This window comes from Vigna unguiculata, chromosome 3 (assembly GCF_037176805.1).
Source record: "Vigna unguiculata cultivar grain cowpea cultivar isolate G323 ecotype 2 chromosome 3, ASM3717680v1, whole genome shotgun sequence".
In the NCBI taxonomy this organism is placed as follows: Eukaryota; Viridiplantae; Streptophyta; class Magnoliopsida; order Fabales; family Fabaceae; genus Vigna; species Vigna unguiculata.
The window spans coordinates 57,494,461-57,637,263 of NC_140794.1; the positions used below are offsets into that span (position 1 = coordinate 57,494,461).

At 30.3% G+C, this 142,803-nt stretch overlaps 13 protein-coding genes, 1 non-coding gene and 2 pseudogenes across 17 annotated transcripts; 5 read left to right on the forward strand and 11 right to left on the reverse strand.

The window, feature by feature from the left end:
- The first annotated feature begins 12,193 nt into the window (after positions 1–12,193).
- Positions 12,194–16,584, forward strand: LOC114178203 (serine/threonine-protein kinase 52-like). The gene is made up of 6 exons (XM_028063969.2): positions 12,194–12,703; positions 13,234–13,355; positions 14,943–15,139; positions 15,240–15,414; positions 15,771–15,905; positions 16,019–16,584. The coding sequence occupies exons 1-6, from the start codon at positions 12,379–12,381 to the stop codon at positions 16,223–16,225; spliced, it is 1,161 nt and encodes a 386-aa protein (XP_027919770.1). The 5' UTR covers positions 12,194–12,378; the 3' UTR covers positions 16,226–16,584.
- A 6,138-nt stretch (positions 16,585–22,722) lies between these two features.
- Positions 22,723–24,417, reverse strand: ATVEX1 (Nodulin MtN3 family protein). Its single transcript, XM_028059680.2, has 6 exons — positions 24,284–24,417; positions 24,024–24,060; positions 23,710–23,926; positions 23,464–23,625; positions 23,258–23,377; positions 22,723–23,175 (listed from the first exon to the last, which is right to left on the reverse strand). Exons 1-6 carry the CDS (start codon positions 24,324–24,326, stop codon positions 23,065–23,067), a joined length of 690 nt encoding a protein of 229 aa, XP_027915481.1. The 5' UTR covers positions 24,327–24,417; the 3' UTR covers positions 22,723–23,064.
- Positions 24,418–30,645: 6,228 nt separating this feature from the next.
- On the reverse strand, positions 30,646–33,054 carry LOC114178701 (U-box domain-containing protein 19 pseudogene; annotated as a pseudogene).
- A 3,933-nt stretch (positions 33,055–36,987) lies between these two features.
- On the reverse strand, positions 36,988–41,141 carry LOC114179110 (aldehyde dehydrogenase family 2 member B4, mitochondrial-like). The gene is made up of 11 exons (XM_028065328.2): positions 40,841–41,141; positions 40,443–40,577; positions 40,039–40,181; positions 39,808–39,958; positions 39,509–39,738; positions 38,760–38,849; positions 38,311–38,484; positions 38,085–38,222; positions 37,759–37,896; positions 37,608–37,669; positions 36,988–37,374 (listed from the first exon to the last, which is right to left on the reverse strand). Exons 1-11 carry the CDS (start codon positions 40,992–40,994, stop codon positions 37,101–37,103), a joined length of 1,689 nt encoding a protein of 562 aa, XP_027921129.1. The 5' UTR covers positions 40,995–41,141; the 3' UTR covers positions 36,988–37,100.
- Positions 41,142–47,888: 6,747 nt separating this feature from the next.
- Positions 47,889–47,961, reverse strand: TRNAF-GAA (transfer RNA phenylalanine (anticodon GAA)). The gene has a single exon. It is a non-coding gene; the product is annotated as a tRNA-Phe (tRNA).
- A 4,850-nt stretch (positions 47,962–52,811) lies between these two features.
- On the reverse strand, positions 52,812–54,962 carry LOC114179506 (spermidine synthase 1-like). Its single transcript, XM_028065864.2, has 9 exons — positions 54,684–54,962; positions 54,297–54,373; positions 54,073–54,195; positions 53,850–53,954; positions 53,692–53,764; positions 53,553–53,624; positions 53,273–53,471; positions 53,049–53,175; positions 52,812–52,953 (listed from the first exon to the last, which is right to left on the reverse strand). The coding sequence occupies exons 1-9, from the start codon at positions 54,853–54,855 to the stop codon at positions 52,894–52,896; spliced, it is 1,008 nt and encodes a 335-aa protein (XP_027921665.2). The 5' UTR covers positions 54,856–54,962; the 3' UTR covers positions 52,812–52,893.
- A 5,725-nt stretch (positions 54,963–60,687) lies between these two features.
- LOC114176315 (uncharacterized) lies at positions 60,688–62,862 on the reverse strand. The gene is made up of 4 exons (XM_028061315.2): positions 62,457–62,862; positions 62,303–62,383; positions 61,269–61,408; positions 60,688–61,168 (listed from the first exon to the last, which is right to left on the reverse strand). Exons 1-4 carry the CDS (start codon positions 62,775–62,777, stop codon positions 60,919–60,921), a joined length of 792 nt encoding a protein of 263 aa, XP_027917116.2. The 5' UTR covers positions 62,778–62,862; the 3' UTR covers positions 60,688–60,918.
- Positions 62,863–65,772: 2,910 nt separating this feature from the next.
- Positions 65,773–66,720, forward strand: NFD2 (Ribonuclease III family protein). The gene is made up of 2 exons (XM_028061517.1): positions 65,773–66,003; positions 66,073–66,720. Exons 1-2 carry the CDS (start codon positions 65,870–65,872, stop codon positions 66,476–66,478), a joined length of 540 nt encoding a protein of 179 aa, XP_027917318.1. The 5' UTR covers positions 65,773–65,869; the 3' UTR covers positions 66,479–66,720.
- A 5,123-nt stretch (positions 66,721–71,843) lies between these two features.
- Positions 71,844–72,666, forward strand: LOC114176589 (uncharacterized). Its single transcript, XM_028061672.2, has one exon. The coding sequence runs from the start codon at positions 71,971–71,973 to the stop codon at positions 72,448–72,450; it is 480 nt and encodes a 159-aa protein (XP_027917473.1). The 5' UTR covers positions 71,844–71,970; the 3' UTR covers positions 72,451–72,666.
- A 2,817-nt stretch (positions 72,667–75,483) lies between these two features.
- On the reverse strand, positions 75,484–80,163 carry RDR2 (RNA-dependent RNA polymerase 2). Its single transcript, XM_028064436.2, has 4 exons — positions 79,437–80,163; positions 77,345–79,248; positions 76,683–76,833; positions 75,484–76,589 (listed from the first exon to the last, which is right to left on the reverse strand). The coding sequence occupies exons 1-4, from the start codon at positions 79,971–79,973 to the stop codon at positions 75,822–75,824; spliced, it is 3,360 nt and encodes a 1,119-aa protein (XP_027920237.1). The 5' UTR covers positions 79,974–80,163; the 3' UTR covers positions 75,484–75,821.
- A 5,039-nt stretch (positions 80,164–85,202) lies between these two features.
- LOC114178122 (RING-H2 finger protein ATL47 pseudogene) lies at positions 85,203–86,573 on the reverse strand (annotated as a pseudogene).
- Positions 86,574–90,703: 4,130 nt separating this feature from the next.
- LOC114178123 (ubiquitin-conjugating enzyme E2-23 kDa-like) lies at positions 90,704–97,093 on the reverse strand. 3 transcript variants are annotated; one of them, XM_028063848.2, is made up of 7 exons: positions 96,983–97,093; positions 95,055–95,126; positions 92,904–92,983; positions 92,455–92,569; positions 92,123–92,175; positions 91,809–91,937; positions 90,704–91,034 (listed from the first exon to the last, which is right to left on the reverse strand). In XM_028063848.2, exons 2-7 carry the CDS (start codon positions 95,096–95,098, stop codon positions 90,898–90,900), a joined length of 558 nt encoding a protein of 185 aa, XP_027919649.1. In that variant the 5' UTR covers positions 95,099–95,126; positions 96,983–97,093; the 3' UTR covers positions 90,704–90,897. The 3 variants fall into 3 exon arrangements, with proteins under 3 accessions (XP_027919649.1, XP_027919650.1, XP_027919651.1); XM_028063849.2 differs by having other exon boundaries at positions 95,055–95,129; positions 96,983–97,032; XM_028063850.2 differs by lacking the exon at positions 96,983–97,093 and adding an exon at positions 93,350–93,422.
- Positions 97,094–100,165: 3,072 nt separating this feature from the next.
- LOC114178124 (RING-H2 finger protein ATL48-like) lies at positions 100,166–101,723 on the reverse strand. Its single transcript, XM_028063851.2, has 2 exons — positions 101,533–101,723; positions 100,166–100,551 (listed from the first exon to the last, which is right to left on the reverse strand). Exons 1-2 carry the CDS (start codon positions 101,591–101,593, stop codon positions 100,379–100,381), a joined length of 234 nt encoding a protein of 77 aa, XP_027919652.1. The 5' UTR covers positions 101,594–101,723; the 3' UTR covers positions 100,166–100,378.
- Positions 101,724–108,844: 7,121 nt separating this feature from the next.
- Positions 108,845–111,402, forward strand: LOC114176688 (WAT1-related protein At5g40230-like). The gene is made up of 7 exons (XM_028061800.2): positions 108,845–109,168; positions 109,271–109,333; positions 109,438–109,554; positions 109,925–110,165; positions 110,273–110,431; positions 110,555–110,706; positions 111,065–111,402. The coding sequence occupies exons 1-7, from the start codon at positions 108,978–108,980 to the stop codon at positions 111,207–111,209; spliced, it is 1,068 nt and encodes a 355-aa protein (XP_027917601.1). The 5' UTR covers positions 108,845–108,977; the 3' UTR covers positions 111,210–111,402.
- A 3,668-nt stretch (positions 111,403–115,070) lies between these two features.
- On the reverse strand, positions 115,071–120,638 carry LOC114179420 (protease Do-like 9). Its single transcript, XM_028065761.2, has 9 exons — positions 119,851–120,638; positions 118,442–118,641; positions 117,916–118,096; positions 117,601–117,792; positions 116,690–116,922; positions 115,935–116,036; positions 115,801–115,851; positions 115,600–115,704; positions 115,071–115,511 (listed from the first exon to the last, which is right to left on the reverse strand). Exons 1-9 carry the CDS (start codon positions 120,473–120,475, stop codon positions 115,413–115,415), a joined length of 1,788 nt encoding a protein of 595 aa, XP_027921562.1. The 5' UTR covers positions 120,476–120,638; the 3' UTR covers positions 115,071–115,412.
- Positions 120,639–126,277: 5,639 nt separating this feature from the next.
- LOC114176870 (rac-like GTP-binding protein ARAC8) lies at positions 126,278–130,001 on the forward strand. Of its 2 annotated transcripts, none has more exons than XM_028062052.2 (8): positions 126,278–126,617; positions 126,880–126,967; positions 127,251–127,360; positions 127,599–127,662; positions 127,901–127,965; positions 128,034–128,099; positions 129,338–129,565; positions 129,741–130,001. In XM_028062052.2, exons 1-8 carry the CDS (start codon positions 126,513–126,515, stop codon positions 129,774–129,776), a joined length of 762 nt encoding a protein of 253 aa, XP_027917853.1. In that variant the 5' UTR covers positions 126,278–126,512; the 3' UTR covers positions 129,777–130,001. The 2 variants fall into 2 exon arrangements, with proteins under 2 accessions (XP_027917853.1, XP_027917854.1); XM_028062053.2 differs by having other exon boundaries at positions 126,295–126,617; positions 129,338–129,432.
- Positions 130,002–142,803: the final 12,802 nt, after the last annotated feature.

Sequence of the window (142,803 nt, forward strand, 5' to 3'; positions counted from 1 at the left end):
GAGATTGAAAAATATTATTGTACATAATAATAGACTTGGAGTTGGATAGTGTCTATCAATGAAAAAAAAAGGTTAAATATGTTTTTGGTCCCTCAAGTTTAAGTGAATTTTGGAATTAGTCCTTCATCAAAACTTTATACCAATTTAGTCCTTCATCTTTCAAAATGCGTGAATTTAGTCCTTTTAACCAAATTTTGTTAATTTTATCTGACGTTTCAAGCACATTTCATGATAGTATTTAAGTTAACATTGAAGTAAAAATGTGTCAAACAGTGTAAATAATTTAAATACTATCATGAAATGCGCTTGAAACGTCAGATAAACTTAACAAAATTTGGTTAAAAGGACTAAATTCATGCATTTTGAAAGATGAAGGACTCAATTGGTCAAAAGTTTTGATGATGGACTAATTCCAAATTTCGCTAAAACTTGAGGGACCAAAAACATATTTAACCCAAAAAATATATATATGTTACTTGTCCCTTATTGTAGGTACTCGTTTAAAAAATATACATAAATATTTTAAAATTCGTAGATATATATGGATATTCGCAAATATTAAAAAAGAGATATTTTATAATTTTTTAAACTAAAATTATAAAAAGAAAATATAAATTAAATTTTAATTTTAATTAAATTAAATTTAATAAAATATAAATTAAAATAATTTTAATTAGTTCAATTTAATAAAATATAAATGAAATTTTAATTTTATATTTTTGCGAGTAATGAGTATCTATGGATATCGATAATATGATAGTTACATCTTATTCGATTATAATCTGGTACTAAAACTTCACTATCAACGAATAAGAAATACTCATAAATATCAATTATCTATCAAAAATTTTATCTCTTTGAGCATGATTATTTTTATCATTCCTAACTGTACATCTTAGTTCTCTGCTACTATGATGCTTTCCTAATAGACTAAGACAAAAGTTAACCTTGAAAACAATTGGATTTCTTACTTTTTTTTTCATTATTAAGAAAAATAGATTTTGATAAAGTACTTTCCACATCCGTTAAACTTTTAACACTTGTAAAAGATATTTTAAACCTTAAACACTTTTGAAAAGTATTTTAAATAATATATAAAAGAGATATGTTAGTTTTGTAATTATTACGTTAGATTTTTTTTCTATTTTTACAAATTACATGTATTTGGTAGAAGAAAATCTTATTTAAGTTGAATGAAATTACATGAAGTCATGAAACTCTTTTTCCACATTGGTAAAGGAACTCAACTTTTAGAGTAATATTGTCCAAATATGCATGTGTATAAAAATGTGAGTAATACTTATGACATTGCTCCCATCCCATTATCACTTTCATTTTCTTTTCTCCCTCTCTCACTCTTTCACGAAATATTTTCTATTCTCTACTTACTCTCACTTTTTCTTCCGATCTTCATATTTTAGAATCTGATCACACTCGTAATAGTTAAGGAACTAGAAAATAATTCTATCCGATCAAATTTTCAAACAAATTAAATTTTTATTTACTCCATAGATTATTTATTCTCTTATTTTCTTTATTACTTTATCATCAATATTGATGAGAATCAATTGATAAAAATATAAACTTGTTTTGTTCTCTTGGCATACGTTGTTCTCGATCTCTAAGTTTTGAGTAGTCTTAGTGGTTGAAGTTTGAAAATTTTCCTTTTAAGATGACATTTCGGTAAGAGAAGCTAGATTAATTTTGATAGAACTCCAAGATAAATTACATGGTCGTAGAAGTGATATGGCCAATAAGTGTTGATTTTATAAAAGTTGTATGGGTTAACGAAATTGATATGTTTGACTTGTTTGTGTGATGTTCCGTATTTTAAATAGTTTACATTTTGGTATTTGAGTCAAATTAGTTCAGTATGATGTTGTTTTGAATTATATGTATCAATTTTGGCATAATAGATGAAAAGAAATCTCATTCAAAGCTAATTTGATTATCGAATTTGTCCTTTCGGGTTTCTAAATTATGTAGATTCGTTAGTCAAACAATATTTTCTCTGGACGAGACAAAATTCACTTATTGTGCTGATGCCTTTGGTTGAGTGAGCAAAATTCTGGTTGAGCGAATTTCACAATGTAGTTGGTTTGTTGTGTGAGCCAAATCCTGACTCAATAAGAGAGTATTTTATGTGTCAGGTGGGTTACCAATTTATTGGATCCACACTGATTTAATTAAGAAAAATAAAAAGAGGTATTTTTATGGGCTCCCGGACCATTATGCAATTTAAATATACAACTCTTGCATCAGGTTTGAGATGAGAAAAAAAAAAATAGAGTGAGAAACAGAGAAAAAGAAGTAGTGAGTGCCTCTGGTGAAAAGCCATCAGAGAGAGAGTGAAGAAGAAAAGAGTAACCAATATATCCTGCGCAAGTTTGTGGAGAAGCTACCTTGGAGAAAATGTTTTATTCATCTTCTCATATATTGGAGTTCACTCTATTGTTGATTTAAGGTACTCATTGGGATTTGTTATTCACTTTGTTGGTGAAAAGAATAGTGCTCTGTTGATCATTGGAATCTCCAAGAGAACTTGTGGTGCGCCCATTAATTTATATTAGTGGAAGCTTTTACTGGGACAAGGTCTCGTGAGTTTTTCCTCCATATTGAGGTTTTTCCATGTTAAAAGTTTTGGTGTTTGGTGGTTCCTCCCTTCTCTATTTTATGCATTTTATTATTTTGCATATTATCATATTATTTATTTAGGGAAGATTTGATCTCGGTTTTGTTTCCGTGCTTGGTTATCTGTTATTTTTTTGAGATCTTCACAACATTATGAACTCTTAAAAAAACAAGTTTTCAAATGTTTTTAAATGCTAAAATTGATTGATCATTGTTTTGTTATATTGGATTAATATATTATATTTTGTTGGTTCTCTAGTGGGTGTTCACCAAAGTCTCACATCAAGTAATATGAAAAAATGGAACAGAAGAAAATTATTATAAAAGTGAATTGTTGATTTGAGAGTGGTTAGCACAATTCAATTAATCTATTGTGTGTATAAGGAACTTTGATAGTTGTGTGTCATTGAACAGTAGACCTTGAGATGTCAAACCATGTTAACTTTTTTGTGTGCTTTTATTTATATTTCTACTCTTATTTGTGGGTACACTTTTACTTCAACGAATTATTTTCCTATTGCATGGTTCCCAACATATTTGGTCATTATATTAATATAATATTACCATTTAAATTGAGATGAAGTATAAATTATCGATGATATGTGAGGAGTTCTAATTGTGACATAATATATGTGTGTAATTGTGAAGAGATTTAAAATTTATATGAGAATGATGAAATTTTTGTGAATTTTTGATCACATATTTGGGATGACATGATAATTATTGTTTGGTTTGAGTATAAAATATTAACACCTATATTATAACAAATACCTCATTGCTTCATTAATGATTTGATTTAAGTCATATAGACTAAGATATTAGTGGTGAGAAGTTGAGAGGAAAAGTTTTTATACATCGTGACATGTATAGTTGTGTGACTTGGAACCTGCCTTAATCCTTTTTCTTAAATTTACTTGGAAATCTAAATTTTGGATATTGGATTAGATGTTAGTCTCTAGTAAAACATAATACAAATCTTTCAAAAACTGTCAATTGACATTTCACTTATTGAATATCCTTTATGTATGAGTCCATGTGTGGTTGTTGTAGGTTGGATTTTGCATGAAAATAAATTAGTGTGACTTGTTAATTAAAATGTATATATATATATATATATATATATATATATAAGTTAAAAATTTGTTTCAAAAATTTACTCTTACATTTGTTATTTGTGCTGTAAATTCTGATGATTGTACTATTTACACAAGCAAATACAAGTACAATTGTAAGGAAAACATTTGAAAGATAATATAGATATATAATTTTGTTTTTACTTTTACTATCCTTATATAAATAATTGTGTGTATATATCTTTTGTATTTTGTAAGGACCTAGAAAATAGTCAAGAGTAGAACGGACCTTAAAACATTGGATTATAAATAAAGATTTTATTTTATTAATGAAAGTTATATTAATTTGATGAATTAGATGAATTTGACTGGTTGGGTAAAAACACATCACCAATTTACGGAGAAAAAACACAACCATAAAGAATAATCATAATGTACAAATTTGTATAGCGTACAAAAAACATTCTCAACCCTTTGATCCCAATTATACCCATACTCTCCATAGCAAGAATCTAGCTACACCTCACAAATACTCTACTATAAGAAAATCAAACACTAGCCGAAATTGTCTTTGACTTTGAACAAAAAACATCATTCACTTAAAGTTCATTATATCATTATATAGTCATTAACACCTACTCTCTAACTTATCTTAGATGATGTGAGACTTCTCAAAATATATTATCTTCGTCGACCTAACACCAATTGATGATAAAAATAAATTTTTACGTGAACAATCTACTCTTATCTTCTCTAATTCACCGTATTAATATTACTATCACGTAAGAATCAACTATTATTATTTAGTTAATATTAAATATAAGATAAAATAATACAATAATATTATTTGCTATTCACCAATATTAAATAAAACTAAAATTGGTCTCCATCATGAATGTTCTTTTTCTTTTTCATATCTTATCATATTCTCAGTCTCAATTCTTCTACTCAAAATATACCAGACAATAATTTATGATATAAAACCCTTTACATTTATTTTGATAATTTATTATTTTGGACAACCGTTTAACAATAAAATAAATACTTACGTGTAGTTTGCTTAAATTCAGAAGAGATAAACTTTATAATAAACAATGTATTTCATTATGTATATAAAATATTAAGTAGCCCAGTCACTTCTTCATTAGGCTGTTTGTCAACTTCGAAATTATGGCCAATGAAGAAAACAAGAGAGAAGAACGTTAGGTGTTGAATCACTACACTTGAAAAATCGAATATGAGAATATATATTTATTTGAATATGAAAACTTTAATTATACATTGGTTTGACTTATAATTTTTTTTTTATTTGGTAGTACATTGTAAATTCAAATAAATATAGGTTGATGTAAACTAGTTTCGAAGGTATAGATATATATAAACTTAGTTATAATCAAACAACAAGAAAATATAGAATAGAAGATATATATGTAAGATAAGATGTATGGATAGCAACATTGATTGTTGTATGAATATTGTATAACATAGGAACAATAAAATCATTTACGGGGACGCCTAAGGCATTGACCCTAACGTATTGTATTATTTAAACTTGAAGGTATATAAGAATGAACTAACCTCATACCTATAATTGGGGGTAGGTAGTAAAAGATAATTATATAAGCTTAGAGATAATCGGATAATAAAAAATATATAAACTTAGTTATAATCGGATAATAAAAAATATATAAACATAAGATAACGTGTGTAGGGATATTAACATGAATATTGTGTTAAATATGGGAACACTAAACAAATTTTTACGGGGATAGACCTTCTCATAAAAATTAATTTCCACATCATTCAAGTAGTTGAAAGATGGTATAAATTGAATAAGAGATTAAATTAGGAGGTTTGTGTTGTCTGACTATTAAAATGCAAATATTCTTCATTGTATGCCATGGAAATTGTTTATAATTTAATATATATATATATATATATATATATATATATATATATATTGAATTTCAATTATTTTTTGATATATATTATCTGACAATCACACAATTCATCACCATTTTGTTGTAAAATTATAAAGTTAGACAAAAAATTGTTATGTAGTGTAGGGGGTGTGGTGAAAACAGAGTAAAAATACAAAAAATCATTCATATCTATTCTATCATATAAAGAATATTTCTTTTTTGATGTACATATTTAGTTTTTAGTTTTATCCTTAAATATTTTTTTAAATCAAAATAACTATTTTGTTAATTTTATCTTTTAAGTGACATTTTTTTAAATTTAACCACATTTTCAATTTGATCGTTTTTTTCAAAAGCTGAACTATGTTTTAGAATAAAATAACTATTGTAATAAAAAAATCTAAAAAAATAAACATTACTTATAATAAAATTTATTTAAATTTATTTTTGTAATTATAATAATAATAATAATTTTATCTTTTATCATAAAAAAATTGAGCACACTTTAGATAAAAATAAGTAAACTCGTGTCACGTTAAAATCAAGAATAAAAAAGTGCTTAAGTTGCACATTTAATTGTGTAATCTCATATTTAATACTTTTAAATTTATTTTTCGTAAAATGTTTTAAAAAATTTGTTGCCAATTGAAAATTGTCCTAATTTCTAATTAATATGTGTTCATCTCTTGCATCTAAAGTTAAACAAACAATTAATACTTTTTATCAGGTCATCTTTTATTTTTTTTAGTAAAGAAATATTTTAATATAATTAAATTACTTAAATGTAAAAATAAAATTAAATAAATCCAATATTTTAAAGAGAACAACTTTTTTATAAAACATAATAACTTGTAGAACACGTGTACCCATAAGTGAATGAGTATATTACAATTATTAATGCACATTTTGACTATAATCTATTTAGGAGAATATGAAAGCAAAAGTAAACATGTTTAATAAATTAAATTAAGTTAAAAATATGTACCGAGTTAATTATTTTAAAAATTTATTACGATATATAAGTGAAAACAAATATGTTATGTGTATTAATTTGTTTGGTAATATCCCATTTTAATAATATAATATTATTAAAATAAAACATTTTATTCGAATATTTATAAAATAAATAATTCAATGTATATCGTATATTAGTATAGTCATACCATATATGACTATAATAATATCAAATATATACATTCACAAAACTATTATATTATGATTCTATTGCAAAACTATGTATAACAAAATGTATTTTCTCTCAAGTGTCCATACTATTGGCGACTCAACCACAAGAGATACCTTTACACATATATCTTCGTATATTCACATCAATAAGGTGATTATTGTCGAAGAAGACAAATAATACAAATGTGCAAAAGAGTTCTTCTTATAATATCATATACTTATTGAATCATACAAATCATTGGTAAAGACAGTCATATCACATACAATGACTCAAACAAGATTCAATCATTCAGATACAAGCATTGATGTGAAATCTCGGGAGATCTTGCACTTGTGATGATTTCTACTGCTCTCTAGAGTAATTACCAATGAGTTTCACCCACGTACAAAGAAATTAGTCCATTAACATTTTTAAACAAAATAAAACTTTTAGACTAAGATCTCCTGCATCTCTCATCACGTACCTCATTCTACTCCACCTCGATACCCATACCAAAATATTTCTCTGGAGATTTTCAATGTTTCATTTCTATTTTTGTTTTCTTTTTGTATTATTTTAACTTTTTTATTTCACTTTTAACACGAAAGAAACATCAATGAAACTGTTATAAGAAATGTAAATATGAATAAAATGGTTTTGCTTTCACAATTGGCAACTTTGCATTTAATTGGTATCTAAGATTAAGTCAACTGATTTGGTGCATAAAAAGTCTATTGTATCATGTTTTTCAATCGATGATGAAGCAAATCAGAGTTTTTCCTTCTGATTTTTTAATGAAATTCATTGGTAAAAGACAACTTTGAATACCAAGTGAATGATTTCAGCACTCAAATTTCCAAAAAGCATGGGAAGAATCATTTCACATTTTTCCAAAAGCAACATCTAAGTATGTATGTAATTACTTTTAATTTTATTTTAAATGGATAACCTTCGAGTAAAACTATGGTTAAATATATTCATACCTTAGCAACAATTACAAATAGCAAAATTTCTTAAGTTTAGAAAGTATTCTTTACTTGTTTTAAAAAATAGACCAATCTTCAGTTTTTTTTTTTTAGCAAACCAGAAAAAACAAACTTTGTTAAATTCAATAAATTAAGGTGACATAATTTATTGTCTCAATATATTTTGGTCAGTTAATTGTCACCTGATACCATTAAATGGAATAGTAATAGTTAGGCAGGCGTGTTTATATTATCAGTTTCGATTAGATACATAAAAATAAAATTTATGCTAATTAATTTTTATTGAATTAAAATTTCTAAAAATCATCAATGTACTACGATTCAGTCCACTTCCGTTGATAATAATTGAGTTACACAAATTTTAATTTTAAATATAGTTTTTTTAATAAAAAATATGTTGATAATTTTAATAAAAAAGTTTAATAACATTTTGTTGTAGTTAAATCACTTGAACTAAATAATAAAAAATCTAAAAGAAAAACAATTACTTATATATATATATATATATATATATATATATATATATATATATATATATATATATATATATATATATATATGTATGGATACCTTTTTTTTCCACAATAATTTTCCAATTTTATCCTTTAAATAATTTTTTTTAAAATTAAGACTATTATTTTATCAATTTTATCTTTCAAATAACTGTTTTTCTTTTCAAATTTAATAGTCTTCTTTTAATTTGATCATTTCTTTTAAATTTAATATATTTTTTAATTAAAAAATTATCTACAAAATAAATAAAAAATTTCTATAATTAAATTATAAAAATTATTTATATTTAATTTTATAATTATAATAATAAAAAAGTGAATATATAGTGCATGTATTTTCATTAGTTTTAAGAAACTTGTTGTATAATGATGAAGGAAAAATATTATTTTATTATTTTGGTTTAAATGGTTTAAATTTTCAGATTATACATTTAATAAGATTGATTCAAACAAATATATTTCTTAGTGCTAATTGAGATTAACAATAACAAACCTTATAATTACTGTTTAAGGGCAGAAAATCTATACATGATTTAATCATTCCTTATGTGATTTAATAGTTTTACTTTGTGTTTTAAAGAAATAAAATCAAACTTTAATATTTAAAAATACTTTTTACTACATTAATTTGTGAATGATACTTCATAACTTATTACTTTCTTTTTATTTAATTTTATTAACCAAATAGAATACCATATTTAGAAAAGATTGGTTCATAAACTCGGTTAAACGACGTATTATTTTCAATCAATAAAATAAAATAAGATAAATCAGTTTCAATTATTTTATAATGACAAAAGATAATATAAAATATATTATCAATTTTTAGATGGGAAATTAGAAAATAGTAGTCTAAAATTAAAGAATTAATAAAGTGTTTAAAATAATGAATATTTGATTATTTTAATATTAAACTATTAAAGTATAAATGAAATTTTATAAACTAGTTTCATTAGTTATAAACACCTCATTTCTCTAATAATCTTTTCTCCATAGCTCTCTCCATTCTTTCTAGATTTTTTACTTTTGTTATAAACTTTTTGTGTTAATTTGTTTGAAGATCAAAGACCATTAGGGTGACTCCTGAAATGATTTCTCTAATCGTGTTCAATCAATTTCTCAAACTGAGCAATATGATTTTTTTACCTTGTTTTTCTTGTCTGGTGTTAATTCCTATGCATGTAGGGTATTTTGATCTACATGTGACTTATGAGTTTTCTTTGTGATTTTTTCATTGATCATGTTATTGCGGTTTCCTAGGATAAGTTGTGAGCTCTCTTAGATTTGAATGGGATTTGATACTTTTTTTGGTTGTTTGCATTGTCTCACAGGTAATGGAAGATAATTGCATTATTTTAAGTTACAAACATGTTGAAATTGTAAGTGTATATTTATATTGTGACTTGTTATTGTATCTGGATTGTGGAATGATCGATGATATGTGATATGTGAAAGCTATGGAATTGAAAGTTTTAATCCGATTTTTTTAGAATGCTTGATTTTTTATTGTTGAATTTGAGGTCAATTGATATTGATAATTGTGATAAATTTGAGTTTGGTATGTGATTAACATCTGTGAAGGTTCATGGAAATGTTTAGAAATGATTTGGGAATGCAGAATTATGTAGAAATCATGTTTTGCATAATTATGCAGACACACCGGGTGAGTTTCAAGTCAAGGGCTCACTGACTATAAAGTTGTTGGGCAAATTTAAAGTCAAGGACACACTAACTTTGAGGTCGCTGGGCGAGCAATTACTCGTCGGGCGACTTAATTGAAATATTTTTCCTAGAGTCCCAGTGATAAACTTGTTGGGCAAGCCATCTAGTTGGTAGTCAAAAAAGGCATTTTTGCACTTCTCGCCTAACGAGAGGACGTGCTCGTTGAGCGAGTGGATCAGAAATTGATAAGTTGTTTACTGAGTTATTTTAGAAGCTTTTAATTTCTATGCATGATTGATTGAGAGATGATTGGTGAATTATAATTTGTTGATACTAATTCAAAGAGAATTAGTGGATTGCTTAATGTAAGCATTGATGTAGGGACCAAGTTGGAAGTTATCTTGATGCTCTAATAACCATTTAAATTCTCTAGTAGAGAAAAATGAGGTATGTGGTGAGAGGAGCATGAGGTTCTAGCCTAGGGGTTTACCTTGACCAAAGGTGTTAACAAACTAACCTTTTGTGTTGTAATGTCGACCATTTTGCAGAGCATCAGATAACTTAACATGGTCCGACATCAATGCTTGTATCCAGATAATTGAGTCGTAACTTTAGATATCTATATGAAATAAATTGTTTGATTGTGTATGACTTAAGTAATTGCATTGTGAATTGAATTAAATCTTTTATTACATTAGCTTACCCTTTCTTCTGTATTTTGCATATCTTATCTTACTGAGCAATAATCACTTGATGGATATAAGCAGATATGGAAGTTGTAGCTGATCAGAGATGCAGCTGTTTAGTTGTATTTATAATTTTTGGTGTATACTTCTTTTTTTAGACTATTATGTATAATAATTATATTTCAGAATATCTTATAAATGACTGTGATATATAATATATACATCTTAATATTTTATGCTTTGATCTCTATCATTTATGAAATGTTTGGTTTAATAGTTTAGACTATTAAATTGAATGTTATTTTTTTTAAATAATTTTCAAGACAACCTGTAGAAAAAACAAAAAACATTTAATTATGTAATTATTAAATTAATTTACATAGAAGAATTAATACATAACATTAAAGTGGTCAGTATAACTAATTAATGAAACATGTTATAAATAATTTAATTAAATATGTAATGATGTAAAATGATTTATATTTATATTTTGTATATATGTTAGTGAATTAGATTGAATTTTTATTTTAAATTATTTGAATAAAATTTAATAGTTATCTATTTTAAAAAAATGTATTCTGCATTATTTGAATGTTTTTGTAACAATTTCTTTTTTGAAAAAGTGGACCGACCTCGCAATCAGATAAAAAAAAAAACTCTGAAATTTATATGATCCATTTGTCTGCATCATTTTTTGACTGTCATAAATAAGCGGACCAAAACCACATTACCATTAAATTCATGTTTTCTAATTCTTTTACTTGAAGAAGATGTTGGGTTCCTAAAGTATAATGTAAAACTTACTTACCCATAAAAGGACAAAAGAGAGGATAATAAGTAAAATTTGTGAACAATACTGTAAAAAAGAAGAAGAAATGATTGTTTAGAGATGTGAAGAGGGAAAACGTACGCAATTCACTTTTTTAAGATAATAAAGTAAACAATTTATTATGATAGTAATTATTAAAATAAAAATATTATTAAATTATAAAAATTTAAAACAATAATTAATATGCACATAGTTGTTGACACAATATATTTCCACTTATTTTCTATTTTTTATTTATTTTTGGTTTATCTCCTTACTAGATACTACTACAAGTATATGTTTCTATGTGTATTTTTTTTCTTATAATAATAAATATTATTATAATAATTATTAAAATAAAAATATTATTAAAAATTATAAAAATCAATATTTTTTTAATTTATTACATATATTTTTTATTATATAGGTGACTTTTTTTGCAGGCAATTATTTGAATGAATGATTATCTAAAAAATAAAATGATGGAAATTTGTATATATGAAAAAATAGTTAAAATATTTTAGATAGATAATACCAACTAAAAATCAACAAATATATAATAACTATTTACACTCTCCTATTATTTTTCGTATAAAGGAAGGCCGACTGTGATGAAGTAATACAGAAGAAAAAAATATATATAATAGTTATTGCTTTTATTATAAAAAAACTAAGGAAAATGAATGAATTATTATTATTATTGTTATTATTATTATTATTGAAAGTGGGTCAGAGAGACACGTTATGAGCAGACACTTCCATGTGGCCACATGGATGAGAGAAAGAGAAAGAGCAAGAAGAAGAAGAACAAGATCATCAACACCACCACCATCAGGCAACAGAGGAAGAACAACTGAAACATCTTAGACCCATAATTCTCTCCCTCTTTTCTTCTTTTTGTTAATTGTGTGGGAGGCACAGAAAAAGAAGAAGATGAAGGAAAGCAGTGATGGGTTTGTGAGGGCGGATCAGATTGATCTGAAGAGCATAGATGAACAGTTGGAGAGGCACCTCAACAAGGTGCTCACCATAGACAAGAAAAAACGCTCTGATGAAGAGGAAGATGCTGATCAGGTTCATGTTCACACCAGTGCCACTGCCTCTCCCAAATTCAGACCCGCCTCTGCTCGGCTAAACCTCAAGAAGCAGAAGCAGGAGTGGGAGATTGATCCTTCTAAACTCATCATCAAAAGTGTCATAGCTCGTGGCACTTTTGGCACTGTTCATCGTGGTATCTATGATACTCAAGATGTTGCTGGTTAGTTCTTTCTTTCAACTGATCCATTTTTACTTGATTCAGATGCCTAATTCCCCTCTCACCAAACTTCAACTGGGAGGAGTTTGTTTCCGCATGTCTTTTGTAGCGATCTTCAAGTTATTATTATTTTTATTTTCAACAAGTGGGCTAACTGTTTAATTTGTATGAATAAGCCTCCCATGAATGAAATTGTAAAAGCTCTTAGTTCATCTGCAAAATTATTACTTTAGCAAATTACTCCAATCAGTGAATTAATTCCTTTGCTCCGCAGGATTTTCTTGAAAAGAGTTGACTTTTAGAATCGTTCGGTGTGGAGTTGAATTTATGGGAATAATAGTAAAATTTGGGATTAGACCTTTAGTGATGTAGAATTCTAAGTGACCCCATTGTGGATTTGGTCTTGTGGTGTGGAGAATGTAATAATTGTGGTGTTTTTTTGTTTCAGTTGTTATTTCTTCTTTGAGTAGAATTTGTGGTTTCCTTTATCTGAATTTACCTGATCCCAGTTATTGTGGTTACTTAATGTTCAGTGAAATTGTTGGACTGGGGTGAGGAAGGACAGAGGACAGAAGCAGAAATTGCCTCCCTGAGGGCAGCCTTCACACAGGAAGTTGTTGTTTGGCATAAACTTGATCATCCCAATGTCACAAAGGTTGATTTTAATTTCTTTGACGTCAGTTTATTCTTGTCTGTGCAATTGTCATTATAAATGTTGAACTTTTTATTTCATAGTTGTGTATGTTAATATTATTTGATTTTATTTGGGTGGAGGGATCCATCTAAACATAAAATTTTCTGCCATCTTAGGTCCTATGAATTTGTTATCAGCTGAGGGTTCATTTTCAATAGAATGCAAATCAATCCTCCTTTTTAAATATGTCTTTGCATGCTTGAATGTAATGAATTAATAATGTCATACAAGGTGTTCAAGTGGTTATGTATTCTGATAAAAGATCTTTTAATTCTCAAGGATATCAAGATTTTAGTTGGTTTCATGTTTCAGGGATTTCCCTTCTTAATTATATCTTCCCACTTTTCCACCTTCCTTCTATATTCTCCTTTCCCTTACATTCAACTAGAATTTGCTTGAAATTGTACAAGGACTTTCTTTTGTGTGGATGAGGGCCACTATTGTCCTCCTTGTTGTTTGAAATTTCCATGCACTGTGTTTTAAGAACATTCTGTATGCATTCAGCCTACTGTATCTTTATTGGAAAAATACTGAAATATGAGAAATACAAGTATAATATGGAGCTGAAAATATACTATTAGTATAAAATCAAAGTTTCTTCACAACATATGAGCTTAACTGTTCTAGATATGTTTTTCTTTCATATTGTTTCTCTGTCTATAATCTGATATTGGTGGTAGAGAATGTTCAGAGGTACACTGCATTAACTTGTGGCATTATTCTCATATACTAACCTTATTAACGAGATACAGTGCTTGAATTCCAGAAGTTTTATATAATTTCTAGTTTGCACTTTAACATATTTGGAGTTTATTATTTTTCATATTTTAAAAAGCAGTTTTGAGGAGATCTCTGTTAACAGTAACATTGTTGAAGTATGCGGCTCTTAATTTATAGCATGTTAATCTGTTTTATACTCTGTTGATCTAAAATTGAATACTAATATCTTCACATAGAATGGAGTCAGTTTTGACATATGCTTATTCTATGCATTCATTATAGAAAATTTAGTGTGTTCTGAACTCGAGGGTGAAAACAAATGTGAATAGACTTTTTCCTTTTGGTTCAGCATCCATGGTTCTGTTGAACAAAGATTTTAAATAAATAAATTAGCCTGCCAGCATTTTTTGAAATTTACTTTCAGTGAAACTTCTAGTCTTCCGGCTTCTATTCTTTATGAGCAACCTTTTCTTCGGAAAAGTTTATCTGTCTATTATCACATTCTCCTCAAAATGAACATCAACGTTTTCTAACTAAAGAAAAGATACTCTGTTTCTTCATTAGATTCAATTCCATTCATTCAGTATGTTGGGGCACCCAAGTCTGGACTTTGTCCATTTATCCTAGCATCTGGTACAAAAGATGCATGTAGGTGTCGAGCACGAGCTTCTTCCCCCCACCCCCCCATCATGACATTTTCTCTTTCTTGTTCAATCTTTTGATATTTGCAGATGATTTGTTTTTCTCTTTTTCCAAAGGGTATTGTATATGTTTCTGCAAACATTTTTCTACCCAATATTTTTTAACCATTTATGTCTCCATGTTCAGTTTATAGGGGCAACAATGGGGTCTTCAGAATTGCAGATACAAACTGATAATGGTCTAATTGGCATGCCAAGCAATTTCTGTTGTGTTGTTGTGGAGTATCTTGCTGGAGGAAATCTGAAATCATACCTAATAAAGAACAGGAGGAGGAAGCTAGCTTTTAAGATTGTAATTCAGCTGGCACTTGATCTTGCAAGAGGGTATCTATCTATTTTTTTTTCCCCTAGTTTAGCGTTTGGGCCAATAAGTCTCGTAATTTTTGTGTGCAACTACTCAATCTTAATTCACTTGGTATTACAGGCTGAGTTATCTTCACTCTCAGAAGATTGTCCATAGAGATGTGAAGACAGAGAACATGCTGTTGGACAAGACACGCACAGTTAAAATTGCTGATTTTGGGGTTGCACGTGTTGAGGCATCAAATCCTAACGATATGACTGGGGAGACTGGTACTCTTGGTTATATGGCTCCAGAGGTGAGTAGTCAATACCTGAACAATCCTTTACAAATTAGATATTATTGTACTAGTATGTGTGACACTTTGGAAGCCTTAGCGCAAAGGCAAGCTGTGTACCAATAGATTTCATGTGATGGGGAATTAGCATATCATGTCCCAATATTTCATTCAAGTGAGGATAGGTGTTTCCAGTTTTCATGTCAATATTAGAGCTATTCAATGAGGGTAAATTACGACTTTCATGTGGCATCATATACTGTGAAACTGTGAATAAGAGAAGGAAAAGATGAGATAAAAATATTTAACTGATCAAAAGAGAAAAACCCTTGTAATTAAATATTTATTTTTGTTTTCCCATCGGGGATGGTGTACAGGTTCTAAATGGCAACCCCTATAACAGGAAATGTGATGTGTACAGTTTTGGCATCTGTTTATGGGAAATATATTGTTGTGACATGCCATATCCTGACCTAAGTTTCTCAGAGATTACATCAGCTGTTGTTCGACAGGTATATTTTCTTCTCTGTTTTGATTGATTTCCTCAGTTGAGCAGTGTTTATCACTGTGTTCTGTGTCTGTGGATCCATTATGATTATGTTACTATGTTGTGTTTGAATTTTAGAATTTAAGACCAGAAATACCAAGATGTTGCCCAAGTTCTCTGGCAAATGTCATGAAGAAATGCTGGGATGCCACTCCAGATAAGCGGCCAGAGATGGATGAGGTAGTTTCCATGCTGGAGGCCATTGACACAACCAAAGGTGGAGGTATGATCCCTCATGATCAGCAGCAGGGTTGTTTTTGCTTCCGCAAGCATAGAGGGCCTTGAAGGTTTATTCGTTAGTCTTGCAAACAATTTGGTTATAGTGATTTTTCACTATTTGAAGAATCAATTTGTATCTATAGTGAGAAAGCAGTATTTGGATACTAGATGAGACAAATACACAGTAAAAGGGGTACAGGTAGGAGGAGCTGGTGACATGTCAATATGTTGGGTGTGTAAAACTGTACCTCTGATTTTCTTTTACCTTTTTTTCCCCACATTGGTTTGGGTTCTGTGGGTATGAGTATTACTTTCTGCTTGGCAATGTTGCCGGATTTGACTTGTAACTTGCAGGATCTTCATTATACTATTACATACTCGCAATCATAATTGATGATATTAAGTTGGATCCATTTGCTTTGAAACCAATACTTGTTTTTGTTAAACCAGAAGTAAAACCTTTTTTATCACTTGATACAAGTTCTTCTGAAAGAAAAAACTCTTGATAGCATAAAGAACCATTGCATCCTTCCCTTTTCTTATAATTATCAGAGAAAAGTATGCCAAAAACTTTAATTTTCCCACAAGAAAAAATGAGTTTCTACGTAGGCAAGATGAGTTTTTGCATGAATAAAAAGAACTTTTAAATACAATTTCGAAACTTTTCACCTTGATGTACCACCTCAAAGTTTTCCAATCCTCGCCAACTTCTTCTGTTCCTATCAGCACATCATAATTACATTATGATTCTGATGACACTAGCATATGGTATCTTTGACAGTTTTTTCCTTATCATCACCAGTTTGTGAAAATTGGGTTGATGATAACTTGAAAATGAGTTGCAATGTGTATTGTAATAGGTTTTACCTCTTCCATGTTAAATTTAGAAAGAATTTTGTCCAAGTAATCGCCTTGGTAACCCCTGGAAAAAGTATCATGAAATCTAAACATTCCCTGGATACAAGTCTATTCATGTATCTTGTAGACTCAACTCCAGGTATGCCTTATTTCCTTTCAAACGCCTAATAACAACCTACTCTTGCCCTCTTTTCTATCCCGAATCATCGACCGAATCATCGAGTAGGGATGAATATTGAATTTCTCTTTTATGATTGGATTTTAATCCTCTTTTTCGTTATTGATTCAAAGACACCGTTACTACTCAATGTGATATATATAGTAAAGTTAAGGAAATATATAAGAGAAAAAAAAAATCGTGAAAATAAATTTTAAGGTTTTGAGTTGAAAGTATTATTATAAAAATTTAAAAATAGAAATAAAATTAATTTTATTTTTATTTATATATTTTCATATACAGATATTCTGTTTTTATAGTATTTTATTCCTATAAATCCTACTAAATTAAGAAACTTTTGATTGTACAATATTTTGTACTACTACACAAACCTATAATTTATTCAATAAAATATTCTTAGTTTATTACTTTCCTCGAGCTAGTAAATGAATGACATACATTACTAACTTGTTTAATAATCTTCTAAACATATGATTTGTCACCACTTTTGGTAAGACTATTTGCAAATTGTTCTTTATATCGAATATTTGAAAAATTTTAAAATATTTTTATCAATTTTTTTTTATTAAAAAACTATTAACTCTACATGCTTTGTATGATCATGTTGAATATGATTGTGGACAATGTCACAAGTAACTTTATTATTCTAATACAACTGAACAAGATATGTATGTGCATATTCTAAATCTTTGAGAAGTAGTGAGTCCTACCTTCACATAGTCAAACCATTCTTCTAAGTACAGTTTCTGTACTAGATCTAGCTACAATTTTCTGCTTCTTACTTTTGTATGTGTTAAGGTTACCTCCTACAAATGTGAAGTGTCTAGATGTTGAACTTCTATCATTAGGAGCACTTGTCCAATTTGCATCATTGTAGTTGTAGTTGCATATGCTCTCATGTACCTTAAAATTCATGTAACATTCATGTGTTTTTTACTTAAATTGTGCAGGAATTGACTAACCACACTAAGAGCATAAGTTGAATCTGGTTTGATGTATGAGAGATACACCAATCTACCTACGAGTCTCTAATATTTCCCTTCTTGTTGGTTAAAGTCTCACCTTCAATACATAACTTCAATCCCCTTTCAACTGAAGAATTTGTTGGTTTGCATGCATCATCCCCGATTCTTTCAATAAATCCGATGCATACTTTAAATGAGAAAGAAAAATACTTGACTTTGATATTAAGACCTCAATTCCAAAAAAGTATTTCAAGGGCCCAAGATCCTTCATTCTGGATTTCTTTATTAAGTACTCTTTCAATGACATTCCTCTACATCATTTCCCATAACTATCATGTCATTAACGTAGATAATAAGAATTGTAATATTTCCTTCCTTATTCTTTACGAAAAAAGGTATGATCTTGATTGTTCTATTGATACCAAAAGCAAGCATCGACTTAGTAAATCTACCATATCATGCTTGTGGTGATTGCTTTTGCCTCTAGAATGACTTCTTCAATTTGTACACCTTTTTGCTATGTATATCTGGGATCCCATGTCCTTCTGGTATTTGCACATAAAGAGAATAGTTGCAGTATCAATTTAAATTTGAAGAGTCAATTTAATCAAATATATTTTAAAATAATTTCTTTGTGAAACAAAAATGCATGTCTTAGCACTTGTGCCATAACAAAATATTTTCACCTTTCCTCATTGAGACCCTTCAATTGGTAATACTTAACCAAGTTTCTTTGAATTTTTTTGTCAAATCCAGATAATACAGATAATACAACCTTCCTCCTTTAATACATTAATCAATTTTCTTCCTTGTTTGAATGTCTTTAAAATCACAAGAGTTGGACCAAAAGTTACAACACATAAGAGAGGTTTGATTATTTGAGAGACTCACAATAGGTTATTTTCAGAGAAGGAACAACAAGGACAATATCAAGATTCAAATTTTTACAGAGATATTTCCTTCTCCAATGATAATGGATTTACTACAATTGGCTGTGGAAATATTTTTGTTAGAAACATTTAAGTTTTTTATTTGTCTAGTATAAAAGTCATGTGATAAAAAAAATGCAAAGTCAATTATCCACGCATTATTCAATATAGTGAATGTGCTTAATGGTAAGTAAATATACCTTTTCATGATTTAATTTTTCTAAGTATCAGTAAATTATTCTCATACTAGAGTATCAAATATAAATATGTACTGAATATACTTGCATGTGACACACAAATGTATTAGTGCATTGCATTAATTTTAAGAACTTGTTCAATTAATAACTACAAATCTATTCCTAATAATCTTTGAAATTATTATCTGATTTGATTCGAATATGTTAAAAAAAAATGTTTTCCAATCAGAATCTATTTGCTGATAAAAAAAAACACCAGAATCTAAATAAAAAATTAAATAATGAGTAATCAAGTCACTTTAATGTTAAAAATAGAATAAAAAACCATTAATAATAGGATATCATATCTATACCCAAAGGATTACAAGAGTTTAATGAACTACTTTAACTTCAAAAAGGAAAGATTAGCTGCTCACAATAATAAGAGTTATCTTCAAATACATAAAGAAAGTGTAGAGAAAAGAGAAATTAAACCTAAAATTCCAATTCACATGTGGTCTTCGAAGTTCTTCATTTTTCTATTTTTAAGAGAATATTCACTTATCCCTCTCAAAAAAGTTATGTAGATAGATGATTTTTCATGGTGAAGATAACTCCATCTTCCAAACGGTTGAACAAAATTGAGTTTAAAAACCTTAAATATCCTTTACTTCTTGCAAGAAATAAATAATTTTTCATCAACTCCTTACAAAATACATAATCACATATCCTTTTTTTCAAATATTTAAGGAGTTAAAACACAAGTATTTTAAACCTAATTAGGTAATAAAATTATTAAACATTCTAAACTAAAGACTTTCCCAAGTGTCATTTCTTCCTTCGAACATCTTCATCTTCAATCTTGATGTTCATATATAAGAGTATTATTATTTTGACATCTAACAAATTTTTACACACATTTCATATTCACTATTTTATCTTTCGATCTCTTTCTTTCTTTATAAATACAAAAGTTAACTTTTTTTTTTATAATTAAAATATCTTTAAAAATTCATTGTCCGCTGGTGCAAGAAGGGTAAAAAAATATTTTCGTATATAATATTTTCAAAATCATGAATGATCTGTTGTTGCAGATTGATACAGTGGAAAGTGTAAAAATCTCTTTGATCTTTCAGAAAACCTTTGCACACCAATGACATTTTTCTCTGCCCTTTTATACTTCTCAGTCAATAGTATATAAGAAAACAAACGAGTTTACGCATGGAAAAAATGGTGAGTTTTTGCATGAATAATATTTCTCTGACCTTACAATTGAAACAACAATTACGAAGATATAGAAATTGTAATTTGTAGGATGAATTTTGACCATACACTTTTAATTCTTGTAATAGTCTTTTCTACTATTGGTTGTATCTTATAATTTTGATTTAGTTGCACGCATTCGAAACAATAAAAAGATCTGAAATTGTGAATTGGATTTTTCTTTTGTTGTTTTCTTTTGGAGACTCTCAATATTCAGACAACTAGATCAGAACAAATTTATTGAATTGATCATGAATGAGATAATATTCTTTGACGATAATAATTTTTGTTTTTGTGGATTTTTATCTTTAATATATCAATATAAATTTGTTTTTTTTTTCTTTTTTTTAATAGTTTGACAGAGATGTCAAAATGGGTTTCAACCCGTGAGCTAACCCAGCTCACCACGGGTTCGAGCTGGGCTGGATTGAGAAAAATTTAATTTTTTCAAAAGTGGGTTGAACCGCTTAACTCACAAACATTTTTTTTAATTTTCTTAATAATTATTTACTACCCCTATTATATATGTTCACAATTTCATATTTTTAAATGCTAAAATGTTGCTTAATAATATATAAATAATTTGAATATTTAATTAATTTGATTGTCAAGTTATATATGTTGATACGTTAATCTTTAACTATAATCTTTATAGTAAATTACTCAAGCAACCCTCTTATAAATAATTTTTTTCTAAATTAGCATGACAAAAATATATAATTTTTTTATTTATATTTTGTTGAATAGCATGACAGAAATGTGTAATATTAGTCATGTTTTCTTAACTATATGGATACTTTCTTGCAAACAATTCATCATATATTGGTGGTGAGCATGATCAAGACATTGGTTCTTGATTTTACTATGATTGTCATCTCATGGGTTACTTAACCCACCAACCCGTGGTGAGTTGAGCTGAGTTAGAAAACTTCTGGCTCACCATAAAGTGAGTCAGATTGGGTTCACTCATTTTCAACCCGACTCGTGGTGAGCCAACCCGTGCGAGCCGGGTTGGCTCACTTTGACATGTCTACAGTTTGATGAAATTTAATAGAATTAAATATGTTTTTGTTTCTCAAACTTCAGTGAAAATTAAAATTAATCATTATTTGAAGCCTTTGACCAATTTAGTCATTCATCTTTAGAAATGTGTGGATTTAGTTCTTTTAACCAAATTTTGTTAAGTTTATCTGACATTTCAAACGCATGATAATATTTGAGTTATTTACATTAATTATTTGACATATGTTCGGTTCAATATTAACTCAAATATTATCATGAAACGTGTTTGTAAAATCAAATAAATTTAACAAAATTTGGATAAAATTAATGATTAAATCCATGCATTTCTAAAGTTGGAAGACTAAATTAGGCCAAAATTTTAAAGATGGATTAATTCTAATTTTCATTGAAAATTCAGAAACCCAAAACATATTTAACCCAATTTAATATATCTATCGAACAATTTCACATATTAATTTGAGTTACCAGAGAAATATGTTATGAGCTATCAAATATTAGTGAAACTAACAATTACAAATACAAGCTAATCAACCATTCATACAAATCATAAACCAAAAATTGTGTCAAAATGACAATATGAATCACTTGATTCTTTTATTTTGTTTTCTCCACACATGAATAAATTTTGAAAGAATATGCAAAATTAGTTGGTAACATTACAAATTATAACAACGTTTTACAAATTAGATATATTAGACATGACTGAAGCGTTTTCTGCTAAGAAAGAACTGATTCAATACAAACAAAGTTTTTTTTCCTTTCCTCGATCCTGTTTTGGGTATAAGCAAAAAACTGGGGGAGTGTTTCAAGTGCTATCAAAGAAAATTGTGAAAATACTACTGAAAACTAATTTGGTGGGATTGTGTGGCGTGCTAATCATAGATTTTTTTGTCTGGTTTTATATGGATATATAAGGTTCAAATTCATAGGATGAGTTTAAGCTTATGTTTGGAATGTACATTTAATAGCAATTTCATTCATGAGAATTGGATTTATATTAAATTTGCATTCAGAAGTATGAATAGCACAACCTTTATGCATTCAATTCTGAAGCTAATTAATAATATGGCTGCTTTTATCCTAGAAAACATTTCGCGCGTAGTATAAAACATAATTGGATACGATAAAGAACAAGTATGGTTTTAAAAATGTTGAGAAGTATAACTCATAATGTTTGAAATTTCTCAGCTGTCACCCGCTATTATTCATGCCAAAAAAACATTCCCATGAGCTCAAATGAGCATGTACATCTTTAAAGCCAACAACAACGCTCTCTACCAGACATCAATGCTGTTATTTTTAATTTACAACCATTGATTGAGGCATGTTTCAATACGAGTCAGGAGTTTTGTTGAGAACTTGTTTATCCAAAACACAGGACTTTTTTTTTCCTTTTTTTAAAACAGAAATAGGGTCAGAAGCTCTGAAAAAAGACTTCCAACTTTATGATGAAACAGAGTTTTATTCTTTTTGTCCCTTGACTTTGTATCTTCTCTGAGACTCCAAGGAGAAATCATATGACGTTAGTGGGTTCGTCATCTTCATCCCAGTTGGTTGTTCGATAGTAAACAACGTACATGATGAGCTGTGTCAACCCAGAAAGTGTTCCCAAACCATTTGGAATCTGCCATTTAAAAACCTCAGTCATTTTTTCAAGTTCTCACTCTTTTCTTTTTTTCATCACAGAATCATAAAATAATACTTACCACAATGAATGGATCCCACTTAATCAAGGCATAGGTTGTCCACACAATTCCATTGGCGAAGTTGGCGAATGAAAGTAAGAAAGGCATGTACTTCACGCTCTTGGTTCGAATGACTTGTCTCTGCATAAGCAAACCAAAACGAAACTACGATGATAAATATTTAAGAAAAGAAATAAAAGTGCAGAATTAGGGTTACACGCACGTACCATTACAGTCAAGGGTGCGAAATACATAAGGATGTTGAAGACTATGCAGACGGGTCCAACAATGATCTTTCTTTTGTTGGGGGTGTGAACAAAGGTCATCACCAAAAACACCAGCAAGGCAAGGAAGATGATTTCAGCAAGGAAGATGAGCATGATCTTCCTCTGAAATTGTTAAGAAAAAAACATCCATTAATTAAGAATATATAATTAATTACATCAAGTTAAATTAAGTATTCTTTTTGTCACCCTCTTGCTCCAGGTTGAATAAATAAAGAAGACGAGAGTGTAGAAGATTTCAAGGAAGAAGCCAAATCCATTAATTGTGATGACAAGGGTGTTATCTGGGGTTACGAAGGGAAGTCCATAGAATGCCCACACCCCACAGTTCAATATTGTTGCAATGTATGGATCTGGCCTGAAATTTTGTACTGATTTTGACTTAAATATCGAAATAAATGTAGGTCTGCAAATCACAGTTCCAAATATATACATTATCAGTTGTTATAGCTACACCATAATTATCAATTCAGAATGGATATATAGAAAGAGAGATTGATTACACTGGTGACATGAATAAACAAAAAGAAATGACATTTCCTGTGCAACAAATAATAACAATATTAGTAACATTTTTTTAACATAATTATTACTGAAACATAGTGTTAACTAAATTCTTCCTTAAAAATGTCCCTTTTTTTCTGTTTTTCGTAATTATATCAGATGAAACGAGCAAGCATTCAGAAACTACCTGTTCTTTCATGGCAAAGAAAACAAACTAAAAAAACATGAAATTAATGGTGTGAGATTTTGGGAAACAAACCAATTATTCCAACTGCAGTTCTTACTACTTCGGAGTTAACCATGGCTACAATATGGAAACAATAAACTAATCACCGAAGATGGAAAACTAAGAAAGTAAAGTAATCCGATTTATTGAATGGAAATTTTTTTTTGTCATTTTATGTAACAAATGTGGCCATATAAATAAGTTATGAGAAGAGTCAACTAAACCAATTATACCCCAAGAAACTAGGTTTCAAGTGCTGACTTGTCCACTTTCGTTTCAGCCACAAGCATGTACTCTTTATTCGGAACTCTTTCCCTTCAACTAACTAACTGTCAGCATTTTGCCACAAACATAGAAACAGGAAGTTAGAGAATTTCTACGGATAAAGTTTGTTTATGGGATTTGTACAGTAAAAAAAAATAGGATCGACTTTCTTTTTATGGTATGTGGGATTAATTATAACCCTCACAGAATGAGCTCAAATATGACCATACACACCACAAATTTACGTTACAGATCTCGCTGGTTATGGGGTTATGACATGTATCACTACTGTTAATTGTAACTTTAACGGTAATATTTACTGATTTAAAATAAATGGGAACCCAAATCAAAATGTCGTAACATTAAATTCAACACTGTACTTGACAACTCTACTAAGTTGATATAAATATTAACAATAGTACTTAAATCAATTGCCATAATTCATACTAGTGTAAAAACAGGCGTTATCACGCATATGTATATTATTTTTTAAATATACGTGATATTATATTAATAGATGATAATATTGTAATGTTATTAAGTTAATATATAAATTAAAATTATATTTATTAAAAATAAAATGAGATATATAAGAACAGAAGAATAACCATTGATAAATAAAGAAGAAGAGAAGAAACAAAGACATCAAATTTTATAAAAAATTTGTAAAAGTAACGGTTAATTTTAAAAATTTAATAAATTATTATACTTAAAAGGTAAAATTGGTATTTTGAAATGTGGACACAAAAAGGAGAATCTCCTTTATATATTGTTATAGATAATTGAATTTCCTTTAATAAGTTTTCTTTCTTTTAAAATATAATTTACAAAGAAGATTTTTTATTGATATATAAATTTAGAGTTTGGATTCTCTGCTAATTTTTCTTTATTATTCCTCTATTGTGTCTTCAAAATATATTGATAAGTACTAATTTTAAAATTTTAAATATATTAAAATTATCTTTAAAATAATAAAATAATATTTTTTTAATATTTAGTAGAGAAAAAAAAAATTCAACAGAAACTGAGCTCATAAATTTATAGATTTTATAGATTTTAGTCTCGTGGACACTAAATACTCAAAATAGAGGGTTACTATACTATGTGTTTCTTTTATGTACACCGAGAGAGAATTTGGATAAATGGAAGGTTGTTTTTATCAAGAATTAGGGATTTATATTTCAAATCTTAGAATAACAGGAAAAAGTTCATAAATACAACCGTGTGAACAATGTAAGGGAGAGGGAAGATGAAAAGTGAGTGTAAAAGTGAAAGTAAAATATTAAAGTTTATTAAAAATTAACAGTTAAAAACGTTATATTTTATATGTAAAATTTGACGGTCAAAAACGTTATATTTTACAGGCAAAATATGGTAATTCTTCAATTGTATTATAGTATAAAAAAGTTACAGTATTTCAAAACATCGGCGGAAGAAGGTTTTGACGGGAGTCGTGGCTCCCCAACCATTTTTTTGTTGTTGTTTTTCTATTTATTTAAAAAATAATATTTATATATTATTTCTTTATTTATATTAATTGATTTTTATTTTATTTTAGTTTTTATATATTTTAAAAATATATTTATATATTATTATTTTATTTATATTAATTTAGTTTGAAATTTTTTTTTAAATTTAAAAATCACGTTTTTTTTCTCTATTATAATTTCTTATACTTTTTTATTTGGTTTTTCTTTTTCGTGTTACATTTTTTTTTCTCGTTTTATTTTTATCTCAATTTTCACCATTATTTCCTTATTATTTTCAAAATCAAATTGCACTACGATAAAATTGAAGAGTTAATAAACATTTTGGACTGAACAATTTCTTCTTTTAAGTAAGTTCATTTTTTCTCCTTTTTTTTAAGCAATTTGTTTTTTTCTTGTATGTAGCTTTTCTATGCTCTAGGCATATCTCTATTTATTAGAGATCATAAAATCATGCTTTAATTGTTGATCAAACTCTTCTTTGGATAGATAGAGCTATTTTAGGCTTTGAAGTTGTGTAAGTAAAGAACAAGATTAGGAATCTACTCTACGGTGAAGAAGCTAATCATTTAGAAGTTATTAGTTTTCTTAAAATATTGAGTCTTACTTTTAAGATTTTATTTGAGGTATTCATAATTTTATTTTTTTGTGAAAGAATTGACAATTTTATATTAGAAAAATTATGATAAAGAGTAAAAGAATTGATTCTTTTTTCAAGAGGAAGACTTGTGATAAAGATGAAAAAAATGCATCTACGTCATCTAACATTGAGAAACTTCATGATAATCCAAATATTGAAGAAAACGAAAAACATTCGGGGAAGCGTCTTCAAATCTGACAATACCCACCAAATCAAATTAATGAGGTACGAATAACTTATCTAAAACGGGGTCCATATCAAATGCATCTAGAAAATTATCCGTTATCTGGTAAAGATGATCATCCAAGAATATTTCAGTACACATGGTTTAGCTTATTTCCTTCATGGTTAGAGTATTCGCCATTAAAAGATACTATATATTGCTTACCGTGCTATCTTTTTAGTCAAAAACCAAGCGGACAACCTGACTCAGATGTTTTTATTGTTACATGTAATTGAGTTTATTTTCATTGAATTCTAAATGGCAATAAGTTGATTGTCATTAACATGTTTTAACTTTTTGAATGTTATTTTATAGGTTTTAAAAGTTGAAAGAGCATTTTGACTAAAGGTAACTTTTGTTTTTTTATATATTATTGTTGATGATAAACTTTACTCTTTCATATATATTATTGTTATATTGTTTGGATTATATTGTCATGAGAGCTTATTTTGAATAAAAAATGATGTAAAAAAATAATTTTTTTAATTAAAAAATAATAATTTATATATAACAAATATAATTTGCCCCCTTAAAATTTTTGGTCAAATTCTGTCACTATTTCAAACAATCATTGTATTAAAACTACCACAATTTATAATATTTTTTATATTGAATAAGATAAAAAAAAATTGCATTCATAATCCCAAATAACATCAAAATTAAACCGTTTAACTCCTGAGCTATCTAAGTAACGAAGCTCAAGGGAGTCATATGATCATCATCCAAATGTGTCTTTTGTAATATTTATCGTCAATTCTTTCACCACATGCCAAATTTGAAACCCGCGAAAACACTCAAATTATTCTAAACCTTTATCAAGTTATCCTTTCTGGCATGTCATAGGGACCTTCGCTTCACGCATTTCATGTGCTCCCTAACCATGTACAACTTGAAGATCACGCCATTGTGGTTCACGAACTCCTACACCACCACACGAGGCTTTAGAGAATTCAAACCTTTGTGGTTGTAAATCAGCACCATTTTGTGCAATGCGCGATACTAGAGACTTCAATGCCTTCCAGATTTATCGGTCAAACAATTTGGTCTTTTTTTTTATCCTAATAGTCTCAGTTTGCTCGTCGATTTTCAACTATGATACGACCTACAACATTGAAATATGATTGGCCTCTCGATCGATTTCGGCAAGTCAAGAACGAAAGCATTCAGATAATTTGTGGGGATCTTGGAAGATTCACAAGCTACTTGCATTCATAAACTAAGTGCATTTACGAGTTGGAGGGAGAAGAACGAAAATTTGGTAAGATAATCGAACTAAGTATTTTTGTGTGACCCTTTTGTCTTGAAAGTCGTTTAGTGAAACCCAAATTTCAAAGTCTAAAACGTATACAAAGACAAATAGAAAAGAGGCAAAGTGGAAAAGCTATGTACAAAGTGAGTTGTGTATATATAACTTCATCAGAGGTGAATGGTGAGAGAAAGAATGCTAAGGGAATGGTGAAGTTGAAGAAGAGGAAATTGAGAAGGTAAAGGTTGTCACATGTAGGGATGTCAAAAATATTCGTACCTACGGGTATCCACGGATAAAATCCGCAATGGGTATGAAACAGATATTAAAAATGGATACCCGCTACCCGCGAGTACTTATATTTTTAATACCCGCATGTTAACGGGACGGATACGGGTATTATAGTATTCGTATCCGTGGATACCCGTACCCGCTAAACTTTAATTCAAAAAAATACCTTTATATATATATATATATACATATATATTAGTAAAAAACATTCTGATCTAATATTTTCTAGGGTTAAATATGTTTTTTATCCCTCAAGTTTCAATTAATTTTGGAATTAGTCCCTCTTCGAACTTGATATCAATTTAGTCATTCATCTTTATAAATGTGTGGATTTAGTTCTTATTACCAATTTTTATTAAGTTTATCTGACATTTCAAACACATTTCATGATAGTATTTGAATTGTTTACACCGTTTGACATACTTTCGCTTCAATGTTAACTTAAATATTATTATAAAATGCATTTAAAATATCAAATAAACTTAACAAAATTTGGTAAAAATGACTAAATCCACACATTTCTAAAGATGAATGACTAAATTGATATCAAGTTTCGAAGAGGGACTAATTCCAAAATTCACTGAAACTTGAGGAACTAAAAATATATTTAACCATATTTTCTAAGCTGCACATCTTATCGTCTTTTGTCTTCATTCTTCCAGCTTTAAGTATTGGTACGTTGTCTTCTTCCAAGTACACCCCTTGACATCTTCTCTTTTCCTTCTTTGAAATTGGACATATACATCAAACCCTATATAGATAGAGACATTTATGGTATGCTTGTTGTCAAATGATGGAATCAAATTAAGAATACTTGGTATATGGCAGTTGGAGTTCAATCGAAGAAAATGGACTTGTTGATCAAAACACTAATTAAAGAATTTCTTTTGTGTTGAACGTCATTTTATATTTATTTTTATAATTATTTGGATTTGTTTGAACTTGAGTTTATTTGAACTTTATTTAAAATTTATGACAGTGATGTATTTTATTTTATTTTATTTGAATTTATGATTAAATATTTATTTTTTAAATAATTTTTAAATATCCGTGGGTACGCGTGGATACCCGCGGATATGAAAAAAATAGACGGGTACCCGCATAACGGATACCTGACGGATATGAGTATGGATACGGGACGAATATTTATCCAGCGGGTAGGGTACGGGGGAGCTACTACCCGTACCCTACTCACCCCGTTGACATCCCTAGTCACATGTTAGCACACACAACCTATTCCGGCAAAAAACTTAGAGTGATTTCTTGACCAAAGACAAAAATCTAAGAAATTCTATTGACCTAACATAAAATAAAGAACACCAAAGCTCGAAAATTGTTCCCCGTAGTTACAAAAATAATAATCGACTGACAAAATGTATTCCCTATACAAAATATCTTTTAATAAAATATCAATTAGTAACAAGACAAACTTAGACCCAATTTATGGACCCATAGACTTTAGGCCAGGTTTGGAATGTTTTATCCATCTTCAAGAATTAGGTTGGACCTTGAACGGTCAAAACAGTACACAACTATGTGACATATAATGTTCAACCCTGTTTGTCATCCCTAAATAGTTAACGTCATTGATTATGAGGATGTAATTCATCTATTAATAATGTATCAAGAAAAATTAATCCAAATTTATTGTGTAAGTTTTAAAACTTAAAACATATTTAACTCTAAAAAAAATATTAGTTTAATGGTGAAGAATTCTTTCTAAACATTTTTTTTTTCTTCTCCGTGCAACCTTATGCTTCAATTATATTCAAATATCTTACATTTGAAATAATGAATCACTGCTTAATTGAGTAGAGGTCGTAAAATATTTTATAGGAAAATTATTTTTGAAAAAATTTATTTTGATAAATTTGACAAAATTTCCATAAATAAAATTAAAACAGATTATTTTTTTTATTTTTTAACCAAAGTAAAATAATAAAATAGTATTTTTTTTAACCTAAATAAGTAATTTGATTAAGTTTGTAAAACAAAACTTTATCATTCTATCATTTTTCTATTCTACATTTATGTTGTATAAAAGAAATGTGTTGTTTTTATAGACCTCTTCGAAGTGACATGCGTTTTGACAAAGGTAAATACTGAAACATCAATTTGATTTGCCCTTTTCATTTATTCGAACATCTTTGCGCTCGTTCTATGATTGTGAAATGATTCACAGTTTTGAATGTCTCCACGGAGAGACCAGAATCGGAAAAACAAAAAGAATTTAATGAAGAAATCTAGAGATAAAACTTCATCATCTAATTTCACACCACTTCAATTCGTAACAAGAACCAGAGATATACAAAAGAATTCCAGTTTTCACATGAGCTAAGAAAAAAGCTCACTTATTGAAATTAGCTCACGGGCGATAAAAAAGAGCATGGAGCTAATTTCACAAATGTAAAAAACCTGACAAAATGTAACATGTTACAGTGTTTAGTATTTACAGAACAAAAGGCTTACGCGTATTCACAGAGGCAGAAGGGGTTGGTTCCATTGAAGTTTGCAACTCATGAATCAGAATAATGATCACCAAACGTGAAGCGATCGTTCCTGAGGAGGAGAGGAACCCTTGAGTCCAGAAGTTCTAGTCTCGTGGAAGTCCTGTATAACTTTAATCAGGAACCGCGCTTTCTTTGCGCCCTGGCTACTCCCACCCGTCACAAGCGAATAAAGCGATGGCATCACCGAAGGGTCCTTCGCCAGAACCGCCACCACCTCCGCCCCAATATTCACGCAAAGCGACAACAAGATCGAAGCAGAGTGCTCTTTCCCCGCGCGTGACGTCATAGAACGCAGCATTCCCGTCATTAACGCCAACGTCGAACCTTCTAATATCGCACGCGCCCCGTCGACATTCTCAGCCAGCGCTGCAAGAACCGCCAATGATTCAGTCACAAGCTCCTCCTTGTCTGAAGAAGCCAAAATGTCAAGCAACGCAGGAACTGCTCCAGCGGCGACCACCCTTTGGTGATTCCTAGGAAGCAAAAGCAACCCGAAAATGGCAACCACGGCGTTCTTTCTCCCGCAGGTTGTTCCTACCTTAACTAACTCCACTAAAGCCGGAATCACCTCGGGGTTCTCGCCTATTATTTTCCGGTATTCTTTCACCGAAGAAAGATAAAACATGATAGCAGCAGCTACTTGACGAATTTCGAGGCTAAGTCCGTTCTTCAGCACGGAGAGAATTACGTTTAGGCCCCCACTGGTTATGATATTTTTTGGTCCATTCGGATGTTTAGAGAGCTTCAGTAGAGCGGAGATTGCGTTCTCTTGAGTGGATTTATCGTTAGACGAAGATGCTAAAAGTTCTAGTAGAGGAGCCACTGTTCCCACTTCAATCAAACAAGACCTATTGAAAATGCTGGTTCTAGCAAGCACGCGAATCTCGTAAGCCGCCTTCTGCTGCTGCTCATGCGTTCCGAACGCCAGCCTCCGAGTCAGGAACCACGCCAGGAATTGCACGGCGTGCGCCGCCGCGGGACTACCTGCGACGATGTTGCGGTTACGGTTAGATGGGTTGTTGAGTGAAATGCCGTTGTCGGCGCAGAACTGTTGGATGAGCCTCTTGAGAGTTGTGTTGGGAACCAACTCTTTGTTGGTTAGCTTCTCCCCTGTTTTGGGACACTTGGTGTTTCCAGCTTTGAGCCATTTCTGAATGGAGGGTCGGTCGTAGGTTTGACCCGTTGACACCGTCACGGGATCCGTCATCAACTCGAGGGAAATCGGGCAGCGGAAATCTTCAGGATTAACGGACGTTAGTAATGTTAACGTTAACGGAGTCATCTCGGTGCTGCATCTGCCTTGGGATTGATTAATGTCTTCCGTAGTTTCGAAAATGACACCTCTGCAGTAACTCAAGAACCCTACCAAGCTACTGAGCAACGGAACCTCTCGCTCGTCACGATTGCGACACTCTAAGCTGATTTCCTCTTCTAGGAAAGTAATCGCTTTATTGCAATCCGTCCATGTTCTAATTTGGAGAAAGTCGGTGATTCCCTGCATGGAGCTGAGGTCAGGTTCGGTTCCCCTCGCGAACAGCCGCAGAACATTGTGGAGGGTTTTGCACGCTCGCGCGTCGCTGGGGTCCACTTCGAACTTGGCTTTCCGCGCTTGCCTCGTTACTAACTCCGCCAATTCCCTGACTTCGGCGCACATGTCGAACTCCTGAAGAGGCAAAACGTCGAGGAAGGTGGCGACGGCGCGAATGAGGTCGCGGAACTGGGATGCGACGTGTTGCGATTTGTAAAGCATTAAAAGGCGCGCTCCTTGGAGTGTGCAATCCTGCATCAAGAAGTTGATTTTTTGCAAGGCGAAGTGGAGTTCCACGAGGCAGAGGACGGTGGAGTGAGGGATTGATAAAGCCCGGTCTCGAATTTCTTGAAGGAGAAGTAAGAGTATGCCGATTTGACGTATCGTTTCTCGTGCGTTGCGACGTTGGGTAGGGAATGATTGGGGTTGAAAGTTGCATAGGGATTGAGATAGAGTGATGAGAGAGGCGAGAAGTGTGGGCGGAGATATGTCGCCGCAAGGATGAACCGCCGGGAATGATAAGACGCGGCGATCCCTTGGAGTCATTGGATTGGAAGGAACGAAAGAAGAGAAGAGAATTGGAGTTGGAAATGAATGGGCACAGGTGTAGGTAGTTGGCGCAAGCAATTATTATAAGATGAGGAAGTTGTGTTGGGCTGAGTGGAGAATCTTCTGGACACGTGGCGCTGCATCTGAGAAGGGGACTGGGAGGGAAGAGGGAAGATTCGTTTGATTATTTGGAATTGGGACACGTGGAAGAGAAGATCGCTGATATTTTCTTTTTAACTTGGAAATGGAAAGGTAAGGTAACAAATGTGTAAGTGGATTTAGATTTGGGTACAGTGAGCTCGAAGTGATGGTGGCGGGTCCCATTAACCGCCCTGACCTGACCGACAGGTGGATAAACCATGCGCCGACGTGTACTCCGGAGAAATCTAAAACTGCTGACTAGAATAATCAAAATCGCGTAACATATTTAATTTCTTTTGCTGACCACTTCAATTCTTTAATTCAAATAACCTTCTTTTTTTATTTTACGCTGAATAATAGTAAAATAATAAAATATATTGTTCATAAGTATATTAAAATTAAATCTTTATAAGATGAAATAAAAATCTTTATAAACACGAATATTCATGTATCTCCTTTTGCCGAACATAGGGTTTCTTGAACAGTAAACATGAATGAATGCAAATGGGTCCTTATTAAGTGCATATAACCTCACATATCCATATATAATTGTCCATGCCAAATCCTCATCATCTTATTTTTGTTCACACATTCACGCATTGCTTCTTCAATTAGTCGCTAATCCAATTATGATATGTGACAAAAACGATCCCAGCCTGCACGTGGACCAATCACGCTATGCCTAACACAACGCGTTTCCTTTCTTTATCACAATTATTAAACGAAAAAAAATAATAATAAAAAAAAATCCAAGTACAGTATGAGAAGGAAAAGTGTTAGCCATCGGAAATTCGAATTAAAATAAAGAGAGAAAGTAAAAAGTCATTGTGGAGAAAATGACAACGCTTTCAAATATTTCTTTATTATTCTTCTGAAAACCAAATAAAAACATTTGGATTCGCTATCATTTTGAAAGGTAATAACTAAATAATGATGGAGGTTGCAGGGCAAAGTGGCCTCTAACTATTTGTTAAAAGGCCTACGTGGTTTATGTACGTGAATAGAGAAAATGGAAATTGGGCAATGTATGTAGTTTATTCAGAAATCTTTGTTTGTCCTTTCAAAGTATCTGTTGCAACGGTCCACTGGGAGAGCTGTCGTATAACGAATACACACATGCTATTGCATTGCATTCATGTTTGGATATTGAAAAATCACTTAGGATTTTTTTTTTGGAAATCACTAACCATTACTAAGCACTGTCTGTCGTTTTCGTATTAGGCATAATCTACGCGTTCATGATAATTATAATAACACGTAACTGCATCCTTCGATTCTTGGGTTGCCACGACCACACGAAATTGGATAATAATTTAGAAGAAACAACTACTACCATTTCACACTTAGACACTTGCCCAAACTTTTAAATTTATGGATCGATCACGATTGCTACAGTTCAGGTAGTATGTGGGTGCCTAATGTTTTTTAAAAAATCAAAAATTAGAGCGCATTAACAACTTACGTAAAATTTTAAAACAAAAACACTATCTTGTTTGTTTTAGGAATGTCTCGTGCCCATTTTGATTTAACAAAAATTAAAATAAAAATAAAAAACATTGTATTTTCCCCTTCCTTGTCTCTCACCTAACACCATCTTACCATAATAGTTTAGGTCGTCATGTCTTCTTTTTTCCTCTTCTTTTTGGTGTGTTAGACTCAGACGGATAGACCCATTTAACATGAGGTTTTACTTCTTTTTTTAAAAACTAAATATTAAATTATTATAATATTATTAAAATGAATTTAATTAAGAAATTAAAATACTAACGATGTGATTTTTTTAAATATTGGTATGAATTACTCACGCACTCCTTATACAAATATGGATATGTTAAAAATTTAATTTAGTCTAAGTTTAACATTAAATAAAAATGATAAAATTGCACACCATATAAAGAAAAAAACTCATAAATCTATTATTTTAAAATTTTGAGTTAAAGATGATATCAATCTCTCATAATGTAGATTAAGTTCAAATTTTATTGGTGTTATATTTCTTTAGCAGATCCTTCTTTATCTATCAAAATATGTTTACTGGGCATGGGTATATAATATATATATATATATATATATATATATATATATATATATATATATATATATATATATATATATATATATATATATTAAGTTATATTTTATTGATATATTATTTGTTTTTATCACATAAATCATAAAGTCCAGAAACTCCATAAATACGCATTAGAAATAGACACAATTTTCTCATACTCTCTTTTTTATTCTAAAAGATTCAAACTCTCTTTTACTTTATCATATAAGATATTTTGCGGATAAATATTTTCTTGTATTCCAACTCTAAAATATATCAAGATTCTTCAATTCAATCGGTTCTTATTATTTGTTCCAAGGTACATATTTTGAATTTCGACAAGAACAAGATAATTTTTATATTTTAATTTGATGAAAATTCAATTAAGAAAAAAAGTAGGAAGATAAAATTTTAAAAATGTTGAATGGGGCAACACGGAGAAGTGTTAAGGTGTATCATCACCCTTGAAACTGAATAATTGTGATTGAGATGTTGTAAGGTAGATAGTGTTTATGGGTGAAGCTCATTGATTGGTTTGATTTTGTTTGGTGGAAGTCAAACTTCAAAGCAGGAAGAAGGTAGGAAGGTAGCTTGTTGAACCACAAACGCAAAGCAATGGGCCTAATTGAAGTCATGGAACAGATATTTATTTGGATCAAAACAAAATGTCTTTCTTGTACATCTAAAATTTGTAAGATATTAAATCTTCAAAATCATTATTGGTATCTTTAAATTTAAAAATAATTTGTAAATATATTTTTTTAATTTAACTATAGATCAAAAAATTCATATGCATCACGTAATACAATACTATCTATTTACTTAAATCAAATTAAACCGAAATCACTTTTAATTTGAAAATTATCTTTACCGTCATAATTAACACAAACTTTGCAATATATTTAAATTTTATAAGAACGAATTTAATATTTTAGAAACTTTACAAATAAAAAAATATATTTTACCTATAACTATATCAAGGTTATTTCTGTATACGTTTTCAATTTTCTTGGACTATTTCCTTCCTTTAAAAATAGTAAATTACGTTTTTCAAATATCTATTTCAGATTAAAAGATACCCAAAAAAATAAAATATAGAAAAATATGGCCTCTTACACTCATTAAAGATACAATATTTTAAAAATATTTCTAATATATTTTTGTTATGAAATAAAGTTAATAATATAGAAAAGAAGAAAAGGAAGAATAAAATACGAGAAAGTGAAAAGAAACTTTTTGATATCTTATCTTATTATGACAAGGAGAGTTCTATTTATAAATAATTAATACAAAATAAAAATATCTACATAAATAATATCAATCATATCATAATATTGACGTAAATAGTAATGAATATATAATTATCACATCAATGGATGACTATTTATTCATAACAATTTTAAATTTTTATAAAATTAATGACCATCGATTTATTTTGAAAACATAACTAAGAAATAATACAAAAAAATTTAGCAGAAAATCGAGATTCCTATTAAACACCGTTTTGAAACAAAACAAAATTTTATTAAAATTATATTTAAAAAAAAGTGGAAAATAGAAAAGCATTTTTCAATATGAAACATGAATAAACAAAACCTTGGATGAAGTTCCATAAACATTAAAAGCTCATATTGTCTCTAATTGTATCTTACTTTTATCAAAATTATTCATCGTGAATTTGGGAATGAAACGTGATACAGTTTCTATTGAAACTATAACCATTGTAGTTATGAAATCAAAATTCAACATGTGAAATTATAAGATTTTACATTCTAATTTAGATATTATGGATGATCATGAGACAGTAATTAACTGAGAAGAAACACATCAAGTCATTTATTGAGAAGAGACAGTATTATTATTAATACAGGCAGAGACTCTGTTTATTCTCGAAGGAACAGAAAAACCAGAATTGGAATATCTATATCCAAGCAGGATTGTTCAATGGTGTGACAACAGCTTTCACCTGAAGGTAGTTGTGAAGACTATAGATTCCTTTCTCCCTGCCAATACCACTCATCTTGTAACCACCAAAAGGAATCGCAGCATCAAAAACATCAAAGCAATTAATCCACACAGTTCCAGCTTTCAGTGCCCGCATCATTGTGTGCGCCGTCTCCACGTTCTTAGTAAACACGCCTGCCGCCAGACCATAACGTGTTCTATTTGCCCGTGCAATTACTTCATCAGTGTCCCTAGTAGTGTAAATCAAATTTTATTAAAACAAATCCCCGGAATCTTTCGTTTTTGTAGTATTGATTGCATTACGATTTTACAAATGCTGCTGCCTTTTTATTCATGTGGGTCACTTGCAATATGAACGATGATCATGAAATTAGTTCATTTAGAAGAATCCACCACATATTTGCAGAATTTATTTGATTAAAAAGTTTTAGTATGGGAAGGTGGGCAATCAAATTTCACTCACTTGAATTTCAAGATGGACTGAACTGGGCCAAAGATTTCGTCTTGTGCTATCAACATGTCATCCTAATTATCACCACGTGTTAGAAAAAGCTTCAGTATAGAATCTTGTCTTATTCCATTTATGCAGATTACTTGTGACAAATAATGAATACCTGCACATTTGAGAAGACAGTTGGCTGGATAAAGAATCCTTTTGAACCCAATCTATCTCCCCCACATTCAAGGGTAGCATTGCTTTCAATCCCAGACTTTATGTACCTAAGGACTTTCTCAAATTGTTCTCCATCAATCTGGGAATTTTGCATGAACCGTGAAATAGTGTTTAGTTACACCAGAGAATGTACTGTTCTATTAAACGTCAACTTTTTGCATGCACTCATGATTGTAAGGAGGAAAAAAAGGTAAAAGAAAGAAAGAAAAGACAAGAAGAACACGAGTCAAGTACAAGAAGACATTTGTCACTTCGAAAGAAAATTACCTGAGGACCTTGTTCAACACCTTTCTTGAATGGATCTCCAACAACACGTCTCAAAGCCCGTTTCTTTGATTTCTCCAAGAACTCGTCATAGACACGTTCATGTACAAAAGTACGAGACCCGGCACAGCAACATTGCCCCTATAAAGAATACAACGTTAGGCATAAGCTTTATTCTTGAAACTTGCATTTTAGGTTCAAGGAAGCAATGGAATCTGACTGAATAAACCTGATTAAAGAACAGAGCAAAGTGTGCAAGTTCAACAGCCTTGTCAACATCAGCATCGTCGAACACTATGAAAGGTGATTTCCCTCCAAGCTCCAATGTCACTGGCTTAAGATTACTTCTTGCAGCCAATTCAAGTACAATTTTTCCAGTATCTGTCGAGCCAGTAAATGCTAGCTGCAAAATTATGATATATTGAAACTTTATATGTTGGTAAAAATGGTTTGCTTACCACTATGTAAAGAGTAGGCTCAAAGAAAAGTGGATTCCCATGGGATTCAGACCAGACTGTACTCAAATATAATACACCATGACAACAGACTGCACCCTTAACATGTTTAGCACTCTAGACTTCCAAGATTAGAACTAGAACAAAAGCATGTTTAACACCATGACACGTTCATTCTTTACAGAGGAATAAGATAGTCTAAGATGCTTGGTTCCGAAAATACCTTGTCCACGTCCATATGACTTGCAAGAGCTGCACCAGCAGTTGGACCATACCCAGAAACTATATTCAGAACACCTTCCGGAAGACCAGCCTGCCCAAAAGGATGAAAATTACATAATACAAATTATCTCGAGAAGCAGAAATGTAACTGAAATGGCCATCAGAACTAAAGAGGCTATAGTACTTCATTGACCATTGACATATCATATCAAAACATTCTATATTTCTTTATAGCTTCTATAACATGACTCCAAAATCTATTAAGATAATGAATGACATGACAAATTATAGAGTAAAGCATCCATGAAAACTTGTTGAGATTGTGGCATAAATGAACAATGTACAAACTTCATATACTAAATACACAGTCACAAAGCAAACTGTGGTTACCAGTAGATTTTTAAGTTCATTGGCTATATACAATCAGGTAGAATTTATTAATTAGAAAAGGGTAGTCCATGGACCAGGTTCCATCAATGTAGGTGAAGAAGTGGTTTCTCCTTTATTATTAGTATTATGTTTGTGCGGGAGTTAAACCCACGACTTTTCCCAACCCCAACCAGAGAACGTGATCTTTGTATCAATTTCTTTGGAAGGTAAAAGTACAATGAAGTGCCACTTAGAGCAATGTTAGAGGGGAATAAGCAATGACAAACTAAACTAACAAGTTCAGTTTGTGTTCATGACTAGATATTTGACTGTGTCGATGCTTAAGAGTCAGGGAAAACATGGCTTGAGTTAGGAGCTGACCTCATGAAATAGTTTTGCAGCAAAGAGAGCTGTTAGTGGTGTTTGCTCAGCAGTCTTCAGGACAATGGTATTACCACATGCTAGAGCTGGTCCAACTTTCCAAGCAAACATAACTAAAGGAAAGTTCCAAGGTATAATTTGTCCTGCTACACCAACTGGTTCATGCAATGTCTGAACATGATAATCTCCATCAGCTGGGACGGTCAACCCGTGAATTTTATCCGCCCAACCTGAACAATAATACTTGTTAGGATGAGGGATTAACATAATAAACGCCTAACTCTTGTTACAGTTCTTACCAGCATAATAGTGAAATAAACGCACAAACAATGGAAGTTCTGTCTTGGCCTGTTCATAAGGTTTCCCATTGTTCCATGTCTCCAGAGCAGCAAGCTCATCGCTGTGTTTCTCAACCAAATCAGCAAAACGAAGCAATATTCGACTTCTTTCCTGAAGGAGTGATCCATAAATCATTATCAAACATTAATCGAAGGTTGAACAAGAAAGGAGGATACTCAGGAAATACCTACATATGCACTCATTTTAGGCCAAGGCCCTTCATCAAAGGCCTTGCGAGCTGCTGATACTGCACGGTTGATGTCTTCAACATCCCCTTCAGCAACATTAGCAATCACTTCTCCCGTGCGCGGGTCATAAGCTGGAAATGTTTTCCCTGAAACCACAAGAAAATTGAAGATAAGATCCATCACATGATTTTTCAAATGGGATCAAACGCGTGTTCAACTTTCAGTTGGGAGAGTTCAGAAGTTTTTTTTTTTTACTCTCCCAGCAACAAATTCTTCTTTCTTCATTTTGTTCATTGAAATTTACAAGAATACTTTCCCAACTTTATTCTAAACGTGACCTTATTTGTAGGGAATTCAAACAAGATTCCGAGTTTGCTACAACAAGATTTTTTTCAAGCTAGACACACCTGATGCTGCATCCACAAATTTCCCATTTATCAGGTGCTGTGTATAACGTATTGGAACTTGTGGAGTGATTAGGTCCTCAACTGCTGCAGCGGTGCTAAATCTGTTAATGTTTCTCCACCCTCCAGAATTTCTTCCTGGTAGAAACAGAAAAATTATGTTGAAGTTTCATGAAACGAATTGAATTATGCATTCCGATCATCTACCTTAGACTCACTACATTTGATATTGATATTAACTACTCTGTACACCATTTTAAAACATATTTGTTCTTCCGAAACAAAAGTGAATTTTGATATACTTTGAAATCTGGGAAACTGATGGGCATATTCATAAAGAAGTAGAAAACCAATTAAGTATTAACATAGCAAAAAGATGAGAGTTAAACTGAGTTGGTCACCTAGTGAGTGAAGCCAAGAAGCAGCTCCAGAAGAATGGGAATAAGAAGAGAGAGAGCGAGAGAGTAACCAGGAGGAAAGTCTACGAGCAGCCATAGTCAAAGATTTTTTATGCTTCTTCGTCTTGTCCTCCACCTTCTTGCTCTTATGGATCATAAAAATGGACTCTTCGAAGATAAGAATGGTTTCACGATGCAGTTGTCATCATCAATCGCTGTCATGAAGTGTCACGTGGTGAATGCTACACTTGCGGGTTTGAGAGTGCTATTAATGGGTTGATTTTAGGTGTAACATTATCGAGAAGGATAATTGATATTGAAATACTTGGTTTACATTAGCCTTTCCGAACTAAGTTCATGGTAACACACAATCAATGCTTTGATTCTATGCGCGGGAGGGGTTTATCATTTTTTCTTGGCATTTGTTAAGAGTTGTTATTTATTTCTCTTTTATTATTGATTATGAAATTTGTATCTTATCATGATTGGATTCAATAGTGGATAAAACCAAACTTGTAACTTAATGTTTTTTATAAAAACTAAAAATCACACGCAATCTCATAATAATTATGACATTTATTATTTTTTATAAATTTTGATTATGATATAAAAGAGAGAAAAGATATGTTTTTTTTTTAATTATCTAAGCATTTACACCATTAAATTTTGATAACTGATAGTTAGACATTTTTATAGAATAAATAGTAAATAACAAACAAAAATAATTAAATGTTCTAGAACTTATTTAATTTAATAAAAATGAGGTTTATACTTTTAAACCAATAAGTTATTAGAAGAAAATCACACAAAAAAAAACATAAAACATATAATTAGAGTTTTGACGAGAAAAAATATTTTTAGAATCTAAATGAATTTGATAGCCATTAAATAATTAAAAACATACAAAATATTTTATTTAAAAAATTAAAAAAAAACTAATAAAAACACAAAAATAAGGTTTAAAATAATATCTAATAAATTAAAAATATTTTAATAATTTAACAATTTAAAAGAAAATAAATATAGAAAGAATAAATGAGTATCTTTTCATACTATTTATATACTAAATTTAAAAATAAAATATTACTAGTATCCATATTTAGTTAATATAATAATTCCGCGGCCAAACTTAACTTAAGATGAATGTAAATAATATTCATCAAAGACGATTTATTCGTTTTCCCAGAGTGAGGTGATGCCATTTGCACCACTCATCTTTCCCGAGGCTACAATAAGAAAGTTCTTAATTAAATTAGTTTGTATTATTAAAATGGCTTAAATATTTTTTTGTTCTCATTTTCGTAGTGTTTGTTGTAAATCGTCCTCATTTTTACAGAATGTTTAGAATGGTCCTCATTCTCGCAATTCGTGTTTTATTTGGTCCTTTTCTGTAACGCCATTTAAATCATTAATGGAGCATTGTACATGTGGCACGATTTGTATTAGGGTGTATTACGTGTACTGTACTGTACAGGTGGCTGTATTACGTGGATTACGTGTACTGTATTAGTTTCCACTTCAATTTCACCTTCCACTTTAATATCACTATTCAGACCACTAGCATCCCCAATCTCTACTTTAGTAGCCTCTTCATGGGCCTCTACTTCACCACCGTGGTGGACAATAACATTCAACCTATCATCACTCATTGCCCTAAAGTAAATTAAACAGATAAAAAAATGTATTATTAAGCCTACTTTAACGCAATGGGGGACCATTGCTACAATCAATTACAAATAAAATCATGGGAATCATTACACCAACATCGACAACCGACAAATAAACCAACTAAAATAATACCTCACTGAACCCACCTACAGACACAAACTACACAAAATCATGGAAATAATTTAAAAATCATGCAGAACATCACAACAATCGAAAGACATGCAAAATTTTGTGCGTAGAGATAAGTCATGCAAAAAATGATTGAGTTTCCGTTTCGCAATAAAAGTTGTGTGAAGATGAAGCGGTGTAGGTGGAGCAGGACAGTGGAAACGATAAAAAGGAAAAGAAGCATGAGGTCCTCTCTTTTCTGTTCTCAACTCATCTCCCTATGATGTACAATTCAATGTTATTACTTTGTGAATTACAATTTTAAATAATATTATATGTAGAAAATAATTGGTATGAATTACGTGATGGGTTATGTTACTCTCGGTTTAGTTATTGAAAATTTGTGATTATAAATATAAGATATTTGACATATTTTTAATTTAAAATTTTAAAATAATAGATTTATGGATCTTGATTTTGACTCACTTGAATTATTTGGAACAATTTTTTCTTAAAGGTGAATTACTTCTTCTTCATATGGTATATTTCTCATTATGTATATGATGACCTTTTGAGTTATGGTTATGATGTCATTCATTCTGAATCATCGACTATAATACTATTTATGGATTATATAACTTACATTTATATTATTCCCAACATTATGTAATAATTTTCTTGTGAGATGGACCATATATATGAATGTTTAATACTAATGAGTGTGTATTTTTAAACTAAAATTATTGTTAAACATGTGGTTTATCTATTTAATCCATTTAGACCTAAATTGATAATGTCATGTAACTATTAAGTATATGTAGAACTTTCAATTTAAATTAATTCTAATTTACAATTAAAATGAGCTTTTTTTATTAGTGCGTAGTTTAAGAAACATCAACTCTTAAAGTACCCACGTAAAATAGGTTAGGTTAGGATTAAATGGTCCATTACAATATTATTCTTAAATAATTTTCAAAATTATATAAATTCTTAAAATATTTTAAATTCAAAGTTGATATTTAAATATTTTATATCAATTATAAATTGAACTTTAATTATCTTCTATTATCTATATCTTAATTGAAAGGTTATAACTCAATTTAACTTAACTAAAATTAATTCAACTTAAGTTTGGTTCGATTTGACATAACATGAATCCAACTTAGATGGTTAGATATGAATTTGATATTAACTTTCCTATCTTAACCTAACTTAGCATGACCGAATTTGAATCTAAGCCAACATGGACTCGACATGATTAGGTCGAAGTGAATCAAACTTGATTTAACCCGATTTGAACGTAAGTATACCAATTTAACATGGGTCCAACTATATTTAGCTTGACATGGCCTTAACATAATTCAGATCGACATAAGTAATAATATTATTATTTTATAGATTAAATATTTCATTGATAAATATCAATAAAGTATCAAATATAAATGCATATAAATATGTGTCAGAGAGATACATGATCTAAATTAAAGTATCGGTGCATCTTTTTATCATGTTAAATAAATAAATAGAAATTTTTTTCAAACTATTATGTCATTACAAAATATATATATAAATTATTAAATATATAAGGTAAAACATGATTACTGTTTACCAATCATTATTTACTGTGTTCAACAACCTTATCACTTTGAATACGCATCCCAAGTCTTTCCCCCTAGGTCTTTCAAAATCCACAATGTTTCTCTTCTCTCTTGTTTGAGTTGATAGCTTCAAATTCTTCAACAATCTTCTTTACTCCTCATCAACTTTATTCCACTTCTTCATTGTTCAAGTTCACTTATTCGATTCAATCAGGTACCACCATAATTTCCCTTGCAAGAGTTTTGTTTTTGGATGATTGGATGGTATTTGCAGGGTATTTTCATATGCAAGTGTTCACTGAATTTCGAAAAAGAATGACATCCGCTAACACCGGATTAGGAAAACCAGTGAAAACAAATTATAAAATCAGTTGGGACTAAACCCAGGTGTACTAGATTATGAAATCCATACTGGATTGTAGAATTGGTGGCCACCGAATTATAAAAATTCGAGTAATGAAAAGGGGTGTATCATTATGAATTCAGGTGTATTGGATTCTGACATCCAGGTGTACCAAATCATCAAATTTGCAAGTATCAGATTCTGAAAATTGGGAGTAGAATTACCGAATTATGAAATCTGGGAGTACCAGATATCCAGAGTACCGGATCCTAAAATTCAATAATACTGAATTCTAACATCTGTATGCCTTACCGGATTACAAAATCCGGTGACTCGAAGATCAGAAACCCAAAAACTCTTACAAATAACCCCAACCACATAATCAAAAACAAATTAATCAAAGTACAAAAATTACCTAAAAAGTGTGGTAGTAAAGGGAGACGACAAACACAACCACAAAGCATGGGGTGGAGAAGGTGATAAGGAGTTCTGTATGGATACAGGGGGTGAGGAGGTGCTGAAAAAAAGGATGAAAGAAAGTGAGTGCAGTGGCTGAAATAAATTAGGGATTTCACCCTGATAAAACTTCACTCAAAAGTCAAAGATTAAAAGGGGTAATTGGAAAATTGAGGAAGTTGGGTCGCAATAAGAAAAAATGGGGTGCAGGAAGAAATAAACACACAATAATGTTGACATCTTTTTTGTGTATTATCTTTATCATGCTAAAATGAAGCAAAATGTATGGCTTTCTATATGGAACATGTTATAATAGGAAGCAAAATGTATGGTTTTATATATATATATATATATATATATATATATATATATATATATATATATATATATATATATATATATATATATATATATATATATATATATATATATATATATATATATATATATATATATATATATATATATATATATATATATATATATATAATGAAAATGAATTTGGTATATTTTCTACATTCAGAGGAGTACTTTTATGTTTCTTCTTTACGAATATGATATTTATTGGGCATTTCTAATAATATCAAGTTTGATTCCTATTTTGGCATTTCTAATTTCTGGAATTTTAGCCCCCATTAGCAAGGGACCGGAAAAACTTTCTAGTTATGAATCCGGAATAGAACCAATAGGCGATGCTTGGTTACAATTTCGAATCCGTTATTATATGTTTGCTCTCATTTTTGTTGTTTTTGATGTTGAAACGGTTTTTCTTTATCCATGGGCAATGAGTTTCGATGTATTAGGGGTATCCGTATTTTTAGAAGCTTTCTTATTCGTGCTTATCCTAATTGTTGGTTCAGTTTATGCATGGCGAAAGGGGGCATTAGAATGGTCTTAATTCTTGACTATTTAGACAATTAGAAAAAAAAATATTGAGACAATTATGAATTCCATTGAGTTTCCCTTACTTGATCAAACAACCCAAAATTCAGTTATTTCAACGACATTAAATGATTTTTCAAATTGGTCAAGATTATCCAGTTTATGGCCGCTTCTTTATGGTACGAGTTGTTGCTTCATTGAATTTGCTTCATTAATAGGATCACGATTCGATTTTGATCGTTATGGACTAGTACCACGATCGAGTCCTAGGCAGGCGGACCTAATTTTAACAGCGGGCACTGTAACTATGAAAATGGCCCCTTCTTTAGTTCGAGTATATGAACAAATGCCCGAACCTAAATATGTTATTGCTATGGGAGCCTGTACAATTACGGGGGGGATGTTTAGTACCGATTCTTATAGTACTGTTCGAGGCGTAGATAAGCTAATTCCTGTAGATGTATATTTGTCGGGCTGTCCACCTAAACCGGAGGCCATTATAGATGCTATAACAAAACTTCGTAAGAAAATATCTCGAGAAATATATGAAGATCCAATGAGTTTTCAACGAGAGAATAGATGTTTTACTACCAACCATAAGTTTCATGTTGGATACAGTACTTATACTGGCAATTATGGTCAAGAATTTTTCTATCAACTGCCATCTACTTCAGAGATATCGTCTGACACATTTTTTTAAAGTACAATAATAAAAAGCAATTCCTTTTTTAAAAATTTCATCGTATTTTAAAAATTTCATCGTAATAGAAAATACTAATACCAAACTCATAAAAAAAATTTAGGAGAAGCAAAAAATGCAAGGTCGTTTGTCTTCTTGGCTAGTCAAACATGGACTAATTCATAGATCCTTGGGTTTCGATTACCTAGGAATAGAGACTTTACAAATAAAGCCCGAGGATTGGCATTCCATTGCTGTCATTTTATATGTATATGGTTACAATTATCTACGTTCTCAATGTGCCTATGATGTAGCACCCGGAGGACTCTTAGCTAGTGTATATCATTTTACAAGAATAGAGTATGGTATAAATCAACCCGAAGAGGTATGCATAAAAATATTTGTATCAAGAAAAAATCCCAGAATTCCTTCGATTTTTTGGGTTTGGAAAAGTGCGGATTTTCAAGAAAAGGAATCTTATGATATGTTGGGAATCTCTTATGATAGTCATCCGCGTCTAAGACGTATTTTAATACCCGAAAATTGGATAGGATGGCCTTTGCGTAAAGATTATATCGCTCCAAATTTTTATGAAATACAAGATGCTCACTAAATGATAAAAATAATAAACTAATCCAAACTTCTGCAACCCCAGTCAAAGAATATAAGTACATTCTGTTATAGATCAGACAAAATAATTGATTGACATTAAATCAGGCAGAGTAATGGAAGTTGCATTCAGATATTATTATGTGAGAAATCACAAAATTCAGAAATAATAGAATGAATAATTATAGGGTTTAAAATAGGATAGGAGTTTCTTAAGATTCTAAAACAAAAACAATACTGAGTTCTTATCAGCCAAGCCAATAAAAGAAATAGGATGAACTGCAAAAATTCTTTATCTTTATAATCAACTAATTCTTTATCTTTATAATAAACTATATAACGTGCACATCACCATCAATTATACGACCACGAAAAAAAAAAACACAAAGAAAAGGGCTCGATTCTATTTTGGTAATCCTTCTCAGATGAATTCTTAATATTCTCACTCCACCCCAGAACTTCGACTTTTAGGTCTTTTAACCAACTAATTAAACCACTCGAATATTATGGAAATAGAAACCTTTTTTTGTATCGCAGAAAAAAAAGGAAAAAAATAGATAAAGAATTCATTATCTATATATCTATATCTATATATATATAGATACTATAGATAAGCGAATATACCTAATAAAAAATTGCATCTATTCTTTAATCATCTAGGAAAAGTATATCTACAGATACCTAAATAGATCAAAGAAATATGTTATGTGTCAGGAACCAGATTTGAACTGGTGACACGAGGATTTTCAGTCCTCTGCTCTACCAACTGAGCTATCCCGACCATTCTTGAAGCTTAATACTTTGATTTTAAAAGATTTTTAAAATCTATGTTAATGAATCTATATCAACTAAGTAAAAAAAAAGTTTGTAAGTGAGTTTCCGCAGTAATAATTATTTTTTATTGTTAATCGTTAATTACGCATATGAAAATTCCTTGCTAAAAAATAAGATATTAATTTATACATTTCTGATTAAAAAAAATTCTATGTGTTTCACATATATATTTATATCTATTCCAAAACTCGTCCCTTGTCATTATGATAGATAAGAAAATTATGATAGATAGGAAATTGATGAAAATAAAAATTCCAATTTCGTTGGGAAATAATAAATCGAATAAAACACATAAATAAGGACTTCAAGATAGAGAGGATATAGGAAAAAAATTAGAAAATGAAAAAGTATTTTTGGGGATAGAGGGACTTGAACCCTCATGATTTCTTAAGTCGACGGATTTTCCTCTTACTTTCAATTTCATTGTTGTCGGTATTGACATGTAGAATAGGACTCTATCTTTATTCTCATCTGATTTATCAGTTCTTCAAGGGTTTTAGCCGATTATGATGAAGTGAATAATTTCATCAATAAATATTCCATCTTTTCTTCAACTTCGAATTGATTTGATTCACATTTTTCATTTGTGAATATTTTTATCACAAATAGATCTTCAATAATAAAATAAAAAGTAACAAATTGAAAGAGTATTTCAGTATATATATATATGTTTCTAAATGTTTATCTTTGATCCATTCCTGTAATTTTGGTGAAAGGATTCTTTTACTAATGCAATAAAAAAAGTCGTCAATTTCGTTTGTTAGAACAGCTTCCATAGAGTCTTTGCACCTATCCCTTTTTCATTATCACTTTCTGAATTTTTATTTGTTTTCAGAAAACAGGATTTGGCTCAGGATTGCCCATTGTGAATTCCAGGGTTTCTCTGAATTTGAAAATTATTACTTGGTAAGTTTCCATACCAAAACTCAATCCAATTAAGTCCGTAGCGTCTACCAATTTCGCCATATCCCCATCTTTTTTTTATTTGAATCTGATTATAATAGAATGCTTTTTTTTTTTCATTTCTATTATGAGAATTATGCGGGAACTTTTATATTCATTAAATACATATTATTTTATTAAATATTAAAAACCCCTTTCTCCAATTTTATAGATTTTATTTCATCTATATTGGATACCTTTATTTGTTTGAATCAGAACTAATTCTAATATCTATATATTAACAATTCAATATACACAGATATAGACCACATATCTACTTATCTTCTATGTACCTACTTATCTTCTTTTTTCATACAATTTAGAATACTCGAATGGTCGATTCTTTTTTTTTTTGTTTTTGCTTAAAAAAAAAAGAAAATAAACAATCCATTTATTCATATACAATTTATATAACTAAAACGAATCTAGTGACTAAAAAAAACCATTCTTTTAATTGAATATAATATAGAATTAGACATTTACTTAGAAATATGGAATTCCTTAATAAATATTTACTAAAATTTATATTTATTCAAATTTACTTTAAGTACTAATAAATAATCTTTTTGAAAGAAATCAATTTAATAATATATATCTAGAATAGTAGATCGAAATAAATTATATTAATATATATATATATATATATATATATATATATATATATATATATATATATATATATATATATATATATATATATGTGGCATGTGGGATAATTTGATTGGGATTTTTTTTAATGGAAAGGGCTGAATAAGAGTATTTTTGGATTAATATTTTCATGAAGGAAGAATAAGAAGAAAATTTAAAATTAGATTTTTTATACGTTAATATTAACTTATTTATTACCTAATCTTTAGAATTTTGTATATAAATTTAGATTTTTTTAATTTATGTATAAATTAATTTTAAGTTAATAAAAAGTAAATTTTACTTTCTTTATTTTTCTCGAATATAATTGTTTACAGAAGAAAAAAAAAACTCATCCAAACAAAGGAAATTGAGTGGTGTAGACTGTTATGAACGAAAGCAATCGATTAGCACAAATTGATAAAAAAGAAAATAACACCGCTTCTACTAATAAAATTATAGTAAAAGAAACAAGATAAAATGAAATGAAGATTACATTTTCAAATATTTCTCCATTGATCAGATTTTTTATTAAATGACGAATGCATTTATATAATTTAATCGATATAAATTAATGACAATAGTTATACATGCATCATATTATTTTAAAAGATATGCAAAATGAAAATTATAATTTACAGCATAACTACCTAAGTTATCCGATAATTTTTGAACTATTAAGTTTTAGAATTTTTTTTGTATTATCTATTTTAAAGGGTTTACTCTCTCAATTGTCCTATATTTCATTGTGACTTTATGAATAATCTAAAGTATTTGTTATTGTGAAAAATTGGTTCACTAAGATCTTAATTCAAAGTTCTAGAAAACCTTACCAGTATTAGATGATTCACTTATATTGATATACACAATTCACGTGTACAAGTTATAAACATATTTTGTTTAAAAAATGGGATCTTTTATTTCAAACGAAACTAACTGAGAAAATTGAGACGTTTGAGTTGCAGTAAGTGAAATTTTATTGAGAGAGAGAGAGAGAGAAATTTTCTGAGTTGTAATATGTTTATCGTTAAGGATGAGCAAAATTAACCGAATTATATTGAATCGTTAAAAATTAAAAATAGTTCGTCCGAATTGTAATCAATTACATCAAAGAATTAAATCATTTGTACCATTATTTATTATTAAATTGCATTATTTTTAAAGTGAACTGCATCAATTTTAAATCGAACGACAATATTTTTAAATTAAACTGTTTGTGAATTATGTAACTAAATTATTCAACTAAACATTGCATTTCAATTAAAAAACTAAAAAATGCAGTATTTATCTACTTTATTTATAGAATAGGTTCTCATAAAAAAAGAAGAAGCATAAAACTATAATAATTCTCCAAATTTTAAAACACGTGATTTAAAAAAATGTTATTTATATGTCGTGGGTTATAAACATTTTGACAAAATTTAAAATAATTTAGTATGTACTCATAAATTGTTTACAATTTTTTAATAAACTTTTTAAATAGTTTATGAAACGACTTAATTTAACATTGTTTTCACTCAACTTAAAAAAATATATCCATAAGTAATTATACGAAATATGCTAATTTAATAAAAAAAAGTAGTTAACATGTTTACCAAAAACAATCATTAAAAAGCTAAACCCGGTAATTTACATCTTAAAAGCATTACTTTTGTGGACAACAAAACATTTTACTTGCAAAACAGAAATGACAACAGGTCGTAAATTGTAGTAGTTAATTTGTTTATTCTCAGATTAGAAGTGAGCTTCATGAATTTATACGAAAAAGAATAAAAAACTGAAAATTTTACAAGAAAGGTAGATTGTTCTTTTATCAGTGACAAATTTTCAACTAATATTTTGAAAGTGTCAAAATGTTGATTTGTCTTTTGATCCATTTTTTTTTTCAAAAAAATCAAGTTGGTCCTATAATTTTTTTAGTCTCAATTTGATCATATTTTTTAAAAATTGATATAATTTGATCTATTTCTTAAATCTCTTGAAGCAGAACAAAATTTTTTCATCAAAATTGACATTAGAATTATGTCAATTACACAAAAAAAAACAAATCATCTTTAAATTTGATGAAAAAGATCTTGATTTGATTCAAAAAATTTAATAAAAAAAACCAAATTGTATTATTTTTTTCAAAATTTGTAATTAAAAAACGTTGGAGGATTGACAAAATATTTTTGAACAAAAATATGAACTAAAAGAGTAATTCCAAAATTTTTATATAAATTAGTAAAAATATTGTATTTATTTTGTATGATAATAAAATTATAATTATTGTTATTATTATAATTATAATTATAACATAAATACAAATAAATTTTATATTTTTACAATACTTAGTTTTTATTTATAATGATTAAGTTTAAAAAATAGTGAAATCCCAAAAATAGTTAAATTGAAAAAATAATCACGATACTATTACTAAAATAATTATTTTTATTTTAAAAGATATTTAAAAGGTAAAATTGAAAAGTAAATGTGTAAAAAAAAATAGTTCTCTTTATATATAGATCTATATAGATATAGATATAGACGTATAAAAAAGTTTTAAAATATTAAATTATATCAAATATATTAAAAATATGAAATTTAAAAAAAATATATTTAAAATTACATATTATATTATATAAATATAAAAAAAATATTGGGAGACATGGGCTCGTTATCATATAAAAGGTCTGCCAATGTGTTTAGCCAATTAAAATATAATGAATTAAATTAACTAATAATAAAGTTTATAAAACAAACTCATTTACAATTAAAATCAGAAGCAAAATTCTTAATTTCATAATTTACAAATCGGCATAATCATTAATAATTATTTTAACCAATAAATCAAGGTTCCAGAATTATTTAAAAAAAAAAAAAAAAAAGTGGCCCACGACGACGGAAAAATGGACAGAAGAGCATGCTATAACGCAGACCTACTGAAATTAGGATGATTGATTTGGGTCAGATGATTTTCTTGAGATGACAGTCGTTAGTCTAATACCAATCCAAAGTTTTAATATTATTTGATTATTATACAATTATTATAATAGTTTTATTAATATCCATCATGATATTAAACATGGAATCAATGTCTTGATTAGCTAAACCAATGATCGGTCTACTTTTAAATTTATCCCTAGACATATACTATTAGATAACTAAAACAGATGTATTACATATTTTGTAATTTTTTTTAGGGTGTTGTTTGGTTCAGAGGATGAAAAAGAAATGTGAAAAATAATATTAATTCAAACATTTCCAATTTCTACTTTATTTCTCCTCTCATTCCAATCTGGCAACTTATTTATTTCTTCTGAGATTTTTATCAATATCTTTTTGGATCAACATCCACAAAAGAAGGAAGACAGAATGCAGCAGAATGGATCTGTGGTAACAAAAACAAAAGACGAGAGAGGAGTTAATTCTGAAGTTGGAAAGAAAGAGAAGAAAAAAAGCAAAGGAAGCGTTTCAATGGAGTACCTCTGAGTTATAGAACTTAGGAGGTCCCTTGGCGACCCCATTTTTCTCCGGATTCAGTGGATTTATCGGGTGTCTGAAGTTCACTGGGGGACCCTCTGTGGAGCAAAGCATGAATCCGATCACCCCACTGTGAAACAAAAACAAATAAACAAACACTTCTCACCAAAACCTTCTCTTAATATCTACACTTCAGAGATGTAAATATGTAGTTATATAAGAAATGCCTTGCATATGTAGGAACTGTGGTCCAAGCGTAGTTCACTGAGCCTTTGAATATATTCTTGCATTTTGCTATGCTTTCTGCAACCACAAAGTTCTTATGCCACAAACTCTCTGCTGGAGCAGACAACACCCCACCAGGTCCAAGAGCCTTTGCTACTGAATCTAAGAAGCAGCTATCAGCAAGAACTTCCGCAATAGGTCCTGCATATCATCACATTATCTTCTTTTCTCACTTCAGCTCCGATTTTAAATAAAAAATTGTCTGAAACAAGATTTTTTTACCCATTGGTTGAAACGCGTCCAATATAATGACGTCGTACGTGCCCTCAGGAACACAATTCATGAACGCAATTCCTGCATATGTTTGTTAGAAATTAAGTAAAACTATATTGACTAATGTACCTCGTACATAAATTTTTACCATCTCTGATGTGAACATGCACTCGGGGATCCTCGTAACCAACAGCTATATCTGGGAAAAACTTCTTATAAACCTATATATAGGGTATAAATCAAAAAGCATCAGAATATTCAATAGAACCTTTCAGAATGAATCTTAGGATTGTTAAGAAGACTTACATCAATCACCATTTTGTCTATTTCACATATATCAATATGTTCAACAGATGAATGACGCGATATTTCCCTAAGAATCCCACCATCTCCCCCTCCAACTACCAGTACCTGTAATGTTCATCAACCCTTGTTTAACAAATTTGGGAATCACATCACGTTTTCTTTCAGAGATATTGAGTAATCAAAAGTTGATACAAAAACCAAGAATGGATGAAGAACAGAAAACCTTCTTTGGATTTGGAACGGAACAGAGTGCAAGGTGAGTGAGCATCTCTTGGTAAGCAAATTCATCATTCTCTGTCAGCTGGATATACCCATCCAGAATTGCAACCTTGCCATGCCTCGATGACTGTACAATTCACAACACCCATTAAGATCAAACAGTAACAAAGTTACAAAAACAAATCAAATGATTGTAAAGTATGGAACATGTTCACAGAGAATGGGTACCTCAAATACGAGAAGCTCTTGGAATTCTGATTTCCCTTGGAATATGATTTTTTCCATTTTATATATGTGTGCTTCTCCTGTACAATTTTTGGTGTCGTCAGTACTTCAAAATGCCTTTTTTTTGTTACACTCTTTACACAGTTCATTCTTTCATAGGCCGTACTAAAATATCATTCCGACATTTTTTATATTATTGTAAAAAATTGAAAATGACGTGTCAGCATAGGTACAACACACAATCAACGGTACATTTTTTTTTTCTGGTTTTGAAAATTATTTATACTTCTTAAAACAACTTCACAAAATTAAGAAACTTAGTGAATTTGTTATGAACAAATAAATAAATGAGTGAAGTAATTGAATTTGAAGGGTCCTTAGAGAGAGTACCTGGCCAAGATACGTCAGCATACCACCCAGGAAGCGTAGGAGATGTGTCTTTAGGTGCTACGTTACACTCCTTTCCATAATTAGCTTCTGATGTTACAACGTTTTCATCATCAAAATTCTGAACCTCAAGTTGTGTTTTGGTCGGATATTGACAGACAACACTAGATGCCATTGGTAGTTTCTCCTTTGGGTTTGGTATTCAATTCTTATATTTTTATTTTCTCTGTCTTATAAAGTTTGTGCAATATTCGTAGGGAAAACTGAGAAGGGAAAAGAGAGTAAATGTTCTAATGCGTTTCCTAGCCTTCACCTGGTATAATATATATAGGTGGAAAACTATGGTGGAGATATGAAATCAAAAAGTGGGACATGTCGTAACTAAAGGTATATACTTTTAAAACCCTACTAAATTATGAAAATGTTTAATAAGTTTTTTGTTTATTAATTAATATATCTGATGGTATAAATTGAAAAAGAATATTACTTCAATCATTATTAATAATTAAAATTTAATTAGTAAGTATTTATTATTTAGCATGTTTATAGTCCTTTTATTTTTATTTTAATCAACATTAAAAAGATTGCTGGCTAATCTAGATAAACTAATTGACTGAAAATACTAACTTACTCAACTGAATTGATAATAGTGTGCTGATAAGTGTATTAAATATTTCATTGATCCTACCTGTTTAATCTCTTATTTACACTTATGTATATATATTATATATGTAATGGGTACTCTTAACTTATATTATGATTTGTGATGATAATAGGTTATTAATTAAATTAGAATAATGATCATAAATCAAATACTGTAGCAATTATATCATTGTTTTGCTAGAACTTCACACATGTAATAAACATTAATTAGTGATTCTAGACCCAAGATGAGAAATTGGGTGGGAGAAATTATTTTATTAGCTTAAAATGTTAATTGTACAATATCTTTACCTCTACAAGTCTTTAAATTTATTCTTTTACAAGTTAATCTCGGAGTCTCTTTTTTTATCTTTTTACCTTTTCAAGCCCTTACTTCTTTCGCTCTTTACAACTTTATTTATCACTTTTTTCTTCTTTTTTTTTGTTCTTGCATTTGCCCATTCTTACCTCCAATACAGAAGTTAAAACAGAATTAATCTTCAAATAGACGCTTTCTAAAATTGCCTATTTTTCTTGCTGAAATAAAGTCTCTTAATTAGCTGAATTATTTAAATGCTATCAAAATTGACTTGAGTATATAGGGGTAGTAATACAAGCCGACCCGACTCATTTAGGTCCGGTTCGCATTTGGCCCGCACAATGCGGGTCGGTTGTCCCTTCCCGCATTTTTAGTGCGGGCTGAAATGTATGGTCTGCCCCGCACATTGCATGCCCACGGACCAGCCTGCTTTTTTTTTTAATATTTTAAATTTTTTATTTTATTTTTTAATTTTCTTAATTCTTTTTTAATTCTTATGATAAAATTTTCAATGTTAAAAAAATTGGAAAACTTTAAGAAGTTCAAAAAATTATTAAAGCAAAGACTTTGGAAAGTTGGATGATAAATTGGTAATTCAACATTTTTATCACATTGATATTCATACTTTGACATACAAAATGTATTCTTCAAATTTTAGTACATTAAACAATACATAATACTTGTTTTTTCCAGTCATACAATAATTTCGAACGTTAATATAAGAGTCGAGAACAAAGTAATTGATACACACAAGTGCAAGTTTTTTTTTATGTGGGCTTGCAAACTGGATCACTGCAGACCTTCGAGTTCATTGTCCTGACCCGTCCCGCGTTATTTTTGCGGGCTTGCGGGTCAGCCCGACGGGCCAGACCCATATTGGCACCCCTAAGTATATATTATTTTACACCAACACCCAAATTTAAGTTTGGAACACATAAATTCATTAACATTTTTTATACATTTTAGAAAAACTAATTCTTTTATCTTCGAGATTTAATTTCATTTTTAATTATCCACTAGTTTTTGTTTAAAAATAGGAATGCATGTTGTTAAATAAACAATATAGACAAGTTAGAGTCATAAATTGTTGGAACTTCGAAAAAAAAATACTTTAAAAGGGAATAAAAAACAAATATTTTACTATAAAGGAACCTCTTTTTAGTAAATACTAGAGGTAAGCTTAAGTAATATACAAATTTAAAAAGTTGTAGTCAAAGGGGTGCCTCCAATATAAAGTTTGACTCTACAGGAATACGAAGAGGAATAACTTTTCTCATTCAATATATTTTGTTGTCATAACCAAGATAAACAATATATTGAATCTCATATAATGATGCAAATTACTCCCTTTTTTTATTTAATAAACTTGTTCATAAATTTCATTTACATCAATCTAATTAATAACCAACACTTAAAAACCTAATGGATTTTTTTTAATTTATTTATAACAAAAAAAATGCAAAAAGAGATGCAGGTCAGAAAGATACACTCCATTATTGAGTATCATCAACCTTTTTGTTGTCGGACGATGTAAACATGAAAAGATGATTCCTTGTGTTTAAAACAGTTTTTATGTCTTCTCGTCTTCAGAACATGAACCTGAATAAATATGTTTTCTTAATATTGTTGCTGACATTCCTGTACTATTTGACTTTAATGTTATGTAGGATTTGCAGCATTATTATTATTTTTTAATGCGAAGGAAATTAATCTAGTGTCTCATGAAATTTCGAGGAGGTCTATATATTGGAAATTCATAACTTTAATGAGACATTAGAATTGAATTGATAGATACATTATGATTCACATCCCCCGATCTTAAATCTAATCATTGAGCATTATTAAAATGGATATATTTTACCCAAAACATTAACTAGTGCAGGTATGTTAGATGGTCGAGTTAATGTTAAAAAATTAAAAAATAAAATAAAATGTTCGTAAATGTAAAAGAAATATAATAATTTTTAAATAATTATGATGGTTCAAAGAGTTACAATTATATAAATTTTTTTATTTTTAATATGGGTTTTAACCAAATGTGTCAAAAAAAAATATAAATTGAAAAACTTAAAATATTTTGGGTTAAGAAGCTTTTATAAAATACAGTAGGAGAATGTCAGTTGACGTGGCAAATCTGATTCTGTCATGCTCGTATCTAATTCAATAGAATTAATTAATGGCCGCAGTATCTGCTGCACTAATTTTTTTGTTGCATATATATATATATATATATATATATATATATATATATATATATATATATATATATATATATATATATATATATATATATATATATAATATTTTATAAGCGTAGTGGGTTCATGAGGCAGTAACCCAGATACAAATTATTCTATATACTTTGAGTATATCGAAAGAACATCACTGGTTTCATACAAAATGGTACCAACTATAAGGAGAGAAAGTAACCAATTAAGTCTAAGTGTTTGAAATTAATAAAAAGATATAAATCATTCAAAACCAAATCAACTAAGTTTGATTATATATATTGATTTGAAATTTTTGTGTATATGTTAGGGCAAGATGCTTCAATAAGTTGTTGTTTTTTATGCAATTCGATTTGTTAAAGAGTGTTGAAGGTTAAACACCAACTATATATATAATATTTTTCTATTGTGATCTGCAATGTGATTTGTATTTAACAATTGATAGATATCAACAACCCAACAACACATAATTTAAGTATATGTGTGAATAGTGCAATTGATTTATTTTTACATGAGATTGTACTCAAATTATCTTATAACCTAAAGTTATCAAACAAGTATATTAAAAAAATATAAGAAATAACTTCTCTCTTTTGAGACATAAGACACAGAAATACAAGTTATAAACTTATATATATTTATAAAATCAGTATCATCCCTTTATAAAGATTACTAGTCAATCCAAACTCTATAACAATACGATTTTATGTGTATTGATTACTATGCAAATATGTTGTACTTAGTACTTACAAAAGCTGCAAAGAAAACGAAATAGAAGTGAAATCATACTCTTTTATGGTGTGTTTAAAAAATTGAAATTACTTCAACTGTTATCGTGTGTTTAATAATAATGCTCTTTTTAATGTGTAGTTACTAAAATAAATGCGTTACGTCATATCATAAATATATCACAAGCTTTAAGGGTAGTCTGCTTGCGCCATTGCTCACTAGAGTTGTGGGCTTCTAAATATGAAGCCCATTTATATATGGGCCTCTTCCCTTAATCCATATCTATCAAACGGGGAATTGTGCTTTAGAAATTAAAATAACATATTTTCCACACAAAACAAATTTTATTAAGGAAACAGTATAAAACAACCTTTTATGATATTTTTAAATTGTCAGATAAACATGCAGAGAGAAATAATTAAATATTTTAACGTAAAAAATGGACTCTATCAAAATAAAAAATTTAATTTAAAAGAATAATAAATTATAAAATTTTCTGCATACTGACTATTCTATCAACATTTACGTTACAATTATCTCTCTTCCTCTTTAGTCATTATTTAACATTATGTTAGAGTACGAAAAAATAGAAAAAGAAAAAAATTAATTTAAGAGATTTGATTAAAAAAATTGGTAAAATTAAATTAAAAAATAATGTATCTTATATACTATTTTCACTTATATTTTTATATTTTCTTTATCTGTTTATTAGTCATTAGTTTTTTTCTTTGATTTCTTTTCGATCAAGCAATTATTGTATTAACTCATCCTCCATGTTTTTTGAAATAATAATTTGAATAAAATAGTCATTATATCATTAAATTATTTAATGGTTTATGACAACTTGAAAAAGACGCATGGTTTCAATTTAAATATGTATATATGTGATTTTAAAAGCTTTTGATCTTCGATTATTATATTAGCTTTTAGGTTAGGATTAGAATGTCAACGGGACGGATAGGATACAAGTAGTAGTTTCCATGTATCTTATCGTTGGATAAATATTCTTCTCATACCCGTATCTATATTCGTGCGGGTATCTGTTATGTGGGTACTCATATATTTTTTTAATATTCACGTATATCTACGGGTACCCGCGGATATTTATAAAAGAAATATTTAATAAAAAAATTGAACCATAAATTTAAATAAAAATACAATACATAACTTTATAAATTTCGAACAAAGTCAAAATAGCTCATTCAAATAGCGTTGAATGATAATTTACTAATAAATGGAGATTTTTTTAAAACCAATAGATCAAAAATAACTTATTCAAACTCAATATGTTAATATTTTAATAATTTCTTTTTAGTTTACGTTAGAACCACGGTATCCACTCGTACTTACTGTGTTAACATGCAGGTGTAAAAAATATTTGTATCTATTTCCCACACACTTCCATTTTAATATTTTTAATATTTATTTTCTATTCATTACGAGTTTTATCCAAGTCTGCTAACTAGTAAAGATTTTGTTGATACCCACTGATAAAGATTTTGTTGAAATCCCTGCTTAGAATAATGATATTTAGGTTATCTACTATATAAGTCTTTTGCCGGGTTTCATTTCACGGCTTTCTAAATTCGGGCGTGGATGTTTTATTTAATGTATTGCGAAATCCGGAAGGATCTTTAAGGAGATCCATTGAATGGATAAATCAAATTTTGAAATTTAGTATTTTTTTAAATTGGATTTTAAAATTCAGTGTTTTTTTTAAATCGGATTTTGAAATCATGTATTTATCGAATATTTTTCGTATGTAAATTCAAAACGTCATTGTTGAGGGAAGAAGATAGCTGAAGAGAGAAACCAACCAGATGCCGTTAAAATGACTTGGGTGTGCACGCAAATATAATACATGGAGGCAGATGAATCCTTTGTTAAGTAGTAATGTGATTACCTAATTAATTTAATATTTAAAACATATAATTAGGGACAGATTGGGCATAATGGGCATAAGAGGAAAAGTTGGGGTCCAGGAAGAAACTTTGGAGGTGCAGGAAGAAAGCCTGTTTGTGTAATATATATTTATTGTGGAATTCCTGATTCATCCAAACAAATTTCAACGGTGACACCTTCAATAACCTTCATTCGAACAGCTGAATCATAGTGAGAGGAATCAAATGGAATTTCTACAATCCATCACTTTTCAACAGGCTCATGTTGAAGAGTGGAATAAGATACAGATAAAAAATGATCACTCAATACACGTAAAGTGGGATAAAAACGGTAATGTCAAAAGAATCCTGTTCCAAACAAGGAATAATGGATGCGGAATTTTACATATTTCTGGTGATTGATTGTACAATAAATACTTTTAAAGAGGAATTTGATTTGTATCAGGATCTTTTGGGGACATGGAAATTATGCACAAACCGTAAGGTAGGAAAAAGTATAGAGCTAAAAACACAAGAACACCAAGATCAGCCTCTTCACCAACTGCTGGACGACGCGGACTGAACCAGTATAGCTGGATTGCACACCAAAAACAGTACAACAAAGCTATGCATATAATAAGTAGCATCGACTGATATGACTTTTTCTTTATGGAGTTTGAGGAACTTGCTCTGCATGGTAATTAAGGAGAGAAAAACTTAAAACTTAAAGCCATTGTGTGTTTATGATATATGTTGATGATTAACATGGTAAGTTGCAAAAAATAGAAACCTGTTGATGTAAAAAAAGCCACCAACTAAGCAAGCACACAAGAAGCCAACTACAACAACAGCATCTGGGTTCACTGGTGCTCTACTTTGCCACCAGCCCGTGCTCAAAATCCAAGTGTACATCGTTGTTTTTCCATTCTCCTGAGTGATTTCAGAAATAATAACATTTGTCAATGAGTTGTAGTACAAGAGTAATGGTTCAGGACAAATTATGACAAATTGCAGCATTTCGCTTTTCTATGCACACCATTACACAATTTGCAGCACTGTCAAATTCAGCTCAAATCCAGGTTTCTACCTTTGTTTCCATAAATAGGAAAGACTAATAGTAGTTCAGTGTAAAGTCAGCCACGGGAATCAAAGCTTTTAATTAAATTAGAGTTTTAGAATTTAGACTGCATAGATCAGACATTTAATCCTAAGACATTTATACACATTTTCTATAGCAATTTTGTACCGATAAAGGCTAAAATGTAAAGTCCAGGTCTGTTCAAGGGTTTATAATATCTCAGGTATTGAAATGTTTAATTCATACACTTCTAGAAAGACGAATGTAATTGACTTGTATATTATACTTCTATATTAATCTTAAATTACCCTTAGTCCTATTTAAATCATATTTCGACAAATTCCTCAGCGTTTCCATTGTTTCAGTTGAACTATGAGGTTGGTTCGTTCTTATCAAATCAATGGCTGCTTATATTTGGTCACCATTTTCTTTTGCTAAGAGCAAGTGTTAAACTTGAGTTCCAAGGTTATCGAAGCATGGGGTATATAAATAGTTATTCAACTATAATAACTAACTTTTGTGGTGTGATTCTCCCAGGATTATCATAATTTGGTATGAATCAAGGTGAATGCACAATCATCCCCCAGCGGCAGAGCTTGAGGGATGTTAGGCTCTAATTGTTAAGGATTTATAATCTGAAGAATAATTTAATGGGAAAGTAATTGAATTCCAAAGATTTATTCATCCTAGTGTGATTGATTACAAAATTCAGTGTTTAAGACTTAATTAAAACCTCCACATGTTACCTCAAACAGATGATCAAGAAAGAAGTGGGTAAAAGAGCCAGCAGATATCAAGCAAAAACATTGCATCCTCGTAAGGGGGACCTGCAATCGGAGGTTAATAAAGTAGGAAATGATGAATTTTGAGGAAGGAGGAAAGAAAAGGAGTGAGAGTGACCCTGGAGACGGAATCAAGAAGGTGTGCGCGAAGAAGATAGGTGGATATCCGAGAATAGAGAAAGGAGAGAGGAAGACCCAAAATAAGGATGTAGTAGAAAGGATGATGGATGAGATTAGCAAGAGCGGATCCCAGAGCTTGAACAGGGTCAGCACCAGAAAGTGAAGCAAGCCACTCAGAGAAAGAACCAACGTCAGGGCCAAAGAAGGCGTTTACTGTGTAGGTAAGTGTGTGGTGAGGGCTAAACCTTCCATTGGTGATGGTAGTGAGACCCAGACCAGAGGCCATGGCATACATCAGGTGAGGACCAGGGCCTGGCATTGCAACCTAGTTTCACTTCCAACAAACAACACTCCAATTAAGGACACAGCTAAGGTTTTGGTTGGTCGGGTTGGACGACAAAACTAACCGCCTCAATAAGTAATATAATTACACTGTTAGTTATGTTGGATACCGACAGTTTCTTTTTTTTTTGCCACTTTTACCCTGCAGGTTCCAAATCGGCCACAATATCGAGACTTCTCAATTTGCCTAAGCATGTCTCTATAAATATCTAAAAAAATATTTTTAAATTAATATCTAATAAATTATAAAATTTTAGTTTAATCTTCTGAATAATATTTATTTTGTCTTATATATTAGATTGTATCTTTAGTTGACCATGAAGTATTTTCGCTCTTTTGTTTTGATCTTTCAATTTGATCTTATCATAACAATGTATATCTTTCTCCATCATAAGTTTACTATGATTGCATGTAAAAGAATGACTTTTCAAAGTAACGCGTGTTTAATTAAGATTTTAGAGTAGAATTGGAGTGCATCAGATATTTAAATTAAAATGAAAAACGCATTTTAGGTTTCACAAATTATCCAAATTCCTCTTTTAAAGTGTTAGGAGAAAATCAAAAATCATGTTTTTATTATAACAATATAATGAAAACGAAATTCTGAAATAGTCTTTCGTTTATCGTGTCAATTCAAACTAATGAAATTTAAAATTAGGACCAATTTTATACAATTCAAAATTTCAGAGACTAAGATAGTATAAACTTTAAGTAAGGGAGGAACGAAAATAAAAAATCAAGTAATAGTTGAGAGATGAGAGACGAAAACAAAAAATTAGCAATAGTTGAGGAACGAAAAACATAATTAATCCTTAAATTAAATATATATTTTTTTTATAATTTTAAGTAAAAATTAAAACTAGTTACTCTTCAAAATTTTATTTCAATTTAGTTCTACCATCCTATAAATATATGAATTTAGTTTTTTTAATCAAATTTTGTTAAATTTATTTAATATTTCACGATAAAACTACACGGTTTCAATATTAGAAGATAAACTTATTTGAATTGTCAAATAAACAATTAAACAAATTTTGATTAAAAAAACTAAATTAATATATTTTTATAGATAGATGAATAAATTGATTTAAAACTTGAAAAAGAAAACTAATTTCATGTATCACCCAAAATTAAGAGATAAAGAAAACATAATAAACCCTTTTGAGTAAACAGTTCAACATATATTTTCAATAAATTAACATATTTAGTATTAGTATATCATAAATTATTTTAAATTTATAAATGTTGGATATTAATGTCTCCTAGAACATTGATAATAACAAATAATAAAAACACTACAAATTTAACCTGGTTCGCACATCATGATTTACACAATAAATATTTAATTAAAAATATATTTTTATTCAAATAGAATTTTTTGGACAAAATTAATAATTTTTATATTTGTATAATGTTTCTGGAAAAAATAATAAATTTGTATAATTTTTCTGACAAAATTCATAAACTTTTTCATATATTATTTTCTAACAAATTGTAAACTTTCATATTATCGCTTCTAACAAAATTGCAAACCCTCTGTACAACTGTCCAAACTTTTATACATGAAAGAAAATTTTTAGTTTTGATTATAACTTCCAAATCAATTTCTCATTTTTATAATAGTCATTTGAGAATCAACTATTAAAATACTTTAATTATTCTCAAACACTTACTAAAAAGTATTCAGAAAAGCAATATGTTTTCTTTTTAATAGACTCAATTTTACATATAAGTTTATAAGAGAATTTTGATTATATTTGATTTTTATATTGTTGAGTTGTTATTGGACATGTTAATAATTGATCAATTAATATTAAATATGCTGTATTTTTTTTAATAAAGGATCTTAACAGAAAGTTCTTTTTATATGAATTTTGCTATGCTTTATCACTTTTAACTAGTAATTTCTTTTTCAAATGAAACTATATTATAAGATTACCGATTTAATAAATTTTTTTCTACATTCTAATTTTATAAAACTTAAAATACTATTTCTTTTCTTACATTTCAGAGTTAAATTTTGTTTGACATCAACCTACTCTCATATAATATTTTATAAGATTCATATGTTAAACTTATTACTCCTAAAAAAAGTTAATTATGATATACTAAAATGTCAGTAATTCAAAATATTTTTAAAAGATTCATTTGTTTTTTATATTTTTATCTCTTTTTTAAGTAAAATACACTTAAATGTCAGTAATTCATTTTTTTTATTTTTTTTTCTTTTTACTCTTCCTTTTTATTTAGGGTTTTCTTTATACTTTTGTTTCTTCTTTTTTACTTAATTTATTCTCATCATCTTTTTTAGGGATTTCCAAATTTACAATTTCATCTACTCTATCTATCTATGAAATAATTGATCATCATAGAAAAAACATACAAACAACATAATAAAACACAAAACACATATAAAGATATGCTAATGTATAAAAGATATAAAAAATAAATTGAAATTAAGACAGTATATTTATCATTGACACATGATATTATCCTGTTACATGATAATATCTTTTATTTTTTATTTTTTAAAAAAGAATTAAAATTTAAAAATAAAAAAAAATCTTAATTGAAATATTTTTACACAAGTTATGATGCAATTGAAATTTTTTTAAAAATAAGAACCAAATTAATACACTGTTACCAGAATAACAAAACGAGACCCTTATAATAATTTAGCCTATAAATATCTTGTAAAATTTATGACTTAATAATTTCTGCTTAACCTAACGCTTTATATAAAATTGATTAGCAAAGTATTGAACACTTTATATAAAGGAAAAAAATAAATGAATAATGGTTTGATAATTATTTTTTGTATAACTAATTAATAACCATTTTATAATAATTTACATATATTATAAATATAATAATAATAATACATTTTTTATAAATAATGAAGAAAGTAGCCATTTCTCAAAATGAAATCATTTTAGATTTGTCTTATTATTATTAGAGGAAAGTCCTTGCTAGCTAAGTAAGTTGGTTATGATTAAGGAGGAAGTAAAAGGTCCTGAAGACTGAAGCAGTGAGAGCAAGCAACCGTCTTCACCATAGTTTCATACCAAAATGCGATCCTCAACTATGCGATGCTTCACCATCTTCACTCTGTTACTTCTCCTTTCGCAGGGACACGCAACCACCCATAAACTTCTCTCTTCTCCATTTTCAACCGCTCTCGAAACCCTCCAAAAACAACTCGGGTAAACCCTTTCCCTTTTCTCTCACAATCTGTGTTCAAGTATTGCTCAAGTTTTTTTTTTCTGCGCCAGCTACACCTTCAAGAGCATTGATCTTCTCCGTCGCGCCATGACCCACGCCTCCTTCTCCGAAGAAAACAACAAAGCTTTCGCCATTCTGGGCGCCACCGTCATCGAAACTTCTGTCTCTTTCCACTTACTATCTAAAGACGTTGATATTTCTCCTAAAGAGCTTAACCGTCGAGTGTCCCAAATCACCAACGTCGACTCTTCCTGCGCCGTCGACGGAACTCGATTAGGGTTGCAGAAGATCGTTCGCGTCTCGCCCAAAACCAATTCCTCCGCCCCTGCCGTCGTTTGCGGCGCGTTTCGAGCAATATTCGCTGCCATTTCTATTGACACCGGCAAGTCCGATGATGCAGGTAACGTCTTCTGGAACCTTCATGGCGGCGACCTAGGATCTGCCGTGGCTCTTTGAACTAAGTTTAGTTTTCAATTTTTCTTTATGGTTGTGTTTGCTGCTCAAGATACTTCATAGTGACTTGTGTGTTGGTTGTTTATAGCTTCTTTTTAAGGCAATCTACTTACTTTTATTAGCAGTGCTGGACCACTACTTATATTGTGATGCAGCGAATGATAATCTAGTGTGAGGCCATAACTAATTGCTTGTTAACTGAATGAATTATGGAGCTAGCTATGTAGCTTTTTTTTTTTGTTTTACTGTTACTGTTAGTTTACAGTTTTTTCATGCTATGAACTTTTGATGTCGTCTGTCTACTGTCAAATGTCAATTACTTATGCTGTTATCATAAAACTTAATACTTATATTGACATGCTAAAGACACATAGGATATTGAATCGATGCTGTTGAGTATGTTCTATTCTGCAATAATTATTTGAAGGGTGATCATTTGAATTGGTCCTTTAAAAATACAGGGTTTTTTTATGTCAGTCTTCTCGAGTTTCAATCTACATTTTTTCCTCCAAATACCCTTGGATTTGAATATCTGTTTGGTCTTTTTAATTGATGTTTTTGTTTTCTTTACATCATGGAAGACAAAAATGTTGTTTGAAATCTTTGCAGGACCTACTTTGATGTAAAGTTGAGGTTACTGGTTTAAGTATTTTAACCAGGTTTTTGACACCTTTTTTCTAATCATTGCCTTGGTCTGTTTTGGGTAAATCTTCCTTAGTTTTTACATTCGGTAAATTCTCATGAAGCTGGGAGGAGTAATGGGGTGAAATTTATCACTAAAGCTGATGCTTGTTTCATTTCAACTTTCTTAAACTCGTTCTTAACTGCAGGTAGAGCAGAACCCATGTTTTTTTTTTTACTTATCCTTTTATCTTTGAATGATAACATCTAAGGGGTGTGTTAAGGTAAATAAAATAATTAGGCGATTATTCAAGAAAGCTCAAGGCACAAACGATGAATACCATAAATTAGGCTATTTTCACAGGGCTAACCAAGCACTCAATTTTTATTTTAAATGTTCATGAAAGTTGAAATAAGGGAAGTAAGACTCTGTGATCGTCATGGCTTTTGGAATGATGTGTAACATTATCAAATGCCAATGTGCATTATATGATGACAATGCCTTCTGATTAGAATCATTGCATGAAATTGTTCCTCGTGACTGTGATTTCTTATCTGTTATTAGATGAGTTTGATAATGGATGAGTTTATTTGTGCTTTTTTTAAAGTATTTTGTAAGTGTTTGTCTAATTTTAATAAGTAAATTCTATATTCTTCTTAAATAAGTGATTATTTTAAAAATACCTGTTTTAAGTTTAAACAAGCTTGTCTAATGACATGGAAGAATAATGTTTAACAGGGTGATCGAGAAAACAAATTGACGTGAAGGGTACATACATAAAATCTGAAAAAGTATGGGTGCCCGCCCATTAATTCAGATCTAAATAATTGGATTAATCTATATTTTAAAAAAAACATTTTTAAACATAATAGTTTGTCACCAAATAGTATCTCAGACACATTATTATAAAGTTTATACAACAATAATTAGTCTGCATAACAAAACTAATAAAAAATTGGAATGCTGCACATTAATATTGGTTGCCATTCAAAACAGATTATAAAGTTAATATACTTGACAGATATTGCCAGAAATCACAATTCTAAAAATATCACATCATTAGTTTTACATGATATGGAAGTCTTTCATTTAAAGATTGCTATTTATGCATGCTAGTTAAAAATTTTTGGGAGAATTTCATTAACTATATTCTAAAATATATCAAAGATGAAGATTGTTGTTTGATATTATTTGACAATTATTTTACAACTTTTATAAGGGTAAAGTAGTTTTAACAAAATTTAATTTTTATATTTTTAGAATAAATAGTAGTGAATGATAATATTAAATAGCAGTACAAAAAATAGTGATGTTAAAATACTAGTGCTCTGTTAAATAATAATTAAGAATATTATGTACCAGAAGTCAAGAATCAGAAAAGAAAGTTATAAGTATTCCAGATTTGTTATAATGATTAGTAACTCTTGCGAACGAATATTAGGTTGTTTTCATGTGTTTAGCACCGTGTAAATATGTTAAAATTTTCAATTCTAAAAAGCATAAATAAAAGAAGTAAACAAATGGATTTTGGAAAATGAGAGAGAATAATGGTTAATGAATCTCAAATTTTGTGACAACATCAAATATGTTAAAATTTTCAATTCTAAAAAGCATAAATAAAAGAAGTAAACAAATGGATTTTAAAAAATGAGAGAGAATAATGGTTAATGAATCTCAAATTTTGTGACAACATCTGTATATTGTTTAGGATTTAATTTAGCTCATCGCATTTGTAATGATTCCTAAATAAAATGTATTTCTCAAATAATTTACAATCAAATAAATATTAAAAAGGATTTTTAGTAATTTTTTTGTAAAGATTATTATTTGACATTATTGAATATTCAAATCGTTCTTTTACAAAGAAGACAAACATAATTATTTGTGTAATATATATTACGAAAGAGAAATAAAATATTTATCTTAAAATAATGGATTGAGTGTAACATTCCAACTTCAGCAGTTTATAATTAATAAAAATAGGAAATTTCATTATAGTTCAAAAACAGATCATCCAATGCACACAATATATTAATACAGTCTTAAAAAAGATATGACTATAAAAATATATCACTTATACATTTAAACTAAACTAATAAATTATATACTTAAACTGCACACTGCTAAAGCTCCTACTGGAAATCTCCTCCTCAGCACTTCATCCTCCAGAAGTGTCTTTGACACTGCAACCACATCTGCTCCCACTGAATAGGTGATCATCGCAAAAGAAAAACATATAACACGAGACAGACACACTGAAAGTAAGGGTAAGCTAATCTAATAAGAAAAATCATACAATTTAATTATAAACAAACCATGCAGTCTTTCTCATTTTTTTTACCAGAATCACATAGGCTACCACAAACATAGTACAAATATATTACTCTAGACTCAATATCCGGATTATGTAAGCGACATCAGATCTCTTGGTGGTCGTGCACTTATGACGGTTCCCAACTCTATAGAGTTTCGACACAAGGGGTTATCACCCAACCACTCCCAAGGTAAGTCCCCTTCGTGTCTCTGACTGAATCGGGTCCACAGACTAGGACCTCCTGCTACTCCTCCCGACATAATTCATTATGCTTTACATGAGCCTTAATGGTTATTAGAGCGTTAGGATACCAACAAAAACTGAGTCCTTATGTCCTTACATACACTAAAACCTTTTAAAATTTCCCTTGAAATCCTAATTCAACCACATCTTCTCATATTCCAACTTCATGCAATTTCACCACACATATTACGAGTCATAACAATTCATGCATATTATAACTAAGTTCACATTTTAACATTTAAACATAGCTTTATCCATTAGAAACAGAGAAATAACATTCAACTGCAGAGGTTCTTGCCCAAGCTGGAAGGTCTCGCCCAGGCGAAAGGGCTTTTTCGCTTAGGCGAGTCATTCTTGCTTGAGCGAGGCTCGAAACAGAGAACAACCCAAACTCTGGGTGAATTCTCGATCAGGCTAAGCTGTCTCGTTTAGACGAGAGTGACTCTCGCTCAAGCGAGAATGGCTCGCCTAGGCGAGATCTCGCGCAGAGACAGGGGATGAGTTTCTGGTGTTTTCGCTCAGGCAAAAATACCAGATTCCCAATCTGTTCTCACATGCAACAGTCTAGAAATCTAGCACAATCCAATCATACACTCAATTACACAGTTCAAGCACTCATACAACACTCAATCATGCAATTCAAAGTCATCATAATGATTTCTATACGAAATTCAAGCGAAACAGTTAGCTTCCCTTACCTGTTATCCTGTTTAGACAGCTTTATAAACGTCAACGCCTCTAACTCCACAGGGTGCTCTATCTACACATAGAAACATCACAAGAACGATCAGGACATACCGTTATGATCACTGATCAGCAGAGACTTATACTGATGATTAAAACGTCGCATACAAGCAGAAGAGGACTTGCATGCAACAGAAAACAGTAAAAGACTAAAAAGAGAGCAGAAACTCAACTTACGCAAACGAAGAAACTGATCGGGGTCCAATTTGAAGAGCTCGCCGAGAGGATTAATCTTACGGTCCCGGTTCTTCAATTAGATGACCAGAGAGACAGAACCTCTAGAGAGAAGTCAGAGAACTCTAGAAAAGTGGTTTCTAGAGAGATCCATTTTCTAGGGTCTTACATTATCTTTATAATAAAATTTAATATAAAAGTGATTTATCAAAAAATAAGGAAAAATGGTACATAAATATTATTATCTAATTCTCAAATATAAATAATTATTCTTCCTAATATGTATATATATGTGTGTATATAACTAAAATTTCCTCCCAGCATTTACAAATATGAAATCTGGTCTAATCTGCAACAAATAATTGAATTTAAAGCTAAGAGTGTATTGTATACTATGTAAAAAAGTAGTTGTTGTAAGGATATTCACTTTGATTCGTAAGAGAGTGAAGGTGCTTTTACAATTGTTGAAAACATAATATAAAGATAGATGATTATTTGTTTCCGATTTCTAAAGTCTGAGATAAGAAAATAGAAAGTAGATTGTTGTGAAATCTAGATTGAAATAAAATGTGATCCAAATATACAGTTTGGATTGTGGTAGGCAATGGAGCAATTAAAATTTGAAGATGTTATCAGACTTTTTTTGTAGTGATTATTGAACTCTCTGATCTTCCACAAATGTCCCTCCAGTTTAATAAATTTCATGATTGAGATGTTCGGTCTTTGATAGGATGGGTGTGCATTGGAATTTTCATGATGAAAACAAAGTATATAAATAGAAAGAAAAAAAACCAAATTTTGGTGTTAATGAAAACAATGAAATTCCTGATTTTAATGAATGAAGTCAACTTTGAAATCGAGAATTGAGTGACCTTTCTGACCATCTCTTTGTTGCACATATTTTGCTGCTAAATAGTTTGACCTTGTGAATCGGGCAGAAGCTGTGATCTTGATGGGGAAAGCGCATAGTTTAAGGGAAGAAGAAGTGTTCATAAGATATATACATTGTTTTTTAAGACCTCAGTGTTACGAGTCCAAGCAGTTAGACCAATTAGAAAATCATCTTGTTTTTTTCTGTGGGCGCCTCCTAAAAATTATTTTAAAACCATTTTTGTAAAAATACAGAAAATGGGATGTGACAGATAGATAAAAAAAATTGGAAAAGGGAAACAGTAGGGAAAAAAGTGATGTTAGAATATTATTATTGTACTAAAACCAGAATGGAGATAATATTAATAATTGATAAATTGATAAATAAAATAAAATAAGTGGGGAGTGAGTGAGTGGATGGTGCGTAGTAGTTAGGGTGAAGAGAGACCCTATTAATATCCGGAGAGCCCACTCGTCTTCTTGCGTTTCTTCAGAATAACCAAAATCTCATCTCAGTCAGTTGCTGACATGTCCATCGAGTTTGAATCCGAATCCATTTCGACGCCCACGGCCCAGGCCCAAGACAGATCCAACTCCGGCTGCGCCTTGCTATTGCCATCGTGCTGTCTGGGGCCACGACGCCGTTCCTCGTGGTGGGAGCGCGTCCGCTCCACCTCCTGGTCCCACTCCAATTCTCCTTCCTTCGGTGACCGATGGTGGTCGCGTGGCCTGAGGGCGCTCAAGAAGCTTCGCGACTGGTCCGAGATCCTGGCCGGCCCCAGGTGGAAGACCTTCATTCGGAGGTTCAACCGCAACCGCGCCTCCAAGCGCATGCCCAAGTACCAGTATGATCCAATGAGTTACGCCCTCAACTTCGACGAGGGCCATAACGGGGATTTCAACGACGACGCCGCGCTCCGCAATTTCTCCACGCGCTACGCCGCCGTCAACGTGAAGTCAGTTTCCCCCAAGGCCCGTGACACCGACGACGACGCCGTTTTCGTGTGAGTGGTACTACGCGTGGTTAACGCGGTGAGTCCTTTGGTTGGTAGCTGAGGCTGCCCCTTCGCCTTACTTTTCACGTTTCATTTCCTATCGCCAATTATTTACTCTTATTTCTTTTCCTATATAGTATATACTATACATCCATATAAATCGGAATGGTCATTACTCTGTATATACACCTTTTTTTATTTATTTTATTTTTACCATATTCTACCATAATTAATTCATTTTTTTTGTATGGTTGGAGCTCGGGTTGGGTGGGTGGGTGGAGGATCCAGGAATTCATCTTTGATTTGATTTGATAATAGCATTAGGTAGTGATTATGAATATGATTATTATTATTATTATTATTATGTGGTATGGATGGGCCTGAGGTTGGGGTTTGCTTTTAGAATAGGCAATGGCAATGAATAGACTTAAGTAGAAATTGAGTATTTGTTTGGAGTGTGTGACGTTATTGAACCCTAAAAATTGTCATTTTCATGAATGTGATGAATGAAGGTGGGGTGGGTTAAGTAGCGGGAAAAAATGCTCTTGTAAGTAGTGGAAGATACTTTCTTATAATAACCTACACCCTGTAAATACATTATTCAATCAATAATTAGATTAAGACATTTCTTATCGTTTTTCCCCAATCTCTTATTCTTTACATAATACCACGTCTTCATTGCGGCGATTCTTTTTTCTTTTTCTTCAATATTTAAATCAACACTCTACCTCCCCAGTTCCATTTCTTTTATCTGTTTTTTCTTTAATTTAAATACAATTTCTTATATTTAAAGCAATTAATTCAATTTTTTCAAATTATATTATCAGTGTGCACCAATTTATTTGCATTTTATTTAGTTAATATGAATGGAAAGTTACATTATGTATTTGTTTGATAAATTCATAAAACACGAATCTTGTTGTGATGTTAATTTTAGTAATGACAGCTAATAAAAAAGATTAACTAAAAAATTTAAATATTCCAATTTGTAATTATACACCATTACAATAATTACAACTTTTAATTTAAAAAAATATTATTTTGATTATAAAATATAAGAAAAGACTTACTTGCGTGAGGTTATATTAGATAATACTGATAGTTTTTACAAATTTTTAATAAAATGATATTAACATTTCCTCTGTTTTTAAGACTGGCTTCAATATTTTTTATATCTTTAAGAAATGACGTCAATCTGCGCTATATTTAAAATTGACTTCAACACTTATATTTCTAAGAAATGACATCAATCTTCTTTGTATTCTAAACAAAGTAACAATCATATTTTATATTTTAATTTAAAAATGTTATATTGATTAAGACTTAAATAAAAAATATATAGATTGAAAATTAAGATTTTAAAATTTAAAGTTTAAACAAATTTTCATAATGAAAAAGTTAAATAATTTAAATATACTGAGAAATATGAACGTTACTTTTTTTAAAACACAATAAAAATGAATGATACCTATTAAAAATATATAGATGTGTAAATTAAACATGAAAAAAATGGTGCTCGATTCATTGATGGTCTTTATGGGCAATGAATTGACATTATTGATAATTAAGGAGCTAATGAGAAGAAAGAAACTAAATCCTCAAATTAGTGTTCTAAATTATATGACTGTTTCTAGTTTTAAATACTTTAAAAGTCTTCCCTCGGCCTCTCTCTAAACATCTGTCCCCATATTATCCTAAACCTACTTCTGATTTCATAATTAATACACTTCTAACTATTGTTTAATACCCATCTCTTGTTAGTCTTTTTTAGTGTGCTTTATAGTAATAAATCCTTTATCAATCCTTAAGCTTCTACAACACACCAAACGATACTTGTAAATTACTAACCTATGGGATTATCTCTATCCTCATATCACTAAAAAATTCCATCATAAGGATAAAGAAATTGATTTCGAAATATATTAAGAGAAAAAAAAAAGAGTCAATGTTTCATTGGAAAGTAAGACACTCTTATATAACTAAAATTATATGTAATAACAGGTTAAGATTAATTTATATTCATGAACATGACCTCTTTCACCAGTCAAATATTACTTTGATCATATGATCATCTTATCAACCTCCCAGGTTTCAGGTCTTACTTCAGACGGTCTCTCGGCGTATATTTTAATTATTTCCCACAAGCTGACAATAAAAAACAATCAAAACGAATTTCTTTCTGTAAAATTAAAAACTAAATCAATGTTAAAAATCTCAAACCGTAGATTTTTCTATTTATACGATCTAAGAATAATGGAAGAGTAAAATTCTGAAAAATTTTGTCTGCTAATAGGTGGTATAATGGATAGGATTCGAGATTTTGTTTTTAGACAAGACAGTGAGATACTCTTTCGATGCTTCTCTCGATTCACATTGATATCAGACTGGTGCGTGGTTATATTTAGGAATTAAAAATACAAGGATATCTGCAATATATTGATATTCATAAATATTTATAAATATTTATTACTGACATATAACGGATATTTAAATACCAATTTATAAATGAATTGAATTGAATGTTTATTTCAAGAAATTTAAATTTAAATTTAATTTATATTTTATCAGATTAAATTTAATTATAATTAAAAATTAATTTATATTTAATTTAATTAATATGTTATATTGCTTTATAATTTTATCGTTGAAAATTTATAAAATATCTTTTTTTAAACATTTGTTACAGATTTTTTAAAATCTCCAAACATTTTTTAAACTAATAAAGAGACTTATAGTAAATAGATTTTTTTGTTACTTTTTATTACAGGACAAATAACAGATAGAACTCGTTACCATCTCTAATCATATTAATCCGGCGTGTACATAAGAATTTGATAAATTCCCTTACAACTTTCACCTTAATGAGTATGAATTTAAACCCTCTAAATTTTGCACACAGAAAATTGGACATTTTGGTGATTTTGCAGTAACTCTCGACCCTTTTTTATTACAGAAATTAATCTGTACTGTAAACTTTCGTTCCACATTATCAAATCCAAAATTTACTGCGAATGAATGTCTCTTTTCCTTAGCATAAAGATCAACCTTGAAAGAAAGTTTTTACATTATGAATTATCCAGAATTTAAAAAGAATGTTCACTGAGATTGTTGCTATACAATAAGAAACAACCCTCCATGTCATAGCTCTAAATATACGGATACACATCAAGCCAATGGCACCAGATTTGCATGTACAGCTAGCAAATATTAATAATGTCAAATAATATAACAACAATAACTTTGCCAAAATGTCTGAGACAAGGTAGAACCTTATATCAACATCGTCTGCATAGACTCGTTTATCTTTTCCACCACAGACAGCTTCAGATTTTTACATTTTTTTTTTCAAAAACAAAAGGATGCACACAGCATCAGAGGAAGCCTTCATCCTTGAACTACTTTATTTACAGACTTTATCTGCAACAAAATCTCACCAACTATCCATGGGAAGCTAAGAAAACACGAGCTTTCCTGGCTATAATAGCTGGGGTGATAGGTCACATGATACCATGCAGAAGCCATAGGACGATACTCCTGCGGCTGGCAACTAGTTTCAAACCATTCTTTAGCTTCGTGCTGCAGATTCTTCACTGAGAGCAGAATCCGATCTTTCATATCACCATATCTCCTGTTATCACGCTGCAAATATGAAGCACGGTTTTGCAAGTTACCAAGTAGCATTTCATCCTCAGTCTCGGCACCGTAGAAGTTCATCAAACTACTCATCTTCTCTGCGTACATTTCTTTGTGACTTGAGGCTGTCTCAAGGAAGGCCTCAAAACCATTCACTTCAAAGCTACGATCATATGCTTCTTCAGCAAGCTTCTCTGACCATACAAAACTATATTTTATTTGCAGTTGAGACTCAATTATAGCACGATAAAGTTTTCCTAGTACCCCCTTGGAGATGTACATAGGCTTGTCCACCCTCTCCATGAAATCTGGAAACTCTCTTGGTTTCAAAACTCTTGGCATTGCAGCAGGTGCTCCTGTCTTTGCAAAATCAACAGCCATGGAGTGAAGCTCTGCTAACTCCAGACATTTTCTACTCTTGGCCTTATCTGGTTCACGGTCGGCGTGAACTAGATGGGCGGTGGAGATAGCACCCAAAGTATCATTGATCATGTAATCCACGAAAAATTGTTGGATTTCCTGCCCAGTCAGGAAATAACAAATGAGGAAGCAGTTCTACACTCATCAGTGTACTTTTCCAAGAAAAAAAATAATAACTTTGATGAAATTTACCTCTAGGGTCACCTTATGATCCATTATACGAGGTCTACGTCCTGTGTAGTCCATTGGAGCCTCAGTTTGACATGGTATTAGATCATTGTCCCAGCTTATGAAAAACAAATCTCCGTCGAGATCACCTCCAGAGCATTCATTTGGATGGGGCCTGTAGGCCAACCAACAAGTATCAGAAGCAATAAACATCCAAGATAACAATGACTTCTTGATGCGGAACAAGGTGCCAAAAAAACTTGTTATATCTAACAAGGCAAAACAACAGAAATCTAATATCACCACCAAATGTCCTTCAGACAATGAACTTAGTACACCTAACGAACCCAAACAAAACCAAGGGCACCTAGACAATAATAAACTAATGATGACTAGAACACCAAAGTATTGAAATAGTATGAATAACATTTTGTTTTTGCATAAGTAAATGAAAACATCGAGAGAGTACATGCTGCAAGTTCTAGAATGTAGACAATAAGTGCGACAGTGATAGCATAGCTAAAAACAACACATCTTTTGTTAGCATATGATTAAATGACTCATGGTAGTCGATGACACACACAGGACCAAAGATAAATAAATGTAAAAAATGTGTTAATTCCATGCTGAATGAAGAAAGGGTTTCGAGCAAATGGGATTTAAAATGTAGTCCATTATATACATACCTATGTCCGTTTTGTGGAAATACAAGACAATCCTTCAATCCCTTTTCCTCTAATTCTTCATTGTAAATGGCATCAAGGACTCTTACGTCTCCAGGGTGAAGACAAGGATTTTTCGTGACCACCACCTTTCCGACTACTATACGTGTGGTATCATCATCATCCACTTTCCTTAAGTTGTCATCAAAGTTTTCTGTTGTTTTTTTCACTGTTACACGGACAAATACTTGACCATAATTCAAGATACCAGTTTCATCCAAGCAACCTACTAAGACCCGACCCTTGGGAACAAATATTCGGCATCTAGTTTTCAAGTCAGATAATTGGTATGCATAGTAAGCCTTAAGCATCATTGATAGGTAAGGCTCACTGTTTGGCTCATTAAATTCATGCAACATCTTCACTAGAATGCTTCTTGAATCAGCCCCGTTCAAACTTTCCAAAACATCCAAAGCTGCCTTACTATCAGTCAACATCTTTCCCAACAAATTCAATTGGTCCTGTTGCCTTGCCAAAAAGGCTTCATCGTTTACTCCTAAGGTAGACAGCAGGGATATAATCTCTCGATTGAGAAAGCAAGGCATTGACTCACTCCATTTAGTGACACAAAGCATCCTATTTTTGGATTCAAACTTAAGCATGCTTTTGCGCAATGATAACTTCCTAAAGGAATGGCGATCAACAGTAATGACACCTTTAAATCCTCCAAACCGAATTTGAAATGCTGAAGGACTATGATCTAACTTCAGCTTTTGAGCAACTTGCCTAGCAAAAGATTGGGAAATTTTTCCGATACCATCTGAGAAACAGTAGCTTACACCATCAGTGGTAACTTCAATATCTGGAATTATCTCTACATCTTGAGGGGCCACTTCAAAAGTTTGCATGGAAGAACTGAACAACTGACCCATCCTCGCTGCACATTTAGAAACACTGCGGATATTGTTGAAGCATCCCATCCATTCTCTGATATCTGTTGCTTTCAAATTGTCATTAGAAGCAAATAACCAAACAGAATTTGATCGCAGCTGACTGGCAGAGAAGGCCAGGAACTCAAATCTCTTTGATCCAATAACAATCCCATCTCGAAGAATAGTCAATATTCGATTATATATTTCAGTTTTAGAAGGCTTTGAAAATATTCCCTTTTGCACACCAGTCGATACTGCATAATTTGGAAGCTTATTCCAATTCTCTTCAACAAAGGTAATCCTCATGAAGTCTGAGGCATGGGATGCAAAGTGCTTCACCACATGGTTTGACGTTTCAAGCTCAGGACCAAGGCAATAAATCTTCGTTGGGGTAATCAAGGCTCTATGACAGCTCATAATGTTATTATCTGTCAACCTTTTCTGTGAAGATTGTGGTGGACCTTTTTTCTTATTACTCAGCACATGCAACTGAGTCTTCACGAATTTAAGAGGCTCGTAACAAGTGAAGCCCATCTGGTGCAATTTCTGAAAAATCACAGCTCTAATTTCTTCATCTAAGCCTCCCAACAAGTCAATCAATTCATCATCCACCGAAGCAAGACTAAGTTTTTGAGTATGAACAAGAGAATTCAACTGGAAAAGGGCCTCGTAGGGTAACTTGGATTGCGACTCACACTTTACAAGAGGAACTGCTTCCGTGGAAGAACAGAATTCTTCCCCATCCTCCAGAGCCAAATCTCTCAAATTTTCCGTGTAGAGCGGGAAACTTGTAAAAACATCAGAAGCCAAATGTTCTTCCGCAATTTCCCAACAAAATGAAGTAGAGTGCCCAATTGACTTCAGAGCCGAAAAGTCAGTTGTCCGCACCCAAAGAAACTCAGAATCCTCCTTACAAAAATGGTACCTATCACTCTTAAACTTGGTTGCCACATCTGGCCCCGTCTTTTTCTTATAAATCCTTGGCCCAAATTTAAGCTGAGAGGAAAAAAACACACCGTCAAATAAAATATAAAAGAAAAGAAACTCAAGAATCGCACAAAACAATAATCCTAATTCACATTCAAACTTATTGTCATCCAACAAGAAAACTACATAGAGTCCCTAAGTGCGTTTTTTTATGCTGCTACTCAATCATAGTAAAATATGAAAAAAAAAAAATGTACCTTCACGAGAATGGCATTGAGCTTGGCTTCTTCTCCCAAACAATAGCCATGAGTCTCCAAAATATCCTCAAAAAAAATCTCGAGTCGGTAACAGTCGCCATCATGCCACACCAAGAAGTCAAGCTTCCTCCTTTGGGGCACTACCAACCCCGCAACGCCCTCCCAGGAGTCGAGAACGCTCATGCGGTGGTCGGAGAGCATGAAGCCGGCGTAGAGGACACCATTTTGAAGGCGGTGGAGGGGGCGGAAGATGATGTCTTCGGAGGCATCGGAGAGGCGGAGGAAGTGGGAGTGGATGAGCAGTTGTTGAAGGTTGGAGAGAGAGAGGGCGCAGGACTTGGCGTCGAGGGTCTCGAACTGGACGCGGCCGGCGCCGCGGGACTTCCAGTTGGGGTTGTCGGAGAAGATTTCGAGGGCGAAGACGGTGGAAGGACCCACCTTGGATTCGAGGAAGTGGAGGAGGTCCTTGGCGGTGGCGGAGCGAGGAATGTTGAAGACGCTAACTGTGTGCGAAAGAGGTGTTGTTGTCGTCCCCATGGTGACGATGAAGATGCCACTTACTTGCAGAGTGAGTGCCAGTGTCACACACAACACAGAGAGTGTGTTCCCATAGAAACTAGAAAAGAGTTGAATTTTATGTTACTGGGAAACACACAAAACCCATGCTCCCTAACTTTTATAAAGGACTCTGCTCTTCCACACTCAACTATGGCTGGGCTGGGCCGAAAACATTCTTGTGCACAACTTATCCAGGTCCGTACTCACATGCGAAGAAAAATGACTTCTTCCTTCCCTTCTAAGCATTTTTTTTTCAGCAACCTTAGATTTTTCTAAAATCTTCTAATTTTACATTTTTAACGAGGAATTGTTTTTTTTTTTTAAATAGTTAGTTTGGATGAATTAATTGAAATATTTTAAATTCTAATTCTCTTATTTGGGTATAACAAACATACCATATCTCCATATTGGATCAAGATCACGGTCCGAGGGCATCGGAAAGGACACATCACACGCCCTAACTCCACGAAGGGATGGATGGAATAGACAGACACAAACTGTTGACCCTAATCTTACCAAGATATACAGGTACCAAAAACTGCTAATTCATATAGAGTCATCGAAACAACTAGAGTTGTGTGCATTATATGAACAGAAAGCAAACGGTTCGGATCATTTGAAACAACAGTATGAACATGATATCAAGGTAAACCCATGAAAAAATACCCTTTGAACAAAAAATAGACACTATGTAACTTTATTGCACTGAAAACCAGAGGTTATTTGTATTCCTCAGAACCCCATACATCATCATTCAATATTTCTTGACCCACTATTGGCCAAACCACCTGAGCACTAGGCCTTATGTCAGTAGGATCACTTAACCATGCCTCATAATTGGAAAAACGAACACCATGAAAATACATGTCACCCAACCAAAAAAAGATGATAGAGAGTTGGCCGAAATATGCACTAAAAACTTATCGGGAAAAGTCAATATAATTTTAATGTCGAATCAGGATCAACTATGACAGAAATAAAGTATTGGGTCGAACTCTTCTTTGATGTCAAAGTAATAGTTATGAATAGTCATAGACTCCCGATAAAGGATAGAAGAGTACGACCTATTATAGAACATACAATGCATTACAGACGTATGATCATTACGTTTGGACTTTTTGTTCGAGTCAATCTTCGGCCTCATTTGACCTTTGACTGTTTGATGCAAGTGTGTGTATAGTCTTGCATAAGTTTTTTCCTTGTCTTAGAGTTAAGATTTTTTAAGTAATTTTGTAAATCTTGTAAATCTTTGAGACATAGTGAAAAAAACTCTTTGGATGTGGTTGTTACGGGAAATTGAATTTAGATTCTAAAGAATTGAATCAGTATAAACCTCTTGTGTGAGTGTTCTATCTTTCCTTCTCTTTCTTTTTGTCTTTGGTATAAACAATCCAACCGCTTAAGCATCCAATCACACTGTTGTAATTATTTTAACAAGCTAATCTCTTAAAAACAGTTTTGAAAAGATTAAATTGAGTAAAATTTGGTAGAATCAATTTATCCCATCTTGGTTTGAGAAGAATTGGCCTATCTATTTTAACAATTTTAATATTAAGTAATAAAAGTGAAGTAATAATATTGGCTTCATGAGACTTTTTTATTAAGTGATTTGTGTTAACATTTGATCGCTCTATTTCTATATTATAATGTTTTTCAGAAAGTTATTTTGTAGTGTTATTTAAATTAGGTCATTATCAAAGGTAATAATTTTATAAGATATAAAAAAGACTTTTAAATACATCATTGGTCTTAATTTTCATGAATTTTGTTCACTTTGGTCCTCATTTTTAAAATATTAAAAAATGTCTTAATTTTTGTAAATTATGATCAACTTGGTCCTTTTATCTATGCTGTTTAAATTATTAATGGAAGCTGAACAGTATTTGCCACATGTTATTTCAGCGTTTTTTTTAATTTATTTTAAAAATTTTTAATTTTAGAAAAGTTGTCCATGTGTCAAGTTAGTATTGTGACACGAGTCAGTATCACTGTCACGTGTCAAGTCAGTATTACTACCACGTGCCAAGTTAGTACCCACGTGTCAGTGTGGTAACTAATATTCAATTTAGTCTTAATTTATGTTATTTTTGTTCAATTCAATCATAATTTTGTCCCTCTCCAAATTGACCAAATTTAGTCTTTATATAAAGGGTTAAATATGTTTTTGGTCCCTCAAGTTTCAGTGAATTTTGAAATTAGTCCCTCATCAAAACTTTATACCAATTTAGTCCTTCATCTTTCAAAATGCGTGAATTTAATCCTTTTAACCAAATTTTGTTAAGTTTATATGACGTTTCAAGCATATTTCATGATAGTATTTAAGTTAACATTGAAGCAAAAATGTGTCAAACAGTGTAAATAATTTAAATACTATCATAAAATGTGCTTGAAACGTCAGATAAACTTAACAAAATTTGGTTAAAAGGACTAAATTCATGCATTTTGAAAGATGAAGGACTAAATTGGTCAAAAATTTTGATGAGGGACTAATTCCAAATTTTGCTGAAACTTGAGGGACAAAAACATATTTAACCCTTATATAAATGTTATACTGAAATTGTTATTAAAATTTAAATTTACATTACATATTTCTTTCATTATTTTTAAAGCAAACATAATTATATTATTGGAAAGAAATTATTTGATTTATGTTTGATGTTTGCTATATGTAAAAAATAGGTTTAGAGTTGGTTTAAAAGTAATGAAAATTTTTCTTCTAATTTTAAAAATAATGAAGAACTTTCCTTTTAATTTTAAATATAATGAAGAAATTTCCTTCCTATTTTAAAAATAATGAAGAACTTTCCTTCTAATTTTATAAATAATTAAGAATTTTCCTTATCATTTAAAAAATAATGACAAATTTTCTTTCTTGTTTTAAAAATAATGAATAATTTTTCTTCTAATTTTAAACCAACTTTAATCCTATTTTTTTCATGTAGCAATAAATCTAATAATTTCCTTCCAAAAATACAGTAAAGTATGGTATAAAAATAATAAAATAAATATTTAATATAAATGTGAATTTTAATAAAAATAAAATTTTCAGTATTACATTTATATAAAAATTAAATTTTGTCGATTTGATTGGAAACTAAATTGAACAAAAATAACAAAAATTGAAACTAAATTAAATAAAAGTCATGAAACACTGACACGTGACAATGATATTGATTTGACACGTAATATTTGATTTTGACTTGACACGTAGTTGTGACACTAGTCTGACACGTTCATTGACACTATCATAATAATAATAATTGATAATAATAATGACTTGATACATGAACAACTTTTTAAACTTACAAAATATATTTTAATCACCTTCGTTAATCATTTAAACAACCTATAAAAAAATCAAATTAATTACAATTTACAAAATTTAGAATATTTTTTTAACATTTAAAAAAATAGGATTAAAATAAATAAAATTTACAAAAATTAGAACGATGTATTCAGGCTTAAAAGAAATAGAAAAAAATATGATGGAATGAGAAACGTAATAAAAGGTAATCCACCAAACATTTTAACATAGGCTACCGACAAAGTTGATAGATATTTCACTTATAATAATAATGTTTATATTGTGTTTATATTAAGAAGAGTTTAAAATTATGACTGGAAGGAAATATTATAAATTATTTTATTTTATTTGCTTACGGAAAAAGTAAAAAAATATGCATACAAACACGATAAGAAATAAATAAGATTTGTTAGTATGTTTCAAACCTTAAGGTATCAATCCTATATTAGACAAAAGAAGAACCAAAAAAAAAGAGAAATCCTGTAAATTTCAATAGTTTTTAATATAAAGCGAGCTATTAAGAAATAAAAGGTATTAAAATATCCTATTTAAAAATAAAAATAAAAAATTTTAATTTTAATAAAATAAAAGAGATAAATAGAATGTTTTTACAACATTATTGATACTTGTATATAAACAAAATTTCTAGCAACATTTATTTTTTAATTTTATTCTTTGAATAAAAATTCTTCTAAATTAAAATAATTATTTTATTAATTTTATCTTTCAAGAAACATTTTTTAATTTAATTATTTTATTAAATTTAATAATTTTTAATAATAAAATTACTTATAAAATAAATAAAAATTATTTATAATAAATTATAAAAGTAATTTATATTTATAGTAAAATTACAAACATAAAAAAGTGAACAAACTTACGTGTATATTACATTTGTTTTTCATTGATCTTAATATTAATAATAATAATATATAACATAATATAATATAATGAAAATAAACTTGGTAATATATATATATATATATATATATATAAAACTTATTTTTATTCATCTTTTTTATTAAATTATCTTTTGAATCAGACATAAAAATAAAATGTGATTTAGTTTAACTTTATTTTAATTTAAAAAAGTATGAATCAAATAAAAAATTGTGATCCCTTTTGATGGGTTTCATATTTTTGTATGTTACACTATGAAAGTAAATGCAATATTTATATCTTTTTACTGAAAAATGATACTATTTTTTTAACTCATCATTTATTTCTTGATCTGATTTAGTACAAATCATTAACTAATGTATTTCTTAAAAATCAATAATACACACTGAATTAAGTAAAAAAATAAATGATAAGAGTCAAAATATAAGATTTAAGATTTAGAGTTTAGAATTTATTATAAAGCTTTATTTAGTATTTATTTGTCTTTAACATTTTTCGTCCTGATAAAAAAAAAGAAAATAATATTATAACTCTGATCATAATTTAAGTAAATGAAAACACAGTGTAAAAATCAGAATTTTCTTTCCAATCTATAAATATGATTTTTTTTTTACAGTTTTTCTCTAATACACCAAACCAGAGACTAATTTACATAATACACAAGTTGCAGTGATAAATTTTTATAATACTGCTTTGTTTGCTACTCAAAAGATACAAATGCAATTATATATATTATTTAGATTAAATCCAATAAACTTTTGCATACTATCTATTACTATTTTATTTTTTAATTATTTTTCTTAAATAGTGGATTGTAAAATGGTATATCTAGTGTAAAAAAAAACATTTTTCTTATTATAATACTTCTTTCTCAAACTAATAATCCTGAATACAAATCCTCTTAACACCATTAAACACAGGAACCCTTCTTCTCAACCAATATCGATTCAATTCAATGGGTAAGTAGGGAGAGACAAGGAAGAAGAGAGAAAGAAGCACTGCCATGTTTAAATAGGTTTTTATTAATGGTATAATGTAAAACATGAAAAAAAAGCACTATAATTGGCATGCAATTCTTGATAGAAGATTTACCTTCTTCTTCTTCTTCATACATGTTTGTTTTAAGGAAAAGGTGCATTAGAAGCATGAAGTGTGGGGTTCTTGGACCAAAGCCATATCTTGGAAACAGAGAAGCTCTCACCTTTGGTTGAGTCGCTTATCCTCTTTCCCTTCACATCACCAGATTCAGACAAAACCACTTGCAGATTCAAATCACGAACCACGTACCTATATGAACCCATGGAGTAGCATCTCCTCTCATTCAAGCTACAACTATCTCCACTCTCTAACTCCATCCCATTGTTCCTGAATTTCCCAAGCCTCACAGAAAAAACCCTTTTCCCAACCGATCTTTCACTTTCTGAAAACCCGTTCTCTTCCTCACCCCTCAACCCACTTCCCACAGCCAAGGAATTTGAATTGCCAATACCAACATTAAACAAGATAGGATTTTGGTTTTGATTTTGATTCTCCAGGTAGTTGGAGAGAGAAGCCCTGCAAAGAGGACACGTGGAATTCGAGAGAAGCCACGTGTCAAGACAGGTCATGTGAAAGGCGTGTGTGCACATAGGAAGCAACCTCAGCTTGTCGTCCTCGGAGAACTCGCATAAACACACGGCACAATCAAACGGTTCCTTTGAACCCAGCAAGTCTTGGTAATGGAAAACTGGTAGAGCGTCTATGAGGGCTTGGTCTATACCCGAATCGTGCAAGCGGAAGAGTTGTTGAAGCTGCCTCTGAAGAACACGTGAGCGCGTGGAGTCGTGGAACCTGTTGGAGTTGTAGGTTGATGAAGAGGTTGGTGTTTTCATGAAAAACCATAGAACCAAATGGACAAGTCCATACACGAAGAAGATAACTGCTAGAACAATTATGACCAGCAAAATCAGTGGACTGATTCTGCTCAGAGATGATGGCGTAGTTGATTCTTCAGTGTTACCATCGTTAGGAGCTTGGTATGCTGAAAAAGGAGACTGAGGATATGACTCATACGAGTACTTCACATCACCATTTTTCCTCGTTTCAATCTCAATGTTGCGCATTTTCAATGTAGAATGACAACAATGATGTTTCTGTCCAACACTTCATGTGAATTGTTCAAACTCTTGCTGGCTAGTAGGTTGACTGTAGTAGACTTTAGCACATGAATTTTCATGCTTCTTATAAAGAGAAAAATGAAGGAAGGGATGATAGATGGAAGAGTGTATATTAGCTTTTGATAAAGTCAACAGCCATAACCGCATTATCAGTTCAGTGGTTGGTTGGTGGACATGAAAATTTGTTTAACTTTACTTTTACACCAGAGATCCAAAACAAAAGTATAAGTTAATGGAGTGTATATATATGAACCTCTCTATCTATAAAAACACATTAAAAGTTTATATTCTGAATTATTAAAATAAATTATGTTTACAAGTTTGTGTCCCTCGATAATGCACAAATAAGAGCATCTCCAATGTTGATATGGTGAAGTGAATTGACAGTTTTATGCAGAGATTTCATTTTGACTTGTATGGTAACAAAAACACCAGATGTCTGTAAGGAGAAAAACAGAAAAGAAAGAAAAACAATAGTCAAATGATTAAGATGTTGACTTTTATGTACACTAACAATTGATAAGTTTAAGCTCCAAAGTTGTCTATTTGTAGGGTGTGTCTTCTTTTTCCGAGTATAGAATCATTGCAGATAATAATGACCATTCCACGCCAATCTTGGCATGATAGCTGCAAAGAAAATAAAACAATAAAAAGTGAGAAGGGGATTTTTTATTTATTTTTTCATACATGAATGCTGTCTAAAGATTCAGAGTTTGAATGGACCCGTGAGTCCTAAATGTTTCTGTAGAAATTTGAAAATGTTGGTGGTTGGAGGCAGGAGTTGCAACCTCAGAAATTAAAGTGTAAACCTATGTAGTGTCTTTTCCAACTTGTATCGGCGTGTTTTGTTACATCATAGAAGCATTTGGGCCACATTTAAAAGTTGAAATCATGAATGTTAATTCCTATAAATCATAATAGCAACGGGGTGAGAAGTTCACGAGGCTCTGTGTGTTAACCTTTCACATGTTGGGAGGTGATGGAAACTACAGATATCGTGAAAAGACAAAAGTAAATGGTAGGGTCGTGGATTCTTGCACGCATGGCAACTAATTAAACCTATGATTTTGTCTGTCCAAATTAGGTGTGAAATGCAAATAAATTAATGTCCAGAACCCTTAGTTACCAGCAAGAAGTCAATAACATTGGTTCTGCTCTCAAGCGTTCAGATGTTATTCCCTCAACAAAACTGTGCTCACTTCCTGTTCTCTCCAGCAATCATAATATGATGGAAAAAATAGTCATTTTAATTAATGTATATTGCACTTTTAAGTTCAAAGGGTTTTTGTTATCTTTTGTAATGATTATCTTTTACTTTTTTACTCAATAAAAGACACCACTTTACACATTGTTACACAACTATAAAAGCCATTTTTGAGGTTCTAAATTCTAATATTTGTCATTACAAAGTATTCTCTTTTGACGTACAAAACCTTTCTTAAAAATATTAATATATATAATTTTCAATGAAACATAAAAAAATATTTATCTTCCATTGAAAATTATTTTGCACTCTGATCTAATCTCTTAATACTTCAACAAATTTCTGCGTCATCCTTCAAAAAAAAAAGAAATATCAAGCTCATTTGTAGATTTTGGCCAACAGTGAAGCTAATCTACTAGTTGGGCCTACATGTTTTTTTCTCGGTTTCTCACTCTTTCTTTCGTAGATATGATAAAAAAGAATCGTCTTTCTTTTTACCTAATTTTTTTTAATATAATTAAATTAAAAATATTATATTCATTTATTTTTAAAATTTAAGAACCAAAATACATCAAAATTTTGAAAAGGAACGAATTTCAATTATGGGTTAAAATTAAGTGAAAAAAAACATTCTTAAACCTTATTTATTTAGATCCATCACAAAATGCCAAATTTGCCAAGCAGTATTAGCCTGCAACCAGTGCAACCAGTGCAAGGAGGAACCTTCAGTTTTTAGCTTTTGGATTCGTGTGAATGTTATGTTCTTTCTTCTCGTTATGTACTTCCTTTCTTAAGAAACCCTCAAGTTTAGAGTGTGTGTTTGAATTAAAACGTTGAATTTGAATTATTACTCTATATGTTAAGAAGGATTTTAAGAAATTGAAATATATAATATTTGAATTAATTATAATTATTTTTTAAAATATTTTGTTTGAATAAATAATTAAAATATCTTATATTTTAATTTTTTTTTGTTTGAATAAAATAATTGAATTTCTCTTTCAAAATAAAATTTATTTTATAAATAAAATTTACAAAAAAATTAGCTAAATTCAAATATTAAAATAAAATTTAATAATTTTTTTTTCAATATGTATATGTGCATAACATTTATAGAAAGTAAAATGTTGTTAATTTAACTAAGTTCACAAAGCTTGACCTATGCATGTGTGGGTGGTCGAAGCCAGAAAAGTTGACATGATCAAAAGACTCACATAAAAAAAAAATCTCACAAGACCAAAAAAGTAACAAAAACTCCAAGGGATAAGACCAACCTATGTCTCTACCTATGCAAATCAGTCTTAAGTAAAAATAGACAAAGTCAGATTAGGATCAAGTCAAGTTGATCAATCATGCTGCGTATAAGTTAAGTTGTGTCTAGATCAAATTAAGGTTGATGGAGTTCGAATTGAGTTAGATACACCTCGTGCTAAGTCAAGTCAACTCGGGTGAAAGTCAAGATAAGTTAACCTAAGTTGAAGGTCGAACTATGTTAGTCTAGGCTGAAGATCGAGTCAAGATGACACAAGCTAAAAGTTGAACCAAGTCGGTCAGAGTTGAAGAATCAAGTCAAATCAAACTGAAAATAAACCAAGCTCAACCGAGAATGGTCAAAGATTGAGATGAGTCAATTCAATTTTAAGGTCAAGCCAAGTCAAACAAGTTGAAAGTTAAATCAAGTTGGTTTGACTGAGGATCAAAACAAGTCAATCTGAGTCAATGAAGGTAAATAATCAAGCTGAGTTGATCCAAGTCAAAGATTAAGTCAAGTTTGTTAGGATCAAAGGTCGAGGCTAGTCATCCCCACTCAAAGAATCGAGTTAGGTCAATATGGGCTAAAAGTCAAGCTAAACTGGTTAGGACCAAAAGTCAATACGAGTCAACTCAGACCAAAAGTTAAAACGGGTGGAAGATCGACCCTAGTTAGTCTAGAACGAAAGTTGACACCTCTAATAAAGAACTAGTTATAAAATTTTATTTTTCTTTTTTCTAATAAATTTCAAATTCTATTATTTTAATTATTTTTAAAATGTCTTATTAATTTTTATAAATTTTAATTTTCTTTTAATTTTCTCATCTAAATAACTTATATTATTTTACAAAATTTCAAATTCACCAAATAAATAAATTACTTTTAAATTGTTTTATCCATACATACCATATATTATTTTACAAAATTTCAAATTCACCAAATAAATAAATTACTTTTAAATTGTTTTATCCATACATACCATTAAAAATCAGAAAGTGAGAAATCTAGATACCAAATGTGTTTCCTTTCGTTGTATATCAACTTGGGTAAAATGGAACTGATAAAAAATAAGGAAAGTTTCTAAACACTCTCATTTCCTTTTTCATTGAAATTGCCAATCCATCACTCAGGCTTGGACTATCAGCAGGAGAAGAATTTATACATTTTAATGCCACTTTCAATAAGTTCATCCTTTCTACACCAGCACCTTGTGAAATAACAAGGACTTGCCAGAAACTCAATCCGTCCGTTCCTCTCTAACCACCTACTTCCCCCATTTAAGCCAGATTGAATTCACTATTTTGAACTACATTTCTTGCCAGCATTCAAAGTGTAGAAAAACATTTTATTACAGTCAAACATATTTCTCAAAGAACTACTATCCCATTCGTCATCAATTGTTTGAGGGATGGAGAATTTACTCTACTTTTTATTGTCATCTTAAAAGAATTGGAGTTGCTATGTTAGTTTAGAGTTACTTTTGAGGAATTTTTTACATTGGTATAATAAATGCACCAACTATTGTTACACGTTTTTAGTAAATGACTTCTTTTTATGACCTTTTAAACCTTAAGTAGCTAAAATGTTATTCAAAAAAGGGACACGATTAAAATGTTGTGTTTTGGCTGTAAATTTTTTTAATAATTATTTTAGTCTTGACTACTTAGTCTATATACTACTGATGTTAAGAAGAAGAAAAGTTAAGCCACTATGCAAATTTGTCAAAACTATCCGTCGGTGTTCATGAATAAAGACTCCACTGACAAGAAGAAACATATTTCCATAATTGGAAGTAATATTTTTAGATAACTATACAAGAGAAAACTGAAATTCTGAACATGTATCTTCAACATAATTTTTTAAAGGTAATGAACTACATAATGTAAAATTCAATGAAAGCTCTAACTAAATATTATATTATAGCTTTTCATGAAATTACTGAGGAATGAGAACTGTAATTTTACAGGCAGAAACAGTGAACATAATCCCTACGTCTTATAATTGAACAAGTAACAATGATGTAATAATGCTTTGATTGGTATTACATGGACCCTTTAAAGGTATGATTGGGATACCATTAAACCCGCTTAAGGATCAGCATGACCAGGAATGTCATCATCACTAGATCCACTGTCTTCTTCACTGATGTCTTCCTCATCTCCACTCTCCTCACCAGCTGTAGAGTTGCTAATGTTTTCCTTCTTAGCATACCGCTCACAATACTCTGTCCCCACAAATAGCAGAGCAATGTTTATACATCTTTTTTCACCATTAAATAGCCCCCCCATTCACCAAAGCATCCTAACTTTACAAATAAATCCCAACATTAAGAAATACATGAAGCAGTCTCGGGTACAAAAAATATCATCGTGTTTAAATAATTTCCAGCCTCTGGTCAAAATATATAGTGATGAACCATTATACGGGTCCGGAGCACAAACACGGTTTTATCACTACAAACCAGAGTCCAGATGTGATTCGCACGGGAGGTTAAGCTATTCAGTCAGAAACCAATTAGTTAGGAAATTTGTATGGAAGATTACACTAAGGGTCCGTTAAGAGCATGCTAATCACAATCGTAGTTGAAATGCAATTGAATTTTGGTTTAGAATCATGATTCTTACCTTTGGATGAAGCAAAAAACAAAAGGTAAGAATTGAATTATAATTCTATTCTAACTAGAATTACACAAATTTAATAAAAAAATTGATCCCCAATTGGCGGTGGCAGTAAAAGGTGATGATGACAACAACGCGGCGAGTAAGCGGTGGTCATGGTGGCAAAAAGTAGTAACAGTGATGAAAATAGTAGTGGTACTAACAGAAATAGGAAACCAATTCCAATGTCCAATTCCCATTCTATGCACAAATCCATGCACCAAACAAACACTGGCAATCAGCAGATAATAGGCATTGCAGTTGGATCACTAAAATAGGGAAACCAATATAACGTGTCTTCAATCATCAGAAAAAGTAGGACAAAACAAACAATTGCTCACCTTTAACTTTCTGGTCATATAACTTTTTATCCTTCATCATTAACGATGCTGCATCGCCATTGAGAGGATCTGAAGCATTTGGATAAAGCAGGAGTTGTGGAAGAAAAACTTCAAAGACATTTAGAAGATCTGAAAAACACAAGAAATCTTGGTCACTTAAAAGAAACAAAAAACATAACAGATTAGCCAGAAAAAGAGAGAGGACATTAATGAAGGAGGATATTCTATATTCATGTTGAATTTTCATTCAGATAACAGAACCTTCACACGATAGATACTTGAAATTTTACTATGAAAGCATATAACTGAATTACCAAACATTGGGCTCCAAGATTGGTTAATGACATCCAAGCATACAGAGCCAGATCTGCAGTTGATGAAATGTGCAAAGCAGAATCAGTCATAATCCACTAGTGCATAAACAATAGCAAGCTGTTTCAGTGACTTGATACTCCTAAGAAATATCTTGTACAAAATCCCAAAACAATGAAACATAAACAGCAGACAGAAATTATTGACATGTATCATGGAACCCAAATATAAAGGTAATAATCCATTGACCCATATTAGTGCAGAAACTACATAGAGCAGGAGAAATATTCACCCAAAAAAATAAAGATTGACTAATAGCATATGAAGTGCTCACAACTCATCGACATTAGGGTGGAATATTTTGTTCACAAAGCCAATAGAAGGGGATTTATATGGGTAAGCATCAGGAAGCTCGACACGAATTTTCCAGACACCACCTTCATAAAGACCTGCAATAATCACGTAAATGTGATAAATCAAGGAACAACCAAATAGCTTAAAGACAAGTAATTGGTCATTGTGCTCACAATCGCATTTAAAGATAAAGAAACCCGTTTCAAGCTAGAAGATGAAGTATGACAAGCAAATATTATGTGGAAAGTTGTGTTGATAGAAATAAAGCAGCTTCTCATCAAACTCTTTTTGTCATCCATTTTTTGTCTTGAGAAAGGAAAAAAAAGGGAAATATTTATTTTTTAAAAATTGAGTGGTAAGTAATTCTTTGTACACATTTACAGTTTCATCAAACAAAAGTGTAGGTTAACCAAAGAATTTTGACAGTACTTTCTTTTGGACCATGAAACTCAACATTGAATTCACTAAGTCCATCGTTTATCGTCTCCACTGTATAATCACTCATCATCCTGAAAAGAAGTAAGGAATATTTGAGAAATATGACTACAAAAAAAAATTGCTGCGAGTAATCAAGCATACATGACCATGTGGATAAAATGCCAAGAGCAATAGTCTTGGAATTTCCGTTCATCCAACAGATATAAGGAACAGTCATCAACATGAATTTACAAATTAATACATGCATACCCTTTCTAATTCTAGACTGATGATAGTATATTAGCATCATTTGACACCATTTGGATAAACTTTTAACAAGTACTTCTAGCAGAAAAAGAAAAACAGAGAGAGAGGAAGAGAAAATGAATGGAATTTCTCTCCTAAGTTAAAATTAACTTCACATATGTCAACTTTTACACAAATGGGGGTATATTTACCTTTTTTCCTCCTACAATTGTTCGTTGGAAAGTTTACTCATACTAGGCTTTTGCGACTTTGTTTTTTTGGGTCCTAATAGAAATGCACATACTTCATAAGCCTCACCAATTATGCAATGCATTTGAAGCATATAAAAGACACTTGATATTGTTGTACAGCACAGGTTACTAAATTAGATGAAGCACATATGCCTTCATTATCAATTTCAACCATGTATTCCATACATAAATGCAGCATATAATTTAAACTTTGTCTACACTCTGTGATCATGTTCCTGTAACCATATCTACCAGTTCATTTGACAACAGCCTATAAGTACCAAGTCGCACCACATAATGCTACAGCATCCTTCAGTGTAACAACTTCTATTTAGGTAACAAAAATATGCATAAATGATAATGCTACCAACATATCATCGTTACTTAGTCAAAGACCTATATTTACTCATTACAGGACCAACAAAGTTGCACTATTTACGCGATGTCAAGAATAACAAGTATCGTATGTTATTAAGACATTTAATTTTTGGGAGGAAGAAAAGGAAAGTAGAGGGAACGGGATCGATTTATAATGAGTTTACTTGACAAAGAACTACATGGTTGCGGTTCAATATAAACCATTTACAAAAAATGTTCCTCTGAAAAATAAAATCATAAAAAAAGCAGTGGTTTAGTTCCCTACCACAGGGAAATAAGATGGTATGACACAAGAAGAGGCACCATGAGGAAAACATAAACTCCCAACAGACCAAGACTAAGTAAGAATGTTCTTTTTCGCTTCTTTTTAATTTCCTCAATTGTTCTTAGTAATTTGCAGATCCCTATTCCCACTAAAAAGGGTGAAGTTTATGTTATGAATACAAATCAGCTTATGCTAAAACGTAATGTGATGGAGAAAATCATAAGCAATTTTTTTCTTTTTAATTTAGATGTTGGATTCTATGCTTGGGATATCATGCTATGATGAATTTGATTGTCACTTCCAGGTGATTTTTCATGACAGAAACAGCCAATTCATAATCCTTCCTTCTATCATGAATGTTAATAAATGGGTAAAACAAATTTCCTATTAAGTATTGCATTTCTAAACTTAACTCCAATGTCTACTTTTTATCACTTAACCCTCTTGTTTGACTGCAACTAAAGCAGTTTTCCAAAATTCACATTAGGCCCCTTCAAATCTGGTTTTCCAGCGTCTTGTTAGCTTCTTGCCGATCAACTAAGAGTTATTTTAACTTGAAAACAAAACTACACGGCTTTAGTGATTAACAAAAACACAAATTATGGTAAGTTAGGAAAGGCCTGTACTTCAACGGATTTGGACAAATTTTAATCCTTTATAAATCTTACAAATTATTATATATAATGGGTGTTTCATTTCAACAAAGTAGTCCAGGTCCTTCTGTGTAATTGAGCTTTAGATTTTAAAGGGGCTTCTCTTTAAGCCAAATAAAACTTACTCAAATCCACCCACATTATGAACGTGGTTTCAAGATAAAATGATACCTCGAGAAAATAACCTACAATGTGCCAAATGTGCTTACTCATCACGTCATACTAACAGTCAAAACAAACTAACCATTATATATTTCAAAGAATTTGACATATACTGCTAGCCACCTACTTAGAGAAAAAATATACAATAAACAATTCAAACAGTTTAAAATAATGTAACCATAAACACTCAATAAAACAGTCCACTTACAATTTCATAACATCCATTTCTCTTCTCTTGCTTGGAGATGACATTTTGATTATACAAATCACTTATTTTAACCTGCTACAGATACAATAAAAAAAGTTTAATATCTGCCAAATGTACATATTTGTTCTCATCTCCACCAAATCAGAAGATACAAAAACAAAACCCAATTTCGATTGCAGTCCATATAAGCTCAATTCATTTGTGTTAAATTTAAAATAGGATAAGGAACTTGATGTATCCCAATATGTTTCTGGTAGTGTCCTACATATCAAACCAAAACATAATTTTGCCAACAAAAGATTCATCATAAGCTGATAAACGATGCAGATAAATGATACAGAGAAGCAGAAAACCCAAGTATAAGAAACTTTGTAATTGTCTTGATGCTGTTGGAGATCTCAAGTTAACTAAAGATAAGGCTAATCTACAATATGTACATAAAGAAGTATGTACATAAATGCAAAAATCAAGATCAAGAAGATCTATATTGATCTATAAAATGAAGCCACATCCGTAAAGAAAAACACCATATATCATACAAAGATAATACTAAACGTGAAGGAGATTATTGAAGATTTTACACCCTATACCATATAAAGATAATACTCAGAGTGAAGGAGGTGTATTCAAGATTCTGGATTATATAAATAGGAATCCTCACCTTGCGGTTCTGTGAGGTTAAACTCACTTCTTAATAGATATTGATCCACAAAAAGAAGCCAAATATGTGAAGAAAGAGACCCTATATCATATGAAGATAGTACAGATTCGAAGAAATTATCTTTTTTAATGAATGTTCAAAATATCATTCGACATCAGAAATTAATTCCATTCACTTACTCTCTTTCGACCTAAAAACTACCTCTCGATTTGGGCCATTCTATAAGAATATAAAATAAAGCAATTAACGTAGTTGACAATTTAGAGATGGTCTTTTAGAAAGAACCAAGAGAGACTTCGAAAAAGAGAGGCTGTATATATGAAGGGAAACAACTTGATTAGGATACATCAATGCGTTTCATTGCATGTCTGATATAGATTTTTAGAGAAATGGTTAGTTTTCAAGTTCTCTATATCACTTGAAAGAATAAGCAATTATTCTTCCTAAAGAAAAGCACAATAGTCATGGATCAAACAGAAAAGGACAAAGTGGACAAGGAAAATTAAACACAAACATAGACATAGTTGTTTAGGTATATACTACACAGCTCTGTTCATCACAGGGCATACATGTAGAACTTTACACTACAGGCAAAGTTACACCAAATTCTTACTCAGTAAAGAGTAATCCTTCAACTACGATGAAGGCAACAAAAAAACCTCTAATTTCAGAAGGACAGGAGAATACTTAAGCTGGTGAAAAATCCCAACCCAATTAGACAACATTACCACCCTTCCAAGTATTGAAGCACAAGGCTACCAGGTCCAAAGGAGAACACCAAGCAACAGTGACTAATGCAAGGGTCTGATGAATGTGCAGGAATAAGCTATACAAAGTGCGTGATACACAATGTGGCACAAGTGCACGCTTCATTTGGCAGGAAGTGCAAATACATGAAAGTCCAAATCTTTTGCAAACGACTGCGTCCATTTCAAAGAAAGGCAAATACCCAAAATTCCTTGTCTTACTTCGATAAACTCCCTAGCCAGCAATTCGGCAACGGAAGGCAAAAATGAGAAAAGGCATATTTGCGTCAATTGAATAAAGCGATACCGACAAAGAAGGTTACAAAAGAAGTATTCTAGATTCCGGTAGAAAGATCTATGGCTGACCCATTTAACCAAAGATAGAGGAAAAACAATGCGTGAACTGCTATTGCTAAGCATGCTTGAATTAGTGCAAAATCAAAGGGAAGAGAGGATAAGAGAGGAAAAGCTGATTGGCATAAAAGAAGTGAAACTATAATTTGGGGGAAATGATGGCTTGCCTGAAACCCTTGTAGCGTTTTGGTGATGGCGTTGTGATCAGAGAGTAATTGAAAAGAAGAGAATTGAGAAAGGAAATGAGGAGGAACACATATATAGGGAGTGGGTGGGTGTGAGGGAGATAGAATGTCGACGTGGCACATAACACGTGTTATATGAAGGTTCGGCAATGTGGCAATTATGTTTCACCATTTTTCTAGTAAGTGCAATTCCTATTAATTACCTAGCTAATTCCAATTTATTACTCTAGGAGCTACAATCACCACTTCAACTGCATTTATTATTAATTTAACATGCTATGCTCAATTTTTCTAACTATGTTACTCTCATTTTTATTCATATATAACTCTCGTCTTGTTGGAAATCACAAATTTTCGTAAAAGTAGATTTTATTTATGACTTTTATTCATGTCCTTAATTAATAATAAATAATGTATTAAATAGTATAATCATTATTTTTCTATTATATATATATATATGACAGGTGAAAAGATATTAATTTTAATAAATATTTATTCTAATTTAAATGTGAATTTTTAAGTATATTTCAACCACCTTATAATGAGAAAACTTAAACTAAAAATCGAGTTTTTTTTTTATAACATTTAAATTCATTAGTAAATATTTTTTAAACATATATATAGTTATAAAATATGTTAGGAATCTAAGTGTGAGTCTAGGTTTCATGTTGAGTAAATATAAGAAAATAGAGCACCATATAAGAACAAAGACCTCAAACTCATTGTTTTAAGGTTTTGAGTTGAGAGTGCTGTCGATATCTTATATGGTTGAACTCAGGTCTCATTAGCATTGTATCTCTCCAATAAACATTCTCCCTCCTTAAACCTAACAAGTCGTATCAGAGTCGATGTCTAGTCTTGGTGACCGGCTAAGACGAATACAATAAGAGAGTGGAGCACTATAAAAGGTTTGAATTGAGAGTAGTGTCAATGTCTTATGTTTTATATGATTGAGCTCATATCTCACTAGTATCGCATCTTCCCATTAAACCCCCTCTCTCTTTAGACCTAACAAAATAAAAAAATAATGTTTTCATAAATATTATAAGTTTTGATGCACAATGGATGGATAAAATGAACTAAATTTAACTCAACTATGAAAAATTATATTGAATAGAAATGTAGTTTGAAGAAACTAAACTAATGACAAATAATTTGTGTAAACTAAAATGAATTGTTTTTAGGGTGATTGTACAACTCCCAATGGTTTTATAAGTAGTAATGTTTTACATAGATATGTCTAATAAAGCTAAGTATTTATAAATAGTTAGTTAATAAAACATGTACTCTATAAATTATTAAAATTAAAAAGTTTAAATTTATTAAATGTGGCAGTTTTAGTAAAAAAGAAGAAGCATAATTTCACATATTTATTTTGAAAAAAAAAACAGTTTAAATTAAATTTGAACTGAATAAAGTAATACCTAAAAGAAACTATAGAAGATCACTTATCATCAAAAATAGATAGATTAGTTAATTGTCACAACCCTTAAGTTTTTTTAATCTGCTTCAATATTAACTTTCATACTTCATTTTCGACCGATTTAATTTTAAATTGCGTATCATATTATTTTTAAAATTTTATCAGCATAATTTAGTTTTAAAAGTTCAATTTTCTAAGAACCGAGTTTTTAAAAATAAAACTAAGAAACATTTCAGTTCATTTAAAAAACATAATTGAAATATTATAGCTGAATTTAGTGCAATTCATTACTAGTTCAATTGAATAGTTTTTTTAACACACAAAACGTGATATACCTTATAAAATTTGAATGCCTATTATATGGAAGATCATTTCAATAATTATGAGATATTTATATACTATAAGATAATAACATTTTCAATTTGATAATGTAATTAACCAAAAATGATAAAAGTTATTTTTTTTTATAAATTTGTCTTTTGCTTGAAAGTATATATATATATATATATATATATATATATATATATATATATATATATATATATTTCCTTCATGTGAGTGTTGTGAATAATTCACATAGATTAAGAAAATTTATTAGCATCATTTGATTGTATTAAATTTATTTTAAAAATCTATTAGAAAAGATGGTTAAAAAGTGTCGCAATATTTGAGTAGGTACTAACACACCCATGTAGTTGTTTGAGATATTTTTCTCTCAAATGCAATAACTAATGAAATAAAAATATGAGACACAGAAGAAAAAGTTGAACGATTAGTCCATCCGTTGACAGTTAGATATAGTATTTAAACAATGAAAAATGCAGATCAAATATTCAAAAAATTATATCTTTTTTTTTTCAGTCTATATATCAGTTTTATTTTGAAAGGGAGTATGACCTTCTTCATCTTCTTCATTCAAAGCAAGACTTTGACGAGATCTGTCATCACTTCTTCAACGTTGCGCCAACAAGATCGAGAGAAAAAAATTGAAATAAGATTTAAACTGAAACTACTCAATCTTAGATAGTTTTGTTAATCATACAACAAAAACGAAGGACGCGTATTTTAATTAATAAAATAAAAAACATCATGATGAAATGAAAATACGGAAGTAATTATTTTTGTGTATACCACGTAAAATAAGATTTATACCTTCAAATCCCATATCTTGTAGCATATTTATTTTCATTTTTCGTTAATTTTGTACTTAAAAAATACATATTTGCAATTTTATGATTGAAATTACATTGAAAATTACAACGCAATGAAGTAGTTTCTCTACTTTCATTTGCATATTAAAGAGGTGAAAAAATAGGAAATAAAAGTCGTTCAATTGAAATAAAAAAGAAAGACAAATAAAATTAGATGAAACTCGCTGTGTTTTTTGTATTAGTATTGGTGAGACCGGCTGCTTTTAAAAACGTATTTCCATAAACCAGTTTCTTTCTCCATCTCCATACATTTTTCTTTTTCATTTTTGTTTAGATTACACAATTCAAAGTCACTTTTTAATTGTTTAACATAAAAACTACTTTTTGTTTCTCAAAAAAACTTAGGAATTACACAAATCAAAGTCCAGAAATATCTTTTGAATTATACAATAAAAAGTCAAATAAATCCTGAACTGTACAACCCGAAAAAGACTAAAAAAAAATATGAATGCAGGAAGAAAATTATGGAGGAGCTGATTATATATAACCATAACGATTAATAATCTTGTGGCAGTCTGTTTCTCCGGAAAGGAACGATTAATCGAGTGTTTATTTTATTATAATCTATATATTAAAAAAGTACATTGGGGTGAACTCAATCGTTGTGTTCTGATAAAACTTTAAAATGTTTGGCAAGGGTTTTGGTCCTCAAATGACCAAATAAGATATCACATGAATATAACTAAAACCAACAAGGAACCACACAGTTACAAAGTTCAACTTTTGCTCCCGGCCACTATAAATTTAACTCGATCGCCATGGATTTTCTCCATAATAAAAGGCAGTTCCAACCATGAGCGCTACTGTAGCACCTTGAACAACCACACGAGCCCTCATTAACTTCTGACCTAACTGAGAATTACCTTGTCTAAAACTGATCAAGCCAGCTGTGAGAACACCAGCAGTAACAAGTGCACCTGATATTAACACAAAAAATTTAACTAACATAAGTTGAATCACCAGGACAAGACAGTCATACAAAGAATAAGCTCCAACCAGCGCCAAACAGAAACACAAACATCAATACACCCCAGATTACAATTTAAATTTGAAATCATCAAATTCCTTGTTTCTTCCTTCGGAAACGCAAACATATAATTTTATCTGCATATTCGCATGCAGAGTGAAAGAGGATTTGTTACAAAGGGAGGCCCTGAATGCTACCATTATGCATCCCATGTTCTTCACATTTTGTCAATCTTTAAAAACAACTCTTTTCCCACTATAAAAGTGAATTCTAAGCTCAAAGTTACAGGAATCAAACACCCAAAATTAGTTGATTCAATTCAAGCATTGCACATAAAGTTCAGAACCAAGGTAAATTTCTTCCATTAACATATAAATCTTCGTGAAGTAATGGCAAGGTAATCTAAATACTGGTAACAGACATATAAGCAGATTCGGCACATCAAGAAACCAATTAAATAAGTAATTCTTAGGTTTTCAAATTATGCCTCACACATACGGCCGTGCAAATTATAATAATAAATCTATAAACTTTGATTTTTTTTCTCATACCCTCCAACTTAAGACCATACCAGTAGCGTATCACTCACATTTTGTCTTTACCCTCTTTTGTTACCGCAGTCCCAAGTCCATACAACAACCCTAGATCATACCACTTTTCCTTCCAAACATGGAAGATAGGCCCCTAATAAAGTCATATACAACAATTTCTCACTCCCCAAGTTCATCCAATATCTATCTAAAACAACAAATAGTTTCCCTAATTATAAACCCTCTGAACCTTTCTCTACATCAATCTCCTTCCAGTGAAAAAAAGGACGGAAAGAAATATTGACGAATGAAAGACGAAACGAATAATAAATGAATATAACAAATGAAAGATGCAGATTATTGCATTTGAAAGCGTAAAATTGAAATGGAGAGGTTTTTACCAATGGGGACAAAAGGGTTCCGGACTCGCTTCTTCCCTTGTTCGAGAAAATCTTCAGACATGTTGAGAAGAAAGGAAATCGAAGTGAAAATTGAGCCCTAATTGAAGAAACAGGAAGAAGGTAGATGACACCGAATCAATGAATATATGGAGATGGATCGTGACCTTGGGGTGTGCTTGGACAAAACAATGCCACATAGCATTTTATTTATTTAGGAATACTCCCTTATTTATTTTATTTTATTTTACTCGCTTTATAAAAATCATTTTAAATTTTTGCTTTACAAACTGTGATCGTTGCATGTTACATAACCGATAAATATATTAACATTAATACTACTAAAAGTAATATTCTTAATAATATTTAACTCTACAATTATTAATGTATTGTACAGTCCATTGGTGCATTGGCCTAAATGACCAAACTCAAGCGACCACATGCCGCTAGTTATGGATAGACTTTATAATAAAGTTGGAGACGACTGGTCCATCGGTCGGATGAATTAAACACATTTAATCATTCAAAGTTACTCATCTATAAAAGATAACTCGTCAGGCCGTGTGACCATCGGTCGATCAAGCAGAAATCCTGGATCAACTAGCCATATTAATTAAAATAAAACAAGTTAGTAATCTCAATTAAGGGATCATTGGGCCGTGATTAAGGAGCCCTAATTATAGGCCCACACCGGAAACTATAAATAAGGACCAAAGTTAGGTTGGTGAGAATATTTAATTCACATTTATTGTAACAGTTATAACTATCAACCGATCGGCCTTAAAACTGACTTATCTTTAGACAGGTACATCGATCGCCTGTTCGACCCTTCGAGGAAGAAGGAAGATTGCATAAATAGGAGAAAAAAGGTAATTTAAGTGTTGACTGTAGGTACTTGATCCCTACACTCGAAACAATTAATAATATCATAGAAATGAGTATTGAGTGGTATTTTTGAAAAGAAAAATAGTAAGAGTAAATTAAGAAAGTGGTAGGATTATTTTGGACAAAATACAAAATGGGTGGTTTGAAATGATAAAAATTTAACAAAATGGACATCTATCAATATTTAAGGATGAATATATGAGTTTCAACGATACTAAATTTGTATATATTGTTAGTAGAGTTTCATATAGTATTATTAGTATATTAGAAAAAATAGTATCAATAGATTTTCTTATATTGTTAGCAGATAGTGAAAAATAAAAGTTATTTTTTGTAATTATTATTAAAATAAGGATTAAATATGTTTTTAATTTTAAATTTAAACATAAAAATATATTTGAGTTTTTAAATTTTAAATAATTTTAACAGTAATCTAAAATTGTTATTTATTTAATTTCAAAGTGTGAAAATCAAAATATTTTAAAATTAAAAAAAATCAATTTTGAATTTAAATTTAAGAATTAAAAAACATATTTAATCCTTAAAATAAAAAGATATTATTAAATTTATAAACAATATAATTAAAAAAAGTTATAAATGATAAAAAGATAAAATTATTTATATTAATAAAAATAAAATTGGTAATATAAACAAAATAAACAATTATTGAACAATTCCAAAATCAATTATTGAACTATTACCAAAAACAGTTATTAATATTTTTTTATAATAATTTCTCTGGAAATTGTTATTTATTCTCTCTAAATCAATGTCACTTCTTCTATCCACCTTTGCAAACAAATAATTAGAAAATAATAAATATATAATTAATTATTTAGAAGTAATATGGTATGGTAAAATTGATAAAAACAGCTGCTAGTGACAAACTATTTTATTAGAAAATAAATTAATTGTAAACTAGTTAGTAAATATACAATTATATACTTATATAGATTTTTTTATTCATAAAAAACTTGCATTTTTTAAATAATAATAATAATAACAATATATTGTTATATAATTATAATTTTAGAATCTTTAAAATAATATTTTTTATTAATATTTTTAATACTTTTATTTATTTTACTAAAGATTGTATTATTTTATTCATTCTAACGATTATCAATCAATTTTTATTTATTTTCTTTTATTTTATTTCACAATTTAAACTAATATTAAAAGAAAATTATTTTTACAATTTCGCTATGTTTAGTTTTCATGTAATCAATCAAACATTCATTACTTCAAATATATGATGGTAAATATTTTTTTAATATAAATTTCATAAAAAAAAAATAACCCGACAAATATTAAATATAATGCATTGATTATTTATTTTGATAAAATTGAAATTTCTAATAATAGATAAAAGAAATTAAAAAATAATAAAATATATTAAAATATAAAATATAATAGTACAAGAAAATTAAGTAAGTTACAAGTAAAAAGTTAATTAAAATACTTTGTAATTTACAAGTTGGAAGTTCTTAAAATAGACTATTTTAAAATACTTATCAAATTTTTTTTTGTAGAATTAGTCATGTTCACTGTTAACCTGTCAAACATATGTTAGATTGGTCCAATAACCTAATATAAAAAACAATTGAAAATTTTAATTTGCCTACCAAAAGACAAAATTGTGAATTTTATTTTTTAAATTTCTCTAAATATATATATATATATATATATATATTTAATTATATAAATATTTTTTTGAATATATTTAATTATATAAATATTATTTAAATTTTTAATTTAGTAAATTAACATCATTATTTTCTTTACTTGTTAACTTTTTAAAATATTTAAATATTAATAATTTAAATTATAATGTTATTATAAATTTTAAAAATAATATAATGTAAAATATTAACTTTTAAAAGAATTTTAATTTTAATTTATAATTAAAAAAACAAGAAGTTAATGTATCCTCTCGTCCATCAATTTGTCGGTTTAACGATGGACGAACTTTATAGATAGCTTTAAAATGGAATAAAATGTTATATGCATTGAATTTGTAAAGGAAGAAATATTATTATTGTATATTTTTCAACTAGAGAAAGTGACAATTTTGTATCTCTACAAAGATTGGAAAAAAGTATACCTCATTCTTTTATTTTATATATTAATTAGCCAATATCTGATCTATTATAACTGTTTTTTTCTTCCCCCACGAAAAAACACTTTATACCCACCTCTGTTGAATTTGTGATTTTACTATGTGGCTCATGAATAATTGAGATAAGAAAAAGAATAAGTAAAAGCTATAAAATATGAGATATTTTCATGATACCACCTACTAGAAGACTTGCAGAAATTTACCCTTCCACTTACATTTTTGGTGCATAGTTTTTCTTTATGAACTAAGAGTCATTCTAATCATCATTTGGTAAAATAATAGTACTTTCTAATTAATATCTAGTTTTAAATTTATAGGTTGATTTTTAAAATGATAGATATTTTTTTATATGATTTTTTTAAAAAATAATTTCACAAACTCAATAAATATGCTAAATGAAGAGTTAGATAAATGTGATAGTCAATTATTAACTAATTAACTTGTGAGTATAAACTAGGGAAAATATAACTAATAGTACTTCGTACAACGAAAACATTGATTATTTTAATAGAAATTAGAAATGTTAAAACTAAAATTGATATTTTAGTTGTGTAAGATTAAAACGTTTTAAATTCATTATAATATTTAATATCAGTAAAAATATTTAAAAAATTATTTTATAATATAAAAACAAAATTTTATAAATTTGAGAATTAAAATAAACGATTATTAAATCTTATGTATAAAAAATGCAGATGTATATATATATATATATATATATATATATATATATATATATATATATATATATATATATATATATATATATATATATATATATATATATATATATCACTGTAATTACTATTTTACAATATTAAATTAGGTGATACTGACTAATTATATACACTACTTTTAGATGCAGACATCCAACTAAGAATCTACCACGGTTTATGTTTTAGGTTTTTATTTTGTTGTTTAACACACATTACACATTAGTAAAGTTATGGTAACTATTATTCATCATTAACTGAAATTATACATACTAGAAGAAAGAATCACCCCTTTATCTATGTTTTTTTTTTAATAAATAAAAACTTGAATAGTAACATCTCAATTTTAAAAACTTAAAAACTTAACATAATATAATTTTTCACTCTGGTATAACATGAATAGGTTATCTAGTATAAATTATATTAATACAGTTTTATAAACAATATGACTATAATAATATAATATTTATACAAATAAAAAATCAAACATAGCTTTATACATAGGCTAACCACTATACTATAATAGCTCTCCATTATCATACTCCACAAGTGCAACAAAAACATGCAACCACATACGCTCCTACCAAACAAGTGATCTTCACAAAAGAAAGATACATAACACAATATGATGAAGGATTGACCCCAACCAAGGATGGAGGCAAATGCTTAAGAAGACTAAGCATGTTTAGAAAGGAAGTTCACTAATCCTTCATCCCTTTCATTTGTGTTTGCTATTTTTGATTCCCTAAGTTGACTTAGTTGAATCAACTTTAGTTGACTTGTTGACCTTTGACTATGTTTGACTTGTTGACTATAGTTGACTTGACTTAAGCAAACATGCTAATCTATGTTTATTTGCTTTGTAGGTTAATTAGGAGTAAGAAAGCAATGCTAGGTGGCGCATGGTGATTGGGGAGCATAAATGATGTGGAAGAGAGAGTAAAGCAAAGGCATAAAGCATAAAGAAAAAGGCATAAAGCAAGTGTACCTATGTACCTTTGGTCTCCTTTGTTTTTAGCACACTATGACCACTTTCTAGAGACATATGAGACACATTCTTGGTCTCTTTTTGTGCTAGAACGAAATTAGCCTTGCACACACCATAGTTAGCTCTTTTGTCTCTCATTTTTGTAACCTTATTTGACCTAGTTTCTAGAAGCTAGGGTTAGGTTTTTGTAGAGACATCCTTAGGTATCTTTTATTTGCTTAGAGGCCCCTAAACTCTTCTATATAAGGGGTGCTCCTAGACATGTAAAAGGGTTGAACATTTTGAAGTAAAAACACTCTTGTGTCTCAACCATTTGTGAGAGTTTCCTCCTTTGGGAGTGAATACTTTTAAGCCTTATCTTGCATAGCAAGTGGCGGCACACATCCACTCATCTTCAAGGTTGCCATGGCTTCTAGCCTAACCTTGTAGTGGCGTGCTTCTCACATTTTTACCATTTCTTTCCTTTCCATTTTATGTTTTCTACTTCCTTTAATTGTTCTTGGTTTTCTATGGTTTATGTGCCTTCCATTTCCTTTTTATTTTGAATCAATCCATCATCTTCTTCTCTTGAGCTTTGTGAAAGGAACCTTCACATCTAGATAGCTTGCTATCTTAATGTCCAGTGGGGATTTCACTTAGCTTTCTTAATCAACTCACACCATATTCAATAATCTTAAAAGGAAACAAGATAATCCATCATCACAATACAAAAATACAGAAGAATAATAAGCTAATGTTCAAAAGATTGAAAAGATCAAATAATACAGTAATGATCATACAAAATCCATCACTCTATTTCATATAAAGAATTATAACTACAACTCAATTATCCGGATACAAGCATATGTCGAATCCTGGTAAATTGTGCACTTGTGGTGGCATCCAGTGCTCTATAGAGTGGTAGACAATACCACACACAAGGTTAGTCTGTTAACACCTTTTGGTCAAGGTAAAACCCCTAGGTTAGGACATTATACTCCATTCATGCTCATCAGAGCGTCAGGATAACTTCCAACCAAACTCCTAGATCAATGCTTACACTACAACAATCACTACTAATTCTCCTTGAATTAGTATTAACACATCCTCATCTCATATCATATACCAATCATTCATAAAAAAATTACAAAACTTCCAAATTTAAACCAACTAATATCCAATTCAAGTACTAATCCACTCGCTTAGCGAACATGTCATCTCGTTGGGTTAAAAGTACATTCTTGCCAGCGATAGACTACTTGTGCAACGAGTTTATCACTGGAGCTCTAGAGGAAAGTTTTTCCAAATAATTTGCCCAGTGAGTATTGTCCTGTCCAACGAGTTAAGAGTCAGTAAACCCTAGATTTGAAACTCGTCCAACAATAAATGTTCGTCCAGAGGGTATGCATAATTCTGCAGTTCCAAGGGCATTTCTAAACTTTTTCTAGACCTTCACAAATACTAAGCGCATTCATAATCACCACGTTTACACCAAACATCCATAACATTTGACCTCAATTAAAATCCTAAACATCAACATTTCCAAACAACATCGTCTAAAACTTACATTCCTCACCCCTCTTATATTATTCCACATCTCAAATACCACAATCGATCACAACACAACTATATAATTTACAATTTTAACATGTTTATGAATTAAAACAGTAAAATTAGCTTCCTTTACCCTGATATCATGCTTAGACAGTTCAATAAACGTCAAAACACCTCTAACTTCACAGGATGCTCTATCTACAAATCAAAACATTACAAGAATAATTGAGACATACTGTGATGATCATTTATTAGTAGAAACTCATACTCATGGTTACAAAGACGCATGCAAACAGAAAAGAACTCACATGCAATAGAAAATAGAAATAGACCAAAAAAAGGATGGAAACTTAACTTACACGGATGAAAAAAATGATCAGTACAAATTGAATAGCTCGTCGTGAAAATCATTCTTACGATTTTAGTTCTTCAGTCAAATGATCAGGGGGACAGAACTTTAGATAGATGATGTATTTTAAAATAATAAAACTATTTTATAAAGATTCTATTTATATTAAACCTTTTAATATTAAAATAATCGAGTTTCTATATTTTTAAACCACTATCATCACATCTAAAATACTATCTTTTAGAATTTTACATTTATGATTAAAATATATTGTAATAAATTTAAAATTGTTAATTTGACATCAAACTTAATTTTAATTATAGATGAATTAATTAATATAAAAATTTAAATTCATAATAAACTCGTGTCATATGTGTTCATTATATCAAATTTTATTAAAAAGAAAAATGGTGAAACTATACTAAAATTGTGATAATATTATATCACGCACATAAAACAAATATATTATAAAAAGAAAAAAAAGGTCATGATTTCTTTTATGAATCATTTCATATCAACCACATCATATACTATAAAAATCTATAAAAAAACGACAAATTTATTAATATATTGAAATATTTATCATTATTAATCCTATAAAAAATATTTTTTAAAGTCACATGGTGAAACTTAATAGAATATATTATATAGTTGAAGGGTGGTTGGTTGTTGATATTTTTTGTTATTTTGCTGTATATTCTATCAGAGGGTCTGTTGCTTTTGTGGCATCACTCACAGAGATTGAAGAGAAAAAAAAAATAGTACTGTGGCAATAATGGTGGTGTGGTAGGGAAAAGGTGTTACTTGAAAATGTGTTGAATAAAAAGACAACATTTATGGTCAGAAACGGGAAAGGGTGAAATGGGAGTTGGAGGAAGATTACTGGAATGGACTCCATTTGTAGCCATGATAATGGTGGAGTGCCTTGACGTCGGTCTCTCCACTTTAGGTAAAGCCGCCATGAACAGAGGAATGAACCATTTCGTCTTTGTTGTCTACTCCAACGCCCTTGCCACCCTCATTCTCCTCCCTCTCGCTTTCTTCTTCAACAGGTACCTTCTCCTCCATTCACGACTTTAACAACCTTTACCAAGTTACACTCTCATCACGCACTTTTCAAAATCGCCTTAACCTTCAACTTTGCAACTTTGCAGAACCATGAGATTGCCCCTTTCTTTCGCTCTTCTCTGCAAGTTCTTCCTCCTAGCCACTCTTGGGTATGTATGTACGTATGTGTCTATGTAATTACATTTTTACTTATTTTTCCTATTCTTTTGCAAGGAAAGTTTATGGCTTGACAAAATTGTAAGCATGTATGCAGCATAACTGTTATGCAGAATTGTGTTTTCACCGCCATTGACTACAGCTCTCCCACTCTTGGATCCGCCATGAACAATTTGACTCCAGCTATCACTTTTGTGCTAGCTGTCATCTTCGGGTACCCTCTCTTTTAATCAGATTTAATGCATGCTCTATATCTTTATAGTTTGATTCCTATGTGAACATATTTTTTTAAATCTATTATAGTCCCAGAATTGCAAAATTGTAAGGACCTAAACAGATTAAAAAGTGTACATAGAGATATTACAGTGAATAGTTTTTAGGTGTAGAGATTAAAATTTAAAGAACTACAACAATATTGAAGGTGTTTTCCAGAACAGAATGCATTCCAAGACATGGTTTGTAATTGTGTTTGTGACTCGAGTTCAATGAAATATATGTTGTTACTTTTTAGTTGTTGCACTGAACATAAGAACTGGAACTAAGATAGTGAAACCATATTGGATTATTTTACTGGTTTATTCTAGGATGGAGCAGTTGAATATTGGAAGCTCAATAAGCCAGATCAAGGTCACAGGCACAGTGCTATCCATATCTGGAGCATTACTCGTGACCCTTTACAAGGGCATTCCCATCACCAGCTTCCGAATTCAACACTCTCCATCGAAACCATTGTCATCTTTGTTGGCTCAAACCAGTAACTGGGCAATTGGGGGTGCCTTCTTTGCCACTGCTTCTGTCTCTCTTGCACTCTGGAATATTACACAGGTGAGATCGAGGCCTAGTTTGGTTAGATATTTACATCACTAAGCTAAATTGGAGCAAAGGTCTTCAATTTTTTATTTTTTTTCTGATTTGGTTGAACTTGTTTGCAGGCAGCAATTCTTAAAGGATATTCGTCACAGTCAACCATATTAGCCTTCTATTGCCTGTTTGGAACTATCCAAAGTGCAATACTGTCTCTCATTGTAGTCAAGGATTCAAATGACTGGAAAATAAGCCCCGACATTGAGCTCATCTCTATATTATATTCAGTAAGCACATAAAAACACCCCAAAAACTAAAAAACTAAGAAAGCAAGCACACAAAAACAAGCTGCAAACCATTGAGGGTTTATTGCTAAGCTCATTCCTCCTATGTGGAAAACAATATTGCAGGCTATTATAGGAAGTGTGGTGTCTTTTTCAGTAATGACTTGGTGCATAAAAAGGAAAGGACCTATTTTTGTTAGCTTGTTCAAGCCTGTTGGGATTGCCATTGCTGCCTTTTCTAGTGTCATCTTCCTTGGTGAAACGCTTCATATTGGCAGGTAACTCTCATTTCCAAAACTATCCACAGTAATTGCATACAATGGCGGACCTCTACTAGCGTGTGCAGGTGCACCCCTGGTTTTGTTAAAATTATTACTAAGTATCTAAATAAATTTTATTTTGTCTTTCCTAATCTTATATATTTGAATCTATTGGTCTGTTACTTTATGATAGTCCTGTGTGTAGTTAAGAATGTACAGATATACTACTTGACTTGCTTGCTTCCAATGACTTAAGATTGAAGATCCGCCACTGATTTATGATTTAAGATTCGGCATTGCATGTGTAAAATTTGCTTTGCTGACAGTGCTATATATTTGTATGTTGAATTTGTTATGTGTGTTTCCCTTCTTTTAGTGTCCTAGGCGCAGTGATAATCGCCATAGGATTTTACACAGTGATGTGGGCACAATCCAAAGAGGAAAACGAAAAACGCCTCCAAGTTGATGCACAATCATTGCCATCTTCTGAAGCGAGTCCTCTACTGGAGACAATCACGTGAAAGCGGTGTTTTAGCATAACCATTTACTCGTGTATACTAGTTTAGCTTCATCAATGTATTCAGCATACACGAGTGTGGTGAAAGAATCTTTGTCTTTCAGCAGAGTTCTTCACCAATATATATAGTTATTTTCTGCATTACTGCTGTGGTGTATATTACATAGGTGAAAGTAATAAAAACTCTTTACATTTGATCCGTTTCTTCACAAATTAAAACAGGATAGTGTTTCAAAGATAAACTAACTAAGCGTAAGGTAAATCTTGCATACCAATTTTTCGTCCATTTCAAAATGAGGATCAATAGCAGTAAAACGTAAGGAAACAATCTGGCTGAAAGGTAAAAGTCAAAGCCAATACATTTACATAATTGTTATCGGATATATGCATATAATGATGCAAAATCTGAAGAAAACAGTAGTAATGACCTAAAATGGCGAGTAATTACAGCTAAACAAATTGATATCATTTAAAGTGCGTAAGCAAAAGAATGTACCTTACGCCCGCATGTTCTTTGAATCTTGTTATCAATACACAATGGTATTTTATGCCGAAGAAGTAGGCTTAGTGAAAAAATATAGAGGATGCATCCAATTTATAGACGTTTATCTATCAGAGTTTTTAACGTTGAAACTGATGTGAAATTCATTACACATACTAATTGGTAACATTACTTTGATAATATATTGAGTTAGCATTCATAAATGGATCGCATGATAACCATGTAAAGAGAAGAAAAATAACTGAAAATGTATTCCCGTTGCAAACAGAACGGATTGAAAATGTATCTAATTATTTATGTGCTATTCATAAAAAGTATATGCTCTAACAAAACTTGATTCATTTATTTATTATCAAATATATGAACATGTTCATTTTTCTTCTAATAATAAATATTATTTTCTATGTATCACAGCATAGTTCCTTTAACAATAAATATTATTTTGCATGTCTCATAATATATTATTAAGTCTCGTATCTTAAACTCTTAGTTCTAATTATTCTATGTCAATTAAATGCATTTTTTCAAATTAAATAAATATGTGCATAAATAAAAAGAAAATGAATAAGAGGTTTAAAAATAATTATAATGATTACAACTTCAATAACCTAGCATTTGAGTCCACGACTACCTAGATATAAAACTTTTTAACCGAAGACATGGTGAGATAGCTTCAAAACAAAATACAAATCCAACCTCTTTAGTGGAAATAACTATCAATGTTTACTTTTTACGATTCTAGGTTATAATTTCATAAGCTATTATAAAAAATTATCATCTTTTAGTCTTTATACAGTCAAGAAAGATGGAATGCGAGTAAAATATACCCTCCAAGCTATCAATTTATAGCGTTAATACAAGCGTTAACATGTTTGTATTTATGTATTTTTTAAATATTTATGATATTATATTAGTAAATAATGATACTCTAATGTTATTAAGTTAATATACAAAATAAATTTATATTTATCAAAAGTAAAGTGGAATGAATGGAGAAAAGAATAAAAAAGAATTGTTAATGAAGAAAAAAAGAAAGAAAAAAAAATAACTCTTAGGACAGTTTTATAGAAAACATGTAAAAGAATAGTTTACAAAAGTAATAATAAATAATTTATTGCAAAGAATAAAATAGAAATAATAATTATACACACAAAAGAAAAATCTTTTCTATCTTTTTTAGATGTAGTCATAGAAGACGCATATAAATTTTTAATTCAAGATGTTACATTTCAACCCTAAATCCTAAACCTTTAATCCTATCACGTAAAATTCTTTATTCATAACTTTTCAACAATCAACGTCTGAACTCTTATTATATCTTCTAAATACAAATGCCTTTGGTGCAAACCTAAGCATATACAAGATTTTTCAACGACTAAAACAAATAAAATACTTTTCATGTACTTTTGTTCAAGATATTTTTCAAGCACATACCTAATTCAAGTCTATCACCTTCACCCTAGGAACCTTATTTGGTAATAAGTATTATACGTTAAACCTTTCTAAAACTTTGCCTCTTTGGTGACGTAGGTATCTTGATGAAAATCCCAAAATATAAGCTTAGACGACTATTAAAAAATAACATTATACTAGTGAATAAAAATTTAAATTTGTCTAAGAAATAAATTTTATCTCCTAATCATATAATTATGTTATCTCTTTATCTTTTATTATTTTTTATTTAATTAAAATGAAAACAAAATTATTTATATTTCAAAGGAAAATAAATAAACAAACATTTTTATCATTGGTATAGGTATTTTGAGATTCAACACTGGTTATTTATATATTAATATTTTTTTAAAATCATATACATTTATTTAATTTAAAGGAATATATATATATATATATATATATATATATATATATATATATATATATATATATATATATATATATATATATAACCATACATTTGCAACCAGTGCATGTATAAATTAGTGACTCACCAATAGAAAAGAATTTCGTAAGATACATGCCCATTATTAATCAATCGAGAAATTTGCTTCGACATTCTAACACAATTTTCTGTTTGCCTGTTCAACCGTGTCTAGCGTGATCTTCGCAGAAATATAGCAGCTTTCAATTCACCTTGTTTGGTGCATTTCCCTTCTTCCAGTATTATTGGCGCAGTCAAAATTGCCATTAATTTTACATAGTATTGTAAGGATTCGTAAATGTTGAAAACAATCTTTCAGCAGCTAGGAGTGGAAAAGCAGAAAGAGCCTAGGTCTGCTAGGAAAAACCTGGGGCGGTTAACATTTTGAACCCGCTGAAAGCCGACCTGCATAACCCGCAGACCCGCTGGCCCAGCTGCAAATCTTTGGTTATTCATACTATTCAATATACATTAGTTTTAAAGAACATGCAGAGAACCAAATATGCTCCATGAAATCAAACATGGTGGTCATTAGTTTCACAATACCCAAATGAATTTACTTCTGTAATAGTATATTTATATAGCTTGGCCACACCAGTTCCTTGTCACATGCAACTGGTAATGTGAAAAATGAACATGCTTGTGGAAGCATGTATCGCTGCAAGCTAACACCACTTCCTCTCTTCTCTTTCGTTTTTCAGAAAAGGCGTGGTGCATGCAAGTAGAACATTATTTTTATAGCAACTTAGAAAATACCCCATTGACAATGGAATGGGTCAGCCGTAAAAAGAACATGACAAAAAATTTGAAGAGGTTGGACTTTAAAAGTTAAAGATTCTCTTCGGACTTATTGTCCTGTTACAGAATCTTATCTGAAAAAACTATATTCGTATACTTTGTAGGTAATAATAGAGGATTATTGATTTGAATGAATCATAACATGATACTTATTATCTATCTACAATAAAATGAGCAAATCATTAATGACGAGTGAAACTCATCCCACTTAATTACAGATTCTAAAATAACACGCAATAAATTCAACCAAGAAATTCAAGTGAACAATGACTTTAGAAGAAAACTTAAGCTTATCTTAGAGAAATTATTGTTCGAAACATATCTAAATCATAAGAGTGTCCAAAACTGAGGATAATTTCTTTCTCGGATGATATTTAACAAAAACAAAATCATATGCACAATAGAGGAGATAAGAGACAAAGCATAACTCACCAAACAACTGCACCAATTTCACAACATTATAAATCACTGCGGGTCTGCCCACCTAACCTGCTTTTTGCGAGATAACTGCAGGACAAATCTAAATGGATCGGACCAATTCACATTGCCATCTTTACTTATAGTATGTTTTGCATTCCATTGAGGATGTAAGTTAACAAGAAAAAGCACGTCAAGATAATATATAAGATGCAGAAGCTATAATATTTTTTCTGTTTTAAATGAAGAAAAACCAAACATGCACTATATTGTTTTGGAACTACGCCGCTAATATTTAGTTTTTATTTTGCGTTGCCTGCTCTGGTATATGTCCCACAGGTGAAACTAATGACTCTTTACATCTCTAAGTTCCCTCAAAATTTGAGAAAAACCAATGTATCAGAAGATAATAAATTTTAATGTAAATCCTGCTTACTCTATCTCTCATCCCCTTTCAAAATGCGGAACCACGAGAGTCCCGACAGGTATTAGCAATTGAACAAAATATTACTATCACTACCATTTAGGTCAAGCCTACGCATCTGTATCATTGTTACCAGATTAATGTATATAATTACTTGAGATCATGATGCATAATCTACTACCACATATCATAACTTAAGATCATCAGACATCGCTGCTGGAATACAGTGTGTTGCAAGAATATCAAGAGTAGTTGCTTTTGCAGTCTTTGTGCGAAGGACCACTATCTGCATTCAAGACGGTTAGTTAGTTTAGTTATAAAGCTACTTCCATTTTCACACAAGCACATAAAACGGGGAAGGGTGGCTAGGGAACCTGATCATAATCTAGATCGAATTTTAGATATTCATCATTGCAGCTCTCTACCATAGTGGCCAAGCTCTTCAGGTTTTTCACTGGTTTACCATTGAAAGCGAGGACCTTCATATCAGAAAAAAAAGCGGTAAATAATTGAGTGGTTAAGCCAATATAGCTGTTAGCAAGGAAAGCAAAAAATGGAACATAACCATTAACAACCTGGATGTTAACAATATCTTCATATCCAATGTTGATATCAGCCACGAGCACCTTCAAAGTGTCAAAGAGATAATCTCACTTTCATAAGATCCTTAGGAGAAACAGCAGAAAGAAAAGACCGACAGAAGACATACCTGAGAGACCACAACAAGTTGTTCATCTGGTGATTGTGGCATTGAATGCAGCAATTTATCCAAAAGCTTTACTGGAGCTTCATATTCATAATCCTTTCCATACTGTTCATAGAAGATAAAATGGGATGTAAAAGAATGGCTCCATCCACAAGAAAGTTAGCAAATGCAAGTTGAACAAATGAATTTACTAGTCAGTGCCAGAAGTGAAGTAAATAAAAGAAGGTACAAGGTACTATATACACTCTCAAGTAATGAAACTTTAGAGTGAAACCTATATACTTATAATTTCAAAATTTTACATGTCAATATTACTGAAATAATGACAACTTTCTATTGCAATAAACACAATCACCAGCTCCAACTTTTATACAGCACCACATTCCTTGCACAGAAACTATTACATGGCATGATATTTTTTTACATATTTCTACAAAATCCAAATTATTCTGCATAACATTTTTATAGATATTAAATAATTTTAATTTCTAAGCAACTCAATGTTCTCATCAATCATGATACCGTGTTTCATGCAGCAATAATGAATATTTTCCACTTGGGCATGGATATGCCTCAAGTTCAAATTGCAGATCAGGTTAAGTTTGTCGAGTTCACAAACGTACTAAACCTTCACTTGGAAGAAGAAACTTTGGAAGAGCATCCATATCAATTAAACAATAGTTAAACAAACAGCATCACCCAAGACACCCAATAGCTGATATATATTAAGGCATAGGGATACTGGATTAACCACTGACCTCAGAACGAAGATATGGAACTGAAACTGTTGTAAAAACAAATCCAGCAATTATATAATACGAGGGAGGCTTGCCCTTGCTATGTGATGGAATAAGCCTTCTGTGAGTTTCGAGTTTAATGTCAAATTTTAAAATGTTCGCATTTCGCATTACTTCAATTGCTGCATTATCCCCAGTATATTTCTGTGAGATGAGATAACTGAAGCCAATGCGCTCTCCATGTCGAAATGGAACTGAAAAGAATACCCAAAACCAAGAGTTTACAACATTATGAACTGTTAAACTCAAATCTTTGATATATTATATATTGGCCATAGGAATGGCTTATTATATTAAGCCAAAATTATTGCTAACTAAAACAAAACAAATACAGAAAAAATAGCACACCAATATAGACAGTTACTATGACAAAGGATCTAGAATTCATACAGTAATGTACTATGACTAACAGAGATGGCAAAGTTTTGTTACTACTTGTCTTATCTAAATTGAAATCAGTAACACAAAACCTTAACCACAAAATAAATCTAATCCAAATGGAAAAAGTAGACAGATCTGGAGAGAAATACACTCCATCAATTCTATCCAATATTGAGTTTTGACATTCCTTAAAAAAGGGTCCTAGGAGTTAAGTTCTTTTACCAACGCACGTTTTGTCATAAAAACAACAGTTTATGTAAAAGACAGAAATTTGGTAGCGTGCTGAGGAGCTGAGTGTGACATGTTTAATTCAACTAATGTTGCCCTTGTTCTAAAAGAGGTCATATGTTTAATATAACTACCTTCCTCTATTAGAGTTGCCATCAAATAAGAAATGACAGCTCCACTCAAGATTTTTTTAGTTTTTAATAAACAAATATAAACTACATACTGCACATGATGCATAAAGAAACTTAAAAATGAGCACTCACCTGTTCCATCATTGGCAATATCAATCCCATCAAAACTAAGGATAACATCTGATGGCTTCAAAACCTTGGATTCTGGAGCAGTAGGATCAATCCTTCTAATGCGCACACCTTTCTGGTCAGGTCTCATGCCAGTTGACATTCGCAGATCAGGGTTTTCCATTTTCTGCCACTCAACCCCTAGAATAGGGAACCCTTACAACAGAATGAGAAAGAACCATCTCAGTATATAAAGATTCAATTCTTGAAAAAATTAGCACACAGGTTAGCAACTTGTAAAAGTGAAATCTACATCTTAGTCTGTAGCTAACATATTACCAGTGTAGCCTCCATTCTTCTCGTAATCCCGGATGAAATGCATGATAACTGGTGTTGGAATGACATAACCTATATTCTCCGCATCTTCGTGCTTAAGGGACTGAAATGCAATCCCCACACAGTTTCCTTTATCATTAAATGCAGGTCCTCCAGAATTGCCAGAATTTATAGCAGCATCTATCTGCAAAAGAAACCTTAACGAGGGGAAATCAGGATACATTTAATGAATCACAACTAAAGATAAATTTGGTTTTGGGCTATACAACTTGATTAAATGTTTCTTTAGTGAGCTCCAATCACATGAGGGCTAATTCAATAAATTTGACTATGAAAGTACGGAACTCTCTGGAATAAGCTAAAAAGAGCTTCTTTTGATAAGCTATATAACAAGAAACTTATTGAGCTTTAGGTAAAATGAGCTCCTGGGAATCTTAGGCTATTTTCATAAGCTCAAATAAGCCCTCCCACAAGCCCTTCCAAACAGACATTAAATGATAAAGATGAAGACTAATAATTTCAACCTAACCTGTAAACCTAAAAGCTCTGTAGAACCATGAACATAAGATAGAATCTCAATGCGTGATACAACACCACTGGTCACCGAGATAGTATCTCCACCAATTGGGTAGCCCACAACAGTTACCGCATCTTGAAGTGCCGGCAACTCCCCAAACTGAACAGGTGACATCCCTTGCCAGAACTCATCATCATCCACTGTAAGCATGGCTGCAAGTGTAAAATCAAATATATCAATTAGGAGTATTTAAAATCAAATATATCAATTAGGAGTATTTTAGAAAGTATAACCAAAAGCCTCCTATGTAATATTTTAGAGACCCTGGGACAACAGATAGTTGCTTTTTCATTGATTTTAACGTGATTTTATAGTTAACATAGATTCCCAATGTGTTAGCAAACACGCATTATGAGTATACACAACCAAAAGCACTTAACGAGAAAGGTTGACACAATATTTCATAAAATAAATTAGAATATCAACAAATCATTTTCAAATATTGAATTCCAATTTGTTGATCCTTAATGAAGTCATCGTGCAGATAATATATTTGTATACATTACTCTAATCTCATTCATATAATAAGCATGTGCAGTAACAAATATATGTTGGCTCCCTTCACTTATTCACTGCGATTGTGATAGATTTAAAGGAGGGAAAAGAGGAATAACTCAAATAACAGTTATAACCTCTGCAGCTGTATTCTTTTCTTTATAACTATCATGTAAGTGACTATTTTAAATAGTCAGGGGTTAGGAGGAAAAAGGGGTTGTTGATATTCTAGGACCTAAGTGGTTGTAGGAGAGTGAGGATGAAGTCCCTCAATTTTATTCTGGAACACTGTCTTCTACCTCTTTGGCAGAAGCAGTGCTGTTATAATAATTTCAGTCATATTTTGGTCTTTTTTGTTCGATATTACTAGTTGATCTTATCATATTGTCTTATTTTAATTTTAATTTTCATATGCACCCTCTTTCGGAGGCAATCATGACTCAAACCTCACTAGTTATTGTCTAATGATTCCACTCCTCCATTTCCTAATTTTATCCCATTAAAAGTAAATAAAATTACAATTAAATCGAGAAAGCTAAATGATTTTGTTCTCTCCTCCGATAACTTCTCTACCTCCTTCCTGGTAGATAGGTTAAAAATACACTCTGGTCCTTTTTCAAACTTAATCCTTTCAATCAAATAACACTGCTGGAAGTAAAGATGATTTAGTTTGTTCCATTGAATGCCAACTTCCGAAAAAACTACAAATGCACTATGCTCAGACAAGAAGAGAACCAAGCATCGCGAATCACAATCCAATTTAAATACGAGTTCCAATTTGACATACATAAAAAAATATTGCAAACGGAAATAATAAATAAATGAAACAAGTTAACAAGGAGAGTGTGAGGTAAGGAGTTAGTTACCAATATCACATTCGGTTCCAATGGCAAGCACAGTGGCCAAGTACTTAGTATCAGAGCCACGTTTCTTGAGCTTGACCTGTGTGTAGTGTTCCACCGAATGCGCATTAGTCAGAACCCTTCTCCCGCCAATCACAAACCCGCTACTACTCGAGCTGTACTGTCTCTTCCGCTGCCACGGCAGCGAAAAATTCGGTTCCGTGTGGACACAAAACACCTTTACCACGGAGTCCATCTCCGGAATCACCCGCGCTTCCCACCCCTTGTCCACCTCCATCGCCACCAAAGTGGACACTCCGGCGTCGCCGGGAACCGAGAAGTCTCCTTTGTCCAGTGGACGGACAAGGCGGCGCCCCGTCGCAAGAGATAGAGGTTTTTCGGAGTGAACGGGGAGCTTTCTTGGGCGGCCACGGGCGCGGCGAACGCGGGGAGAGGCGGTGTTGTCGATGAGCTCGACGTTGCCGACGGAAAAGACGTCCTCCATTGAGGCAGCGTTGGCGGCGGAATTAGGCGCGACAGCAGCGGTTGCGGTGACGAGGGCAGGGGAGGGAGCGGGGATGGCGAGGTCTAGGGTTTCGGGGGCGGAGCTATTGGGTTTGTGTGCTCTCTTACGTTTGTTACCTGCCATCTCGTATTTGGGAAGTGTTTGTTACTGTTATTTGATATGGGAGAAAGATAGTGTGGATTTGTGCTGAGCAGAGGGAAGTGAACAAAGGAAGCAGAAGCAACAAAATGAAGGCGGAGGAGGGAATCCAAATCAAACAGAACTTCGTTTTATGCGGGTCTTGTCACTTTTCGATTTTTCCCGAGTAATTCACTCATACTAATTTAATATTTATAAGGTTAAAATACTTCCTTCCTTTTTTTCAAAAATCTCAAATAAAATCTAATATTTTTTTTTAATCTCAATTAGGTTTATACTTTTTAAAATGTATAAGAATTAGATTCATTTCGTTAGTACGGTATTAACAATATTAAGGATATATCATGTGTCAGCTCTTTATTTTTTTGAATTTTATTTTTGAAAACTATTCATACCACGTGTCATATTGTATCACATGTCAAGTCAGTAAGATTATATGTGTCAAGTCATTCTTTGAATCTCAATTTGGTCAATATATTTATTATTTTAATTATATTTTAGTCAATTTTTTTTAATTTTTACATCCTCTCTAAATAGAGGTCAAATTTAACTTTTATATAAATTTTATAATGATATTTTTATTAAACATTTTAATAATATTAAGTTTATTTTATATTTTTTAAAAATTTTAAAATATTTATTTTAACTTGTTACAACATTGTTTTAAATTATTTATATACAAATGTTAGAGTTGGTTTAAAAATAATAATTTTATAAATTTAAATATAAAATTTTAAAACAATTTTGTAAAAAGTTAAAATAAATATATTTAAAAAATTTTAAAAAATAGACTGAAATGTAATAAAAATAACAAATATATGGATCAAATTGAGATTCAGACAATGATTTGACACGTGTCACCTTACGGACATGACATGTGACATAATATTGACGTGACATGTGGCATGAATAATTTTCAAAAAAAAATTAAAAAAATAATCAAAAAAATGTGGAGCTGACACGTGGCACATCCTTAACACCATACTACGGAACAGGCCTAATTGTTACACATTTTCAAAAATATGGACCTAATTAAGATTAAAAAAATCTTAGAACCTATTTGAGATTTTTCAATAAAAACATAGACCAATGGAGTATTTTAACCTATTTATAATTATAATTAGAAGTTTAAAACTTAACTTTTCTATAAAAACAAATTAAGTAAAGAATATAAATATAAGAATAAATTGAATAGATTATAGATAGTTATTTTAGGTTTTTTTACCATAGTGGTGCAATATATTTTCAAATATATTAAAATGCACAACTTTGCAAAGAATTATAACTTCACTTTTAATATGTTTGAACTAAAGTACTGCCAGTTTAGTTTCACTTCATCGTTTTAGTTTAAAAATTGTGTGAACTGAGTATGACTTTTTTATAAAAATGTCACTTTCATATTACTTACATATATTTGTAATTTTTTAAAAGATTAAATATGATTTTAGTTTTTGAATTTAAACACAAAATTAGAATTTGTCTTTATTCATAATTTTGATACATTTTAGTTTCAAAACTTTAAAAATAAATGGATATAGTCATTTAAATTTATTTAGGTTAAATTCTTTTTTACAGGTCAAAAGTGTTTCACAGTAACATTTTAATTATTTATGTTAAATGGATCACTAATTTATTGGGCCCATATTGATTTGATTAAGAAAAATAAAAATAAGGTATTTTGTATGGGTTCTCAGCCCAAAATTTTAAATATACAATCCTTGCATGAGGTTTGCTACGAGAGAAGATAATAATCCAGTGAGAGACAAAGAGACAGAAGTTGAGAGTGCTTGTGATGAAAAAAAAAAGTAAAGAACTGAAAAAAAAAATAAAAGAGTAACCAGTTTATCCTATGCAAGTATATGTAGAGAAGCTACCTTAGAGAGAAGGTCTTATTCCATATCTCATATGTTTATTTAAAGTACCCATTGAGGTATGTTATCCACCTTGTTGGTGAATAAAATAATGCTATGTTGATCATTAGAATCTCCAAAAGAACTTGTGGTGTACCCATTAATTTTATTAGTGGAAGATTTTACTGAACTAGGTCTCGTGGGTTTTTCCTCCATATAGAGGTTTTCCCACCTTAAAAAATTTTGGTATTTGCTGGTTCCTTCCTTTTCTGTTTTATACATTTTATTTATTTTTCATAATATTTATTTAGGAAACATTTGATTTGGATTTTGATTCCGCTTGTTTATGTGTTAATTTTGAGATCTTCCCAACAATTTATATGATTTGACATGTTTTTACTTCAATATTAACTTCAAAACGTGTTTGACACGTCAAAAAGATGCAACATAACGTAATTGATCTAAAATGATTATATTTATTTATTTTTAAAGTTTAGAGACCAACATGTATCAAGTATCAAAGTTTCAATCATGGACAAATTTTAATTTCAAGTCAAAGTTCAGGTGCTAAAACCATAATTAGCTCTTTTTAAATAGTTGTCCAATTTAGTATATTTGAAAGCAAATTATACACTAGCTATACTACTATGAAGATTAGAGATATCAAAATAAACCACCTGGCCCGGATCACCACGAATTAGCCACTTAGTGAGTCAACACATCCTAACTCACTTATTAGCGAGCCAAACAAATTTGAACTTGACCTAGCCCACCACGGATTAGTGGGTTAAACGAGTTGACTCACTAACTCAATTAAAAAAATACAATTATTTTTTCTTCCATAAAAAAAAAACTAAATTATAATTAGGATTAAAATATAAACAAACTTCAGTACAATCTAAAAGGATGTTAAACTCTAAATACAAACCAAAATTACAAATTATCAATGTGTTGGCTAACGAAAAACAATTCAACCTGGCCCAAATGCAAAGCCAACACAATAAAAAAATACTTGTATGACCTTTTATTTGAGGGTTGACTCGTCAACCTGACTCACCATGTGTTCAACCCGAGTGAGCCGAGTTCTTGGTGAACCAAGTCAAAAATTAACTCAAATTGAAATTTGTAAAAATAATTTAACCCAACCTGATTCGAATTCGTGATAGACCGAGTTGGCTTACGAATTCTAATCCATTTTGACATCTTTAAGCATTATGAAGAAAAAAATGTAGTTTACTGAAAAATAGGAGATACATTGTTTTGAATTGAAAATATACATTCTCTTACTGATAGTTTCACATTATTAGTTGGAAAAAAATAGATCAATACTACAATTACCACTCACACCCATTCAAGAATTTTTTATATGATATTTTCTATTCATGTCAGCGTTACATATAGGTAAAGTGAAATAGGAGAAAACCATAAAAATGAGATGAGATAAATAGTTAGAAAATAAATAGTTGTTTTAGAGAATTGTGACTAGAGAAACGGTATAGCCCATGTATCCGTAGTTATGGTTATGTCTTCGTCAAATGAGTTTTATTTTATGTGAAAATATTAGGATATTGGTTATTTGTCACAAAATAAAGGTTTAATTACTTGTTTTTTTTTATCCAAAAAGTCAAGTTTGTCCTATAATTTTTTTTTCAATTTAATTTTGATTTTTGAAAAATTGCCTAGATGATAATTGTATTGGTATAATGCTTTAATAGTGTCACATATTAGTGATAGTGTTTGAGTAATGTTTTATTTTCAATTTAGTTTATATATTTAAAAATTTGACACAATTGAATTTTAATTTCATTTTAAGGTAAAATAATGTTGTCATTTTTCAGAAATTAAATCAAAGTAATAACGGCTTTAGTTTGTTTGAAGGAAAAAAGTTTTTACATAAACTTTCTTTAGTTTTTAATAGAAACAAATATTTATATTTTTTTCAACAACAAAATTTTTGACCTCAAAAATTTAAATTTTTTATAAAACAAATAAAAACATGACTTCATTATATCTTCCTTTAACTCAAATAAAATCACGTGTTCTCCCATCTAGACTACTATTTTTAGACTCATGAATTTTTCTATAAATTCATTCACAGACTGTAACGGATTTTAAATTCTAGCCATTTCATTTCTATTATTTCAAAGTTATTTTATGATCTATAATACTGTAATTTGGTATGTTACATGTATCCTTGTTTTACCTTCTTCGTAGAGAGATGGAACTCAACTATCTAGTGGACAGAAGTAACGCATGCAAGAGCAATCCTGAAAGTTCCAAAAATTATAGTTTTAGATGAAGTGACAATTATAACATCTCGTATAACAAAGTTTATAAAATCTTATTCCAATCTTCACATGATTAAAAACTATACATGCTAATAGAATGTCTGATAAACTAACTATTCATTTCTCACTTTAAAAACACACCATCCCTTTCACACTCTCGTTACTCTTTTTTTTAATTATAAAACACATTGGCTTTTCTAATTTAATAACGAAGAATTTGAATGAAGTCAAATAAAAATATATTAATTTACTGTTTAGATATTTTTACAATAGATAGAAAAAAAAAAGTCTACTCATATCTTACTTTTAAATTAGAGGTGAAAAGAGGAGCACTTTACCAATGGAATGGAAATAGAATGTATTCCATTCCATTTTATTTAAATACTTAAATGATAAAAAAGCATCCCCACTCTATTATTCTTTTACTTCATTCATTTTATATTTTGCTACCAATGCAGTTGGGAATGGTCATTATTGCTAGTATTCAAACATAAGCATCATAAAATGCTCGAATAGAATGAACAATACGTTGGTTTATATTTTTCATATTTATTATAAAAGATATTTGACATCAATTTTATTTCAAAATTTTAAAATAATATGATTATAAATTTTTTATTTTATATTATATTTAATTTTGTCAATTTTATCTAATGTGAGACTTTTGATTCACACTTAAATTATTTTTAATCAAATCCAGTAGTATTTGGAGTTAAAAAAAAGAAAAAAAAAGGTAAACGAGAAAAGAAATTGTGTGCACACCGTGTTCCTTGATCCACTTGTGGGATCCCCTTTTATTATTCATGTTGCTTAATGTTTACTTAATCACCCCACCAACCTGTTAATGTCAGTAATAATGTGTAGCCCCTCATCCTTTTCTCACCATAAAGTCACCACAATTGCATAACCCTTTCCTCTGCTCATCTTACTGAACATTGACTTTTTTTTTTGTTTTTTTTTTTATCTTTTACGTTCTATGGATTCTATATAATAAAATATAATTTATCACTAATGTGTAAATTCTCATATTCGTATAACACTGATGAAATACTATTATAAGAACGTATTTCTTTATTGGTTTATTGAGCTTACAAAAACATAGTAAGACACAAAAATACTTCACTATAAATACTCGGGCTTGAGACACTCTTTGTGACAGTTAAGAGCAAACTAACTTAAGAAAATATGCGTTTTTTTTAGTTCAGTGAGCTTTCATGAACCAGAAAACATTGCTAAAAATGCTTCGATTCGATTACTGCTCTGCTACCCCTTTTGCGCAATACAGTATGTAACAGTGAATGTTACCTGAGATTTGAGACACGTGTTTCGTTTGTAACAAATCAAAATTTGAGAACATAAATAGAAAAGTTAATAGTACTTACAGATATTAGTCCCCACGACGATGATGGGTACAGCACAGACATGGTAATGGTGACCACCATGGTTGTTAGCTATAACTTATAAATGCACCTAACCACCTTCACCTTCACCCGCCTCAGGCCTCATCACCCTAATAAAAAGAATTTCAAATCAATCTCTCCACGTGATGAAACAGTGGGTAACAAACTCATTATTCCAAATTAACATGATACATTCACAAATTTATCTTTATGATTCATTATGTCATCTTCATGTTTTAACTGTGAAATTTAATTTTTCCAAAGCCGAAAAATAAGGCAACCGAACATAAAAGATGGTACAAGCGGTCTCAGAAATGAAAGGGACAGCAGAATCATGTGAAGTGCCGCCACATACTACACACACATATTCACTCACTCTCTTTCTCTCTCTTAACTAATCAGTTAAATTCAACAAAAACACACCTTTCGTGAGAACTTGTTGCTGTTGTTCTGTGGTTGGGGTGTTGGGAGCAATTCGAGTTCAATGGCTGCAACAGCTTCAAGGTTCATCAAGTGTGTCACAGTTGGGGATGGAGCTGTAGGCAAAACTAGCATGCTCATTTGCTATACAAGCAACAAATTCCCCACGGTATCAACTCTCTTTTAGTTATGCGTTGTTGATGATATCATGTTATATTTCATGAAATCGATGTTTCTGATTTTCGTGCATTCTGGTTTGGGAGAAGGGAATTCTGTAATTCTCTTTGAAAGAACTAAACTTTTTCATGTGGGTTGTGCCTTAGTATCTTGTTTCGGTTGAATTTCTCTGCCTTTAGTTTTTGGAGTCTAATTTTTCCCTTTTGCCCCCTATGGTTTGTATCTTTGCTTGGGGGGTGTTTGGCTATTATCAGGACTATGTTCCAACAGTGTTTGATAATTTCAGTGCAAATGTGGTTGTTGAAGGCACAACTGTCAATTTAGGTCTCTGGGATACTGCAGGTATGTTTCCACAGACTTGTCAATTTTTGTAGCATATAAATTTTATATGTAGAGTGGTTAGGGGTGTGACAGATGAGAGTGGTTACTCTTGACTATTCAATGTTGCATTGATGAACAAGACTAGTTTTTCTGATCCAGATAAAACCAATTTACATTAAGTTAGAACGAGTCTCACTTTTCTACCTCGATTCTATATGATTAAGATAAACCTAAATTTTATTTTTCAGTTTATGCAGTTTAATTTCTTATTAGCCTGCATGAATTTTGTGATGTGCAATATTAGGGCAAGAGGATTACAACAGGCTTAGGCCTTTGAGCTACAGAGGGGCAGATGTGTTTGTCCTGGCTTTCTCTCTAGTTAGTCATGCAAGCTACGAAAATGTGTTGAAGAAGGTATTATAGGTTCTCAGCTAGTTACTCATTGCTTCTTGAAACTGGATTGGTTATTCAAAGGGTAAAGATACATTTTCAACTTCATTAAATTGTAGTTGAATGGTATTAATGAAGTATTCAGAAAGCTACTAAAACACTTTTACTTAATACTTGTTAACATAACATGTCCATTGATCCAATACTTAACGTGTCTTACTGGTTTCTCTTGCATTTTCTAATTTGTATATACACATTTCAGTGGGTTCCTGAACTGCAGCATTTTGCTCCTGGCATCCCAGTGGTGCTAGTTGGCACCAAATTGGGTAACTCTCAAGAACTGGTCTTGCAATCTGTCTCCATCATCTGTTTTCAGTCTTTTTTGTGATGCCCATTTCGTTCATAAGGCCTCCATAGCTTAATGCAGTTTAGATTTTATCTGTTCAACCACAACCCATCTATATTGCCACCATATTTGATTCAAGAACTATAGGCTATGGCTATAAGCCCAGGCTATATAGATTAGATTCTGCATATGATACTGTATTTATGGTAATCTTGTAGATCTCCGAGAAGATAAGCACTATTTGGCTGAGCATCCTGGCATGGTGGCTGTGACTTCTCAGCAAGTAAATTTCTTACTTAATCAGCCTCCTAAAGAATTCAACACAGTGTTTATTGAAACTTTCTTTAACAGGGTGAGGAATTGCGTAAACTAGTAGGAGCTACATATTATATTGAGTGCAGCTCAAAAACTCAGCAGGTATGTTTATTGTACCAGTTAATGTCTCAAGCAATATAAAGGCAACTTTTTCACACTAAAGAAAATGATCTCAACATTGTTCACCACTGCATTACTGAGTAAAACATACTTCAGACATTCTACTCATTGTGATGGGAAATGCAAGCCTATAACAGCATTTCTTTTAGATAACTTTAATCATAGTATTAATTGATGGGGAAAACAATAACAAACAATATACCAGAGAATGCAGCGGATATAATTTCCCCTAACTTGCAAGAATCTATGAGGAGCAATAATCAAAGAGCAGCAATAATAAACCACCAAAAGCACAAATAAAGGCACCAAGATTTTTAACCTGGAAAACCCCTCAAATCAAGGGTAAAAACCACGAGTCGTCCAGACCAAAGAAATAGCTTCACTATGATCAACAAGAGTACAAAAGAGTCTTAATCAATAGCACAAATTAGTGCCAACACCCAACCAAATAACAAAGCAACAAAGCTTTCAAATAGAGAAGAACAAGAGAGGAAAACCTCTACAAATCACTGCTGCAGTGCGAAATTAATATCTCCCAACTCAGACCTCGTATCAAAGATCCGACCGGTCAGAATGAAGAGCAATGAGTTCCGAACCTGCTGTAAAAATTTCAGCCCGATCCAACGGTGAACGAATCCGCAGCGCCGAATTTACTGCGACAGCTCTATGAAAAACGTGAACAGAATTTTCCCTCTACCTCTCCCTCTATGTGTTAGGGCTTTCAGTGTATTCTGACTCTATTGTTCTGCCTCTCTCTTTATTTTATAGCCTCCTCTCCACTAGGTTTAAGTGAGACATGGGCTTCTCAAATTTTGGGCCTTTTCTCCACATAGGAAGGGAGCCCAATACCCAACATTAATGTATTCAAAATTTGATTCTTGTTAAAGATCAATAATGGCAATGATCCATTTGGTGGCTGGTGAGACAGGCTTAGTTGTTGTGTGTGGAAAAAGTTGAATCAATTATGTTATGGGACCATACCATATATCAGTGGTGGTGACCATAAGTGTTGATTTCTGTACTCTTAAGGAAATTTAGTTCTCTGAAGAGAATATGCGAAAGAAGTGAATTGACCCGAATGATAGGTTTGGAATTGAAATATATGCAATGATCAAGCTATGCTTCAGAAAATAATGTTTGCCACTTTTGCAGATAAATATAGTCTGTTATTTGTGAAACTCTTCTGCAAATGACCCCATTGTCAATGCAATTAATTGCAGAACGTGAAGTCAGTGTTTGATGCTGCTATCAAGGTGGTCATCAAGCCTCCAACAAAACAAGAGAAGAAGAAAAAACCACGTCGAGGGTGTCTTCTGTTAGTACACTTTTTTCACATCATAATAAATCCTGCACGTGAAACTTTCTTACTTGTGAAAAGGCATTCATCATTAAGTGTTTACCACTGTTTACAATCAAAATTTTCCATACATGTGATGCAACTTCAGAAGGTATTCAACTAAACGATCTAATAATAAACATTACAATTTTTTTATTTATATGTTTAGTTTTCAATGAAACATTAGTTATTTTTCTACAAAATTATGTTAAAAAAATTATATCAATGTTGTTATTCTTGTTTGTGTATTATGATGCTTTATTTAATCCATCTCAATGAAATTGCAGAAATGTGATGTGTGGAAGGAATTTAGTTCGTTTTAAATGAGACATTTGATCCAAAGAGTTTTCTTGGGAGGGAGAAGGTCTGTTGTGAATGGAGAAATACTAAGCTTTTGGTGCAAATTCCTTGTATAGATGAATCACAAGAAATTTCAAATTTATTTCTTACTACTAGTGAACAGCATTATTTTTTGTCAATGTTTTATTATTCTATATTTAACTTTAAAGTGGCTAAATTAAAAACGCCAAAACTTAGTTTCAAGTCCATCTAGGTCACGTCAAGTTTAGTTTATTGAAAGCCCAAAACGCAAAATATTTTTTTCGGATCTGATTTTCATTAGTCTCGTCAGGCCCAAAAATTAAACACGAATTGAACTGAAAATGTATTATGGATTATGGATTATATGGACACAGATGAAAGTTGAAATGAATTTGTAGCCAAGTTAATCTGTAGAAAAAGTAATTATATAACTTTTTAAAATTTACTTTTGAAAACATTTGTGAAAAAGATTATAAAATGGTAAATGGAATAAATATATTTCATAATCAATTAGTATAATTATTAAAATGAGATAACTTTATCTATTTTAAATATGTATTTTTTTTCGTGCCGATACTTGTATTTCTCTCGTGTTTCTAATTTGTTCATTTTTTTTCGTTAGAAAGAATTAAAGTACATGAATTATTACTTAATTAATCATATTCATTAATTTAAAATAATTTATTGGTGAAATGGACATGTAAAGACGTGCAACCATAAATTAGAAAAAAGTATAGATGTCATTAAGAAATGTAACAAGTGGCAAAATGACTATGGGTATAGACTATTATATATAGAAACCATTAGTTAAAATTTAAAATAATCAAATTTTGCTTTTAATGAAAGCAATGTAGCACATAGAATTAAACAAGGTGACAAATAGTGAATCATCATCCTTTTTCTATATTTTCCTTTTCCAGTATGGTGATTTTGTTTTCTTTAATTTACTCTCATTCGTTACTTTATTATTCTACTATTATCATTACTCATTTTTTTCTATTATACTTTTAATTTTCTTTCTCAGTTGTTTGAGACTTTGTATTATTTTTTATTATTTCTATTATTTGGTAATAATATTGCCAATAGTTTTAGCAGTAATTCATTTACAATTTCTCTAAAAGTATTTCAGCAAAGTTTGTTTAAGTTATTTTTTTTATTTAGCAATTAAAAAAAAATATAAATAAGACAATCAATATCTTTTTAATTAGTTTTATAAAAAAAAAAATCAACTAAATTTGCGTAACTATAACTTTAAAATATGTATAAACGTATAATGTTTCGATATATTTTCAGTTTGAACCAATTTGGTTAATTGATATATTTTGATGAATTTTTGGATTATGTAAAGTCATTGGACGACTCCTCTCGTCAAGCTAAATTCAATTAATTTAAAAGTGGGAGAGAATTGATCATTTACAAAATTCAATTAATTGAAATAAAATTCTTAGTGGGTTTAGTTGTTGGGTGATCCAATCCTTTATCGAAAGAAATTCTTATAGAAATTCATTTATTTGAAAATGAGAGAGTTTGAGTCGTTTGATGAACCATTTTGCATCGCACACGTCTTTCATATTAAAACTCACAAAAAATGACTCATTGGGCGAATGAGCCTTTGGCTAAGCAGTTTGATTTTTTTTTAAATTTAACATTGTATATTTGAATGTTCTTAAATGTGATGGATGATTAATGGACGTTAGTAATTGAAAATGAAATGTACATGATCCAGAATGTGTGATGATTTGATTGTAGAATGATGTGTTATATAATTTGAACATAGTTAGTTTTAGGAAGTATTATGTTGAGATGATTAAGTTTTGTACTAAAACTGAGGTTTTGAAGAAGACAATCCTAATCTTGTAGACGCTGGACTTACATAAAAGAAAATATTATATGGTGAGCGTCGAAGGAAGTTTCGATAATTTACTTTGCGGTATAAAAAATAATTGCGTCTGTAGATTAGTGGATTTATCCTGTCATATAATATTAATGAGTTTTTTTTTTAGAAAACCTTTTTCTTCTTTATGAACTTAGATTTCTCCAAAAACTTTCCTTTCTCTTCCAAAATTTTGAATCAGCTTTCATTCTTTTTGAAGAATCAACACTACTGAGTAATCTATGCGAAGAATTCTATTAAAACCCTCAATCAATTTATCTTAATAGTGAGTTCAATTATACAATTATACCCATCCTCTGAGAACAATTTGTTTTCCCTTACATGCAAGTCCATATTGAATTTCATGTCGTCTTTTTCGTTCTTAATGAATTCCTATCTGTTTATGACTCGAAAAAATTAAAATTTGCCTTGATCATTGATCGGACCTTTGACTTTGTAGATATTGATTTTGTCACGTGTGACACTGTTTAAGTGAGGAGAGCAAAGTTAGATAAACTTTATCAAGTAAGGGAAGCTAATCTTTTTTAAAATTTTAATGTTTTATAGTTAAATTAAAAAATTGTGATACAAATGGTGTGACTACTTGTTTGCATAAAGTTGAAAATATTTGAGAAGAGTGAGTTTGATAAATAGTATTAGTAGTTTGGTATTTTATGAATAAGGAAGGTTTTGAAAATATGAGTAAACATGTTTGATTTGAACTCTAAAAGTATAAATATATGATGGTGAAAAATTGTTGAAATATAAAAATTAGTTGTGAAAGAAATATTGACAATATGACATTGTATAAAGAGATTAAAGAAGAATTGACCTATAATAAAAGTGAGGAATGAGTGTGACCATGATGATGTTATAATGAAGTTATTGTTGGTATTTGAAAGATGGAATGTATTTGATGTGGTATAGTGATTCTTATAGAACTGATGAATTAATTAGAAACATGAAATCTTATAGTGTGTAAAGAGTAGAGGTGTCAAAGTGAGTCAACCGGCTCACACGAGTTGGCTTACCACGGGTTGAGTTAAAAAATGTCAGCTCAACCTAGCTCACTTTTTTGGAAGCAAATTACAAATATTTTTCTTTTTGCAATTTATTTTATATATTTATTGCATTACAATGATAGTGAATTGACTTAATTTATTTTTTATAATAGTAGAAACAAAATGTTCACCTAATTATCGAAATATTATTATAAAGAAATAGTTAAAGATTAAAGTATCGACGTATATAACTTGACAAACAAATTAATTAAAAATTCAAACTATTCAAATATTATTGAGCGATGTAGGTGTGTTAAGTGAGTCAACCCACCTTCAAACCGGTTCAAACCCGTTTAACCTGTGGGTTAAGTAAGTTGAGTTTAGTTCAATCCACTTTTTTGAAAAAAAAAATGAATTTTTCTCAACCTAACGCGACTCGAACCTTGGTCAGCGGGGGTCAGCTAGGTAGACTCATGGTTTGGAACCTATTTTGACATCTTTAGTAAATAATATAAATGGAAGAATGCTTTGAGTAATGTAGAATTGAATGTGGCACATTGTTTATATTTTTTAAGAAAGTAGTAGGTTTATGTGATTGTTATAATGCTGTGAAATTCCATTTTTTATTTGGAATTGTCTATATGTTACTAAATAGTTTGTATGCCACCAATTATATGTATGATTATATGATTATGTTGAGTTATGCTTGATATTGTATGAATAATTATAAAGATTGTGTGTTTGAATTGTCAAATTAGTTATTTCCAAGGAAAAATGTTGATCTATGATGGATCCAAGTGTGTTGAAAGAAATTTGTTATATGTAACTATCATAACTCTACTAGTGTTTAATTCACATATAGAAAGATAACTACGGCGTGAGAGGCAAAGGAGACTCCATCTGACAGACAGAGATGAATCTCGAAAATATGATTAAATTTTTTAGAAAGATTTTTATTTATATAAAATATAATATTTAATATTAATAAATAATAAATAATAAAGTGAGGAAGTTTTTTAATCTCATAATATGATTATTCTTTTCCAAAATTTATTAAATTTGTTATTTATCTATCTCATTGTTAATAACATTGTTTGAAAGTAGAAAAGAGAGAAGAAAAAAATGAAGTTGAAAATTGGCGTAAGGTTGGTGTGACGTGAAGTTGAGTGGTGAGATTTTCTTCTTATATTAAACCCTGCAATCATGTAACAGCGACAAGGACATTTTAACAAAGACCTAATGCAATTACTAGATTAACTTTTCAACACATAGGACACCTCCAATTATCTTACGTCAACAAGATCGCATTCAATATTTATTAACGCTTTTATACAAGAATGGGTGACGGAAAGTGAAATTATATAATATATAATTGAGGGGTATTCTGGTAAAATAAAACTTCATTTTTTTACGGAACATGGTACTACGTAATTAAACTATATCTTCTAAACTTTAACTCCTTTACTTTCGCTAAATGTTTTAAAGAAAGTTATTTTAAAATAAGTATCATTTCAAATATTTTTGCAAGACTATCTTATTAAAAGCAAATAAACAGATCAATAATTTATAAATCTCAAATATAAATATCATTTTTGAATAATTATGTCAGAACCCGCGTAATGTAAAGTAGAGGGAGTAGTAAAATTCTATTATGCTATAAAATTTGATTATGAGATTACTAAAGTAAATTTTTTTTTTCATAATATTTTCAAAGGGAAAAATAAGTTAAAATTATAAATGATTTATGTAAGATTATTTTTTGTGATTTTTCTGAATGTCGCTATAAATAGTGTGGATATACTTGACCTTAGGCAAATGGTTGAGTGAAAAGGACAAAGATTTGCATTTAGTATATGGAAGGTTCGAGTTTTTATTGTCTTATTAGGATGAGACAACATAAGTTTATCATCTATAAGTGCCGTTTCTCATTAAACCATCACTCTCCTTAAATTAAATTTTACAAAATACATAAATAAAAATAAATGATGTCATCACAATTCACAACGTCTTAAATAGTGTTTTTCTTTTATCTGTTAGATCCTTAAATTTTTTCTTTCTTTTTTTTTTCAAAAGAAGGAGATTAAGCAACTCCGTACAAACTTGAGGTCATGTTTAGTATTTTGTTTTAGGTTTAAATACCTTTTTGGTCCTTATTTTTGTAGTGTTTGTTGCGGATGGTTCTCATTTTCATAGAATGTTTAAAATGGTCTTCATTTTTACCGAATGTTTAGAATGGTCCTCATTTTCGCAATTCGTGTTTTATTTGGTCCTTTTCTGTAACGTCGTTTAAATCATTAACGAAACATTGTACAGGTGGCACGGTTTGTATTAGGGTGTGTTACGTGTACCGTACAGGTGGCTAATTAACGTTAATTTTTTAATTTAGGGAAAATTTTACAATTAGGGAAATTTCTTTATCTTCGTCTTTCTTAAGTTCAGATTTGCAGAAGAAGCAGCTAATACTTGCCATTTCATCATTGGATTACAGTTGCACTCTTCATTTTAATTCTTTAGTTAATCATCATCAACGAGGTAAGTGGGTTCAGGGTTTTCTGGGTTGTGTTTGCTCGTGGGTTAGGGTTTTCGTAATTCTATTTTTGGGTTTGTTTGTCTTTCGATTGTTGTGATGTTCTCCATGGTTTCTAAATTACTTCCATGATTTTGTGTAGTTTGTGTCTGTAGGTGGGGTTCAATGGGGTATTATTTTAGTTGGTTTATTTGTCGGTTGTCGATGTTGGTGTAATGGTTCCCATTATTTTATTTGTAATTGATTGTAGCAGTGGTCCCCCATTGTGTTAAAGTAGGCTTAATAATACATCTTTTTTATCTGTTTAATTTACTTTAGGGCAATGAGTGATATTTATAGGTTCAATGTTATTGTCCACCACGGTGGTGAAGTAGAGGCCCATGACTGCTGAAGTAGAGATTAGGGATGCTAGTGGTCTGAATAGTGATGTTGAAGTGGAAGGTGAAATTGAAGTGGACATCCTTTTCCAAATCATTAATCTGCCTCATTTGTGTCATGATGATGACATCTTTTTCATCAACTCCACCATTTGAAAAAGTTGCAACCCACATTATTAGAACCACCACTCTGTAAATCAATAAACCAAAAATTAAAACCAATTTATTATTAACACAAAAATAAAAATAGATTGTACCCAAAATTTTTTACCAATATTCTTTGGAGTTCTTGCCATCCTCAAAGCAGCCATCTCTCTGCAACTACAAATCGGGGTTAATTCCGTTTCTCGTTGAACCACCAATAGTGCACGAAGTGATACAACACGGTTGCCTCCAACGATTACAACCAGAGGTAAAGGAAGAAGATTGGGACTGTAACATACCTATATAATGGGATTGCAGGAAGAAGAAGATTGCAGCAATACCAATTGGGAATGGAGGAACAAGATTGCCAAAACTCACTAACTGCCCAAACATTCCCTACCAAAATCCTAGCTCACTTATTTATCCCCAAATATCTAATTAAGCCACCTGTACAGTACACGTAATACACTCTAATACAAATCGTGCCACATGTATAATGTTCCGTTAATGATTTAAACGGCGTTACAGAAAAGGACAAAATAAAACACGAATTGCAAAAATAAGGACCATTTTAAACATTCGGTGAAAATGAAGACCATTTTAAACATTATGTGAAAATGAGGACCATTCATAACAAACACTACGAAAATGAGGATAAAAATGTATTTAAGCCTTTGTTTTAATCATACAGTATTGGTATTTTTGTAATGATAATTCTTTTTAAAATATAAACTCTCGTTTTAATTTCGAAGATAATAATTTGTTTTTCAAATTATAATTTACCTCTCGCTTTGCTCTAAATTTCAGAAAGTCATATAATTAACTTAAACTATTAATACACTTTACTTCGAAGTACTAAAATGAAAACATACGTTGTCTTTTAAAACAATCACGTTGCGTCTTCTCTACTTTCTCTTGGCCCATCATCAACCTTCTTTTATTTTGTCTTTACACCAATATTCCTAATCGTGCTTTTGGAGAGGTTAAAATGTATTAATACTTTGATTGTGATTTGGCATTAATTCCTACTCCTTTATAATATTAATTACCTACTTTTGTGGTTATCCAATAGATAAAATAACATACGTATATGGCAAGAGACACAATCACATGGGGCTAGGGGTGGCCCTACAACCCCTATATTTTATAATTTTAACTATGTATACACACACGATACTAAAAAATAATTTATATTTTAAAATTAAACACTGTTTTTTATAAAATATTGTATTTTACTATTATTAGTGTTATCTATTCATCTTTGTCAACATGCAGCTTAATTTTAAATGAGATTTATGGAACGTTTATATCGGTATATATATATATATATATATATATATATATATATATATATATATATATATATATATATATATATATATATATATATATATATATTATAATATGTTTCTTCTTATTACATATTTCATAGTTAAGAGTTATATATTTGATCATAAAAATTGTTGTTCCATACACATCTAGAATTGGACTAGGCACATTCAACAATTCAACCAGAACAAAAATATCAAACAAAATAGATATTAAACAATCTTTCCGCTGTTACATGCGAAGAAAAACACATAAAGTTGTTTTTCCTAATTTTTATAATAACTAATATTCAAAAATTATCTCATTAATAATTAAATAAATAAATAAATAAAATTAATTAAAATTGATTTTATTCTAATATAATAAATACTTAAAATATATTAATAAAAATAAAATATAATTAATTAATTGGAATTTTGATGTTGTAAATATATTTTTATTTGAAATTTTGATATTTTCAAAACATTTATTTCAAAATTATAATATAATAAACAATTAAATAAATAACATTATAATAATAAATATAATTTAATATTTAATATTTAATTTTAAAAATATATTAATTAATTAAATTTATTTAAATTTTTATTTATTTATCGATTCATCAAATCATTCTCAAACTCTCTTTTCATTTTTCACTATTTTTCTCTTAATGCAAACAATTTCATTTTCACATATTTTTACCTTTAAATCCACTTATTTTCACTCTCTTAAGTTGATCATCAAATCCAAGACATACCCTTTTTTGTTATATCTCCGAAAGTTGAATTTGAGAGGGAGTGATTTAAGGGAATACAGAAGAGAAAGTGAGGTTGTTTGTTTTAAAGGATGAAGATCCAAAAAAAATAAATTTGAAGGTAAAATTTATAAATGATTTGATAGATATAATAAATATAAAAAATGTTTTAATAGATAAACTTGTTAGATTATGGTTTTAGCTCTGTGGTTAAAATTAATATAAAATAAAATGTAATTATTATTATTATTTTTATGATTAAATGTGTTTTTATTCTTTTAATTTTTAGTGAAAATTAAAATTAGTGTTTATTATAAATTTCGGTTTAATTTAGTCCCTTTGTAGATAATTAAATTTAACTCTTTTAACAAAAATTTCTTAAATTTATTTAACATTTGAAAATAACATCCAAACCAAAATACTAATTTGATGATTGAGATCCGCGTTTTGAATATATTCTACAAATTTGACGACTATTTATTTGTTCGATAAATTGATCCCAAAGTCCCTGTCTAAAACTTTGAACGTCTTGAAGCTGAAGATAAAGAAAGGTGATGTTTAATGATTATTTATTATTATATGAAAAAAAATTCAAATACTAAAGGACAAACTAGAGAAGCTTCAGCTCTATTTCTTGAATTCCAAGCTTCTACTGTAATACTTTTTTTTTCTCCTTTTCTTCTCTCCAATACAATATCTCCAGTGCACATATGGGGAAGGAGCACACTGATTTGTTTGAAAAAAAAAAATACACACTAAAAAACTACATGATTAGTTGTGATTTTTATGTTATTTCGAATCTTGATCGAAATATATATCTTATTATAATTTCAAAGTGCTAACAATTTTTCAGAGTTTTTGGCTTGATAAAGTGGAATAAAATTTTCACAGAATCTGATCCGAGTGGATAATTCGCACTTTCAACCTCTTTTGGGATAAGGATGCAATGACAACTAATGTAAAATTTTTGTGATTCTGGTTTCGTGTTCCTTCCTTCTGTTTGCGCAATTGAAGTTGGTAAGAGGGAAGAAAATGAAGAATGGAGAAGCAAATAAAAATGGCACCCACAACGAAAAAGCACCTTTGTGCATATTTTTCCACTTTACCACTTATTTCCCTAACACAGTAAACTCTTGCGACACCATCCTAGTCCCGAAAAAGGACAACTTATGAGAAAGGAAAAAAGAAAAAGGGTAAAGAATCCTTTATCGTGAATCACCTTTTTCGTGTTTTGTATACTTTTAGGCGAAGGGGTGATTGAAATATTTTAACTAGGGTGCTGTTACGAGGCTTTATTACATCAAAATAGAAAATATTTCAATTATTAATAAAATAATAAAGGTACATCTCCATCAAGATATATTTAATGTACACTTTCACATGTTGATTAATCTAGGTCAAATTAATATAATTGTTCATTAACTTTATATTTTGAGTTAATATGTTAATTGTAATACATGTAAACATATCATATGACTATTAAAAGGCTTTCTAAAACTCGTATAATGTGATCACTCATGAAAAATCAATTATCATTTTATTATGATAAAAAAGTTGGACGCTCTAAATCTCTTTTTGAATACCACGGCATTTGGTTAAACCAATGCAATATTTTGATTAAATTAATATAATTGTAAGTTAAAGTCTAAATAAATAAGGTCAAAGTTGGTATGTGCAATTTTATTAAAATCCATTAGAAACACAAAAATATCCAATTTTTATTCTCGTAAGTAATTCAAAGTATTTATCAGGATTGAAAATTTAAGTGAGTCTAAGTCTCACATTGAGTAAAAGTGAGAAAGTTGAACACCATATAAGGATCATAACCCATAAACCCATCACCTTAAGGTTTTGAGTTAAGCGTGGTGTCAATTCTTTATATGTGGGTTGGGCTCATGCTCATTGGTGTTATATCTCCCAGGTGATCCTCTCTAAACAAACTCAGACAAAGGGGTACTCGGTAGTTTGTCAATCCCTTATATGTGGGTTGGACTCATGCTCATTGGTGTTGTATCTCCTAGGTGATCCTCTTTCGAAAGACCCAACAATCAGTATATATTTATATAATACATTAAGTAGTTTGATCAAACCATAATAAAAAAGTAATTTTATTTTCGGAGGAAAGTATAATAATTAGTTATGAACTTTAACACTATCCTTTTAAGGATGCAACAAAATAAACAACATGATAGATTACTCAAAATTGAATTTTCATTAGTGCTTCGATACTTAATAATAATGATTATATCATTTTTCTTCTCCTTTATGGATGTTTGGTAAAAGGGACATGTTATTAGTGTAAGAATTAATAGTCGGGGGTTATCAATAGTTTTATTGGATTTTAAAAGTGTCAAAAGAAAAGTTATAGCTAGTAGATACACTATACATTGATAAAGGTACTTAATATTTGTACCTAATCAATGTTTTGATATTTTGATGTACAAAGAAAGTGTTGTTTGAATTGTTATATGAGAGTGTGTCAAAGAGAGTAAGTGAGTTGATATGTGCATAATGTTAAATATAATATTGGGATAAATATTAAGTATTTATAATATTAGTAATTCATCTCGGTACGCTTATGGTTATAATATATTTTGAATGAAGTAGAATATATTAAGATGTAAAAAGTTATATATTAGTGTAAAAATTAGTGCTCTTGGAACAAATGTCGCGACAACTAATAACTTAAACAACATCTAAATGATGTATAAAAAATCTTTACTGCTCACAATCACTTTAATGATAGTATGAATATTCAAGTGAAGGAGTGTGTAGTTTTATTAAGAGTAGCGAGAGAGATTCAAATACTTATCTCTCTAATGGAAGACTTAACTTTCAAACAACATATTAGTCACCTAAGTGAAAAATGTGATGGTGTTGCATTAATTTTGAAACATTGAAGATCATGCAACTAAGTTAGGACACTAAAGCAATGATTGTTACTCAAATGTTGATGAAATATATGTTTCATGTTTTTAGAACTCATTGAAAGTTATGTGACAAGTATAACACTTAAGTGTTGTAATAATATTCAAACAATGGATGCTCAAGCATTGGATTCAAGTATAATCTATATTTTTCTTAAGCAACATGAGACCAACTGATTGAGATGTCTTTTTTTGAGTTTTGAAAAGTAATGTGAATTAAGTGAAAGAAGTTTGTGTTACATGTGAGTGTAATGACAATGTATATGTTGTTAATTATATATAAATTGAGATATATAATGAAATGTATATAGTTGAAAATAATGATGTAAGTTGTTTATGTAATAAATACACACTCTTGATGTGTGATGAGATGTGTGTGCATGTGAAAGAAATATACCTCATGTAATTGTGTGATATTTTTTAAGTATATCATCATTTGTGGATATGTATGTGACCCTTCAATATTAGTGTAATATTGTAATGGATAACTAAGATGATATTAAGAATATCATTTATCATGTAAATGATCTCCTAAATTATATTGATAATCTAATCATTCAAATTAAGATATGATGCGATGAAAAACTAAATAAGATTTATATTTTGTTTAATAACATAGTTTTATATTTTATATAAACCATTCTAATATATAAAATTGAAATCGGTGTTGATTAATGGTATTATTTCTAATATTTTTAGTGTTATTGTCTTATTAGCGAGTCATTTAAAAACATTGTATCATAAACTTCACTATACATTAAAAATGTAATTAAGTATTTTAATATATTATTAACAATATTTTCATCTATATTATTCATTTGGTCGAGATATTATTAAAAATTTATTTTATTCAAATAACAAGAAGGTTCTAATATAATATTATATATATATATATATATATATATTATGATTAAAATTAAATTATCTCACTTATAAATTATAAATGTCTATTTGAAAAATAATGTGATGGTACTATGTAAAAAATATATAATATTACAAATCAATATATAGAATATAAGAAATTGTCAACTTTACTTTACGTGTAAGATACTTTACAAAGTAATTTTTTTTTTCATGCGTGTGGAGGGTTGTGCTCTCTTCTTTCTTTTTCTATTTATATTTTTTTATTGGCTTTTGCTGCTTTCATCATTTTTCCATAAATAGATACTTTTTTTTATCTACACAAACACAATTCAAAATATTTACAATATTATATATAGATATATTCGAGACTTAAAAGTCACAGTAGTAAAATTTGTCTAGTGATCGCATTTTACTATTACTCAATCTTTTAATTCTATTGTATTTTAAGTTCATCAACATAATTTAGTTGTTGTACTTTTGAACACAGTAGTTTTATAGAAACAGACCGTACATAAAAGATTTTTGTTCTCTTGATGCACACTGTGTATACAGTACTAGTGGTTACCAATCTTGGGCGGTTGAATGGTGTTTCTCCTTTCACATTACTATTGCTGCTGCATTTTATTTTCATTCATAGCAAAAATTAAATTAGATTCCTTCCATTCTGCTCATTGCTGTCTTCAACTTTTTAATTCTTCAACCTTGTTCCGACACTGTTCCCAATATTCAACTCCAATTCATTTATTTTTTCAACATTTTCAAACTCCCAACTCTTCAGCTTTTATGAATTTTCACAACCAGCCTTCACTGTTTCCACCATCACAGCGCTCCTCCTTTAATAACCTCAAATCAATTTTTAAAACCTTGTTCACCTAAAACAAAGGACCACTACCACTTTAATTAAGCTTTTTTTAACCCAAACCAAAAGATCTTTTTAAAATCACAGATAAAAAGAAATTTTATTAAAACAATGATAATTAAAAAGAATAAAGAAGTATATTTAAAGTTTTAATAAATCTTAATTAAAAGTTAATATAACCAAACAATCATAGTGTTTTTTTATTGGACAGTGTGGAGTTGTAAACTGCTTAACATAATTTCTTACTATGCACTTAATGATTAAAATTAATGAACATGAGAGAGAAAGACATAATACGAAAGTAGTGTATAGTTTAATACAATCATCAAAATATATTATACTCTGGTTCATAATTGTTCATTAGAAAATTTTAACAAAAAAAATAGAGTGGT

Coding starts and splice junctions, on each gene's coding strand:
- LOC114176315 (XM_028061315.2), bottom strand. CDS start 62,777: ATGCCAGGCCCTGGTCCTCACCTGATGTATGCCATGGCCTCTGGTCTG. Junction 62,384..62,456: donor TTCTTGATTCCGTCTCCAGG/GTCACTCTCACT, acceptor CTCCGATTGCAG/GTCCCCCTTACGAGGATGCA. Junction 61,169..61,268: donor GGCTTTTTTTACATCAACAG/GTTTCTATTTTT, acceptor ATTACCATGCAG/AGCAAGTTCCTCAAACTCCA.
- LOC114178123 (XM_028063848.2), bottom strand. CDS start 95,098: ATGTCATCTCCAAGCAAGAGAAGAGAAATGGATGTTATGAAATT. Junction 92,984..95,054: donor GAAATGGATGTTATGAAATT/GTAAGTGGACTG, acceptor ACTTCTTTTCAG/GATGATGAGTGATTATACAG. Junction 91,938..92,122: donor ATCTTGGAGCCCAATGTTTG/GTAATTCAGTTA, acceptor TGTGTTTTTCAG/ATCTTCTAAATGTCTTTGAA.
- NFD2 (XM_028061517.1), top strand. CDS start 65,870: ATGCGATCCTCAACTATGCGATGCTTCACCATCTTCACTCTGTTACTT. Junction 66,004..66,072: donor ACCCTCCAAAAACAACTCGG/GTAAACCCTTTC, acceptor TTTCTGCGCCAG/CTACACCTTCAAGAGCATTG.
- ATVEX1 (XM_028059680.2), bottom strand. CDS start 24,326: ATGGTTAACTCCGAAGTAGTAAGAACTGCAGTTGGAATAATTG. Junction 24,061..24,283: donor AACTGCAGTTGGAATAATTG/GTTTGTTTCCCA, acceptor TTTGTTGCACAG/GAAATGTCATTTCTTTTTGT. Junction 23,927..24,023: donor TGTTTATTCATGTCACCAGT/GTAATCAATCTC, acceptor TGTGATTTGCAG/ACCTACATTTATTTCGATAT.
- LOC114179110 (XM_028065328.2), bottom strand. CDS start 40,994: ATGATCCATAAGAGCAAGAAGGTGGAGGACAAGACGAAGAAGCATAAA. Junction 39,739..39,807: donor TTTATTTCACTATTATGCTG/GTAAGAACTGTA, acceptor ATTATTGTTCAG/GTTGGGCGGATAAAATTCAC. Junction 37,897..38,084: donor GTGTTGAACAAGGTCCTCAG/GTAATTTTCTTT, acceptor CAAAATTCCCAG/ATTGATGGAGAACAATTTGA.
- LOC114176688 (XM_028061800.2), top strand. CDS start 108,978: ATGGGAGTTGGAGGAAGATTACTGGAATGGACTCCATTTGTAGCCATG. Junction 110,432..110,554: donor TCATCTCTATATTATATTCA/GTAAGCACATAA, acceptor ACAATATTGCAG/GCTATTATAGGAAGTGTGGT. Junction 110,707..111,064: donor GAAACGCTTCATATTGGCAG/GTAACTCTCATT, acceptor CCCTTCTTTTAG/TGTCCTAGGCGCAGTGATAA.
- LOC114176870 (XM_028062052.2), top strand. CDS start 126,513: ATGGCTGCAACAGCTTCAAGGTTCATCAAGTGTGTCACAGTTGGGGAT. Junction 126,618..126,879: donor CAAGCAACAAATTCCCCACG/GTATCAACTCTC, acceptor GGCTATTATCAG/GACTATGTTCCAACAGTGTT. Junction 128,100..129,337: donor GCAGCTCAAAAACTCAGCAG/GTATGTTTATTG, acceptor AATTAATTGCAG/AACGTGAAGTCAGTGTTTGA.
- LOC114178124 (XM_028063851.2), bottom strand. CDS start 101,593: ATGTCTGAAGATTTTCTCGAACAAGGGAAGAAGCGAGTCCGGAACCCT. Junction 100,552..101,532: donor GAACCCTTTTGTCCCCATTG/GTAAAAACCTCT, acceptor TGTTAATATCAG/GTGCACTTGTTACTGCTGGT.
- RDR2 (XM_028064436.2), bottom strand. CDS start 79,973: ATGGGGACGACAACAACACCTCTTTCGCACACAGTTAGCGTCTTCAAC. Junction 76,834..77,344: donor TTTCCACAAAACGGACATAG/GTATGTATATAA, acceptor GTTGGCCTACAG/GCCCCATCCAAATGAATGCT. Junction 76,590..76,682: donor ATCATAAGGTGACCCTAGAG/GTAAATTTCATC, acceptor CTGACTGGGCAG/GAAATCCAACAATTTTTCGT.
- LOC114179506 (XM_028065864.2), bottom strand. CDS start 54,855: ATGGCATCTAGTGTTGTCTGTCAATATCCGACCAAAACACAACTTGAG. Junction 53,176..53,272: donor ACAGTTCCTACATATGCAAG/GCATTTCTTATA, acceptor TTTGTTTCACAG/TGGGGTGATCGGATTCATGC. Junction 52,954..53,048: donor CTAAGTTCTATAACTCAGAG/GTACTCCATTGA, acceptor TTGTTACCACAG/ATCCATTCTGCTGCATTCTG.
- LOC114176589 (XM_028061672.2), top strand. CDS start 71,971: ATGTCCATCGAGTTTGAATCCGAATCCATTTCGACGCCCACGGCCCAG.
- LOC114179420 (XM_028065761.2), bottom strand. CDS start 120,475: ATGGCAGGTAACAAACGTAAGAGAGCACACAAACCCAATAGCTCCGCC. Junction 118,642..119,850: donor TGGAACCGAATGTGATATTG/GTAACTAACTCC, acceptor TTACACTTGCAG/CCATGCTTACAGTGGATGAT. Junction 115,705..115,800: donor AAGATATTGTTAACATCCAG/GTTGTTAATGGT, acceptor TCTGATATGAAG/GTCCTCGCTTTCAATGGTAA.
- LOC114178203 (XM_028063969.2), top strand. CDS start 12,379: ATGAAGGAAAGCAGTGATGGGTTTGTGAGGGCGGATCAGATTGATCTG. Junction 15,415..15,770: donor TTGGTTATATGGCTCCAGAG/GTGAGTAGTCAA, acceptor GATGGTGTACAG/GTTCTAAATGGCAACCCCTA. Junction 15,906..16,018: donor CATCAGCTGTTGTTCGACAG/GTATATTTTCTT, acceptor TTTGAATTTTAG/AATTTAAGACCAGAAATACC.